The following is a 135,725-nucleotide window of genomic DNA, read 5'->3' as shown; positions in this document are numbered from 1 at the left end:
GGTGGTGGTCTATTAGGTTATGTTGGGCGCCATTCCTCACCACCCGGCCGCCCCATTATGGGCTTAGCCGATCTCATAAATGGCTTACTAAAAGATATCCAAAGGGCGGAAACAGTTTTAAAAAAAGTATACAGAAATAGCCTTTAATATCCATTTTTTTTAAAATGGATGACGAATTTACACATTAAAAAATACGTAGAAAAGACTTGAATTTCGTCATGTCGAATTACCAGGAACAACAGTTCTCCATTGCAGAGATGACCGTTCATTAGAGGCTACGCTGTCGCAAAAATATGCAAAAACAGTTTAAAAAGTTCACATGTGACAAGCCAATTAAAAAATGCATGATTTTGTTTTTAAAAATGGCTGACGAATTTACACACAAAAAAATACGTGACGAAAATCGAGACATTTTAGTCTTTTCTACGTATTTTTTAAAGCATTTTCTTGACATATCAGAGAGGTTTCCGCCGACGTTTTCAACGCGAAAACGTGAACGTCAGACGTTCAGCACTACCTTTTTGTAATCCTAGAAGTTTGACAATGGCGGTTGGAACGTCAGTGGAATCATGCTCGGCGTTCCAAACGCCATTGTCAAACTTCTAGGCTTAAAAGATTGTGGCGCTCGACGTTAGACGTTCACATTTACGCGATGAAAACGTCAGCCGCAACCTCTCTAATAATATGTAATTTATAACTTATCATTATTATAAATGCTGCTGAAATAGAATTTAATGTGTTGCATTTATATTTAATTTCTTTCACAGTAAATTTGAGTGTCGAAAAAGAAAATTTTGAAATATGCGAAGAATCCGTAAACAGAATGAAGAAAAACGAATTTCCTGATATTTTAGAAGGAAATAATCTCAATAAAAGTGTCCTTAATTATGTAAGTAAACAGATTTGCATTAAAATATTAGTTTGTTAAAATTGATTTATATTTATAAACACTTAGAATAAAAAAGTTTTGTTAGATTTTGAATTTGGTGTAACTTATCTCAAATTTTTAATTTTTACAGAATTATTCCCCAGAAGTAAGTGATTTCGACCATGCCAAGTCTATAAACTTTCTCTCTTCTTCAAGTTCAATTACTTCCACAGAATCTACAACTAAAACGCCGGAAATTAACACAGCGATTCCTATGACTTCTGATTTGACATGCGACCTTAGGATACGTCAAATCCTGTTTGAACCGGAACAACCAACAGGATCTTTAACAGAGAGCACAGATAGTTGAGAAGGCTATTCTCAAGGCATATACTAAAAATAAATATGAATCTAAGAGAAGGAGAATTTGTATCCAATTAAAGTGAATCTGGAATTTGTTCAGTGACTAAATCTTTGATTTGTTTTTTTTAAATATAAGACACTTTTGTAAACCGATTATTTATACTGCCGTATGATTTTACTCGTTACGAGAAGAAAAGTATACGCTCTAAGGACACTCAACTTTTTATATCGGTATATCATTTGTTGAGTTTGAAAAACCAAAAAGTATGGAGTTAATACACAATTTTGAGATGGAACGGATTGAATTATTCCATATCAAATATAAAATGTAAAAATTAAATATTTTTAGGAAAATAAAAATTCCTAATAATAAAAATAATTTCATTTTAACGGAAATGCATTTAAACATTTATGAGATATACAAATGTTGTATTTTATTTTTTATTTTAAGCAACGTTTACTTTCTTACATATTTATGAATTATACTATTTTAACTTAAACATTACGTATATTTTATATGAATAGTTAATTTATTGTAAATATTCAAAACTTTTTCAAGTTAAAGCTATAAATAAAGTATTACTCTTTTTTATCTTTATTCTTGTCTTTTAGAATAAAATTTATTTATTCATATAAAAATTTTCAACTAAAATCAAGTTTCATTAATCCTGATATCTAGAAGAAGACTTTGTTACAGAAAAGGAGTAGCCCTACATAAAATAAAAATTATCATGTATATATTTATGAATTTCACTTTTGTATGGTTCTGTGATGTAGTATCACAATCAAAATTATTTTCCATTTTCCGGATCGCCAAATGAATAAAGAATGAATCTTGTCTGTTATCATTGACTTATTACGTTTGGAAAAATAATAAAATCACTAAGACGTCAATTATTTTTACAAAAAATTAAGTAAAATACGACAAACTATAACCCATATCATACCGAAACTAAACCATCGGTTTATTCACAGATTTTTCTGCTGCTGGTCAACGAGAGATCAGCTTTAGGAATGAATTTATCAAACTTATAAAATGTTTCATTCAATTGTTTTCTTGAACATTTCATCTTGTGCAGTAATGTTTCAAAATTAATTCTGTTTAACGTAATTAAATAGTAAATTAAGTATATTTGATAAGTATTTTGACTCAGTTACTCACTTCCTGAATAGTGTGTATTTCTGAATTATGAGTAATGCAAAGGTTGTGCGGGTTCTTACTCAGTATACAGGTTTATTTTATTTTAATTTTAAAATAATTATGAAAACTGACTATACTATTTTAACACATCAAGAATAGAACGTAAAATATTCTGAAAGAATTCAACCAAAAACGGAACTCGAACACACCTCTCCAGATCGATAGCCCTGACAAAATAACCGGCAGTTTTGGCTTAGGTTTGGCTGATGGGTTAGGTTTTGTATATATATATATATATATTTTTTTTTTTAAACTTTTACGAGAGACCATTCACGTAGTGTTTTAAACCATAATACTGGATATTTCCTGTATTATCACGGATACATATATTACGGAATCTTCATTATATTCTCCAGGCAACAATGACAAGTGTGTTTCAGTTGTCTTAACAACAGAAATACATTCGTAATGAGTAACAACCAATGTTGTCAAGTATTAAGAAAAATAAATAATTTCTTCTGTTGAAATAATATTAAAATTTCACTTCAAATGCTAAAAACTGAGATATAATAACTATTGAATTATAAATTATGAAAATATTCATGCTCTGCATCAAATTCGGAATGAGCTGAAAAAATTTAATTTTTAAAATCAAATATCTGTTGATTACAAGTATACACAATAATTTTCATTTCTCACTTTATTTCTAATTTAATATTGCAATGCTTATTTTATAGTTCGTTTCAACCTCTCGCACTTATCTTCTTCAATAGTTTTTAGGATAATTCTGATTTTGTTTAAATGTATTCCGAGATAAAGAATTTTATAATGATCACTAATTTATTAATTGAATAAATATAATGTTTAACGCCTGTAGTCTTCCATTTCTGCTATTTTGCAGTTTCTCAAAGACTGAAGTATTATTAAGAATAAATAGCTTTAGCCTGAAATACCCGTCATCAGGATTAGAAAGGTTAGAAAATCTTACTTTTACTTATATGTTTTAAATTTATCATTAGTATAATTAACGTTCTTGACATTATCGGTTTAGTACAACATAGTTAACTTTGTTAACATCATTGATTAACATTGTAGTAAATTAAAATTTATTACATCTTTGACGGTATCATTCGTTTTTGGAAAATACAGGCTTAATAAAAAAAATGTATTATGTTTTATACATTTAAATTTAAAATCGTCCCTGTCACGCTGTTTCTATAAAATAATTTTCTTGCAGTGTTTGTTTCGCTGGAAACATTGTCATTCCTGGTATTCTGAAAGTTATAAGTGGATTATTTCCTGTTTATTTCGCATCATTTTCCTGAGGCATACGACTACCATTAGGGATACGTTATTTTTATACGACTCTGGAGAGACAGAACTAAGTAGACATCATAATGGTGCAGCAAAAGAGGAAAGTCCTCAATACTATTGTTTGTGTCAAAACGAAGAATGAACTTATCTGCTGTCACTACATCACGTTTCTCTCCAAAAACTGTCAATGTAAAAAGATGTCTTATACAATATTAACTGATTAGAAGACTAATAAAAACAATATGAATAGTACAGTATAAAATAAACTGGATTGAATATCGATGTCATTTTTGAATGTTTAAATGAATTTGGATAATTTAATAACTTGAATTATTAAATTTTTGTACTCATAAAAAAAGTCAGTAAGCAAAATGAAGTCAATGTTTATAGAATTGACTATTGTTAAAATCTAAATAATTTTTAAAGACTCAAAAAAATTCATCACATAATAAATAGAAAAAAATTTAAAAAATGTAAAAATTAAAATTTTTATTTAGCGTAATGTAATCATTATCATATAAAATATACAGTAGCAATTCAAAGATGTACTTTTAAAATAAAAGCATTTTTCTCACTTTTTATCCGTAATTATGTTGTACAAATTTTGCATTAAAAAAAGTAAGTTAAATCATCTAACATCTTTCCAGCATTCTTTAAATCACTAAAATACTCTTCTTCTGAAAGATACTTCTTTCAGTATCGAAAATCGTTGTTAACGTTATGAAACGAACCATTTTATTGTTCAACTTTAGTCTCTGTTGGCAAAGAGAGAATCTCGAGGAAGATCGACCTGTAACGGTTAGAATCTCAAAAATAAAATCTAGTAACAGCCAGTCAACTTGCAGATTAATCTGATGATTGTCTCTATTGAAAGGACAGGTAGTAGAAGACCAACGCATTCAGATTTACGTATTTTTACTTCTTGGCACATTTAAATAACCATCTCGGAAGTCATTTATTCTATGAGATTAAACTTTCTCTTACATGATATAGTTTTGTAAATATAAATCGAATTATGTATATTATTACTTAGAACAACAAATCAGGAAAAGTTATTAGTATACTCTTCTATCTTATCTCTTCTATTTCCTCCCGGCCATCTTTTATTATGCTCAACTCATCCGATCCTTACGATAAATCAAGAGCAACCTTTTTCACAATCAACTCCGTTGATAGTCTTTATCACAGTCTAGGGTGATTCGGATCATCACACATCTGATTCACGTTTAAACGATAAACCTTACAGTGATTCTATCAGTCTGAACGTGATATTTGTTGTAGGGATTGCAGTTTGTGCCTTTATCTGCATTACTTGGGACTCAACGCTGACTGCAAACACCAATTTTGCTTTTTTGCTAATTCTTCTATTATTCTTGTTAGTTAAAATTAAAGTTCTTTATAATAAATCTGTCTTATTGTCATTAAGTGTCTGAGATAGGATTAATCACGTTTTTGATACATCATTTCAGTTCTTTTAATATTGTTATTGTAGCTTAATTTTATAGTTTTTTGTGCCTTCTGCAGAAGTAACATAATCAATAGTCTTTAAACTTCGTAGAATAGTAAACGTTTACTCAATAGATATTTGAAGAATCTCCCTAAAACGCTAGTATTTTATGATATGTATCTGATTCTAGCCTATTCTGAAAAATTAAATAAATGAAAGTTATAGAAAAAAGACCTGAAAGCACATTCACATGATCTATTACGTTCACTTAAATATTCCATTCTTCTAAATCACATGTAAATCACTTATAATCTGGGATATCAGAATAATCTGCAATTTCTTTAATCCACATTTGCAGTTCCCTCGCGGCCAGAACCCTTTGTTCTTAATGTGTCCTTTGACTTTGTCTCAGGGGATCTCGGGCTAATGCCATGAAGGGATCGTCTTTTTTTCCCGTACGACCTATCCAACGACCTGAAAGGACCTGATAGAAGTAGGCACGAAGTTCATGGTGATATTGGGGCGGTTTCTCGCTTTGCTGATAGGCTACAGGTAATAATCAGAATTCTCATTCAATTTCAGTATTAACCAGTTCTGGAGCATGTCAAGATAGGATATTCCAGTCACCGTGTCTTCCGAGAAAAGAAAGGCTTTAATGTGAGACAGCATAGAACACATTCAACTTGGGTGAATCACGCTGGTGTTCAATCATGGCATGTAAATTCTTGGTCCCCAAATTCGTCAATTGTGTTTATTCATTTTTCCACTCACGTGAAATGCGTACAGTGCCTCTAGCAGACAATATTAGTAACTATACCGAAAAAACCACATTGTATGGTCTTATATATTACACTTGGTATATCCTGCTATACCTCCACGCAATGAATTACAAGTAACTCAAAGTAGGACTTTATAGACATTTAGTATTACATGTTTTTGCAGCTAAAAAATCTAAAAACATCTCTCTAAAGATCTAGTTTATTCGCTTTTTTAAAGCATATAAGTAAGCGGAGGAAAAGAAACCAACAGGGATTCCCCTAGTAAAAGCGAGCGAACGGGGAAGAGTCCAGCGCCGAATCCCGCGTTTCTCTGAACGCAGGGAAATGTAGCGTTTGGGAGGTCGGTTTCCACGTTGCGAACCGTGGTGCAAGTCCCCCAGACCGGGGCTCTGGCCCAGAGCGGGTGCAAGGCCCTTAGCTGCCGCAGTCGCTTCGGGATTCGACCTCTCAAGAGTCGGGTTGTTTGGGAGTGCAGCCCTAAGCAGGTGGTAAACTCCACCGAAGACTAAATACGGCCGTGAGACCGATAGCAAACAAGTACCGTGAGGGAAAGTTGAAAAGAACTTTGAAGAGAGAGTTCAAGAGTACGTGAAACCGCTTCGGGGTAAACGGGTGGGCCCTCGAAAGTCGAAAGGCGGGGGGATTCAGTCGGGACGCTAGTCAACTAAATAAAGGTGGAGTCAAAAGCCAAGTGATTGAGTTAATAACACGATCTTTTGTTTAACAATTCGAATAAATTTTTTACTTGTTTTAAAATAACAAGTGAAAAATTAGCGCCTTGTTACGAAAAATTTATTCAAAATTCAAATTTAAAATAAAAATTATTTTGATCTAGAATTTCTTTATTTAATTATATTAATGCGCAAAATTCTTTCGAAGAATGATTAAATTCTATTCTGAATATTAATTTACAACTTATCAATACATATTTGCATGACTTTTAACATATAAGCAATGTTTGTACATTTTACAATATTATACAAATATACTATTTCATATGTACAATATTTGTATAATTAAAAACTATTGCATATATTTGCCAGTAATGACAAATATGTTTAATAATTTAAATTCAATTCTAAATTTGGAATATTTATATTGAAATGTATAGCAATTAATATAAAATAAAATGAAAAACAGTTAATTGGAAAATTTTTTCAATTAAGAATCCAATATAATTCTGTCCTATTTTGTATAACTTTCATGTTAAATATTCATCTGTATGCATTTATTTTTCAATTATAATCTTTTATTTAATTGAATTGTGAAATGTGTTAAAATGTAATTTTTTCCTTGCAATAGAATTAAATTTTAATATTTAAAAAAATTATTTAATTACTTTAAACATAAAGTAGTTTAGCAATTTACGCAATGTTTCTTTTTTTAATGTTAAAATAAAGTTAATTCATTTTTACCTGACATTTTTAATTTTCTTATCGTTCCTTTTTTTCCCTCTTTTTTAATATTGTACTTTTAATTTTAAAAAGTTCTACATATATTTTACAAATATTACATTTTAAACATGCTTCTACATTTATAAAGTTGTTTTTAAATTTAAAAAAATTATTTTAAAATTATAATTGTTTTTATCAATGTGCCATTCACCTGCATTGCAATTTTGTTATGATTACTTTATTACTTCAATACAACAAAACCAGTCTAAAACAAACGTTTACAAGACGTAATGTGACTAAGCAGAAGAACTTCATAAATAAAATCTGTCTAACTCAGAAACAGATTACATTTTATGAATGAATTATATAAAATAACCTGAGTAAAACCGAATTTTTAGGCGTAACACTAAATTCTTAATCATAATTAATTCTGTAACTTGTATGTTTGGATCATGATTAACTTTTCAGTGATAAGAGTTATAGTCTATCTTCGTTTTTCTTTAAGATTGCAGTTTCATTGTCTGGAAATTAGCTGCAACAATACAATACCAAATCTTTTAAAAGAGTTGCTAAATAAAAGCCTAACTGAAACGAAACATTCTAACATATAACATAACAGAAAATTCTGGTTGGTATCCACACCTTTCATTTTAAACCGTTTTTTACCGTAATTTGGTATTGAAAGTATAAGTAGTAACTCGTACTACGTATGCCATCTGCTGTCACTATATTTAACTAAACATTGTCATCAATTTGAAAAAGAAAACTCATTTACATACTTTCTTGACAAAAATGTCACGTTGTAAAAAATAAAAAAAAATAACAAATGTTTTAATTAATTTTTAACAACACTTGATTCATATTTTATATATTTTTCAATATTTTCGAAAATTAATATATTGTAAAAACAACTTTAAAAAATGTTTAATTGCATTAATAATGATAAAATTTTTCACAGAATTGCTTAACATAATTGGCTTATGTATTTAATGTAAGTTTTTATGTAAGATATTTTTTTAAAAAATGGAAAAATATACGAAAGTTGAAACTGTAATGAACTTTCGATTTCTTCATACACATTTTTCAACCTTCATTTTTGTGATAATATTTATGTAATATAAAAAAATCAAAATCTTATTTTTCTGGTTAACAACGATTCGTAGTTTTTAATATGACGATAATAATATAATAAAATGGCATAGTTAATTTAAAAGGTATCATCAACTGAACGTTTGAATAAACTTTAAAATTCATAGCATATATCACTGTTATATGCATAAAAACAAAACAAAACAATTTATATTTCTATTTATTATTATTTTTACAAAATAATTATTTCCTCAAAATTTCCATTTACAATTATTTTAAATATTTTTTTCTAAATTTTTCATAAAAATTTACAAAATGTGGAATGCACAAAAAATTAAATGCACAAAAAATGTGGCCAATGGGCCAACATTTTTTGTGCATTTAATTCAACTCTATATTGAGTTTAAAAAGTTAAAGAGTGCCCATTAGTTAATTTCTGAAATACTGTATTTTACAATTTATAGCTAATTTTATGAAAAAAACGTAACATTCTTGATAATTCAAAATGTAGTATAAAAATACAGCTGACCAATTACAACCCATACACTTAAATAAACAATTTCATATGTCTTCACTTGAAATACTGTATGTAATTCCAAATGATATAATATCGAATAAGGTATAAGCTGTAAATAGTGCAATATCTTATGAATTAATAGTATTTATTTTACAGAATAATTTTGTATTATAGTTGCCGTTTTGGAGGCTTAGTAGTTTCTTTTTATCTACAGGTGAATTTGGAAGTGAGTTATAAATTTAGATATAAGTTAGGGAAGGAAAGAATTTATTTTCAATGCTAAATGTGAATTGATATTAAAATATGCCCCGCCACAGCTTTGTTTCTTCAAAACGTAACGAAATTAGCTGAAGAAATCAGGATCAGGGATATATGAATACAAAAACTGATGTCTCTGACAAACTACTAAAATTACAAATTATTTAATAATTTAAATAAAACGTTTAATGTTTTCAATAGTACAGTAGTTGTAGGTATAATGTTACTATTTAAATTGGTAATAAGTTGACACGTATGTTTTAAATCTCAAAATTTTAGAAGCTTTGTAGAAATATTTTTCATTATAGTTGAAGGTTTTTGGAAGTAAGTTCCTCTACATTTGGAGATAAGTGTTTACACAAAATACCAAGTGGAGTGAGATCAACAGTTGACAAGGTGTTTGTACTTGTACTTTAGCACTGAAAAAAGTTGCTAGAAGACGTTTAAAAAATAAATTCTGCGGAGAAACAATGTGTAATTTACAAAACTTTACAATATTACGTTTAAATTAGAGCTTGAGAAAAATAAATCATAGTATAAATTATTTAGAAAAAAAAATTAAAAAATAATGGCTTTTGATTTAGAAAATGCTACAAAAATTTAACCTGTTTAGAACTGTTGATTGTCATTAAAATATGCCATTATTTATGAAATATTTGTTATATAAATGTTTCAAATGTAATGGTATATCTATATACATTTATCTAGTTATTATATTTTTATATATTCACATGTTATGTATATCAAGAAGACATTCAACAAAATTATTGATCCAGAAGAGAAGAAAATAGAAATTTAAAAATATAAGAAAATGTAATTATCTAATTATTACGGAGTTATTACAGAAATAATTAATAAAAATACAGTTAAATGGTATCAACTACAAAAAATAAAAAAATTAAATACGGTACGTAAAATTTCGGTATACATAGTTTATATAAAAAAAATTACAAATTACATTAATGTTCTTTGATTCCAGAAGTGAATAATACATAATGTTTTACATACTCAGGAAAGTACGTCTCATGTAAAGGAATTGTAACAGGCTCTATCTATAGATTCAGTTATGACGATGTAAATGATAGATATACTACTGTACATTGGAGAGATAGATAGATCTTTGTGTACTCGTTTTAAGAAACAAGATGCAGCCGTTCGATTTAAATAAACCATTCAGCAGTTTACCTTTACGCAGAATATCGAAAATCGACCCCAATATGCTAAAAATCTTTTAAAAAAAGAAAAATATTTATAAAAGAAAAGTGTACTAAGATATAAATATTTAAAAAATAAAATAAGAATAAAAAACAAATATAAATTCATTTGAAATTCATAAATTATGGATTAAGTTAGTAAATTAAAAAATATAAAACACAATGGGCTTGTAGCGAGAACAGAATTATTAGAGGTACTAATTTGCGTTGTAAAGTGGACGTAGTGATGGAGCTCATAAACCAGTTTTATATTCTTTATAATGTGTTTTTTGAAAGATGCTCTTTTGAAATTTGATTTAAAAACATTAAATCATAAAAAAATATTTTAAAAATGTATCAGTAATTTACGGTATATAAATTTATTTTGCAATGATTATTTAATAATAATTTTTAAAGCGTAGGTTTCGTCCTAAAAGTTTATTGTTGGTTATTAGTAGAGGTACACTTTTGTAGCCACAAACAGCTGAAACACTTTCAGTAAAACTTTCATAAATAAATCTTTATTGTTAATGCCTTCCACAGAACAAATCTATCCCCGAAGAGAATTTTGATTTCATATGATTCTTTAGAAAATACAATGTTGCAAGCAAAGAGTCTATATTTCATCTTATCTTGTAAATTTCGGTCTTTAATTAATGGTTAGTACTCTAGGATGGCTTTTGATATTATTCAGAACCCCTTTCCTATGAGAAATATGGCATATTTTTAGGTCGTTGATAAGTATTATATCGATTAATTGTTGATTTGTCTGCCACGGTGTACCAAGCTACTGCAGCAAAGCAGATCTTAGGGTCAAAGACACCATTTTATATTATATTCATAAAGCATTTAATTTTCATGTGTATTTCACTACTCTGGCGAGTTGATTAAATATGCAGACACAGTTGTGTTTAATATTCCAGGTATATAGCGACCAAGAAAGTATTGTCCCGAATTATTCCAAGATATTTGATCATTGGTCTTTTTTTGATCCGTGACGAATAGCCTAAGAGGCTTCTGTGAATAATCTTGTCCTTCTTAAATGCTAAACTTTATGAATTAAAAATTTTAATTGATCACATTGAGTGAACCGAAAAATCTCTCAAATCTTGGTTTTAATACTTCTCCAACCAAAAGAAGGCGTGGTATGAAATATTAGGCTAATCTTCGTTAGTCTCGTCTTGCATGAAAATTTCGTAGGCATACCTAGAGAAGAAAAATGGCACAGTGTTTATCAATGAAAATAACCTCCTCTGTAAGTGGAAATTCCCTATGTTCTTACAGCTGTCGTATGTCCGAATGAATGTGATGTTTTCGAAAAAGTGATACATTTGTGAAATCAATTATAATGTAGTTTAATTTATTTAATTTGGACATTAATATTTCAGCAATAGTTTAGGATCGATTTAGGTTTTCGATAGCAATAGTTTAGGATCGAAAAGTTTAATTAAAATAAATATAAAAATCAAGTTTAGTTTTTTCATCTGTTTTATTCATTATTGGGTTGCATTTCAAATTGCAGACTTATATATTTCCATTGTCGTCAACCGTCTGTCCTTAACGAAGGACAGACGGATTGACGACAACGAAAACGAAACCGTAAGAAATGGAAGCAATGAAACACCATCTAGTAGCAGTATTAAACAGAACAACACGACGTTACAATTAATGCAATCAATGATGCAACCGATTAATCATCAAGTAAACAGAGGCAATAACAATGATATCTACCATGATTGAGATGCAAACAGTGAAGATCAACGTAGGAGTTTAATGGAACAAGTAAGGAGAGGCTAGACGAATGGATTGATTCCGTAGAGTTACGAGAACAACAACAGAAGCTAGCACCACAATTGTTACCAGTGGCTGAAAATTGTTTACAAAGAGCAACAAAAGACTGGCACAAAACCACAGAACATGGAAAGAATGAAAAGAGAAGATTCAAAAAGAACTTGGATGTGAACTATACTACAAGTTTGGGCAAAAAAAGTACAGGAACGAACTCAACCAGGAAACATCGACAGAGTATATTTATGCGAAGCTAAAATGACTAAGAATAAATTGTCCAGTTTGTGTTACGAAAACCGATTAAATAGATTACATTATCAACGAAATAGTTAAATAAGCATCACGCAATAAACATCGCAATGCATAACATAAAAATGGCAAGTCAACTTCAGCAAATAACGCAACTCGTTGACAAGAATCAGAAGCGGAAAATGCGGAAGCAAAGAAATGAGGCAGAAAAAATGAAACAAAAATTCAAATAAACAACGATAAGGAACAAAATGAATCGACAAAATGTATTGAACAAAACAGCAAGTAAAACGAAAGGTAGGAAAGAGCCTTTATGGAACAAGTCAATGTCTAATTAAAATTACACTCTCAATTAAATTCGAGTTTATTTATTAAAAATCTTTCAATGAAGCGGGAATCAATCTTATATTTAAAAAAACAAACGAGGAAGAAACTGGAAGTAACTTGTCACAACTAAGCAACCCAAGTTGATTTTTCCATAGACAGATTAGTTGGGAACTTGGGTCGCTTAGTTGTCACAACTAAACGACCCAAGTTCATACCCAAGTTGCTTTTTCCATAGTCAGATTATAGTTAAAATTATCCATGTAATCCGTGTTAAAACAATCAGGCAAAAAGCTTAATTTTGAAGTAGAGATGTTTTATATTTTTAAAAAGTATAAATGTTAATAACGAATAAAATCATCATTAAGTCTGACCTCTTATCTCCCCCCTCGACCTTTACCCACAAAAATTATTAGCATCAATACTAGCCACCATCTAATATTTCGTTACTTAATCTTTACCCCATCCCGGGATATTAAGAGAAATAGACGCCACACACACATACATTGACAGAATATTTTTGCCTTTTTTGGATTCAGGTCTCTAAACGTGTAATTTACAAAATACTGGAAAGGTCAAATTTGACACGATTTATGTTTGTTTGTTATGGCAACCAGTGGCGTAGCGAACATAACTGGCGCCCCTCTCCCCCCTCCAAAAACATAATTTGTCTTGGAGACCATTTCGGCGCCCGGTGCATGATACACCCCCTTGCACCCAGGTCCTGATTTACCAATCCAGGGGCCCTGGGCACAAATTCGGTGGGGCCCCCTTAAAGAGTAGGAAAATTTGATGATTTAGAAAATTTACACAAAATACTGTACTTTCAACTAGATTTCAACTAGGAAGTTGTAAATTTCATTTAAAAATAAGGTTATTGTAAACATACATATATTTTATTGTGTAAAACTAATTATTTTAATTTAATTGAAAAATACCTATGTAAAACTTTTCCCGAAATTTTCCGATGTTTCATAGGTTTTTCCCGGGTTTGGTTTTCTTTGCCTGTGGCCCTCATGATCAGGCCACACTAGGCTGTCGCAGTAATAGGAAAAAAATATGTTTAAACATAGTTTTGTGGGGGCCCTGGGCACCGGCCCCAAATATCCCTATGTAAATCCGGCCCTGCTTGCACCCCCCTCGCTACGCCACTGATGGCAACGTAACACTTACGCGATCTACCTAGGGGGTCTTTTAAGGGAAACTGGCCCCTATTTAGGAGTTATTAACGTGGAGAAAACTCCATGTGGGCAGTTCATTCGAGTGAGGCGCGAACCCACAACCGAATTCCCAGTGTTCAAGGTGAGGAGACCACTTGGCCACTGGTGAGCATTGACACGATTCCAATACTTTATCTTGTTATGTATACATAACAGCCGGGAAAATAACACGTGAGAAACATTCGATATGCATTCTTTGGATTGTTTTAACAAATTACATGAATAACCTCTTTAGATTTTGTCCTAATGCCGTTGCCAGTGCCCAAACTGAATCTCGATTTGTTCCATTCCATTTCTGTCCAATCCTGTCGGGAGCGACGCATTCCAGAGGCGATAGTGGATAATGTCAAGGCAGCACAGGTAATCGCGGCCGCGATACCAAGTGTTCCTTACCCAGGCACCTCGAAATGGTACGGACCTGTATGTAATGATGGCGCCATCTATTTGGATGGTGGATAATGATACAGTTGGCTGTGTACATGCTTCCTTATCAGAGGATCCTATCATCTAGTAGTCTGCCAAGAGCAACCTGAACCTGAGCGCTGTGTATGCGAGCTCTCTAGTTCAATGGTCCCAACACCTCGTGTTGTCAAAATAGCCTGTGGTGGGCTATTCGGGAGATGACCATGAAAACACAGTTGGAGTTCTCCTGTTATGCAATTTCATTACTTAGAGACAATAAAGGAGTGCACATAATTTCGTTGACCATAGAGTAAATCGACACTACGAATACATTGGCACTATATTTAATCCCTAATGAATAGGATGAAGGATCACAACTCAATTTCTAGGACGCCTATGCATCGGACACAGAGCTCACATTCTAATTCGAAACGAATTATCATCGCGTCTAAAATACGTGGAAATTCTCGAAATATACAGGAGTATTTCTAGAGGAACGGCTCCTACGTCACATGCATGGAAGGTAGTAGTCAAGCTCATTTAACTATGTAATGCTTTATACCAGGGATGGGCAAGCTTTTTCTACGTAAGGGCCGCATTTCAAAACTTTTGAACTGACGCGGGCCGCACACAAGAGAAGAGGGGGAACTGTCGGTAAATCACAATTCTTTACCTATGCTAATTTATAATTATATATGAATATATGTTTAATAAATTAAGACATAGTCGCTCTGGAAACATTTTTTACTTCCCTAGACAATCTCCATTTTTTCTTTTGTTCTAGAACAATTTTTCTTTTAGATGACCAGACCTTCCTTTATAGGCTACTCAGCCATCCAATATCAAAAAACGCTCTTTAAAAACAGGGTTCTAGAACAAAAGAAAAAATGGAGATTGTCTAGGGAAGTAAAAAATGTTTCCAGAGCGACTATCTCTTAATTTATTAAACAAAAATTTAACATCCGACGAACTTCAAAAAAAAAAAAAAAAAAAAAAAAATATATATATATATATATATATGAATATACTTAATATAGCTTCTGGCACCGATCTAAACGTAATATATCGGAAATATTTGGTTAAATATCAGTCACTGCTAGTTTTAAATTAGTTTCGATGTGTCTGTTAGCCGGTTTCTTGTTTTAATTTTTACTAAATTCATTGCGAAAAACTTTTCACAAATATAAGTTGTAGAAAATAACTTTTGAATTTTTCTCGAATATCTCATGAAACTGAGAAATTGATATATTTATTCATACTTTATGCCACGCGGGTCGTCCATCCCTGCTTTATACAGTTATGGCTTAGTATATATACTATGTTCATATCTTATCGTTATATATCAGTTATTTATTCAGACTTTGTGAACTAATAGCAGGAATTTAAAAAAAACGATTACCACACAAAAAAAGGTTAAATGCTTATAAGTAACACTCTCCCTATATATATATATATATATATATTGTGTATATATAAGTGTCATCCACTACAAGTTTTAAAAAATGTATTTGAACTTGAGTGGATGAATAAAAAGTATTAACGATTGAAAATTTGAACAAGATAATATATATATATATATATATATATATATATTATCTTGTTCAAATTTTCAATCGTTGTGGATGACACTTGATGTTAATAGTTTTTTCAAATATTAATTCATTAATTAATTAAATTTAAACTGTGGCGCCCGTCAGCAATATGCCAATTCGGACCGATAGAGGCGCGAGGAGAAAAAAAGCGAACTTTGTAATTACAGGTACTCCTCACTTTATGACCGAGTTCCGTTCCGACGACTACGTTGTTAAGCGAATTGGTCGATAATCCAGGAACTTGCGCCGGGAATATAGGATCGTTGTAAAATTATACAAATTATGCAACAAACTTCAAATTTATTCATAAAAAGACTATTATAGTACGCTTAGTGCGCATGTCACCATTCGCCAGTGACCGACATTCAAGCTGAGAAAGGGGATTCCCCGAATTGCAGGTCGAAACTCGATTGGTCGTTAAGCAGATAGGTCGTAAAGTGAGGAGTACCTGTATTTAATAAAAAGTAACAAATAAAATTTTTCTTTGTTGACCTAAGTAGGAATTGACTTTAAAAAAATTTTTTTTATCATCATCTTGTTTTATTTTGTAATGTATTACTGCGTTCCTGCACATGCGACGTTCGTACATAATGAACGTTATTTAAATTCCTGTTATGTTCATTTGCATTCTACCAATAGACTTTGTAAAGGTTGAAACGTTTGTTCTTCAATAAATGTTTTTATTTTTCTCGCTGGATTTTAGTTTTGGAAGTGTTGTCGTTAAAAATGTTTATTTCCAATATTTAATTTCTGTAAAATTCTATTGTATTAATTTTAATATAAAATCCAATTGAATAACTATTTGTTACAGTCTCACAATATCAATTTATGTTCATAAATTTCGAGCTGTTGTATAAATATATCATTTTACCTTTATATGAAATTCAACTCATTGGATCTGAATAAAATATGTCCATATTCCAACAATATATACTGTATTTATATACGATAAAATGTTGATGCCTGGATTACTTTTTGTATGGCAAATGTTTAACTAAAATAACCAGTTACACTATTTAGCTTATAATAAAAAAAATTTATTAGTAACATTTCGTAAAAGCTGGAAAATTGTCTTCATTTCTCTTTAGGAGGAGGCCTGTAAAAATAAAATCATCATCAGTAAGAAATATATTTTTATATATCAAAAAGTATTAACTAGAAAGATATATTAAAAACTTGAAAGTGAAAATATTTTTCTCACAATTTATGGTAAACTATAAAGTTTAATATAAAATACACTGATTCAATTTACTCTCACACTATATATATTTTTATCCACTAGATTTCGTAGATACAAGTGACAACATAATTTAATTTCATGATGTAAAAATTTCAAAATATAACAAATTACCAGATAAATATAGAAGTTGTATTTTATTGAAGCACTATGAATGAAATCAAAAAATTTTTATCTGAATTGATATTGTTCAATTCCAGTCGTTCAATTTTTGACAGAATCGATATAACAAGAATGTTGAATTTACTTTGTTTTATCCATTGGTAACACTATTTGATTCTATAACTTTTATTCATTGATAAAAAAAATATAATATTAATTGAAGAAATATATTTATATTCAAGGGCAAAGTGTGATAACACTTATATGAAGATCATGTAAGACACACCAGCAAAAATTTTAAACCCAAAATATTCAGGTTCCAGTATCCAATTTTGACCAAACTTTTTGTTGGTATCACCTTCCGAAAATTTACATGACTGATGTTAAAAATTTTTTTAAGTGTACGTATGTAGCTCCTTAATTTGTATAAAACACAAATTTCAAAAAATGATAAAATGTAATCAGATAAAAAAAAAATCTATAAGGACTATAAGGAAGAAATTCCTTTTGGTCAAAATACTATCACGGAGATTGTGGTCTTGCCCATGTCTTCATTGCCATAGGCTCCCTAAAGCATTTGAATGGTATCTGTGGCACATTTTCGAAGTTTAATACAACATTTAACATTTACTCTTTGCTCAATTTTCAAATTTATTCTTGAATTGCAGGAAAATGCTAAAATATTACAAAATCACAAGTAGCAAGTGTTTTGATTTGAAACATTTAATACCAATTGGCAAACTGATGTTCAAATATTTAAAGCAATGATCATCAAGATCCTTTTTACCATCCAAAGATGATAAAAAGACTTCATTCTATTACCAAAGAGCAAAACAATCCAGTTTACTCTTGATCTTACCACATATAGAGACAATTCGAGTGATACTATAGTAGAAAAAAAAATGAAAATAATTATGACACTAAGCAGAATAGTGAGTACAATAACATAATAGTGAAAGGGAAAATATAAGTTATTGAGAGTGACAGTGGAAGTACTTCTGTAGATTAGATAATGATAAATCTCATAATGTTTTAGAAAATTAGGATATACCACAGAATATAATTGTCAGTTGGTAAAAAAACATTCTAAGAGTACAATTTTAATGTAGTGTCCAAATAATAATTACAAGATTTGCCAAATCACAGTTTCTGTATTTGGATCTAAACACTTTATTAACATTGTGAGTCACCCATATTGCAAAAATCTTCTAATGCAATGATTTATTTAAAGTTGTCAAAATTAAATAATTACTTTTCCTTAAAAGTTGATAATATAAGTTACATTGTGTGTGAAATAGTGTTGATGCAAATGAAAAGTAAAAAAACATATATATGTTACCGGCAAAACCCGATTTTACGCCAAACTAGTTTAGAATTATTATTCAAGTATATTAATGGTTAAAATAAAATTAAAAGGCAATCAATTAGATGAACAATATTTATTAAAACATACTCTACTTAATTATAAAAAAACGGGGTTTATGTTACCCTAGATATCGAAGATTGCGGCTCCTCTCCGATTCCAGCAACCAGAAGACAGGGAACAGTGGGGATGCACGTTCTAACCTAACCTACCCTATTCTAATAAATTACCATAATTATTACCAATCAAATTATTAGAATAGGTTAGATTAGGTTAGGACGTGCGTCCCCACTGTTCCCTGTCTTCTAATCGCTGGAATCGGAGACGAGCCGCTATCTTCGATACCTAGGGTAAATTAACCAAAAACGGTATTGATTAGAAGTGACACAACACTTGAACAAAACTATAAAATAAAAATAAGCTAATCAGTACTTATCAGTTTGTATTTTTTTAAATTAAGCCATGCACTTTTAAAGGTAATTAACTTTCAAAAATATTTTCAAAAATTCAAACGAAATAATAAAAATAACTTTTAAAATCAAACTAAAATTAAAAATAAACTTATTTGTGTTTTATGATGAACTTAAATTAACCATTAATATACTTGAATAATAATTCTAAACTAGTTTGGCCTGACATGCTTACACGAAACTAGTTTGGCCTAGGCAAAACTAGTTTGGTGTAAAATCGGGTTTTGCCGGTAACACATATAAAACTTGTTCTTTCTGGTAACAAGTTAAAATAATTATTTTATTAGAATCTAAAAAACTGATTTGGTATAAATTACATGTGACCAGAACATTGGTGAAATGCAAACTTGTGACCAGTGGTTTTATCCACTCAGCCATTGATGGGCTACGCACATATCAACAGTATTAATTACTAGTGCCCATACCCACTTGTGTTGTTTTAAAATTCCAATTTCAAAAAAATATAATGTTTTAATGAAATTATTTAAATTGTAAATGTATGTAATTTTTTCCTATTAACTTTTTAAAATAATTTAACTTAAACAGGGTAAAGGAGTACTTTAGAAGTTAGACAAAATGGCACAGTGAGAAAATAATTTCAATAATAGAAAAATTTTCTTGCCAAATCAGAAATTTTCCTTTTTAAAGTATTTTTGCCCATTACTGAAGTTTGTCCTTAATTAAAATTTTTAAGTAAAAATTTGTTTCAAAGTCACTGTCCTGAATAAATTTTGAACTTTTGGATGTCAAAAAGTCTGTTAAGAACTGCATCACTAAAAATAAAAATAAAAATTTATGGCATTGACCTCAATTTTATTTCTTTTAATCATTGTATTATGTCAAATTTATAACTGTATATGCAAGACATGGGCAAAAGCGGCTCTTTTTGAGTTACGTGTGGCTCTTGCTGAAAGTGTTAATTTCTGCCTTTTATTATTATTTTTAATTTTATTTCCACAATTTTGTGAAAATATGTAATTATATACCTATGTAATATTTAGTAATTTATTTCCAAGTTGGTGCAATAAATTAAACTGACATTTCAAATCTATTCTTTTAAAACAAGTTCTCGACCCGGATGGAGGACACCCTATCTTTCCCTGCCTTACCATACTATCCACCACCACAGTACAGAACTGCGGTTCCCATGCATTTTGCAAAACCTACATTTTGGCTCCCACTGAACTCTTGCTTGCCCACCTCTGGTATATGCTATCCTATGATGATGACATGTGCTTAAATTAAAGAATTCTTTCAATGTAAAATATTTTTATGTTAACTTATCAGTTTAGCATTACATGGAAAATTGCACAGTAGGCTTATTTAATTATTTGTATAATGTAATTCAAATTTTCCAAATAATGTAGAAATAATTATTAATTGATTCATAAATTAGGGTTTTATTTTGTGTGTAATAATTTTCTTCAAATTTTGTGTGTTTGGGAAAAATTTTGGGTCCTGCACCCCTGCTCATAAGTTGCATTGCACCACATTACTTCTTGCTGCCTGTAGACAGCTACACCTGGCCATATTGTCAGTGAACAAAATGATGATGATAGCCTAGGAGACAAATTCAATGACTTTTTCCGAACCTTAATGAAAATTGCCAACTCCCTATTTTCCAGGTGGGCAAGAACTCTGTATATAATGACTTGAACATAACAAAGCAATACATATGTAGTTGTGATGTAGTACATGTTGGTATAGCAGTGCCAATGTGAGATTGCGAAAGCCACAATTTAATAAAATCAATTTTAAATTTTATTATTTAATATAAAAATAATATTTTGTACAACATTAACAAATTTTTATCTAAAAGGAAGTTTCTGACATAACTTCCTTGATGACATAACAGGAGATACTATAACTACTTTCATTTTTCATTTGTTAAAGTAAAATCTCCTAGTTAGAGAAAACAGAATATACCTAAATGATCAACCTTAATCATAGACCTTGGTTGATCTTCTATAGATAAAATAATATAAAGTTAGTAGATAAAGAAAAAGCCTCAATTGTAAAGTGAAAGCATTTAGGCAAGGCTTAACTTCGATGGAAATCAAACTTCCCCTTCTGACTGAAGTGAAGATGAATCATAGAACAAGTCTTGACCGGCTGCAGGTCACTAGGTCCTATAAAAGGGAGCTGTTTTAGTGCCAAATTGCACAGTTCCTGGGAGATCAAGCGACCACCAGAATACGCCATACTGAAATTAGGCGCAGTCCTGAGAATAGGAGAAGCCATACTGAAATCAGGCACAGTCCATGGAAGGATAAAAGCCATTCTTATGTGTAGATAGGCAGTGAGCCATTTTTAGTTAGGTGGATCGTTGGAAGATTTATCCTACCGAACTGACCAGATAATAGAAGATGTGAATGATCTGAATTTGTCATACTCTCTTATAAGAAGCAAACTTGAGGTATTATAATTGATAGATGATTGTAAACTCTCTTGGCACATATATCAGGTCAGTCCATAAGTCCATGAGCATTTTTATGACTTTGAGAAAAATCTTGTTTTGCTGTTAAAAATGTCAGTCTAATGTGATAATTTTTACACTGAACTGTTAAATTGGATCTCATTCATATAATACTGTTCAGAATTGTGAACATTTCAGTTGTTTATTTTCGTTAAAATGGAAGTAACCGACGAATACAAAAGACATGTTTTATACTTTTTACTTTTAAGTGGTGAGAATGCTACAAATGCAGCCAAAAAAAAATAAATACTGTACATAATCAAATTGTAATTAGTGCAAGGACTGCGCAGAAGTGGTTTGAAAGATTTAGAAACAATGATTTTAGTGTGGAGGATAAGGCTCGTACTGGAAGACCTGTTGACTTTGATGATGATGCTCTCTCTGCACTAGTTGAAGCAGAACCATCTTTAACAGTTGATGAAATTGCAAAACGTTTAAATTCATCCCATGGAACTGTTCATAGACACCTACAACAAATTGGAAAAGTTTCAAAGCTAGGAAAATGGATACCACATGAACTGTCAATAGCTAACCGACAACAGCGTGTAAACATTTGCACGTCTCTTTTATCCTGTATTGCTGTAGAACCTTTTCTTAGTAAGCTGATTACTGGAGACGAAAAATGGATCCTCTATAATAATGTGACGAGAAAAAGACAATGGATGGATTGTGACAAGCAGCCAAACCGACTGCAAAAGGTGGGTTGCATCCAAAAAAAATTCTTTTGTCTGTTTGGTGGGATATGTCAGGTGTAATTCACTTTGAGCTGTTAGAACCTAATCAAACAATTACAGCTCAAATGTATTGTGAGCAATTAGAGAGTTTAAATGAAAAATTGAAAAAAAATCCGACCGTCGTTAGTGAACAGAAAGCAGGTTCTCTTGCAGCATAACAATGCCAGACCACACACTGCAAAAATAACTGTACAGAAACTTGAAAGCTACAACTGGTAAATTTTACCTCATTCACCATATTCGCCAGATATTGCTCCCAGTGATTATCATCTTTTTTGCAGTTTGCAGAATTTTTTAAAAAGGAAAACTTTTGAGGATGAGAACAATGTAAAAAAGGCTATTTCTGAATATTTTGATTCAAAACTAAAATCATTTTACAAAGACTGAATTAAAAAGCTACCATCAAGATGGCAAGAAATTGTACAAAATAATGGTGAATACATTATAGATTGAATTAAAATTTAATTAAAATTTTTTGCTGCTTTTTTTGTAGATAAAAATACGCATGAACTTATAGACTGACCTGATTGATAGTTCAGAGATAGCGCGAATAGGTTATTTGTAGATCATTCATTTTAGTTAATTTCCATGCAATTTATTATCATGTTTATTTGGAATTCAGTTATTTATTTTACTATGTATATCTTGTAATTATTCTAGTTTTAAGTCTCAATAAATATAACCTTTGTTTTACTTAAAATTGGACTAAGAATAATTCGTTTATTGCTGAAGCCATTTTGCGAGTCGATTATTCACGCGTGGTTATACGCGTCCTAAAACTGATAACCCGATGTCAAGAAATCCTGACATTATGGAGAACGTTGATTTTGCGATCATCGATCTCCGATCTTTTATTTTTAAGTCCCTCCTACCACTCAGAACCGTAAGGAACCATCTCCTAAATTGGGCATGACAAATCTGAGAAACTGTTTATGACAAACAGGGTCATGTAAGCAGTATAGAAGATAATTTCATATTTTCCATACCCTCGCGGGATCTCACACCAATGTGCATTCACAATTCATGCGCTATAGCAATAAAAGACTTGGGACATATAATACAAATGTTGTTACAGCAGCATCTGAGTGGATAGGATTAATCTTTTAATCAAAATATGTAAAGTTAATTAATTCAACTTTATGAATTTGAAACAAAAACATAAGTTAGTGTCTGCCAACGTTATATTAATATTATCAATTATATTACAGTATAGATGTATAGCTCTTCTACAATTTCAATTAAGCATGCAAATTATTAAAATTTGAATTTAATCATATTGACTGAATAATAATTATTTTTAATTTCCTTTTTATGTTCAAAAATTAAAAAATTTTCTTTGATAAAATATTAAACAAATTTACCTATATATTCCTACAACAACTGCATGATCTCTTTCATATGGCTCAAGTGTTATTTGTTCCTGAGGTTTCATTCTTTCTGCTTGTAATTTTTTTACTTCACCTGCAAATACTGCTTCTGGTTCTGCTGTAGAATCAATACAATTGGCCTAAAATAAAAAAATAAAATTTATACTTTTTAACATTACATTAAAATATTCACGTCAACTTTTTTTTTTTTTTATATTTTAGTAAAAACATAATTCAATATGTACTTTGTGCATAGAAAACATAAATATTACATTTATTTATTTGTGTCCTCTACATGAATCACTTTTACTCTGTAATTGAAAATCATAGAACTTTTGTGGCCAAAGTAAAAATGCCGTCGTATATTAGAATATACGACGGCATTTTTACTTTGGAATTATTTTTTGAATTTTAAATATTTGTATTGCTTGGGTTCTATTTTTTCTGCATTCTTTTTTGTTTAAGTTCGTTTTAACTAATGATGGCTGTTTAAAACAGTCAAAAACGTTATTATTAAATAGTTTTTATTGCTGGAAACATTAAGGTTTTTGTTTTTTAATAGTTTATTTTTCCAGTAGCTGATTTACTTATTGCACTGACATTTTTGAGCTTTTAAGATCTGACTCAGGTTAAAAGTTTTAAGTTCTTTTATTTTAACACACTGAGGATTACAAAATACAGTAATGCCCTGAGATACGAGTGTTTGGACATAAGTTTTTTTTTTTTTAAGATACGAGCTGGAATTCAGCCAATTTTTTGCCTTGAGATATGAGCAAGTATCAGTTAAGCATCTGCCAGTTAGCCCATGACTTGTCTGAACTTCATGGTTTAGTGTAATGTCCTTTCTTTCTAGTTCTGGAAATGTCCGAAAAGTACGGATGCTACACAAATAAAAACTGATTTGAGATACCAGTCATTTAAGTTATGAGCCGTCTTGGAACAATTTAAACTTATATCTCAAGGCATTCCCATATAATAACAGTAGGCTCAATTTATTGTAATCACATATATGTTATCAGCTGTTTAACGTCATCAAAATTAGCATGTCCCAAACATACAGTCAACTCCTTTAAACTGCCCCTCCATGTACCACCATCCCAAATTTTTCACCAAAAGTCTTGGATAAATGATTCATTCCATAGTAAATGAGTAGGAAAAACTGCCATCCTCCAATCATGGTTTAAAATAAAGTTGTCATTTTCCATTAAAGATATTTTGGTTAAACTGCCACAATTTTTATTGTCACAAAAATTAAGGTAAAATATTGTCAAAACATGCATTTCCAGCAATTTTAAAATGTGAGAAACAAGAAATTTCATCACAAGTAACAGTGTTTTCTTACCCAATTGAAGGTTAGGAATGACTGTTAACAGTCATTCCTAACCTTCTCCAGTTAACATCTGCACATGGCCCAAATAATGGTTAGTGAGAGCTGGAAACACATTCTGTCAGTCTAGTCTGAAACTGTTTAGATTATTTTGAGCTCCGAATTCATGCTGTAGAGTACATATTGTACTGTACACTGTTATTGTTTTAGTCTTTTATGTAACAGAGAAAAAAATCTATCCTTAGAGTCAGCAAAAAGAAAGAAATCTATGTATATAGTGAAACATTTTCAGCCACTTTTCTCTTTCTGGAAGAAAAATGTAAATAGATGGAAGGCAGAGGATATTTTAAACCAAAAAATCAAATGCAGAAAATAGAGCCACTATAGAAATGATAACTGGAAAATATGACAAACTTGAAAAAGCAATAGTAATATGGATTGTGCAAGTAAATGCAAAGAATGGCACTGTTACAACTGATGTGATAAGAAAGCAAGCAGAAATATTTGGGCAACAAATAAAAGTAAACAATTTTAGTTACAGCAATGGGTGGCTGCATCGATTTAAACAGTGTCATGGCTTATTACAAGAAAAAAACATGGTAAAACTGCTGAAGTTGATTTGAATGTTGTAGAAGAAGGAAGAACTTGTCTGTCAACAATAATAGTATGGTATGATATGAAAGATGCATATAACATGGATGAAACTGAATTTATTTTACTGATTTCAACCTGACAAAACAATTGCTCATGTACCTGTGAAAGCCTGCAAAAAAAAAAAAAAAAATAAATAAAGATAGAATCACAATTGCCTTTTGTTTTAATTCAGATAATAGTGATAAAAGAACTGTAACTGTTATTGGAAGCTTCATAAAGCCTCGTTTTAAAAATTTCGATCCTTCTATTTATTGCCACTACAAGCACAATGAAAAGGGTTAGGTGACAGCCTTACTTTTCCAAGAATTCATTGAAGATTTTAATAAAAATATGAAGAGAAAAAACCATAATGTCATGCTATTAATTGATAATGCACCCTGTCATAATACAGTCAATCTAAACAATGTGAAAATATAATTCCTTTCAGCAAATTGCACAGGAATTCTGCAACCATTTGATGCTGGCACACTAAAAAGTTTTAAATCTAACTACAGATGCCATTAAGTAAGGAAAATTATTGAATGCATCAATGATGAAATTCCTGTTCGATGTCCTTGAAATCTGCTTTGTGGCTAATTAAAAAATTATGAGATTAAGTGACATCCAGCACAATAAAAAAATTGCTGGTTGTACACTGGTCTATTCACAGAAAAGGCACATATTGACAAGGATTATAATAACAGTGTTCAAATGTTAAGTAGTGATCTCAGCTATCTTTCAACCATCTCTTCCACAATCCAACTTGCTGCTGAAAAATTCATTGAAATTGACCGTAATGAGGATAATTTTGTAAAGTTAACCTCAGAAGAAATAGTTCATTTTGTAAGAAAAGAAGATAATCAACTGCAGAAAGAAACTGACGACCATGATAATGATGACAGAAAATCCTGTAGTAACTACAGTAGAGCATCGATTATCTGACCCCCAATTAACCGTCACATTGGTTAACTGACTGCGTTCTAGTCGGCAAATTCAAATGTCCACTAGTGATGTGGCGCTACAATATTTGGCTGTGTCTTAGCTACTTTAAAATTACTTTTGTTAAATTTTTGCGTGTTTTAGCTGGCAACACTGGCTCGACCATGAAACGGAGGCCAGTATTTAAACCATTCTTAATTTTTTTTGTCTTTATTTTGTGGAAAATAAAGAAATCATTTTTAACGATACAATAGCGACGATTATTATTTTAAAAAAAATTTTGTTAGGCTTAACATTGATGAAAATTCAATGCAAAGTACGTTAATAGCGATATACTAATATACAAATTACATGGGATATACTAATATACTAATAATATATCATTTCATACTTTTCGGTTATCGTTTTTTTCAGTTATTCGACCAACTCGTCCCCAATTGAGTCAGATAATCGATGCTCCACTGTATTAACAAAGCTTAGGCTGGTTTATTCAGCATTTTCTGGAGATAAGTGTATCCAATATGGATTATCATTGATGCATGTTGATTCATTGGATACATTTATCTCCATAACTCAAGGAAATAATGTAGTTCAAACTACTTTGGATTGAATTTTTTTAAAAGCAAAAATCAACAAATGTAATATAAATGAAGAAAAAGTGATAGTTATTCTTATTATTATCCCGACACTCCTATTTACTTGTCATTTTCAATAAACTACCACTCTCACCTTCCCATCAGTGCCTGAAAATTAATGGTGATAATTTATAGGGGGTTGACTGTATAAGTTAAAATAGACTTAGCTTATAATGTTGTTTATTATAATCAACATTTGGTTATAATTACCTTTAGCTGAATAGACACTTTTAAGTTTCTTTTTTTACACTTGCTATTAGTTGTTAATTAAATTATTTCCTCCCAGTACAGTATGTTAAATTGTTCATATCTCTTATTTCAATTATACACTAGTTTTTGTTAAAGGCTATATCAGATAACAAATACTAGATAAATCAAGGTATAAAGTTATCAATGCATACATTTTTCAATTGTTTAAAATATCCTTTTAATATCAGAGTTCATAAAATCAGAATTTACACTAAATCATTTTACTTATCCTGCTTAATGTTACCAATTGTTGTTATCAATATAGGCAAGTCCTAAAGTGATTACAATAAGTGAGTTCTACTGTATATATAAGAAAATATATTTAAGCATATAAAATCAAGTCTATTGAAATATCCAAATTGAAGAAGATTTCTCTTAAATTCTGATTGTAGGCTTTAGTCACAGAAATAGCAGCACAAAACACATCAAAGAACCATAAATAATTCCAGTAAATGCTTTATCACGAATAGAAGGACCAACGTTTTCAAATGAGAATGCTATTATTGATATTAGATCTGACAGGAAAAATAATTGCAGGATTTTTGATATAATTTGGTGGTAACATCAAATAATAAGTATAATTTTGTAGAATATGAGTAAAACAAGTCATGTGCAAGTTCTCTTAGTTTCCCATTAGGGCTGTCCATAAATTATATCTGCACCTTTCCTGAAACTTTTACTTCCCATGCCCCTCTTGTCCCAGCTTGTTCAAGTTTCTGTAACCCTCCCTCAGATATCCATCATAATAATAGTTGTTTTATCACTAACAGACAGTTCAATAAATAAAAGATCCATTAATCTCAAATTTTTTCAAAATTCAATAAAGGGCAAATATGCAGTGGTACCTTCTAATTTCTAACAATCCAGAGTTAGGGTTAGATAGTTTCAGTTGAAACTGCTGTCAAAACAACTAGGAAGTTCCATATAGTGTTGAGACAATTCTGGTTCCAGAACTACCAACACATTCTTCATTTTGTACTTTTATTGGAACAGTGAACTCTATCTGGATTTGAACAAAACTAATTCCACGACTTTTAAGGAATAATGAAATTATTTTTGAGTACAGGTAACCCCGTATAACACGGGAGTTACGTTCCAAAAAATTGCAGTGTTATGCGAATCCGTGTTATACGAAACAAAGAACTAATGTGAAAAGGGGAGTTAGGTTCCAAGAATTAAAAAACATGCTGTTAAATCCTTCTTTAAATCGGATTTATTATTCACAAGTCGAAAGGCAAATACAAAATTACAAATAAAAATAACAATATACTGAATATTGTACTGTAAAAATATAAAATAATTTATATTGTTAATTTAAATACTTGCTAGGGGCGCCCCTAGTGGCCATTTTTGGCATACATTGATAAAATCTGGTTTTTCAGCTTTATAAAGTAGATTTTTTTCATGGGTAAAATGCTTATTTATTATTTTACCAGAGAATTATTCATCCTATATGATGATCTCAGCATGAGTATCATCAACTAGTAACAGTTTTTATTACATTTCATGTTGTACAAGAGTTTTATTTCATTCCCGAACCGTGTTAGAATAAACCCGTGCTATAAAAGCACCGTGTTATACGGGGGATGTTCCCAATTCTCAAACCGTGTTAGAGCAAATCCGTGCTATAGAAGTACCGTGTTATACGGGGGTTACCTGTACTTTAAATTTATATAGATATTTTTAAAATTTATACTTTTATTAAAGTTGTTAATTATTTTGTTTTTATATTTTTCCCCAAGTCCCAGAGAATAACTATAAAAAATTTGGTACAGATCTGGCAAAAGGTTTAGAAGTTAATAAGGGGAATGAAATCAGAGAAGAGGCGAGGTGTCCAGGTTTAATAGTATTCTATATTTCCCTCAGAGTCCCAGAGAATAAGCAAGAAAAATTTGATGAAGATCTAAAGGCTAAGAATAGAGAGAAACAAATATTGTATTATATATATAACCAATAAGAAACCATCAAATCCAACGGCAATTCTGACATAACATAATGATTCTGTGAAACCATCTAGTCCAACAGACTAAACAATTCTGAAAAACCATTCCATCCAAACAGTTTTGCATATGCATCAGTTCCAACCAATGTTCCCTCTAATTTTTATTGTAGATGAGCGGAACATATACTTCTCTGAGCAAAGAAAATTTTTGCTAAGCAGATTCTGAGCGAAAAATTTTTCTGAGCATATATATATATAAAATCTCATTTTTTTCCTATAAAAATTAAAATAATTAATTATAAAGTAGAGATTAAAATTCATTTTAAAACATACTTCCATAAAAAATATTATCTTTTGTCAACGATTTAATGTATTTAATCGAAATATATGTAGCAATAATCATGTTGCAGACAGAGTGAGAAATAAGTAAACAACAATTGAAATCAGTGTGCACGCTCGCCTGTGCGGCACATAAATTCTCGTGCGTGGCAACAATTTGAGCAGTGCGCGGCCGCGCAGCTTAGAGGGAACATTGGTTCCAACAGTTCCAGTCCCAGAAGCAGAACTAGATTTTTCACACCTCTAATCCAGAGTTCAAAGATTAAATTCATATAATTTAAATAAGTTCAATATTCCGTTATTTAAAAATTTAAATTTAGTCAAAAAGAAAAAAAAAAAAAAAATAGAATTATAATGATGAACATAATGATGAGTGTGCACCAAGTGGACATTTCACAAAACGTAACTTTTTTGACTGAAGCTGAAGAAAAAAATAATAATAATAATAATTTTTAAGTGAAATGAAAAATATAGATAAAAATTGACATATATCAGGAATAAATGGATAGAACTCATTGAAATTTGATATGCAGTTGGGAAAAAATAGCAGATGACAATAATACACTTTTTTCTACATAAAGTATATTTTACTTTTATAATAAAATATGAATTCAGATAGACAGAAGGCATTCTAATTCCAGTATAGTAAGCTTTGCGTTAAGCCAGTGTTCCACAAACTTTGTGTTCAAGGTACACCTACCAAATCAAGAAATTTTAGAGGTACACCAAAGGAAAAAAACCAATGTTTATTTAATATTTATTTATTATAAAAATCAGTACAGTGTTTAATGAGAAATGTGAGCCTGCTTAACTGAGCACAGGCGATCAAACTTTGGAACGATCGTTGATAAGGCTGCTCTCATCGCCTGGTCGATCATCCTCAGGCATTCTCTTTTTCTTGATTTAATCGTAGTGAGAGTTGAAAACCCCAATTCGCATAAGTAGGTCGTGGCAAATGGTAAGAGACTTGCAATAGCACGCTTTGAAAGCAGTGGATACTCATTTTTTATATGCAGCCAAAAATGTGCTAGCTCTGTTTTGGAAAATTTTAGTTTTAATGTCCGATCAGTTTTTAGCTCCATGAATTCTTCCTGCTCGTTTATTGGTAGGTGTCCAATGGAACTGCTATCTGAGAATGGATTTCGTACCCAGTTCATAAGTTGCAGGTCACACTTAGGAAAATAAGAATTCATTTTTTCTCCTAATAGCTCCAAGTGTTTCACTATCAAAGTCTGCACTTTTTTTTCTGAATTGGCAGCCATGACATTTGGGAACATTTCACTACTACCATTGGTAGCGTGGCTGATCCATAACACCAACTTAGCACGAAAGCTTTCAATCTTGTCCGATAACGTTAAATATTAAATTCCTGCCTTGCAGTTTTTTGTTGAGCTTATTTAAATTGGCGAGTATATCCACCAGATATGCAAGTTTTGCTACCCATTCTTCTCTTTTAAACAGAGAAGCAAAATCTGAACCCTGGGCCTCTAAAAACGTCTGGGTCTAATTTTTTAGCTTGTAAATTCAAGAAAGCACTTTTCTGCGAGAAAGCCATTGTACTTTTGTATGAAACAGAAGTGACTGATGATCTGCTCCCATTTCCTGACACACTGCATTAAACAGACGAGAGTTCAGCGGTCACGATTTGATGTAATTGACAATTTTGACTTCTTGTAGGACAGACAATTCATCAGGCAGAAACTTTGCCATCATGCTTCCCTGTGTAAAAAGCCCGTGTAAAATGTACATTTTTAATATTAGGGTTTTTTTCAGAAGCCCTGGTTATAAATCCCCTAATTTTTCCTGTCATAGCTGCTGCTCCATCTGTGCAAATGCTTATGCAGTTGTACCATTCCAAATTATGCTCACTGAAGTACTGATCTGTTACTTTGAATATTTCTTCTGCAGTGGTATAACCAGGTAGTGGCAGACAAAATAAAAAGTCCTCTTTTATTTCATATTCATCAGTGTACCTCACATTTGATATGAGATGCACATGACCATTAATATCAGTAGCCTCATCAACTTGTAGAGCAAAAACTCCAAACTCCAAAAGTCTTAATTTTTCAATTAACGTTGATTGAATGTCGCTAGAAATATCATTAATTTGACGTGAGATCGTATTTGCTGACACAGGTATTTTTTCAATTTCCTTAGCGGCTTCTTGGCTAATCATAATCTTGACAACTTCTTTGCAGACAGGTAAAATTAAAGTTTCAGCGAGAGAATGAAGCTTCTTGGATTTAACAAGCATATTAGCGATCATGTAGCTTGCTTTCTGCGCTTTGTCTGATGTTTTGAAAGACAAACTCATGAGAGTTACCTGTTTCTTAGACTTTTTTCTTAAAAAGACTCTGTCTTTTTGAGCCAGTGACAAGTGTTTAGTAGTTAAATGTCGTAAAAGTTTACTGGGCACGATTGAATTATTACCCAAAGTTTCTCCACAAACAAGACATTTTGGGATTGGGCATGATTCATCTCCGCAATATATAAAGCCATAACGTACATAGCTCTAATCATATTTTCGATTAACAAGCTTAGGTTTTTTCTTCATTGACTCTGCTTCTTGGGAATCATTAGTTTCACTTGACGAACTTGCGGTACGTAGGGTCTATTTATTTGTAATAAAAAAGTCAATTACTTTCTCGACGACACAATCACAAACTAGCAGCTAGTTACTGGCAAAAAGCAATTTCTTTCAGTTTACAAAAGCGCGTGACAACGATGACTAAGCGGGGCGCAGCGGTACAATATCACATTGACACACGCATGCATGTGGTGCGCGGGTGGGCTGTCCCGCTCCTCATGCAACGAAGCGCTTCGCTCACATAACTCTCAGCTATTTGTAGATGCATTATCTTCACAAAACTTGACATTTTTCCACAGCACACCAACTATTGACCACAGCACACTGCTTTAAGCCAATCATTCGTTAGCTTACTTGACAGCTCGCCTCTACTGAGCCTTATGATTTAAATCTAACTTTAATACACAGTCAGGTTCCCATTTAGGATACCTGCGACAGCCATCCTCAATGTGAATCTGATTGAATAATAGGCATTAAAAAACAAACTGCACTGACAGGGCAAAAATAGTTCAATTTAAAGAATAAATAAATTAGCCTTAGGTACTGTACATACAGTAGAAACTATATAATTCATCACCTTAAAAAGGTGTTATTTTTAGACACTAACACATATTTCACACATAGTGGGTAATAGCCAGTTCGGTCAGTTGCTGTATTTAGCAATATGCCCAAGTGTTTTCATTGTGTTTACTGTTCAAAGTTTTGATTCTCATTTTACATACTGTATTCAGATCAATTGAAACACAATTATATCTCCTGTAATGGTTTCAAAAAGACTACCTAATTACCAATCTATAGATCTACTATTGAAATTCAAAATTCTGCAAAATTTATCAATTCAATTTTCACTAAAATTGAATTGATAAATTTTGGTTGTAGCTTCACATGATTTTATTTTTAAGTTTTAATCCAGTAAAAAAAAGTTTTACCTGAAAACTTTTCTTAAATTTTTATTTATTCAGAACTTTTCTAAAACATTCTAAAAATGTTTTTTTAAACAAAATTACTTACTTTTATAGATATTACAAAATGACCACCAGCTTTCAGATAGTGATGAGCATTTATTGCTACAATACGAGCTTGATCTGGTTGAGCTACATCAGCAAATATGGTATCAACCATTCCTAAAATGTAAAGATTATTAAATATTTTGCATAAGGTCTATTTATACAAACAAATTGTATTTATATATATGAGATATGACACAGTAAAACATGACTATGCCTGTATCTTGTTTTATTTAATAAACTGAGCAAATCAAATATGATCTTCAAAATAGTTCTCTTCTGAGTTGATACACATTTTGAATGTTGGCAGCATGGTATGCAGCTTCCTACAATGCTGCCAACAAAACAATTTTTTAGATCATTTTCTGAACGTGTGTTAAAGATCTGTCATTGTTGCTTTCACATCATCTACTGAAAAAAATTCTTTCCTTTGAACATGCATCCACTCATACTGAGTAAAGCAACAGAGTTAAACACTGTCTTATGGTGACAACTTAGAACATGATCTACAATAATGTCTCTGTCTATCCCCAACCACTTTTGGTTCCCAAAAGTGGGAAAGGATAGACCAATGAACCAAAATTGAGACTGGGTTAGTCTTATTTTTTGTGTCAGACCTCATATACATGCAATTTTTATTTCTTTTGATGACAAATGTAAAAATATTAACATATTGCTTTAATAATCACCTAATTCATCTTCTAATATTGTTTGATGAGACAAAAGTTAGTTATCTTAACGTTATTAAATTATACAGTAGGGTTTTGATAGTTCAAGATTCTACCATCCTTAACCCAAAGTAACAGTACTTTGGATTAAGGATGGTAGAATCTCAACCCCACACACAAATTTAAATAAATGTTTGATGAAACACATTTGATTTGAATTATTCAGCAAACACTGAAAGATATATTAACAGTTTTCAATTTATTGCATTATGAAATGATATGATTGCCAGCAGTGACACAGCTGCCAGGAACAGTTACTTTACTCTTATTTTATAATGTGTTCCACATCTTAGCATATGCTTATGTATTATATAGATATGTACCTAAACTTATTAGCCAATAAAATGAATATAACAGTATTTAACACATTTACTTATTACTGTTTCCCATTGTATATATATATACTTAAGAGTTTGATAATTCAAGGTTGTTCCATTCCCAGTCAACTCAAACTGAAGATTATTGTATTAGTTTAACTTTCTCAATTTTATTGGTTGGTTGGTTGGTTAAGGTTTTTTGGCACAAGGGCCACATAGGCCAAGCTGCACCACATCTTATGGTATATATAAGTACATAAATAACAATAAAAATAAACAAAACAAAAAACAAAGAACCAATAACAAAAATATACAACAGTTAAACTGTGTATAACAACAAGATGTATATAGATATAAATAAATAAATAATTAAATCTCTTTATAAATATTTGTAACTTTTAGAAAGTTCAATAATTTATCAACATTTCATATTAATTCAATAAAAATCAGAAAATATGTCTATACAATGATTAAGTTGTTTATAATAATAAGTTGTTTATTTAGATCTAAAAAAATTATAATAATGTCATTTCCTATTCACCATTAATGACAAAGGCTTGAAAATCAATTTTATTTTATTTACTATTTACATTACAGATTCAAACAGTCTTCATGGCCTCTTCAGACTACATATATATTTCGTATAAATATATCAGGCTTGATGATGATGTTTGTTTACATTTATGTGAATTATGTTGGCAATTACAGTAAATTTTATAAAATTTATTTGTATATTATTCATAAAGATTAGTTGAAATAATCATCATCAAACTTGATATATTTAAATTTATCCACCAACTAATGCCACATATTATCGAGCTAGAAATGGCTATAACATTAATAATTTATAAGACAATTTGACACTAGAGTTAGGCATTAGGTGCCATCTCTTGATAAATTTATTAATTATAATTTTAATTAATAATTTAAATAATTTAGAACTACTAGAAGAAAAGAATCGGCCCAGAGTGAGACTCAAACCCACAACTGCTGCTTACTGTGCAAACGCATCTGCATGGTAAGCAGGAGTTGCGGGTTCGAGTCCCGCTCTGGGCCAATTCTTTTCTTCCAGTAGTTCTAAATTATTTAATTAAAATTATAATTATTAAATTTATCAATAGATGGTGCCTAACACCTAACTCTAGTGACAAATTGTCTTATAAATTATTAATATTATAGCCATTTCTAGCCTGATAATATTTGGCATTAGTTGGTGGATAGCTTCACATAAACATACTTAAAATCTACAGTATTTGTGATTGGTGAACAGGAAATGACTTTGTTGTGTTCTTTGTACATCTAAACAAAACCTTAAAAGCTACTACCTACTACCCTGATTTTAATTTTACAAATTTGAAGTTAATATTTAGTTAATCTATTGTTTAATATCTAGTTAATCTATTTTTTAAAAAATTGCTTAAAAATTAAGGCGCGTCTTATAGTTCATAAAATATGGTATTTAAATAAAGTAATTTATATTTAAATAAAATTTAAAATAACCATACCAACAACCATTCTATATTTATGTGGATGACGTGCATCTTCAATTATTGGTACAATATTTGTCCTTTTCTGTGCAACACCTATTAGATCACGTCCTGATCGATGAGAAAATTCAACAGCATAAACTAATCCTTCCTACAATATTAAAATTATTATTATTACAATTCATTTTTAATGAAATAACAAACTTATTGTATATAAAATGCATTATAACAATACATATTTCAAATAAAAAATTCAGAAATTTAAACAACATAGTTAATAACATAAATCTATTTCCTTCATTAAACTCTCAAATATTTTTTTAGTTTCTTCATAGATGATATGCAAATTAACACAGATGACTTTTTCACATAAACTTCTAAAATATTATAATTATATATATATATATATGTAATTCTAGATTTCTGATGGGAATACAAACTACTAAAAAGTATTAACTGTAAAAAATCTGGTACTTTTCTGTTAACAGAATGCCAATTGATATGTACAGCAATGGATAAGATTCAAGCTCCCAATGAGGGATTTTGCATCTCCAGAATTATTAACCCCCATACGAGCAAAAATGTCAAAGAAACTGTACTTGTACACTCAATCTTTTGTGAGATATTTGCCTCTAGAGGTCAGTTTTAAACATGTATTAGTATACTGCCTATTCTCCATGTTCTACATCATCAAGGCTCGCTATCACTTGCCTTGACTGACACTCCACATGTGTGCTTGTGATTCACTGTCCCTCACACCAAAGCGCCCAGGTGAGGGCAAGCCTCCACACCACTAAAACTATATAGCATCAAGTACTCCACAAACAGTGAAAGCGCATAGTTATATGAGATAAATAGTTAAAAAAAGATAATCTTAGCAAAGTAATGCAGATGATTGTATCATACATTGGATTAGAGTTACAACTCGCATCCCATTAACAGAAAAGTATCAAAATCTTGTAATAATAAGCACAAATAAATTAGTATAAATTAATAAGAATTGTTTATGGAATAATCAAAATAAAAATTTACTTACTGGTCCAACAATGTCAGCCACATGAGAAACTGTCGTACCAGATGCTGCTCCAAGATACAAAACTTTTGAACCAGGTGACATATGAATTTGGTCTATTCCACCAAGTATAGCAGCAGCCAGTTTAGATCTAAATGGATTCCACACTCTGTATTCAATTTTTCCATTTTCATCCTAACAAAAAAAAAAAAAATAATAAATAAATAAATAAATAAATATTACCACTTTAAAATTTACTTTATTATGATAAATTTTGTATATTTATATTATAGTCATAAACAAATTTTAACTATAACAAAATTTGGACATTATTTACAAATAATAAATAACTTTCAAATAAAGAATACAGTTGTAAAATAAAACTTTCAAATAGACTTTACTATTACTGATTCTAATTTATCTATCTAATGTCATAAATCGTAGTTATTTTACACAGTATTTATTTTGAAACTTTTTCTATAGATTTTCATAATCGTCAATTCATTGAGAAATAATAAACTACAGAATTTCTAGTGAGATTAAACTCTGAGATTTAAGCAATTAACTTTTTTATATACTCTTAAATGTACTTATTTTTGTTCCCACAACTTCTTATATTTTGATCACAATAACTGTTGATGCAGTTAGAGACTAATCAAACATTTTCAGCTAATGTTTTCCCAGTTAGTTTAATTGTGGTAAAAATTTCAATCAAATTCAGTTAAACTCACCACAAGCAAGAAACGAGAAAATTCACATCCAGGCGTTAAGTGTTTACGAATATCGCTATAATCACTAGCGCTTTCGACGAAACTATTTTCGTAGAAAGAGGTCCAAAGTATGGTAATGATGGTTGAACAACTGTGACCTCCTTCTCGTTGCTTAGTGTGGTGTTTGGAAATAGTGTTTTCTTGACCACGTTGAGCAGATGTGTGTACTTAACATGTGAAAAAACCTGCTGCACGTACCACTAAGTCAATGTTGTTTAGTTCAATATTTATACTCCACTACCAAACTTGCACAGACTCATCTGCAATGATCAGGATAAGTTCTTTACCTTTGAGAAATGGGGAGTTTATGCAGTACCATTGAAAAATCCTGTAATGGGGAGCAATATGAGATACATTGGGACCACAGCAAGAGTGCTTGCTACCCACCTAGCCGAACATCAGGATGATGTGGCCAAAGGAAGGTGTACAACAGAGCTCCTAAGAAAGGTGCACAATCTGAATTACAACCCATTGTGGACCCAATCTACAATAGTCCAATTCATTCAGCCACTACACCTCACAATACACTAAAATGCATGAAATGGCACTACACCATTTAGCACTGCTGTCACAGTAAGGTACTTTGTGGGCAAAGAAATAAACTGCCAAAATATCTAGCATGGTGCTGCTGTAATATGATACTTTAGAAATTGTAAAGAACTGTAAAGTAATAATTTAAAAGATAAATGATAAACTACTTTTACAGTTTAAATAGAAACATTTGGCACTTTCATATATCTTTAATATCTAAAAATATAAATATATTGTACATAAATATTTGACTTAAAAAAAATAAATTATGTCTAACTAACTTTACCAAATTTACTGGTAAAAAATATTAAGTTAGTTGTATATTTACCAACATATTTTAATTGCTTACAAAAAAACCAATTTACTGATAATGCTATTCCTAATTTCCATTTTATACAGGGTTATGCCTTTATTAATGTAAAACAAGAGAAAATTAAAAATATTAAAATTTATATTTGAAACCGTTTTTTCTCTAATGTAAGTATTTATTTCAAAGACATATTCAAAACACCAAAACGTGATGTACAGAGACAAAATTCTGTACACAAACAATACTCATAGAATGTGTCATAACTGATTTAGAATTTAGTTGCTGTTACGATAGAATATTCCACTTTAGTCAGATTACATTAAGCAATTGATACCAAAAAGATCTATTTCTTAATTAGACAAGTTCATAGCTTATAACACTATTTTATGTACAAAAGTTTTCTGTTTTGAGACTTATTTTCTAATCTAGTAGATAAATTTCACTGTATCATGTGTTCATGTATAAATTATATAAAAAATTAAATCATCATCATCTGAGATATACATACTTATATATAACGTATTTACTTGCATATAGGACGAGGTGTGAATTTAAAGATCAAAATAAAGAAAATTAGATTTATTAATACAATTCTAAATTTATTTCATTTAATCACAAGTAAAATATCAAATGCACGTAAATGCACACATTGTCCTGCAAAAATTACTGGCATTTTAAATTTTAAGGAAAAATCTTGTAAAATTGACAACATAATTTGTTCATGTAAAGCTGGATAATCAAGAACTTTTTTTGCCAATTCTTAACAGTCAAATCCACTTTCTGTCAATTAAAACTTATATCGTGTTCCTGTGTGATTTTGGAATTTGAATTTGGAATTCAATTCAAAAGCTTTGCTTTTCCTATTGCTATTCATCTTTACTCCTGACATTATACAAGAACGATTCAAACGACCCAGATAGTATACTTATGTTTTTAAATACAAGACGGTGAGAATCCAGTAAAAATGCAAATACACTGTTCACAAAAATTATTTGCAAAATGCAAAGAATCTTTTGCTCATGCATACAGGACAACCTAGGAATTTGAAGCTGTGATAAATAAATCAAAACCTCGTCTTATATGCGAGTAAAAAAAAATACAGTATATAACAACAAATTTGATTAAGTTTAAATTTACACATACCTCAACAGAAATTCGCTTTTCTCCATACACAGATTCACCAATTACTAAATTTTTAGTAACAAGAGAATCCTCCTTAGCTCTAGCAATGTAAACACCTAAATTAAAAATAAAAAAGTTCTTTTATAAGATATTTATAAATTTTTAAAATTATAATTCTCATTTAAGATATTTATCTTAAATGAGAAATATATTCTGTATATCCTTTATATATTTAAAACTTCCCCCCTATTCAGCAGACATAAAATATACTCAAACATGTAACATACATAATAATTTGAGACCTTACAGGAACTTATATTTAGGTTGCATTAGCTTGTCATTTCTGTAATTATTTATTACTAGAAGAAAAAATTAAATATAAACATTTTTTTAATAATTGATAAAAACAAAAGTACACTGGTTGATATAATGCAATACATTGAGTTTGATCTGCATACAAGGTATATAATATAAATTCCAACTTATCATCCAGCTTAAATTGGCAGCTAACAGCATAGTTCGGATTCAATTGGCTCATTTGCAATATTTTATCAGCCACACTTATATTAATAATGGCACAGTGACACTTTTAAATGCAGTATAATTTAAAAATTATATTTTAACATTTTCAGTCGTCAGAATGTTTTTATCTTTCTTGAAGAAGACAGTTAAAAACAATTGAATTAAAATGATATTGTATTTAAAGATATCAATGTGACATTATTATCATCATCATCAAAAGTGTAGTTTCTGAAGCATGCTTATACTATGTACAGTACTTGCCACTGTGCAAACACAGCTGCAACCCTTGAATGGAAAAAGATGTTGGAAGTGTGACTGATAAACTAAATGGTAAATTGATAAACAATAGCCACCATGTATTTGAGGTTGTACTATATGGGCAGAAGGGTTCCTCTACACAATGTGATCAAATTTTTTAGATCCTATGGAGAACATTATATCAAATGCACATATGAAGTTATATACTGTTCTCTCAATTTAATATTCTATGATTTAACATATTTTTTCACCAGTACAAATCTTCAATTAATGTGACTGCATTTAAAAAGTCTTTTGATTTTGTATATTTTCCTGATTTAATGTTTCAAAAACTATCTTTTGAGTAATTTTCATCTCAAATAATGTTTTTTGAAAAAAGATGAAATGTATTGAATTTCATGTTCGTTGAGTGCAATAATGTCCTGAAAGCCCTGGGAGAACTAGGGCTTTCAGATAGAAGAGCTATAGATGTTTCAACATGTAAAAATCCAACAAATTTTTGAGACCATTTTGCCACCTTGTGATCATAAGAGGATGCCACAATCTATAGTTTTGGCACTTTGGCAGTCATTGTTGAACACCAAGACTGACATATCAAGTAGAGTAAAAGAATATAACATCAGTTTTCAAAGTTCACTGTATATTCTGTATTGTTTCACAGTTACAAATTCAAATAGTAAATAGTTAGCAATAAAGTAAGTATAATTATAATTGATTTTATTTCTAAAAGATTTTTTAAATTTAAATACAATGACACCAACTTTTATCATTTATTTATTTTATTTATTTACATTTATATTGACAATGTCATTTACACAATGTTTGCTAACTCCAATACAATAATGAAATAACATAACCAATAAAACAAAAATAAAGCTAATAAAACATAAATAGTTAAGTATAATAAAGCAATTTCTTACAAACCACCTTAAATTTAGGAAATATGCTATAAAGTTTATCTTTGATTTTTATAGCAGCCTTCTAGTAGTAATAAAAAAATGATTTAATGGTAACATTGAGAGAACAACATGGAGAGAATAAACAAGTAACAGTTTTAGTACTGACAGAACCAGTGTAAATATATTGAGATGAAAGTACTGTAAAAACATTTATAAGTATATTCTGATCAAAATATTCAATGAGTTAATAAATAAACAAAAATAATCTTAATATACAAATGTTATTTAAGATATTTTAAAAATAATGTTTTAAATGAAATTTATCTATATTAAATTTTAATGTAAAAAGAAAATAATTTTAATATGGAAATTTAATTTGTAAATATGCTGTAAAATTCAGTTTTTTTTATTAAATTATTTCTAGATGCAAATGTTGTAAAAGTGAAGAGGAATATAAATAAAAAAAGTACCTGAAATACTTATTGAAAATAAAAGTTATACAGTAGCCCCCCTATAACACAGGTTCGTATAATACGGATTCGTATAACACTATGGAAAAATTGTGATCGTGTTCGTATAACACGCTAAAAGAGGCTCATATAACACAGTAAAAGAATGAGACAGATTGTCACGGCCAACTCGTGTCTCGACAGGATTGGTTGAATCTGGACCAATAGTGGACATTGCACAAACCGTTGAGGTTAAATGAGCAATGAACCTACTGAAAAAACATTTATTATTCAACGGCCATAAAAATTTCATTACTATTAATGATGTCTCCAAAGTTCAGCGAATTTTTCGCAGACAGAATAACTTATCAGGAAATGCGTCTGCTGTTCGACGAGCTGCTCCTCCACAAAAACAAGCTTAAGCAATGGTGTCTTCAAACGGTGCGTACTCAGTATGTATTCCTACAATTTTTTGTTTATAGCAAAGTTTATATGGATTATTCCCAAAAAAATTATATGTGTTTTGGAAATGTCTGAGTCAAGTTAGTCTAGAATTGATTAATTTTATGGAAGAAAACCTTTCAAACAGCTGTATCCCCTAAACTGCACAAGTGCCGGGCTGTGAACAGCTCATGTATTTGTAAAATCTAAGTGACTCGTATAACATGGAATTCATATAACACGGAACGTATCTACCGTTTTATAAAAGGGTCTACTGTATTATGAAGTAAAGCTGTCATCACTTTATACAATCAATTTGATAAGTCTGGAGGAAAGGCAAATCAGTCAGCCTACTAACAAATTATTATATACAAATTTAAAGTCCAGATACAGTATTATTGCAGCTATAAATCTGAACATTACAGTAACAGTACTAAACTCAAAACAAAGTAATTAGTGAAAAATAGTGCCAATGGAAAACAAAATTTTCACTAATTATAGTCATATTTATTTATGAGGCGTGTCCGGAAAGTAAGTACCGTTTTGGAAAAACTCACATAAAAAAATCTCTTTTCAAAACAAAATTTATTTTTACATGAAAGAGCATATCAGAAACTATTTTTCTACACATTTACCACCATTGTTCAGACATTTCTCATATCAGGAAACCAACTTGTCTATACCCTCTTCAAAGAAAGATGCCGCCAGTGAAGACAGCCGCTGCTATTTTGATTCTGGAGTGATATGACAAACCCAAGTTTCATCACCGGTAACAATTTTGTTTAGGAAATCATTACCTTCTTCACTGTATCGGGTAAGAAGTGTCAAAGCACTTCCATATCGCTTCGTTTTCTGGACATCTGTAAGCATTTTGGGGACCCAATGGGAACACAATTTGCGATAATTTCAGTGATTTGTGACGATCTCATGCAAAACAGTTTTTGAAATTTGTGGAAACTCATCACAAAGCAATCTTATTGTGAACCATCTGTTTTCACGAATTTTCTCATTCACTTTTGCAACCAAACCATCTTTGACAACAGAAGGCCGCCCACTCCGTGCTTCATCATGAACATTGGTGCGTCCATCATTGAATTGTCAAACCCACTTTCTCACCATTCCATCATTCATTACATTTTCATCATAAATCTCTAAAAGTTGACAATGAATTTCAACTGGCTTAACATTCTTTGCATTCAAAACCTGTATTACAGAACGCACTTCACAGTTGGCAGAATCGGCAATCGTCTTAAACAATTTAAACGCTCACTAACACGTAGAAAAAGAACACAATCCGGCTGTAATGGCGTCACTGGACTGATAATCAACCAGAAACACATATGGCAGGCGCTGAACTGCAATACTACCGCTGCGGATGCGGTAGAACAAAACAGTACTTACTTTCCGAACACGCCTCGTATTTATACTACTTAATATAATTAGTTATCATCATTAATATAAATAGGCAAATCTCAAAGTAATTACAAGTATGGATTCTAAAATATTTAGTTCTTTTTTATAATTCTAACTTATAATTACTGATCTTACACACACAGTTATAATGATTTTAAAAATAGTAATAAATGGGTTTTTAAAATATTTTCTAAAATAAATAAAACTTTGAGTAGGAAAGACTATCTTGAGACATATTTGTACCTAAGGACACTTATACATTACCTACAGTATCACCTAGCAGCCAGTAAAGTTTGAACCATTTTATTTTTATTTGTGCTATCAATTAAATACCAAGGCAATTGCATAATAAAATATTTTGTAATTTGTAAATATCAAGTGAGTTTTGTGGAAAATAAGTAAATTAATAAATTTTTTAATGTATACAGTACAGTGATTCCTTGGTTTTCGTCAATAATTCATCCAAAAACAATTTACGAAATCCGAAACTGAGGAAAACTGAGGCAATTATTTTCACATGAATCAATGTAAATCCAATTAATTTGTTCTAGACAGCCCAAATTCATACCAAAAACACATTTTATAGAGAATTAATATAGCGTTAAATACTAAACGCAATAAGAAATTAATATAAAAAAACTAATCTAAAGGAAAGCAATGGAATTGTTTAGCTAGATGCATGGGGTAATGTCTTGTCTTGTAGAAGTTAGTTGGACATGAGCTTCTAGCCTATATCGCCCTGTGGTAAGATGTGACATAATTGTCATGTAATAGTAGTTGTATGCATTTATGATTGTTGTATTGAGGGGAATAATGCCTTCTAGGAAGTCTGTTTAAGGACAACTGGCCCCTATTGAAGCATTACAGACATGGAGAAAACCCAGAAAACTCCACATGACCAGCCCGTCCTGGTGAAGTGCAAACCCATGACCGAACTCCCAGTGTTCAGGGAATGGAAACGTTGGCCAATGATGGGTAATGCTCACAGAACAAGAAATAACACCGCACTGAGCCGGAAAACGCGTGGGTTGCCCTTTGTTTTTGCAAAATTAGCTGCGAGGTCACTTGGGCATGCCAGAAAACTGAGACAAATTTTTTGCAAAAAAAAATCGACGAAAACTGAAACCGACGATAACCAAAGTCAACGAAAACCAAGGTATTACTGTAATTGCCTAGCATATTATAATAAACTTTTCCACTGCATTTTATTTTTAATATAGTAAATAATGAAGCCATTAGCATAACTAATTACATGTGTTTACCTATGTACCTTAGAATATGGGAACTTTTGTACCTCAAGACTGTTCCAAGATACAAAGGATATTTTCTTTTTACTTTCATTCATTATTATTAAAAATAATGCCATCAAAAGAGTGTAAAAATGTAAATATCCTACAGCTGTTAACCTTCCTCATTATTTTAGCTTCATATAAAATTAAATGATCCATTAATAACAGCATGTCCCAAGAAACCACATGGTACATTGTATCTCAAAATATTTTTCTTTTATAATTAGAGCATATTTCTAGAAAAAAATAATTATTCCATAAGTGCTTCTCTTTTCTGTATTTAGTTATAACCAGATTGGCTTCCATGTTACAAATTTGTACACCTATATCGTGAACACTTCCATATCTTAAACACTTTCAGATGAATCAGACAAAGCCTTACACTTTTAAATGTACATGATACTCTGTATCTTACCTTTTTGTGATTTAAATTTGACATTTTCAGAAATTTGGGTTTCTAATTTTTAACTGTTGAATCATCCTACATAGGTGTCCTGTTTTCAGTTCTTATTAGTTAAAAGTTAATAAAAAGTATTTGTCATAAGTTTCCTTATGGTATTTGGGAAGATTTTTCAAATTCCTGACCATCAATAGCCTCAAGTCATCATTTCTACCTAAAGAACAGGGCTGCCATTTTGATTGCTTTAGCATACACTTTGGTGTCCAAAAATCCTGGAAATTGACTATAAATTTGGCTAATTTTTTTCAGTTTTAGAGAAAAACCTGGCAGCTTTCATTTGCCTCTAGTTGACATTTGTCGTTGTGAATCTGATCCATGTTTTAATGTATTTTTGAACCTACATCATCATTAAGTGCACTGTAAATTGTATATAAAAATTTTTTAAATATTTTTTCTGTCGTGTGGATGAGGGCCTTTTTTTCTAGCCTATGGTGGATTCAGCTGGTCCCACAATGGGGTAGTCAAGTGGTGAGGAATGGAGTTTAATGTGAGATCTGGAAATCCCCCTGAACGTAAAATTATAATAATTGTTCCCTATATGTGAATTGAGAATTTTCCTATTATAAACATCCTCGCTAGAAAAGGTCCTGGCCGAGAAAATATGCGTCCCCGGCCGTATAACTGTCAACTATCCATTGTTCTTACGCTGAGTACAGATCATCTTGCAACTTAAGTTTATAGTTAGTGCCTGAATTCGCCATATTGTTTCCAATCCCGAGAACACCTGGGGCCTAATCACATTCACGTGACCAACTTTCCCAGCAAAAAGCTATATAAGAGGCTTCCCCCCCTAGGGGGTCAACCGGTAGATAGAGGGTGTGCCGAAGATAATTAACGTCTCTTGCTTAAAAATAAGTCCCGTCTCTGAATCTGAGGGAATTTACGTCTCTTGTGCGAAACTGTGGATATCCTACCGATTTGGTATATGGGTACGACGCTATAGAACATTGGATTGTCTAAGAGATATGGAACCCATCTATGTGAGCTCTCTCTCTCCTCGAGTGGTAGGGACATATAGCTTTTTATATATGTCACCCCTTTAATGTCAGATTTTTGTAACTTTTTTTTTCATTAAATTGTTGTTATCCTGTTACATGGTGTCTTGTTTGCTCGAATATTCACTTATCGCCTTACCACGACTCCACCTTCCCTCCTACACTCGACCGGATGAAAAGTAGTCCCGTCCCTACGGGATCCCTACCAACAAATAAGCCATCTCTGACTCGCGGGCATGTCCCTCCGACTTGTTAGCCAAAGATGGACAGAGGTCTGACCTCGTCGTTCCTCCTCGGTACCCACATTAACATATCCAGAATCACTATTCTCAAAAACAATTCTTGGGTTTTTTGACCTGTCTGGATTTGATTTTGAGTTCTCCAGTGGTAGACTGATTATCTTCCTTAGCCATCCAACTGTGCTGAAGACAATTAGAAATGAAAATCTTGAAAAAGAAATTAATGCTCTGCCTAAAGAATATCATGGCCAAATTTGTGACAGAAGCTGCCATTTCATTTGATGATATCTTGGAAGTCCAATGATGGTTGCAATGGGAACACAATGGATGATATCATAGAGAAAGAACACCCGAGGCAAAAAAATTTTCAGATGAAGAGAGAGAAATTGTGGCAAGAGACCCATCTATTATCACAGACCTTAAGAATGCTTGGAAGAATTGGAGTATTATACTTTTTGCTTATGATCAGCCAAACATTCTTTAAACCTTGTTTGAATTATGACAGAAAAAAACTGAACAGAATCTCAAATGAAAATCAATAGAATAAAGTTTTACCACTGATTATTTCAATAAAACAGGAAAATTGTAAAAGTGTTTCTTATCAGTATTATATGGAAACATCACAGAAGCTGAAACTATACTCTAACTAATTTAAGTTTATCATACAACTTACATTGACTTTTCAACTACAAACATTATGCTTCATTCAGGAACATTCTTCGGGTGGAGTAACAAGAAAGAATTCTAGTTCTGCTGAGCTCCATATACTCTTACTCCACCTGAAGAGTCTCTGAACAAAGCATAAAACATTTGTGGTTGAAAACTGAAAATGTGTTGGAATTTATGTTATTGGTATAAATTGCTATCAGTACTATAAAGTATTTGTGGCAAAATATTGTTTTAACTGATTTGGTTTCTATCATATAAAGCTAAATATTATATGATTCTGATGGTGATTGTGTTCATGTTTAAAATGTTAACACTATACAGCACTCGAAGAAAAATCAGTAAGTTGATAATATATTATTTCACTCAACACAAACACACATGTTGCTTGATAAATCTTAGAACAGGCACACTATGCCTGCAAATCTAGATTCATTTCCATGCTTTCAGGACAAAGAATACTCAATCGATATCTTGGATACCTGTCTAAATTGGACATATTCTTATAGAATCAAGGATGTCCAACATAAAGAGGTTTTACTGTAATTTATTTAAATAAAATTAAAATAATAAAAGCCTGTTTTATAAAATCCATTTCTAGGTATAACAGTCACCCCTGTAGATTATTAATTCACACATGTATATAATATTAGATTTACAAATTATCTTATTAAGTGTATTTAGCATTTGGTATATATCATATAAAATTCTATTGCAGTATAGAAATACTGCAGACTAGTTATATACACATATACATACCTTCATGCCTATGAGGTTCAACAAATGTCTTTTTACCACCACCCATTCGACCTACAAAAATTGAAATTCATAAAAATAACTTACAATACAATATATTAAAACATGATCAATGAAATTTTATTTCTACATACTATAATAATACAATATAACTATTTTGTATGTATTTACTGTTTTAACACCAGAAAGACTGAAGGGGTCATTTTGACCCATTTCATTTTTTGAATATTTGCATAACAATAATCAGGATAGCCTGAAATTTTTTGACTTTTTCTATGTATGACAATGCTCAATAAAAACAAATAAATAAATGGCAGAACAAGAAAAAGTATTAACTTTTATTCTTCTCTACCTCAAGTCTGTTCAAGTAGCCTAGTATCTGATGTGTCTGTTGATGAATCTGGTATCTGTTTTATTTCACTCAGTGATCAACTGCCTTGTGACATTTTTACATGTTTACTTTTAAATTTGTATAGGGGCTGGCAGAGTATGAAGGGATGGAAGAACGTTAGAGTGGGAAATGCTGTGCCTTGCTACCCCATGCGGCTATATCCCTGCATCTGGTTAGGTTCCCTACTATGTTTAGGAGATTCCCACTCATTACAAACTGATTGTCTATGGTCTGAGCTGATGTTTTGTGTTTGGTTTTGTTTTTGGTCATATTTACTTTGCTATCACATTGTTTACATATAAATGTTTGCTGCTGAATATCATCATGGCCATTCATCTTAGTGTGTTGAATATTCTAAATAAACTTCAAGACATTGACAAAAAATCTGAGTGCCAAAAACTTTGAGTCTTCCTAGTGTTAAATTAAGAAAGAAATGGTTTGGAAAATAAACCATGATTACATATTTTATAAATAAGTAAAAAGTAACAACAAAAAGCAAAAATTTAATTTAAAATAAAATTTATCTAAAATGTAAATTTCAAAACTAAACATCTATTTGTTATTATTAAACAAAATTATTTACCTCCTCCTCTTCCTCTTCCTCCACCACCTCTCCCACCTCTAAATCCTCCACGATCACCTCCTCTTCCACCTCTGAAACCTCCACGATCACCTCCTCTTCCACCCCCTCTTCCACCTCTAAAACCACCACGATCACCTCCTCTTCCACCTCTAAAACCGCCACGATCACCTCCTCTTCCACCACCTCTGCCTCCTCTACCTCCTCGAAATCCGCCACCTCCACCACCTCTGGGACTGAATCCTTTATATTTTAAAAATAATAAATTATAACAAAACATAATATAATAAATAATATATAATGTTTTTAAAATATATTAAAAACAAAAATAATCAATATTTGAAAGAAAAACCTTGACAATATAAAATAGCTTTCACAAAGAACATAGGAATATAGTAATAAATTCAATAATATATAAAAGATGTAATACAAAATTTATATTACAACCCAATTTAATTCAATAACAGATTAAGTACTGTAACAACAGTAAAGATTTACAATTTTCTAGTTTCAATTCTCAGATTTTTTAAAGATAAACTTATATTAGTCATATGCTATTTAATAGTGTTTGCTAAAATACTGGAATGATCAAAAAGTACTTTTACAAATACAACATATTCATATATTTTTATTACTAAAATGAAAACATACAGAATTTATCTGCAAGCATATGCTATTTCTCAACAAAATTATTCAGGCATTTATCAAAATATGTAATGAGCTTATTTCAAAATTCTTGTACTGTACCTGTTGCTATAGCCTACCCAACAGTGATAGCTAACATTCATCAAAATGACAACCATACACAAATTCCTTCAAATGTGAGAAAATATAAAAGTCAAATTGCACCAGAACCAGACTATAGGATGATGAACTTTCAAACTTTTATTACTATATCTAAAACAAATCTATAGTTCACTGTGCAATATGTAGTCTGACATTGTCATGGTGTAGAATAATGAATCAGCAATATTCTGTTCATTGTCTTTCATCTTCAAGAGTGTGTCTACATCAAAGCTGGTTGATGAATGGCTAAACATTTGTTACAACTAGGGAATTCGATCCCGGCCCTTATTTCTAATCCCGGGATTTCGGGATTCTACTTAGTCAATCCCAGGATCCCGGGATTATTTCGGTATTGAGGGTTAATAAAAAATAAAAAATAAGAAAGTCTTACAGAAATCAGCTCTTTAATCAACAAATCAAAATTTTGACAAAAATCAATGAAATTAAAATTTTGACAAAAATCAACGTATTTTACTGTTACACCTAGCTAATCAAATCACTCTAATCAGACTTAGAGTCAGACTAACCAGACTTAAAATCACTCAGTCTTCATGTTAAAGTTATTCTTTTTCAAGCATTAGTGAGATCTCTTTAAACATACATAAATTGAAAAAACCTTTATGCAAGGCCGAATTTACATAAGGGCATTTGGGGCCGGTGCCCAGGGCCACCACAAAACTATGTTTAAACATAAATTTTTTTTTCTATTATTGCGACAGCCTAGTGTGGCCTAATCATGAGGGCCATAGGCAGAGAAAACCAAACCCGGGAAAAAACCTATGAAACATATCGGAAAATTCCGGGAAAAAATTTTACATAGGTATTTTTCAATTAAATTAAAATAATTAGTTTTACACAATAAAATATATGTATGTTTACAATAACCTTATTTTTAAATGAAATTTACAACTTCCTAGTTAAAATCTAGTTGAAAGCACAGTATTTTGTGTAAATTTTCTAAATTATCAAATTGCCTACTCTTAAAAGGGGTTCCCACCGTATTTGTGCCAAGGGCTTCTGATTGTTAAATCCGGCCCTGATCATCTAACAGGTAACCCAGTGATAACTGCTTGCCGATCATTTTAGTTCAAAATACAAGAAGTTTTATATTAAAATGATAGGCAAGCAATTCTGTTAAGAGCACTCGCACTGAACGTTTCGCTTCATGCAGTCTATTTTGCAACTTTTTTAAAATGATGTCAATCCCGAAAATCTCGGGACCAGGAAAACTTAATCCCGAAAATTTCGGTACTAAAACGTGGTCGGGATCCCATGATCAAATCCTCTAGTTACAACTTAAGAGAGCATGGTTTCTCCCCAAATGCAATTCTGGATAACTTTTTCTCTTAAAAATTCTTTTTTCTTCCAGAGACAAGTGGATAGTTATCTTTTAACTGGTCTTTCATCTGTAACCTTGATTTTGTTATATCCAACACAGATGACTGATGTTATTTGTGCTATATAATTGTATTAAAACATTTCCTATCTTGGGAAAGAGTGGTGTGAAATAGAGATAATACTCTGGACCTTTTCTTTTTAAAGCAACCACTTTACATTTCACTTAGAAATGCCATTAGCTTTTTTAAAATGATTCTGTATCAATTACTGAACCATTGGATATGCTATTAATCCTATCCATTTCTTCAAGTCCAATTTATTCACATTATGTGAACCATCACTTCAAGTAATTTTCAAAATATTGCCATCTAATTTCCTCTTAACTAAGTATATAATGCTTTTCTAACTCAGTTATTAAAACTTCCTATTTGTTGAAAGACATTACCAGAGACATTTTGACATTATAATCCATAAAAACTTTATAAAACAAAACAAAAACATATCTTTCTCAAAACCATATGCTTTTATTAGAATCTCATGCTTTCTTTACCACATTGTTAAGTTCAATGTACAACTAGACAGAATTGTCACACGTGTCAGGTGTGTTTATGTAACCGTATGCTTAAGAATGTGGAGGATATTTTCCTGCCTAAAGAGGAAGAAATTGTGCGCTTCCCTTTGGTGTGTTGGGTCAGTGCTGTCTAGTGTGTGTAGCTGTGTGGCTGGAAAGGAACCAGCGTTGTGCTCATTAATTGTCAAGTACCAGAGTGTTGCCGAATTGTGGAAAAAATAAACTGAGTATTTTTTGTTGTGTTTTAAAGAATTTGTGTACTGTGTTTAGAAATATTCCAGTTTACTGTGTAATGGGAATATTTAAAACATTTTACATCATTTTCTGGTTTGTTGAGGTGCGAATAGTGGATAGTGTTGAGTGCAGTGGAGTAAATTGGATAGAGACAAACTTTCAGTTGGAGTGAAAGTGAAGGTCTTCTTCAATAGTTGGACATTGGACTATTGCTTTATTTAAAAGTGTTCAGGTATGGTTATTTCTAGTTTATTAAAAAACTAAAAACATTGTGTATAAAAAAAGAGAGTTGCCAAGAGTAGTCTAACTAGACTAAGAGAGAAAATTCTGAGGAATGTTGAAGATTCAGATAGTGTGCAACTTGATCTGTACAGTTCGAAATTGGGTGCAATTGCTAATGACTTAAAGGGAGTCTTTGATAGACTGTTTGATATTTGTAAGGAAGACGAATTAGAATATATTGAGGAAAGTCAAATAGCGCAAAATTCGATTGATGAGTTGCTATTAGTAATAGATAATCAAATCTAAAATTGAAAAATAATAATAGTATCTCCAGCATTGATAAAGTTAATGAAATATCAAATTTAAAATATTGAAAATTAAAATCCTAAATTGACATTGCCCTCATTTTGAGGAATGGCATCCATTCAGTGACCTGTTCCAAGCAGCTATTACAAACAATGGAAAATTGTTAGATGATCAGAAACTACAGTATCTAAAGTGTTCATTAAGAAGAGAAGCTTTAAAATCATGCAATCCATATCCATTTGTGATCAAAATTTCGAAATTGCGTGGGAACTACTTTCCCAACGGTATTCTCAGAAAAGAGAATTGGTAGCTTCGTTAAGAAGATATTGAGTTTTCCAACATTAAATTATGAAAATGTGGTACAGATTTTAAATATTGTTGACTCGACTACAGAGTGTATTCAATCATTAGAAGCCCTAAATTTTAATATAGATGAGTTCTCGAGCATATTATTTATGTTCATTATTCAATTTAAGTTAGATGCAATAACCAGAGACTGGGGAAGCACTCACTTAAGGGTGATGATATTCCTCCATTAAATGACTTATTAGAATTTTTGAAGGGTCATGTTAGAACTCTACAGCCAACCAAAACATAGACTAATAAAAGATTCATGCCTAAGGTTACATCTCTTGCTTCTCAAATGAAGGGACAATGTGCATGCTGTAAGGGAGACCATTCATTATATAAAGGTGCAAAATTTCAGAAGCTTAAGGTACAGGACAGAATAGAGTTAGCAAAAAGGAAAGGTTTGTGTTTTAATTGTTTGTCAAAAAATCACAGTGTGAGAAATTGCACTGTCAATGTTTCTTGTTTAAACTGCAGAGCCACAATAGTTTTGCAATGTGAAAACGTGAATGTCTGATGTTCAGCGCTGCCTTCCTGTAAGCGTGGAAGTTTGACACTGGCATTTGGAATGTTGGTGAAATCATGCTCAACGTTCCAAATGCCAGTGTCGAACTTCTAGGCTTACAGGAGCGCAATACTGAACATCAGATGTTCACGTTTTCACATTGAAAACTTTGGCTGCAACCTCACTAATGTTTCTTGTTTAAACTGCAAGAGAAGACACAACTCACTCTTGTGTTATGGAAGGAAAAGAAATTCCATCTCCAATGTAGACTCCAAGTCAAATCCACAAACTAGCCTTCCATCCATGAATTCAAGTGACAAAATGAGATAACAAAAGGGACAATTTGTAAGTCAACCACTTCAATTTGTGCCTCACATTGTGAAGGAAGGTCAAAAAGGAATGTAAACAACTAAGTTCTATTATGTACTGCTCAAATTAGGATTTTCAATTCTAACAACAAATGGGTAGATTGTTGATATTTATTGGACTCAGGAAGTCAAAGATCGTTTATTTCTAAAGAGTGTATGACAAAATTAAATGTAAAGGTCAGTACAATTTCGGTTTCATGTCTAGACGCATTCACCACTATGAGCAATGGAGAGGTTGAAATTGATATTCACTTCTCATTTTAAAAGTGAACTGCGTGCTTCTACTTCTGCCTTTGTAATAGAAAGAGTCACAGAAAAACTTCCATATGTTTCGTTACCATCAGATATTTGCAATAATTTTAATTAATGAACTTATTTTGGCCAATCCCTTCTTTTACATGTCAAATAATATAGACATCCTGTTTGGCATGAATGTATTTCTTTCTTTAATCAATGGTGGTTTGTCTTTAATTTATTTAATTAAATGTGGTTTGGGCTGTACATTTGCATTGAGTTCGAAATTGGGATGGATTATCTCAGGCAAGGTGACCTTTGAATCCCATGAGCCCAACAGAGTTGTGATGAATCATTTGTGTATAAATACAGATGAGTTAGTGAGATCGTTTTGGGAACTTGAAAATATTCCCTCATTCTCGTGTGATCATCAGATGAAAATATTCTCGATTATTAAGTACTGAGAAAAAATTGTGTGAAATTCGGTTTGAGAAAAATGTTTGGAGAGATGATCACGTATGATATTATGTTGCGTTACCCTTTAAACCTGATAGAAGGGCGTTACAAAATTCTTATGTTACTGTCCTTCGAAGACTTTACAGTTTAGAAAGGAGACTCTCTACAATGCCAGCCATCTACAACCAGTACCGACAATTTATGCAGAAATATTTGTCTTTAGGACACATGGAGTTAATCTCACCTAATTGTAAAGACTTAGAAAATCAACATTATTATATCCCTCACCATTATATAATAAAGAAATCAAGTTTAACAACCAAGTTGTGAGTAGTGTTTGATGGCAGCAGAAAATCCTCATCAGGTACTTCACTTAACGATACCTTAATGATCGGTCCAAAAACCCAGGAAGATTTGATTAGTATTCTTTTAAGATTTCATTGTTACAATATTGCAATAACAGCTGATATAAAGCAGAAGTATCGACAAGGGAAGGTTAGACCTGAGGATTGCGACTTTCCACGAGAGTTCAGAAATGCCAATACAAACTTTGTCTTAACGCTGTCACTTGTGGAACATCAGCCCCATATCTGACTATGAGAGCTTTGAAGCAGTTAGCGATTGATGAGAGTTTAGAGTTTCTGAGAGCCACAAAAATAGTATCACAAGATTTCTATGTGGATGACATGTTTACTAGTGTAAACAACTCTGAAATGGGTAATGAACTGATTAATGAATTAATTCAATTATTAGGAAGAGGTGGATTTGAGCTCCACAAATGGTTCACAAGTGAACCATCAATATTAAAGGATGTGTATGGTGGTTCGTTAGGTACATGTCTCATACAACTAGTGGAACTAAAGTGATAACAATTCTAGGTCTAGAGTGGCATCCCAAAAAAAATATTTTCATATATAACTTCAAGTTCAATCATCATCAATGTAATTCAACCAAATGAACAATTTTGTCATCTATTGAGAGGTTATTTGACCCATTGGGTTGGATTTCTACCTTTTGTAATATTAACTAAGATGTTACTGCAAGAAATCTGGAGGCTTAAACTATCTTGAGATGAACCCGTGCCTCCATGTATTGATCTTAATTGGAAGATTATAAGTAAAGAATTAGGACAGTTAAGGTCCATTTAAATTCCTAGAAGAACGCTGTTACCTAATTACACAACCATTGATCTTCATGCATTTTATGATGCATCAAAGAAGGGCTATGGAGCAGTTTTTGTGCGATTATCAGATGAATCTAATGTTTGGGTTAGACTGCTAACGTCGAAGACTCGTGTAGACCATTAAAACCTATTTCAATTCCAAGGATGGAATTATGTGCAGCAGTTTTATTAGTTCATTTGGTACAAGCAATAGGGTAGATGTACCAGTTTTGGCCAGTGTAGTACCAGTTCTGGCCAGAAAACAAATTTAACTTAAAAATATAATCACAAATGAAACAAACTTTTATTGTTAACTGCTCACACAGTTAACAATAAAAGTTTGTTTTGTTGGACAGATTTGAATATGTGGTGATTATATTTTTAAGTTAAATTTGTTTTCTGGCCAGAACTGGTACACTGGCCAAAACTGGTACAGGTACATCTACCCTACAAGGTGTATTTCAAATTGAGATTAATTCCATATTTGCATGGAATGATTCAACCATAGTGCTCTCTTGGTTTAATAAAGGCTGATCCTTCTAGGTGGCAAGTATTCATCGTCAACAGAGTATCAGAGATACAATCTATTTTGCCTGCGGAAAATTGGAGTCACATTGACGGAAACAAGAATCCTGCAGATTATGCATCACATGGACTCTTACCTTCAGAACTTGTAGCACATGACTTATGGTGGAATGGCTGCTATCCAATGACATCCCATTCACCATTAATATACTTATTTGTGATGCAGCATTAAGGGAAGAGTGTAAACATGCTACTTGTAGTGTTGGCACAAGCATAAAAGAGCTACCTGTCATTTCTAAAATATCATCATTTGTAAAACTTCAGTAAACACCTCTCAGTTTTACATTCACATTTTCAAATCTAATTTAAGAATTATCTTTTAAAATACTCAAACATATTAAATCTGACCGATATTAATTAATGCTGAATAATGGTTGGAATAAAAACAATATTACTGTTAAGTCAATAAGAAAATAATTAAAACATGTCTGGTATATCCATGGTCTTTGTCAATAAGATGGGTAAAGGAGTGTAGAGTGCCATGTGCAATGGAGAGAAATAAGTACTCAATACCATACATTACATCTAAGGTGTGTCCCATAAATATAAAGGTGCAACTTGTTATGCAAATAAAAGGGTTAATGTTACCTTAGGTAGCCAAGATGGCGGCTCATCTCTAATTCCAGCAAGGAAACAGTGGGACACATGTTCTATCCTAACCTAACCTATTCTAATAAATTACCATTATTATTAGCAATCAAATTATTAGAATAGATTAGGTGAGGTTAGAATGTGAGTCCACTGTTTCCTTGCTGGAATTAGAGACAAGCCGCCATCTTGGCTACCTAAGGAACATTAACTAATAAAAGCTAAACTAATTATCACATAACAAAACCAATTTAATTTTGAGGTTGTTACAACTTACAAATAAACATACTAAAAAATCATGTAATTATATTGTTTAACAACTTGACAATAAATTAATTTAAATAAAAATCAAGTTTCTCGCTGTTCCAAAAATATAAAGGCAGGTTCGATTTTCTAACAATAGAGATCATACAGTACTAAGTATAACTGCCAAGTATTTCAAATGTTTATTTCTGTTACGTATTGATGTAAATGAGTTGTTTTTCATCATGGGAGATGCAAAACCCTTAAGAGATGTTGAAAAAGGCAAGATTTTAGCTTTAAGAGATGAAAGTTACTCAGCAAGAGCAATTGCAAAGAAGATTAATCGTTTTCCAACTGTAATTGACAATTTCATAAAGCTTGGAGACAAATACAGACAGAAGAAATCAACAGGTCAACCTTCAAAGCTTAAAATAGAAGAAAACATAGTATTTTGAAAGAAATCAAAAGCAACCAAACATCTTTACAAAAACTAGCATCAAAACCAAAGCTTAATGTATCAAAATCTACAATTGGAAGAATTGTTAATACATATCAGCATCTCATCTATAAGAAGAAAAAGCCTGCACCATCACACCATCACTAACCCCATCCATGAGCAAAAGCACTTGCAGTGGACACGGGAAAAAATGGTGTGGACAGATACATGGAAACACATCATCTGAAGTGACGAGTAGTTTAATCTCAACGGACCAGATGGTTGGACTTGTTATTGACATGGTTTGAGGGATGAGGAAGAAATATTTTCAAAACGGCAGCAAGGAGGAGGCTCAGTAAAGGTATGGGGTGGGTTTAGTCAGTTTGGCAAGACAAATATTTTATTACACTCCTCAATGGCCAAATGAATACAAATCATTATCAAGACATATTAGAAAGTTCTTTTGGCTTGGACTGATATAACTGCTGGGAATTGTTGGTTTTTCTAACAAGATAATGCCCCTATCCACACAGCTAAATCAACTTCTGAGAGGTTTTAATGTAATGGAGTCCCAGTTATTGATTGGCCAGCTTGTTCCCCAGATTCGAATCCAATGGAGAACTTCTAGGGAATCTTAGCTAAAGCTGTATAAGCTAATGGGTGCCAATATAACAACGTAGATGAGTTAAAACATGCAACTAACATCCATTGAAAACAAATAACTACAATAGTCCTTCAAAAACTTATACAATCAATGCCAGACCGTATCTACAAACTTATAATGAAAAAGGGGAAGAGTATTGGTTATTAGTTGATTATTATTAAAGATTTGTAACAATATTTTCTACTGTTCTAGTGATTTTGTAGTACACCTTTTTATTTTTGGGGACAGTGAGAAACATGATTTTGATTTAAATTAATTTATTGATAAGTTGTTAAACAATATAATTATATGATTTTTTAGTATGTTTATTTGTAAGTTGTAACTACCTCAAAATTAAATTGGTTTTGTTATATGATAAATAGTTTATCTTTTATTTGCATAACAAGATGTGCTTTTATATTTATGGGACGCACCTTATCTGTGAGTTCCCAACACGAAAACAACAGTCTTTGCTAATTATTATTTTTTCTTAATTCATTTTTCAGATTTACAGCTATTATATCACAGATGAAAAAAGAATACGGATTATGTGCTATGACGTATATTAACACTATGTCTATATCTCAAATTTATAATTCGAAGATTTATAAGACTAATCTAAAACTAAAAATTAACGGCTATAACGATACATTAACCCCGTTAACTTCTCCTTCAAGAATAATTTTGCAAGTTATTCTCGAAATTGTATGAGATTTTCGATCACATCTAAATTTACGAAAATTTCAGTTACTTTCAGTACATTTATTATAAATTTATCGCTAATTTTAAATAAATAATAAGCACATTACCTGGTCTACCCATTTCCGTTAACGACCACGTGAAACAACTCAACAAGAAACAAGCGGCACACACGTGTATACCTTCAACGTTGCCAGACGTTTTTAGCGTAGCAAAAACGTTCGTAGCAAAAAATTTTATAAAAAATAGCCCAAAAGTAGCCAACTCAAAAAAATTCTTTTTTAATAACCCGAGATTTAACGATAAAATAAAATTTAAAAAGAAAACACCACTCGTACTTTTCCAGTAATAACTTTAATCACAGAATAAATGTTTTCGGCACATTTACAGGCCTGTAAACTAATAGAAAATAAGGATCGCAAGACTCAAAATACTGTACATGCATAAACTGTTATTTACTAATGTGTCCAGAACACTCGTTTTATACGCAAAGTAGATTGCAATGAATTATGCAACAAATAATATACTTAAATAGTTGCCAAGATGGACTAAAAAAAATTAATATAAAATTAATATTAAATAATAATATTAATTTGCTATTTCAAAAAATTCATCAAACTATAATTATTTAATTAAATTGAAACTTGACTAATGTATTTCCTTATTAAGCCAATACGTACTGTACATTAATAATGATGCTAATGGATAAAGAATGCCTACATCCCACAGTACAGAAAGTAGACTATAGAAACAAATTAAAATATTAAAAACAGATATTAAATTTATCATTGAAAATAACACAAGGAAAAGTTAAAATCACTTTTAAAATAGACAGGCCGACGTTTTCATCGCGAAAGCGTATACGTCGGACGTTCAGCGTCATCTTCCTGTAATCCTAGAAGTTTGATAATGGCGTTTGGAACGTCGAGCATGATTCCACTGACGTTCCAAACGCCATTTTCAAACTTCTAGGCTTACATGAATGTGGCGCTGAACGTCCGACGTACATGCGAAAACGTCGGCCGCAACCTATTTATTAACTTTTAAAACAGAAAAACAAAAACCCATCTGACGAAGGGTATTGATGAACCCGAAATGCACATAGTTTAATATCTTCCGATTAATTAAATAAACTAATTATATATTATAATGAGTCTAATGTACAGTGATACCTCGGTTTTCGTCGATAATCCGTCCGAAAATAATCGGCGAAATCCGAAACCGACGAAAACCGAGGCAATTATTTCCATATGAATCAATGTAAATTCAATTAATTCGTTCTAGACACTCCAAATACATACCAAAACATATTTTATAGAGAATTAATATAGTGTTAAATACAATAAGAAATTAATATAAAAGACTAATCTGAAGGAAAGCGACGGAATTGTTCGGCTAGACGCGCGGGGTAATGTCTTGTCTTGTAGAAGGTAGCTGGACATGAGCTTCTAGCCTATATCGCTCCGTGGTAAGGTGTGTCGTAATTGTCATGTAATAATAGTTGTATGTGTTTATGATGGTCGTATCGCGGGGAATAATGCCTTCTGGGAAATCCGTTTAAGGGTAACTGGCCCCTATTCAGGCGTTACAGACGTGGAGAAAACCCGGAAAACTTCACGTGGCCCCTGGCGAAGCGCGAAACCACGACCGAACTCCCAGTGTTCATGTTTAGGGAACGGAACCGTTGGCCAATGGTGGGCCAACACGGGGTAATGCTCACCGAACAAGAAATAACACCACACTGAGCCGGAAAACGTGTGGGTCGCCCTTTGTTTTCCCAAGATTAGCAGCGAGGTCACTTGACCACGCCGACGAAATCCGAGGCAATCGACGAAAACAGAGACAGATTTTTCGAGAAAAAAATCGACGAAAACCGAAACTGATGATAACCGAAGTCAACGAAAACCGAGGTATTACTGTATATGAAAGAATTTACGTGAATTTACGTGAATGACGTTTTAAAACGTACGAAAAGTGGCAGCACTATCGAGAGTTTGACGAACAAAGAAACCATTATATGCACGAAGTTAAAATTCACATAAAATAATTAACGATAAATCTATCAGATAGTACAGTTCCTCCAGTTCTTTCCATGACCTTCACATAGAGTGAAACACCGGGACCAGTTTGTACAAACTAGGGTTGATCCCAAAGGGATTAATAAAGAAATCTCACTCAACTTTCAAATTAAATAACTCATTTCATAAGTTCTTTTAAACAGGAAAATTAATGTTAGCGAGGTTGCGGCCGAAGTTTTCATTTCAAAAACGTGAACGTCGAACGTCCTGCGCCGCGTACAAGATTGCGGCGCTCGATATTCGACGTTTACGATTTAGAGATGAAAACTTCAGCCGCAACCTCGCTATTAACACGAAAAAGGATATTTTAGAAAACTACTTTTACAAACACTTTCAATTTTTACTTAGAAGTAAATAAATTTACTACAAAGGAAACAAACCAAAATTTATTTGAAAAAACAAATATTTGTTTTATTTGGGTCTCTACTTAATAAAAAACGGTGAAACACCATCTTAAAGTGCATTTTTTATTCAAATAATATATTTATAAATAATATGTAGCCGAAAATGTAGCCAAATCAAATTTATGTAGCCAAAAATTAGCCAATGCGCCAAATAATACTTTTTACGCAAAACTAAAAAATGGGAAACCAAATTTGGCTCAAAGTAGTCAAATCTGCTAATGCCGTATCAAGGCAAGGTCCTATAATTTAGGACCTTGGTATCAAAGTCCTAGAATTCTAGGATGTTGATGCCTTATGCAAGGTCCTATAATTTAGGACCTTGGTATCAAAGTCCTAGAATTCTAGGATGTTGATGCCTTATGCCATTTGATAATCAATCTACGTATACATACATATACTAAAATACTATATTAGCCCAATTAGTCAAACAAGATATTTACAATAACTAAACAAAAATATATATCTATAAGAATACAAATATATTGATGACAATATATATTAACACATTAAAAGTTTTAAGATCAAATTTTTCTTTTCAAGGTAATAGCTAAGAATATTTCAAAAATTTTATGTAGCACTTCAAAACTATTTTCATAATATCGAATTCATTGCTTATTTCCGTTTTTGAGGCATTAACTAAAAGATTACAGTAGAGCATCGATTATCCGACTCAATTGGGAACTGAGGTTGGTCGGATAACTGAAAAAACGAATAACCGAAAAGTATGAAAAATATATTATTAGTATAGTGTATTAGTATATTAGTATATCCCATGTAATAAGCACGTTAGTATATCGCTATTAACCTACTTTGCGTTGGACATTTAGAAACGGGTTTCAGAGGATTAGCTGTAAAGCGCTTCTCGAGCGCTGCATAAAAAAACGCGCCCGTATAGTGTATTAGTATATTAGTATATCCCATGTAATAAGCATATTAGTATGACGGCCGGATGGCCGAGCGGTAAAGGTGGCAGCCTACCGCTCTGGGGGACCCGGGATCGAATCCGGACTAGTCGAATAATCCAGGAATTTTTCGGGGGGTGGTCCGTTCGGATATGTCGGGCCCGTCCCTCACCACCCGGTCGCCCCATTGTGGGCCTGGCCGAACCCATAATGGGCCTACTAAAAGAGGCCCTCTTAGTGCCCACAGGGCGAAAAGAGTTAAAAAAAAAGCATATTAGTATATCGCTATTAGCCTACATCGCGTTGAATTTTCATCGATGTTAAGCCTAACAATTTTTTTAAAAATAATAATCATGTTAAATTAGTTCTTTATTTTGCACAAAATAAAGACAAAAATAGAAAATCAAGCCTGGTTTAAATACTGACCTCCCTTTCATGGTCGAGCCAATGTTGCCAGCTAAAACACGCAAAAATTTAATAAAAATAATATTAATGTAGCCAAGACATAGCCAAATATTGCAGTGCCAGATTACTAGCGGACATTTGAATTTGCCGTCTAGAACGCGGTCGGTTAACCGATGTGACGGTTAATCGGGATCGGATAATCGATGCTCTACTGTATTCCGAAAATAGAAGAATAAATTCCATTCAAAAAATTTTCAACCCGAACTCATCCTTTTTTTTTTTTTTTTTTTTTTTTGTAACTCTTTCCGCCCTGTGGGCACTAAGAGGGCCTCTTACAGCAAACCCATTATGGGTTCGGCCAGGTCCACAATGGGGCGGCCGGGTGGTGAGGGACGGGGACCGACATATCCGGACGAACCACCCCCCGAAAAATTCCTGGGGATTTCTCGACCCGTCCGGATTCGATCCCGGGTCCCGCAGGGCGGTAGGCTGGTAACCTTGACCGCTCGGCCATCCGGCCGCTGCACCCGAACTCATCCTAAGTAATCATATTTTGCTTCCATCTGAAGCTCCTTTTTCAATAATCGTCTATTATTTATTATTTTTTGTTTTTTTTAAATACTTTTTCCGCCCTGTGGACACTATAGAGGGTCTTTTCTTCATACACATCGTAAGTTCGGCCAGACAGATAATGTGAGCAGTCGGGTGATGAGAGAGGGATCGCCTATGAAAAAAATTTCTTGAGATTGTTTTCCCAAACTCGATCCTTGTTTCAGAGCAATAGATTGGCGCTTTGATCACTTCAGCCATAAAGTTCAAGTTTACTCTTTTTCTTATAACTGTCTACCTCTCAAATTGTCGGAGTAATTAAATACAATTAAACAAAAAGGCTTTGTTTGTATTCAATTACTCTTTTTTCTTTGTTGGTAGGTTTTTCAAGAAATTCCTCAATTGGCGCTAAGTAACAAATTGAATGGTTAGAATTACTTTTGGTCTCATCTTCGTGTAACGGTAAAATAAAAAAGATTGAAGCTAAAAGTTGGTAAATGGGGCTGCAGTCAAAATTGACAAAAAGCACCATAGGAGCCATGATCATCTACGTGATTCCTGGAGTAGCCGATCGACCAACGCCACATCAACCAAAGGCAGGTTATCGAAAATCGATACGTGAAACTACGGGCGAGTTTGGAAATTCCAACCGGTGTTACTGGTAACTGCTGGTAATTACCAGACCGTTTATAAAATGTAACCTGAATAACCAACCGCGTTTAAAAATCACGATTGTGACGTCACCAGTACTTACCAAAGTAACCACGGTGACAAAGCGGTTACAATGGTTCTATTGAATTACAAGATGGCAGATACGTTGTATCGTGTGACGAATGTGGCTGTGATTTTAAAAGTTGAAAGGAAATAAAACATTTTGTTTCCGCGACACAAAGTGACCAAGATCAGAATGCCACGTCATCCCAAATTTCAGATGGGGGTAAGATAGCATGGCCAATGGCTAGCGAATGCTACGAAATTATTGATTTCACAGTATAAACTAAATAAAGATAAAGTTTTCTCCGATGCTTGTCCAAAAAATTCTTCAGGTTCATTTTCATCGTCATGTGATTCTGTATCGATATTCGAGGGCAATGATAGAATTAACAGTAATGTTCAAACTAACCACTCAGTCGGTTTGACGAAACACAAAATTTATATTTACAGTAAAAATGTACAAAATAATACAAATTAGAGTTACAATTAATTATGCACAAATACTAATCCCACGACAACCGACTATATCCGTACAAGTTCGTCGGAACAACTCCTTACGATCTCGCAAGCAGACTTATAATTAAACACCTCCGAGTCAGGAACAAGTTTGTACTAAACCACTGGAGTTTACTTTCCCCAGATTTCCGTAGCGTCCAACGAGAGAGACAGTTAGAACTTCGGTAACAACGATCCTCCCGATCCGATCCGATCTCAAATAGTCGACAGCGTTCGAACCCTACTCCAATCAAATTCGAATGTTTCCATAACGGCCGGCCAACGGTCACCTTCCGCCAGCCAATCGTCCGTCTATCGACGATTTAAAACTCAACAGTTCTTCTAACGGATCTTCCTAACGGTCCTTCTAACGGTTCTTCCGTTACGAAAGTTCGTTATATTAAAACAGGGCGGAAATCGCACGCCTAGGCGATTCCATACCCTACATTAACGATATCACCTCCTCTTGACTTTCCGCCATGTTGAACACAACAAAATAACCAGAGTGTTTAGAAATGCGCTAATCGCCCGGAATAACCGGCTATGACCGATGATGTCAGTCACCAATACCTCTGTGTTATCGGTTACAATTTTCAAACGCGCCCTAACAACGAACACCAACGTAACTCACTGGTTTGCGAATCAGCCAACTATCGCCATGATATTCTATCAGCGTCTTCTTGCCAAACTCTCAACATACTTAAAGGATCGCTTCTGCGACTACATCACTAACGACATTTTACAACACATTTTCGCCGACTCAGGTCTTAGCCTAATCAGGATACTCCTCTCCCAAGCGGCCAGGAGATGGTTACAGGACTATCACATTGACACCGAAACATGAGTCGACTTCGTTATGGCAATGAACACTACCCCTAATCCGGCAGACGGCCGGATGACCGAGCAGTCAAGGTGGCAGCCTACTGCTCTGGAGGACCCGGAATCGAATCCGGACTAGTCGAAAAATCCCCAGGAAGTTTTCGTGAGAGTGGTTCGACCGGATATGTCGATTCATCCGTTCCTTACCACCTGACTGCCTCACTGCTGAACCCATGATGGGTTTACGAAAAGAGACCCTCTTATTGCCCACAGGGCGGAAAGAGTTTTAAAAAAACTTAATCCGGCTGTCATTTTACGCGACCTATCCTTTCAAACGAGGAATCGCCTTCTAATTGTAATTCGAACGTTTTTTCAAGCTTGGAAATCCCAACCCTTTGTCGTTACAGATGGCTCTAAATCCAGCAATCGTACAGCTGCCGCCGTAATCGACGACACTTACAACTATACCGCTCGATACCTTCATTCTCAGGACAGCATTTACACAGCGGAAGCATAAAGCCTCCTGTGCGCAATTCATTACGCTAAAACCATCACGAGCGACGTCTACATCAGCTTTGATTCCTTTTCTGTCTTGTCGGTGATTACTTCAACAAAAATTCTATCATTAGCCACATAAGGTTGGCTCTAAACAGGAATGCATTGCCAAACCCATCCATGACTTTCACATAGACACCCGCCCACGTGGGTATAGAGATAAATGAGAAAGCGTACTCCTTTGAGAGCGACGAAAACATTAGAGCGCGCGACACAAACATCACAGCGAGTATCTCAGAAAACAAAGCAAGCGTGACCTCCAAACTCAGATGCAGGCTGATTGGGACTTCTATACATACGCCAAAATTTATCCCTGGCTGGGCACCATAACAGCCGTAAAGACATTATCTAATAAAGTTCGATACATTATCATTTTAATCAATAGAGCAGGCACTAACTCCCTCCTCACTAACACCTTTCTGTATAGCAGAAACCTCATCGCCACTAATCGTTGCAATTACTAGAGGTTGAGGTGCCAGTACAAACGTTAAACTTGTACGACAAGCAGAAGTACACGTTTGACGTTTTAAGTCCAAGTAAAATGCCTTGCGGCGTTCGTTCACAACATCACGTGACTCGGTGAACGTCGCGCATTGACTCACGGGAAATTTGTTGAAAAAATGGCGGATACATTTAACACGGAAGGTTACCAGCAAAAGAAAATACACAAATTAAACAGTTTAAAAGTATTTATAGGATGTTTAATAACACTAAATATCTATTTTTAATTAGCGTTGTGTCTCCTACCGTACGATCGGACGATAGAACTACCTCATACAGTAGAGAGTCGTTAATTAATCGGAACCGCCGGTAATCGGAACGATTTTCAGTTGGACTGTGTCGTGCTGAATCGAACGTTTTTGATACTAGATTTACTTCTACAGTATAATTTTCATGTTTTTATATTCTTCAATATATTTATTTTGTTTGTACAAAATGAAGAAATAATTTTTAACGATACGATAGCCTCGATTATTATTATAAAAATTTTCGTTAGGCTTAAAATCGACGAAAATTCAACACGAAGCGACACGCAACAAAGAAAAATTCAACATGACGCGACACGCAACGGAGAAAAATTTGAACATCGGACAGGTTAATGTATTTTTTCGTGCATAATCGGTAATCGGAACAAATCACTAATCTGAACAACCCCAGTCCCCAATTGATTCCGATTAACGACTCTCTACTGTACTTTTGTCGAGGGAAGTAGTGGCTTATGTAAATTCGAAAGCAGCTCGGAAAATTAATTTTTAGAAAATTTACAAACGTATTACGCTGTTGATAGAAGATGCCGTGGAAAAATAAACCTACCTGAAGATAAGCTATTATGAAGACAAATATATGGAAATTCTATAGGCACTTCGCATCACTCGCTAAAAAATTGAATAATTAAATAATTTCTGGATTAAAATCACCTATTTCTTTACAATATTATTCGTAAATGCTTAAATAATCATTATTTTAATAAAATACATCATAATTTTAACCCTAAACACAAAGATATGAAGAAGTTTATGCCGATCGTCTACTCGCCATTCTAAACGTAGCAAACGCCATTATCGACCGTATAGAATTGCCAGATGGCGGCGCTCGTCTGTCCGACGTTCACGTTTTGGGCTGAATACGTGCGCCTCAACCTCTTTATTAATTAAAACCATTAGCGAGTGCCTCTCATTATGCCCGCCGTTAGCATGTATCCATATCATAACAAACTTCTTGCGCGCCTATACCAGGATTTACACCTTCTAAGTGCCCACGTTAGCTACCCACACTCCCATCTGACCTCTCCCAGGCGACCTAGTCTCATAACGGACGAACCACCAATGTCAACCAATCATGAATTTTCCAGTTCCGAAAAAACGTAAATAAGGAACGAAATAGCTATCGCAGTTAACGGTCAATCAACTCGCCAGAAAGCGGGCAAGCAAGCAATCAAGCAAACAAATTTATTTTTAAAATCTTTTATTGTCTATTTTTCAGTATATTTTTGTTGAAAAGTGCTGTACGTTTATTATACTAATACATATTTTTTATTACAGATTCTAAAATAAAAATAATTCTTTATTTTATTACTTAATTTGGTAGTTTATGTGTTTAAATTTATTAATGTTAAAAAAGTAATGCAAATAGTATTTCAATTTACTATATAAACTGAAAACTGGGCAGTCTCTGTCACGGCATGCCAAAAATGCGCCCCTAGCTTTTATTTAAATTAACAATAATTTCAGGTTTTTGGGTAACAATATAAAAATAACAATAAATGCGGTTTTCTGCGTTTTTGACTGCGTTTTAGTAGGGTACTCCATGAGAAATTCAGTATATTATTATTTTTTTTTGTAATATGAATTTATTATTTATACCAGGAATTACACCGCTGCTGCTAGAACGCCCACTAGGGGGCGTCCCGGGCTACTAGTTAATGTATAACTAGCAAAAAAACAAGAGGTAATAGAGTTGTTAATAGGATAGAATAGGGATAAGCAAGAGGTTGTTCTAACGATCAAAGAAAAGTAGATTGCTAAATAGTGCGCGAAAGCCTGACATGTTTGTCCCATAGACTTAACATTGTAATTTTGCCAGCTATCAGATCTGAACCATTGCACTTTTTCATATCTCTCTTCAGTAGTATTATTTACAGGTTATGAGCTTTGATTTGATAACTGAACAATATTTTTAGCCCAAACCGTTTAATCAAACTAAGTCTTACAGATTCAAACCCTCTTTAAATTAAAATATCCGCAAGTTTCCAGAGAAGCCTCAAGTATTTTCCAAGGTGGTTAAAGGAGTTATCGTAACGAGATTTTAGGGAAGTATTTTCTCTCGAGAGGGCTCCATCTTACTTGGCTCAAAACATTCCTGCTCATAAACGGGTAGCGATAAACGAGCAAGCGGACAAACTTGTTAAGAGCCAGTCTCACGACTCTACGAAAACTCGATACATTACTCCGGAGAACTATATCATTGTTATAAACACTGAGATCAAACATCATATGAACATCGAATTGTTTTATTATCCAAGGCACACAGACTATCAGTGGCTCACTATCGACCGCCCCATCCTTGTCATGGATTACACGGATCGTTACACAGCTATCCTGATACATCGTGCCAGGACTAATTTCCTCATCATTAATTCCTTTCTCTATAAACGAAACCTGAAGAATACGGATCGCTGTAGATACTGCCCGAGAGAGAAAGACGCTACGATACACTGGCTAGACAACTGTAATCAATTTGAACTCGTACGCAAAAAGATACTGGAGAATAACAGTCTCATCCATAAAAAAATTTTCAAGACAAGTGATTGTCTAAAATTAACGACCATCGAGATATGTATACAGATTATGATTACATTCTTCACCGTATACAAGCAAACATAAATATTAAGGTAAATGTAACTTCCGCCATCTTTCACCACCACGGGGCGCAATAGTCTGTGAAACTCGAGCCCAACTACAAGAAAGAAAAACAGAAACAGAAACATTCCTGTCTGCTTATTAATCTGTGTTAATTTTTAACGAAAAATTATCGTTTATTTAATTATGACAGCTTGTTTGGCTCATGGTTGAACAAATCGGCCGCCAAGGTAGATACCCGGAATTACATTTCATGCGTAAGTAAATCAAAATTATTTATTTTTTTTTGATTTTTTTATCTAGTTCAATCTGTACTATAGTTCTTTAGCTTGAGTTTTTTAACGTAAATTGTCTTTTCTGACTTTGGAAAATTCCAGTTTTATAAAATTCTAACATAGAGCTAACAAACTCGTTGTATTTTAAAGAAGTTTATAGAATCGTGACTGGATGTCTTACTATTGTTCATTGCAACACGTGCTCGTTTGAAAAAAGTTGTTTTCTCGTTCTAATTCCAAATAATAAAATAAATTAGACATTTTATTTACTTAAAATCGTCATTTTGTCTGACCCTACTGCAGATACACATAACCCCATATCTCCCTACCCCCTCGAACTTTAACCACCAAAATATAACAGCATCAATCCCCTAACTAATAAACAAATCTCCCTGAAAAATTTCAGAAATTTTCAACAAAAAGTACAGGAGTTACTAAGCTTCAAAGAGGTTGAACAAAATCATGCCCCCACACACACTAATATTCATACATACAGAAAAAAACCAAATATTTTTGTTTTTTGCATTTTTGACGTTTCAAGATTCCCTAAGTCCAAAAATGTAAAAATCTTGGGGAGTCATTTTTTGACCTCATACAGAGGGGGTCATACTTTCCCTCTGTTATACAGTATACAACAGAGCCAGGAAAGTAAAGCTGTCAAAATTTTTAAGACAGAGTTAATCAAGTTGAGTAATTGAATATTAGTCATCAAAACTCATTCTAAAATTTTAAAACTAATTTTAGGATACTTATATAATATATACTGAATATATTCAAACTTTCGTAAAGAATTTTTTCATTCGTGAAAAATTTTAAAACGCGAGGAAAAGAATATCTGTTAGTCAGAAATATGCCTTTTCAACACTAAACAATGAATAACCTCACAGAATATCAGGGCTATCAAGAGGAGAAGCTGGGGATTTTTTTCATGGTCCGATGAAAACTTAGGGGCCCATAGTGGTTCCTTTCTCTATAAATTTAATGTTATTTTTATTAACAAAAAATAAAAGCTTTGAGACTACTTTTCACTTTAAAGAAATACTCTATGTATTTTATTTGTTTGAAAAAATAAAAAATAAAAAATAAATAAATGGTAAAAGTGGTTCGCTGAGGAGCATGTAGAAAACTTTAAATTTGAAAAGAAAAAAAAAAAGAATTTCGAACATGAAATCAAAGAAAAACCGGAAGTTTGTACATTTGAAATTAAAACTTTAAAATATTAAGATTGAAACATTTTTCTGTTAACTTACGGATAAAAATATTTTTCCGTTTTAGGACAAAAGAAGCTTCTATACCCCGAGCCCCATATAAGCTTTTGATGGTCCTGCAGAGTGCCACAAATAACAATTTCATCTACATTTACTCAATATTAAATTATGAAAAAATATTAGTGTGTATGTTTTTCACTTTTACAAGTAGACTAATATTTTGGGCGTACTGTAGATTACTAGCTATGGAATTTCGGGACTTTGAGAATATATCTGAACTGAGAGAACCGAGACGAGCTCAACGGTATCTTAATTTTGGGCCGGAGGCAAAAAATAAGAAAGTTATCATACTTTTTTCGGCGATCCCGCGAGATCGGGAGTCGCGTCGCTCTCTCCGCTAAGCCTATCGCGTGTTTAACAGGCAGTCCGGCAAGTCGGCCATATATACCTTTTACAGTGGCAGATGTTGATCCATGAGCACACTAATCGTCTACAGCTCGAGTTAAGTCCTTTTCGCACATCCTCGCTAGTCGATCTCGGGGGCTACGGCCCCTCAGTGTCGCTATCGCTCGCGGTCGACTAGTACTACGAGCCGACCGCGCTATCGCGGTCGGGAGTCGCGATGCTTGAACAAAAGGGAAAAAAGGAAGTGGCGTTCGACTGTTCGTGCTTCTGACGGACTCCCCCCCGGGAGGGGAGCCGACGACAGGCCGCCGATTGTTTAACGTCACTAGTTATTGATTCACGGTAGTTCCTGAACAAAAGAAAAAAAGGAAGTGGCGTTCGACTGTTTGTGCAATTTCTTGCCTTTCAGCCTGTTTTTTAAAAATTTGTTTGCAGACTTTATCGCGAGATGGCAGCACTAGCAACTACGGTGCCGTCTGTATGAAAGCATTAAAAAACTATGATAACTTTTTTATTTTTCGTCTCCGGTCCAAAAGTAGGGTATCGTTGAACTCGTCTCGGTCCCATCAGTTAAAATATATACTCAAAGTCCCGAAATTCCATAGCTAGTAATCTATAGTAGCCCCATATTTTGTCTTTTCTCATCAATTTTTCTTATCGAAAATAAAGAATCGAATAACTTGGTAGCCGAGAGCGCGAACTTAACGATAAGTTTAATTTGTATGCATACCAATGTCACAGTCACGAATAAATCATCGAGGAGTTAAAGAGACAATCTGAAAAAATTGTGACTGGCGTTTTTCTCTTTTCAGCCAGAACTATGGTTGTTTGCTAATGTCTAAGCGTAAAAAAGTAACAGTCGCCTCAGTTTACGTGATGAAAGCGAAAATATATATATTACATATGGGCACTACTGATTAATCCAAGGGTTTTAAGCTACAAAACTCACATATGGCTTATATGCATACACATTAATATACACCGATGCACTTCTGACTTGTGTACCATGAAGTATATTTTAAAATATAGAACTATTGTAAAATATAATAACAATTACTATAAAGCATATTAACATATAATAAACATATAATAATGATGGCCGAATGGCTGAAGCAATTTTGTTTTCTCTTTTTCTGCTCTGTAGGCACTAAGAAGCTTTTAAGAGAGCCCTTAACCATTTTGGGAGTCGTAATCGAACCCGGAAGAACAAGCTCAAAAACTTTTTATGTACAGAGTAAAGTTTAAAACTGTGAAGTGAGAAGTCTAAGTCTGAGATTCTTCGCTTCTCCACTACGAATATTTTGTGTTATGGTTCGTAAGAAAGGCACATGACGACCAGAACCTATAATGTTCAATCCTTTATTTACAATTATATACAAATTGCACGTCGAGAATTATTAGGATGATTTCGTAAAGCGTCCAAAGTATGATTCAAACGGTATTGTATTATTCCTCTCTCCTTCGCAGTTCAGACGAGGTTCTTTTCCGTTTTATTTCTTCTGCTCACTCTTGGCAGTCCAGACTCGGTTCTCTCTTCATGTCCCTAATTTTAAGGGATTTTCTAGGTCTAACGATTGTCCAGTCTGAAGCTGGGCCTGTAGCTTTCATTTAGGTCCGCTCCTGTCGGTATTCCTGACTAATTTGGTAATTATGCACAACGGTAAATTTCGGAAAAATTGATCCTTCCAAAAGGAGGACAAAATCTTTGTTTTCGGCTACTTTCGTTAAGTATTCTTAACGTACAGTCTGTCTAGGAAGTTTGTATATTAGGACAATTGATACTATTAAATTTTGATTATTAAAGGTCATGGGGTAGGGAGATAAAAGGTGGTCATGTGTCATATCTCGAGTAGAGTCGGACTTAATGACGACTTTCCTCGTTATTAACATTTACAATTTTTTTTATAAAACCCATCCTTACCCTCAAAATTAAGATTTTTGCCATTTTATAACAATTAAAAATATAAACATTTTTTCCCCATGATATATCGTAACAGATAGCGCTACCAGAATTTTAAATGTTGCCAGGAAAGTTCATAAATATTAAGACTCCCTATGTTTTATTTTATTCATAATTCCATTTCTTAATCTTACAATACTGTATTAATTTTTTTTTTATAGAAAAACCTCATTTTTAAGCAAAGTGTCTATTCATAAATTTATTTTATTTTCACTTTTAACTAATAATTTCGAACAAAGCATTTATAATTTATAATTATGAATAGAAAACACAAGTATTGTACCGGTATATTTTAAACCACACTCACTACATTCTATTTTATTTAACGTATAACGAGTTCAACAACGTTGACAGTACAACAAACAAATGATAAGGCTTGTAACTACGATCCGAAACTGACAAATCCAGTTGCCGCGATTGGCGCAGTTCGCCGTTAACGGCATAATTTAGAACTACTAACGCCTAACTTCACCGCCAGAGGGCGGCAAGCAACTAATGTTTACCAGAGAGCTAGACTTTTGTTTCCTGTAGTGTGAAAGAAACAAAGACTGTTCATTAATATTATTATCTATTAAATTCTAATATTTCATTATCATATTAAGAATGATATTCTATCATATATTCAGATTATTTTACTATTTTATAATATATTTTTTACATAATTAACAAAAAATTACACAATTTAAAAATTTTATTTTGTTAAATATAATGTATTACTAATGTTTAAATTATTGTATTATATAAATATTAAAGAACACTATAAGTACGTATAATACTATACTAAATTGTACGAATATATCTTGATATATATATATACTGTTACATATAAATTTATATTCCTAAATGTTTTACATACTATTATTATATATATAATATAATTTAATATTGTTAATTTTTATTAAAATGTTTCATATTTGATCGAAAAATTTCCTATAAAAAAAGGGGGGTTTAAGAATTTAATCGAAATTTCGACTTTAGCGATATCTGGTGTTGTAAAAATAAACTATTCTCCATCTTTTAAAATATCTCGTATACTGAATAATTTAATTTAAAAATTTTTTAAATATATTAATTTTTTAATTCAAAAGTTATAAAACTTAATTAATCAAATTATATAAATTTATCGATTCATTATTAATTTCAGTTATAAATTGAAATAATAAAAACAGTACTTAATTTATATAAATTTTAATTTTCCACAATTAATAATAGAAACAATTGAATTTTAATTAATAATACATTTTGTTAAAATAAGTAATAAAAAGTATCCTTAATTATATTTAATCAATAATAAAAACAATAATATTTTTCCCTTTTCAAAGAGATTATTTAAATTTTTCTGAATTAATTAGTTTACAAAAAACAAAATATTTCTTCAAAGAAATATATTTTTTTCTTAAGATAACATTATCACACTCGCAGAATTTCTGGAAAGATAAGGAAAAAATAATGAAAAGTAAAACTGATTTAAACTTTTCGTGCTCGTTGCATATTCATACTCTACTTACCAACATATTTTTTTATTTTTTATTCTGTATATTCGGGCATTTCTACTATTTCTGCTTGGAGAAACTAAATTAGATTTCTTTTCCTGGAATAAAAGAATTTCCGCCGAACAAAAATATATTAAAATTCGAAAATTTTAACGTACAGACCTCAGGCTGCTTGGTCTTGACCTGTTTGGATTCAAGTAAAAAAGAAAGAAAAAGGAGAAAGTAGTTTACGTCCAAAGTAATGTTTCTGAAGAAAATAACGTTTTCCTCTTTACCCGAAGAGAAATTTTGCAAGCAGAAGGTGACTACGCGAACAAAATCAGTTTGCCAATATTTCCAAATCCTTCAAGGTGCAAGAATAAATAAATACTGATAAATCGAATGAACCTATAAACTGTTTTTTAAAATTGGAACGGTTTAGGGTCAATATTTTTTATCTAAGGTTGTCTCTAAGGGTTAAAAATATAAAAAAAATTATATATTTTTCCATTTTTTGCCTGTTAAAATAAATATAATAAACATTATAAGGATTTTTCTGCATATCTTTGCTATCTACTTTAATACAAAATTTATTTATGTCGTTTATATAATTTTATTTTTATAAAATAAGAAAATTTATTTATGAAAGAAAGTTAAACATGTATTTAATTTAAATTAACACTATAATATTTTAAATCTAAATTTTTATATAGATTTTATTATTTAGTTACGAAGAAGTAACTTTAGATGTTTGATAGTTGAGAATAGTCAAAATATGGTATTATATGGAATTTTTATTTTTCTGATTTAATTTACAAAACATTTATTTACATGTATAATAACTTGTTTAATGGTTTAAATTGTTTATTAAAATAATAAAAATAATCGAAAATAAGATTAAAAATATCTACAATAATGTAATTAGTGTACTCTATTCGCTTTACGTGTATAAATGTAATATAATTTAGACTACAAATACAAAACAAAAAATATGTACAGTATATGGTAAAATATAAGGTGAAAGATAATATAAAATATTAAAAAGAAGGCCTGATAAAAATATAATAAGTCATATCCTATTGACTAAGTACGTCTGTATATAATGAATATATAAGTTTATACGTTAAGTAATAAAAGCACCGTAAAATATATTATTATTATTATTGTTGTGTTAAGTGAGATATACTCGGTTAACACCGGTGACTGTGTACTATGCCGGACCAAAGTCAAGGCATAGTAACCAAAACAGAAATTAAAGAAGTGTATCAGTGTGTGTGTCTGTATTCAGGAATTTTCTCACAATATGACATGTATTCAATATAGTGGCCTTCTGTAGTGTGATGTATGTGTTTCTATTCAATTGTAATGTGCCCAGGCTTTTGTGTAGTGTGTGTGGTATGATACCTGTAGAGGAGAGAACAACAGGTACAATAAGCACCCCATCCATCCTCCACAGATGCCTTATTTCCTGGGCGAGTTCTGTGTACTTGCTAATTTTTTCAGTGCATGCGTTTTGTATATTGTGAGTGTTTGGAATGGATATGTCTATAATGTATGTGATTTTATTGTGTTTGTCAATGAGTGTGATGTCTGGTCTGTTGTGGTAAATTGTTTTATCTGTGATTATGGCTCTGTCGTAGTACATTTTGTGCATGTTGTTTTCCAATACTGTCTGTGGAATGTATTTGTAGTATGGTTCGTGGATGTCTACTAATTTGTGTTTCTTTGCAAGCTCTTGGTGTATTATATTTGCTACTTGATTATGTCTGTGTAAATAATCTGTCTGTGCCAAGAGCTTGCAACCAGAGGTGATGTGTTGTATAGTTTCTGGCATGATGCGACATTTTCTGCATGTGTCATTTGTGAGTGTTGCATCTTTGAGTATGTGTTTTCTGTAGTTTTTAGTATTTATGACTTGATCCTGTATGGCAATCATGAATACTTCCGTCTCCCCAAAGAGGCATCCCCGAGCTAACCAGCAGTTTGACGCAGTTTTGTCAACAAAATCCTGGGCCAGATCGTAAGGATGCCTGCCATGGAGTGCCTTTTGAGCCCACGATTGCTTAATGGTGTCTATGCTTTTTATATGTTGTGTTGTGTCCATATGATGTGAGTGTAAGTTTAATGGTGTGTTATTTGAGTCTGCTAGAGTTACTGCTTTATGTAATTGTGATGTTTCTTGTTTTTTGTAGAAAAACTCTCGCAGTGACTGTATTTGTTTGTAGTGAAGGTTAACTATGTCAATCAGGCCACGTCCGCCATCTTTACGTGGAAGGGTTAATCTTTCTGTGGCGGATTTAGGATGATGTTGTTTATGCTTAGTAAGTGTAGTTCTTGTTTTCCTTTGGAGTTGCTCAAGATCTGTGTGAGTCCAATGTATAACTCCAAAAGAATATGTGAGTACTGGGATGACATACGTGTTTATTGCTTTAACTGTGTGTTTTGCATTTAACTGTGTTCTGAGAATAGCATTTAACCTACTTTGGTATTCTTTAATTAATCTTTGCTTTATTTGTGCATGTTCTGTTAGTTTGGCCTGTTGGAATCCTAAATACTTGTAGAACTCGCCCTCTTCCATCGATTCAATAATGTCTCCATTTCCAAGTGCAAAATCTTCTTTCTTCAGGATTCCTTTTTCTATGTGAAGTGTTTTGCATTTATCTAGGCCAAATTCCATTTGTATGTTCTTGGTGTATGAATGTGTGATTTGTAGGAGTTGATGAAGTTGTTTTTGTGTGGATGCATAAAGTTTTATGTCATCCATGTACATGAGATGCGACAGTGTAAACTGTGTTGTTTTTTCGTGTCTGATATTGTAACCATATTGCGTGTTGTTTAACATGTTGGATAATGGGTTCAGGGCTAAGCAGAACCAGAGAGGATTCAAGGAATCTCCTTGAAAAATTCCTCGCCTAATAAAAATTTGGTTTGTTTGTATGGAAGTGTTATGAACCCTGAGATGTAGTGTTGTTCTCCAGTGCTGCATAGTGTTTTGAAAGAATGTAATGAGTGATGGATGTATTTTGTACATGTGTAGAATATGTAGCAGCCAACTGTGTGGAACACTGTCGAATGCTTTTCTGTAGTCTATATATGCCATGTGTATGTTTCTGTGTTGTTTGTGTGCTTGCCGTAGAATGACTGAATCTATGAGTAACTGTTCTTTGCATCCCCTGTGATTTCTACGGCAACCTTTTTGTTGTTCTGTTAGAATGTCGTGTTCTTCAATATGTTTGTATATTTTGTTTGCGATACAGGATGTCAATAATTTGTAGAGTGTTGGAAGACATGTAATTGGTCTGTATTGTGTGGGGTCTGTGGTATTGTTGTTTTTAGGTTTCATGTAGGTGATGCCCTGAGTAAGAAAATTTGGCATGTCTTGTGGATTGATGATGATGTGTGTTAGGTGTTTAGCTAGTTCCTGGTGCAGTGATGTAAACTTTTTGTACCAGAAATTGTGAATGTTGTCTACACCAGGTGTCTTCCAGTTGTGTGTTCTGTTAACAGTGTATTGGAAATCATGTATGTTTATTTCAGCACAGGGCATAGTTGGTATGTTGTGCAAGTTTCTGTTCTCCTCCTCGATCCAGCCTGCATCAGCATTGTGCGTGACAGCACTGGACCAAAGAGAAGACCAATATGTTGTGAGTTCTTCTTCTGTTGGTGTGCCACTGTGCTGTGTATCAGTGTTTGCTTTGTTATTAATTTGTCTGTAAAAGAGTTTTTCATTGTTTGTAAATAATTTATTTTGTTGTTTTCGTAGTGTACATGTTTTGTATCGTTTGAGTCTACGTGCTTTGGCAGCAAGTTTTTGTTTTAGTGTATCAATGTATTCTGTAATGTGTGTGTTGTGATGTTCGTGTTTTGTGTGTGTTTTTATTTTCTTGAAAATGTTTTTGAGCTGTTTCCTTAATTTGGGTGTTATGTTGTTTTTAGTGTATTGTGTCAGCCTGCCTAATTGCTGTCTAATGTCATTTATTTGTGTTTCTATTCTTCTCTGCCAGGCAGGCTTGTGATAGAATTGAGTTTTCTGTGTATTTGTCTGTGATTGTACTTTCAGTCCATGGTGTGTCACTACTGTGACTGCCCCAGCATAAACTAATGTATGAATGTCTGCGAGTGTAGAAATTGAATGAATGTAGTGTGGTAGTAAGTGAGTGTTTACATAATTTAGTGTTTTTCCTACTTCCTTTGACGTGTTGAATTTTGGTATTCGTGGTCGTTGTGTGGGATCTGTGCCTGTATATTTAGTGAGTGTTTCCTGAAATATAAGTGAGAGCGTATTAACTAAATCCAAGTCTATGTTATCAGTGATGGATGAAGAAGTGTCTGTAGTATCATTAGTGGTAATTGTTGTATGTGTGTTATTATCAATGCTTGTTACTGGATTATCCTGACAGGTTACGTGATCTTCATTAATGTTAGATGTTTCTGTCTGTTGATGTATTTGATCAGCAACCTGTTGTTTGATAAGTTCAAGTGTTGTTTGTGGAATAAGGTTGTTGTGTATAATTGTTCTTTTTTGATCAACAACCCTTTGTTCGGTGACAGTGAGATGAGGATACTGTTGTGTGAATCTATGGTGTAGTTGTTGTCTGTATGCTGTCATGTTTGTTTCAAGTTTTGTGATGGTGTAGTAAGTACAGATGATAAACTCGTTCATTTCTACTGTCCATTTCATCCGTTGGCGTGGTTTTCCAGCCTTTGTGGTCTGTGGATGCATTGCCACAGAAACACCAAGGCTGGGTTGGTTCCTCACATCTGTTGAGGGCATTGCAGTAACCATGCTTGGGCCGGTGCTGCTTTCGCCACCGGTAACCAAGGGAGACTGTGACCTATTTTTCGAACGTGAGCCTCTGCCTAACCCACGAACGCGGACCTTGTTAACCCGGGCGACGTCCGAGCCGGTATCACACTTTGATCTAGTTATTACCATGATGAATATCTCCACAGAATGTGGGCGTGGTCACTCTTAGCTTCATTTCTCCCCATAGACCTTACTGGCATGGGTGTCCCTACCAGGAGCTTGTGCTCCAGCCTGCATTGCCCTATGGATCAGTAAAATTACTGGGCTCTCCCACCACGACCAGGTGGTGACCACGGGAGAGTTATTATTATTATTATTATTATGTTGGGTTAAGTGAGATATACTCGGTTAACACCGGTGGCTGTGTACTATGCCGGACCAAAGTCAAGGCATAGTAACCAAAAACAGAAATTAAAGAAGTGTATCAGTGTGTGTGTCTGTATTCAGGAATTTTCTCACAATATGACATGTATTCAATATAGTGGCTTTCTGCAGTGTGATGTATGTGTTTCTATTCAATTCCAATGTGCCCAGGCTTTTGTGTAGTGTGTGTGGTATGACATCTGTAGAGGAGAGAACGACAGGTACAATAAGCACCCTATCCATCCTCTACAGATACCTTATTTCCTGGGCAAGTTCTGTGTACTTGCTGACTTTTTCAGTGCATGTGTTTTGTACATTGTGAGTGTTTAGAATGGCTATGACTATAATGTATGTGATTTTATTGGTTTGTCAATGAATGTGATGTCTGGTCTGTTGTGATAAATTGTTTTATCTGTGATTATGGCTCTGTCATAGTTAGGGATTGGAATTGCTGGATTCCTCATCCAGCAATCCAGCTGGATCTAGCGCATTCTTCGGCCTGCTGGATTCAGCACCAAGTGCTGGATCCAGCGTTGCGGATCCACAAAGACTCAATTAACTTTCTAAATAATGGCGCAAAAGTCTATGTTGTCGCGTTGCCGCTTTGCTAACTACTAGACTGCTACTAATTACTTACTCACTACTTTACTAACACTAATAATTAAATTACTTATAAATAAACTATACCTTAATCAATCCAGCAAAATTTAATGAAATAATAACGTATTCAATCGCTTTTACCGATCTCCTCAGTTACAAAAAAATACAACATTAACTATAGAACATAAAATGTGTTTGGAATAAATATAATAAAGGATAGTGCTTAATTACATTTCATTTTTTAAACAAGATACATAGATGTACTGCCAGGTCTAATAATTTTCGCATTGTATACCGACGTAATCCCACTGTTTTCAAACTTTTAAGAAACGATAAAAAGAAAGAGGATCGGAATTCAACAACAGGTATATATTCGGTGCCTTTACACAACCAACGTTTGAATTCCAAGCTTGTTTATATGGGTGCAACGATGCGCAGTTTAAAACAAAGGCTTAAGAGCACAGATATACAATCAGTAAGAACCTTGACAACACTGCGCTGGCATCATACGCAAGACAGAAGGATGTTAACGTTCAATGGGATCAAGCGGCAATTATAAAAACGACGGCGAATAGGCAAACAGTCAAACGTCTTGAGAGATTGGAAGTCTGCAAGGCGCACTTGACAACTGGTTGTATAAACCATAGAGATGCGGACTCATTGTCTACCGTATGGAGATCCTTTTACATTAATTAATGTTATTAACGGACAATGCTGGTTTCGTTGTTATATCTTATATATATATATATTTTTTCCGCTATTTATTTTGTTTATTTATCTATATTTTGTCCGTTTGGGCGTTTTCCGTTAATTTTTATATTTATTCCGAACACATTTTATGTTCTATTTTTTTTTTTTTTTTGTAACCGAGGAAGTTCGTTAAAAACGATTGAAAACGTTATTATTTTATTAAATTTTGCTGGATTGATAAAGGCGTAGTTTATTTAACTTATTCTACTTCCAGTACATAGTTTTATATACTTATAAATAACTACAGACTAATATGTAGAGCCTATATAAGAAAACTGGTAAGACTGATAGCCACTTAGCCACTGATTATCCGTCCTTACATTATTATACTATATTAATATAAATTAATTAGTAGAATTACCTTTACTATTATTTAACTTAAAGATTTCATTGTAATTATAATCTAACTAAACATTTAAAGTTAATTATCTCTACCTCAAGTGTTAAACCGAACCAAAGTTAAGTTTTCTACCTAAATGTGTAAGAAGTTTTACTGATTTATAGTAACCAGTTTGAATAATAAAAGCTTCTTAAGTATTTTTTAAAAATGTTTTATTTCTTAAAAAAAAAAAACATAAATTGCTGGATAGATAGATAGACATTCATTCATTCATTCATTCATTCAATTTTTATTAAGGCACAAAGCGCATACTCAGTACCGTCAAAACATAGGCGAGTGTAACATTTTTACAGTATTTATGGTATATAAATATAAAGAAAGAATTAACATTTAGATGGAATGGTTGTACCATAGTTGTTACATGAGTTGCAATGAGTAATGGAATTACAGAAGATGAGAATAAGTAGTTACATAAGGCATAATTTATACAAAAAGGCAGATTGAATTGCTGGTATTTGTTTACAGATCGATAGAGTACAATAGATGGTGAAGATTGTTACGATACATGATAGTGGCATGAGATGGGGGTACCCTGCCAGAAGGCCTGGCAAGGTTACAATATAGGGTATTTCCGGTAGACATTTCATTCCAACTGGACTTTAGGATAGGATGATACAATATTACATTAAGAATAGTTAAATTAAAAATAAATTAAACTTAACCTAAAAAAAAAAAAAAAAACTAAAGCATGACAACCAAAGAAAGTTAATGAGCCAAGTGTTCCTGCATCAGTAGCGCTAGATGTACGTGTTATAATTCCAGGATACGTAGTAAAGATGGTGATATATTGAATGCACGTGGCCGTATGGCGATGGCATTGTGAGATGCCGTAATACAGAGAACACTTGGAATGGTTGTCGTAGAAAGGCAGTGCATAGTATGGTGCATTCTGCACTGCAAATTAATATACGCCAGGAGATGTCGATTGTCGACTAGCATAGTTCATTTCATTTAGTTGTCCAAAAGTTCTTGCAACGATTGTAAAGTGGGTGTTCCAAAGTTACAAAGATCCTGATAGCATTTTCTTGAGAAACATTCGAGTAAGGCTCACAAACTAGTTGAGTCCTTAGATATAGATGTAAAAGGATTTCTTGAATTCAAGAACTTGAGTCTTGAAGCAGAGTATACCATAAGAGGTGTTCTAGATAAAATAAGTGTATTAGTAAAAGTGTATTCCAAATAAGTGTATTAGTAGAGTTATAGATAGACAGATAACACTTTATTGCACCAAAGATACATCCACGCTAGATCCGCGCTGGATCCAGCTGGAATGATTTCAATCCAGCAAACATCCAGCTGGATTGAAAACACTGCTGGATTGCAATCCCTAGTCATAGTACATTTTGTGCGTGTTGTTTTCCAATACTGTCTGTGGAATGTACTTGTAGTATGGTTCGTGGATGTCTACTAATTTGTGTTTCTTTGCAAGCTTTTGGTGTATTATATTTGCTACTTGATCATGTCTATGTAAATAATCTGTCTGTGCCAAGAGCTTACGACCAGAAGTGATATGTTGTATAGTTTCTGGCATGATATGACATTTTCTGCATGTGTCATTTGTGAGTGTTGCATCATGTGTTTTCTGTAGTTTTTAGTATTTATAACTTGATCCTGTATGGCAATCATGAATACTTTCCGTCTCCACAAACAGGCATCCCCGAGCTAACCAGCAGTTTGACGCAGTTTTGTCTACAAAATCCTGCGCCAGGTCGTAAGGATGCCTGCCATGGAGTGCCTTTTGAGCCCACGATTGCTTAATGGTGTCTATGCTTTTTATATGTTGTGTTGTGTCCATATGATGTGAGTGTAAGTTTAATGGTGTGTTAATTATTATGCCTTTGTGTCCTCTGTCGTAATTTAAAATTTATCTTGTATACTAGTATTTTTTTAATCAATTAACAAGACTTATTATACTGGGATTATGGATGCAGATATTTAATCTTACAGGTCAGAAATAATATACAGGTATTATCATAATAAATTTATTATCATATGTATAAAAATGCAAACTACATGTTTAAATCAACCTCATTTATATTATTATGTTTAAGTTTACATCGATGTAATTAAAAATTTCAAAAATTATCTTTTATAAGAAATTTCTATTTGTCATAAGTTTTAATAATGGTGGAACTTCCGGTTTTGAGAATAATGTCGAATTCAAAAGGCAACAAAAGGTTAAACTAATGTATACCAATTAAAAATAATTTAATTATTTCTTTATAAACTATGTAATGTAATATGTTATATTAAAAATAATAGAATATTTAACAATTTAGCATAATGTAAGTTAAAAATGAGTACATAACCGATCGTCACGTCGTTAAAAGTGTAGCAAACCTCACCCTACCGAAGTCAGGTGGTGAGAGTACCACCCACAGTCGTTCTAGGAAGTGGACTCTGACCCTAGGACTAAACACGTAGTTTTTTCTTTGTGAAATAAAATTTGTAATCTAATTTTGTAAATTTTGGAGTGCTTCAAATATGACGTTAAAACAGGGTTTTATGTCGTTACAAGCGGGTTTTTTAACGTTATCTAGTATAGTAAAGTCGTGGGGCCGATAAAAATTTGACGTTACATTAGGGTTGTCGTTACATCCGATGACGTTATAACCAAGTTAGACTTATATATTTTTGAACTAAATAGGTGAACTAAATAAAAAATATTATTGTGATCAGTAAGACTAAATATCTGCATCCATAATTCCAGTACAATACGTCCTGTTAATTGATAAAAAAAAAAGTACTAGTATACAAAATAAATTTTAAATTAATGGTGTGTTATTCGAATCTGCTAGAGTTACTGCTTTATGTAACTGTGATGTTTATTATTATTATTATTATAAACTGCTACATTTCGTTTTCTTATTCGAATTTATTATGCAAATTAAGGAGCAAACAATTAAAAGAAAAATCATCGTTTTCTAATAAATCTCTGTTATAAACTTCTTTTAGATTTATATTTTTATCTATTGATTTGATATTGAAAAACAAAGATTCTTTTTGGTCGGGGATAAAGAGATTTTATGGAAAAAATTGACCATTGTCTGTAAGCATATCCTATTGGTTGAAAGAAAGAAAGAAAGAAAAAAAAAATACAATATCTTCTATTCTATACTCCAAATTCAATTCTATGGTTGGATATAGTTGGACAAAAACTTATAGAAAAATTTTTTATAATTTTTTTCAATATGGTTTCTTTATGTATATAACAGTATAATAACATATACACAGAATCGGACAATAATAAACTTTTAATATATACTTGTAATTTAATATTAATTTATTTATTAAAATAGTATTTTAATATATTAAAAATATGATTAGAATAAATTGAAAATTGTTTTGATTAAATTATAATTAAATGTTACTTAATTTAAGAATTTATTTTAATTTTTATCATCAAATCGATGCTACTTTTAATGTTTATTAATGATAAACCATTAAACACTGTTAGCACGAAGCGCAAAATATAATAATACAGAATATTTGATTAATATGTAAAAATGTCTTTAAAACATTTAAATTTTTTAAAGAAATTTTTTATAAATCAGAAAATAAATCCAAATTATCACATCTATTATCCAATTTCTTAGATTAATTATGTTGTTTATCCTTTGAAGTCCTAATGGAATTTCAAGTAGAATAATTCTTCTTTGTGAAATATTCTTCTTTACCATCTGAAAGTAACAGTTAAAATTTATTTCTTTAAAATTTTACAAAACTTCATTAATCTTTTCAATTGATAAAAATAGTTAAAGCCTATAAAATTATTTTTAAGAACGTTATTTTATTTACAATAAAAATATTATTTAATTTTATTACAATTAATAATGAAGAATAGATAATTATAATGAATGGATGTGTTTTATGTTTATATCATTTTAAATTTAATTATTTCAATTAAAAATTTTTGTTTATAAAAATAAATTGATATTTTAAAAATTTTAATTTAAAAGTAATGAATTTTCATAATTTATTCACACATCAGAGATTGTACGTAATAAGATATTGCTGAATTTTACTAAATAAAAAATATCAAAAGTATATCAGATTATCTATGTATAGACATTAGTTATCTGGCATTTATATTTTAATGGTATATTTTTGAAAAGAACTAAGAAAAAGACATCATTTCCTGTTTTTCTAAACAAATAGTAGCTATTCCAATCTCAACAAATAACTAATTTTTTGAAGAAAGTGTTGATATTTATCCTATCTTAATTTATTTGCAACATATTACACTTTAAAATATTAACCATTTTTTAACTTAACTGCATGTTTACTCATATGCGAAATTTTTAAATATTGATTTTTTCTTAATGAAAAGCGTTCAAGTTTGCATACTAAATCTCTTGAAGATGACATTAGTCATACTGAAAAATTTTAATTTTGCTAATGCGTAATATAATTATGTTTGAATATTTATATCGTTTTTTTTTATAAGTAAGAACAAATTTTATAATCGTATTTAAAGATACAAGCAAATTGGTAAGAAATACAAGGACGAATAAAAATTCTGCATAATAGAAGACTTCTTAATTATTTTACATTTTTAGGCGAGAAAAAGCTTCAAAATAAGTTGGACTTTCCTGTGTGCATTTATAGTGTTCCTGAAGTGTGTAAAAAGAACAAATTGTGAAGTCTTTTTTAAAATTTAGTTATGTATTATTATTTATTTAATTTTTTTTTGTTTTTTTTTAGTGTTTCTCCTATTATACAGAACTTAGACAAATACTAATTCCCGAGAAACAAATGATCGTTTGCAATTTGCATTTCGTTTTCTTCTTTTAATAAATTTTGAATAGGACATAGTTCTTTATCGTGTTCATCGTGTTTATGACATTCGATATAACATTGGGTTAATATTACGCGGTATTTGGTAAAAATGAAAAATTTTTATCAATTAGCAAATCAGTGATTCCACAATATTTCAATATTCAAGAATTGTCTTCTCGATCTGTAGACTTAAAAGCTCTCAATGCTTTTTACATGCATTATTTTATAGTCCCTAAATTTGCGCGGACCGGATTGCCGGTGGCATTTAAAATGCCAGCTTATCACTATGGATCTCCGGAATCTAATCCGAGCGGTCAAAAAATCTCAGAAATTTTTCAAAAAGTGATCTGTCACAGTTATGTCTAGAGCTGTCCTTCACCACTCGGTCTCTCCATTGTGGGGAGATCGAGTGGTGAAGGACAGCTCTATTAGGGGTACACAATAAATATAAGGGCACATATTAAAAATTCTATTTTTATATTTTTATCTTTATCTTCCATAGGTATATATAACAATCCACTATATTATAAAAACGTAAATTATTGTGGTTTAAACAATTTCATAATAATTTTATACATTTTTAACAGTATAAAACACATTCACTTAAGATAATCCAAAAAACTTACATTTATCCAGTAATTATGTATTATATTTAATTTTTTACATTTAAAGTGGGTGGCTATCAGCTTATTCAGAGTACTGTATAAATGTTTAATATAAACAATCTCGTACAACAGTGTTAGACTGCGTTCTTTTAAAGCTTATAGCCACCCACTTTAAATGTAAAAAATTAAATATAATACATAATTATTGGATAAATGTAAGTTTTTTTTGAAATATTTTAAATTAATGTGATTTTTACTGTTAAAAATGTATAAAGTTATTCTCAATGTCAGATGTGGTAGATGTTATATACGTAATTTGAATGTGTGTCTCTTTAATCCGAATAAATAAATAAATCCGGTAGACTTCCTCACAGCTATTGCAGTGAGGAAGTCTACCGGATTTATTTATTTAGTCGGATTAAAGAGACACACATTCAAATTATGTATAAAGTTATTATGAAATGGTTTAAAGCACAATAATTTATATTTTTATAATATAGTGGATTGTTATATATATCTATGGAAGATAAATATAAAAATAGAATTATTAATATGTGACCTTATATAATATGTAAGTGTTTGTATTGTAGAAATATTTTTACGTGATATTTAAATAATGTCGTGTCCTTAATTACAATTTGTATATATATAGGCTATATATATATATTTTATTTTTTATTTTTTTGAACACCACTGATGAGGGGTTGGAAACTTAAACCAACCTGAAATGCATTTGTAGCTCAATTTTTGAAATAAAACCGTAGTTTTCTGACCGGAAAGCTGTAAGATCGTCTACCAAGAAAAATTTGTTGGATTAAAAGGACGCTATACATAGAAATTGAATAAACAGCTACCGTACTATATTAAGTGAATTTTTTAATTGTTCCCAAAGAATCAAAGTTCAAATATTATGCACAGTAGATTTCAAAATTTGAAAACATTTTCCAATATTTGGCTACTTATATTTTCTAACAGAGTGTTGAGTTGTATATTCTCTATTGAAAATTTTGTTGGGAGTTCAAGTTTTTTTTGTTCGGTTTTGCTTTTTGAAACGAAAACAATTTTTAATCTATATAAATATATTTTGCACAACAAACAAATATTTTCCAGTTAATACTCAATAATGGGAATAATATGAATCCATTAAAGTAATGGAAATTTCACTTTGATAAAGTACCAACTATTCTGGATTATAATCTCTGGCACTAGGCAATATATAATATCAAAATATATTTACTGTATTTGAAACTAAACAAAGTGCCAAAAAGTAGCGAGGTTGAGGCCAAAGTTTTAAACGCGAAAAAGATGTATGTCGGACGTTCATCGCCGCTTTTCTGTAAGCCTAGAAGTTTGGCAATGGTGTTTAGAAAGTCAGTGGAATCATGCTCGACATTCCAAATACCATTGTCAAACTTCTAGGCTTACAGGAAAGCGACGCTGAACGTCCGACGTACACGTTTTCGCGTTTAAGACTTCGGCTTCAACCTCGCTAGTAATTGGACAATAGATAGTGACGATGAAATGTTGACGGATTTGAAAGTAGATGGTAAATTGTATCATCTTCAGCTTCCGCTCTTACCTAGAGTCAATAAATGGAACGTTTCAGACATAAGTTTACCTTCTGTCTATTCTGTCATAAGATTCTTCTGTCTAGACGTAGACAAGGAAAACGTCCCAAGGTTAACTAGATGTCTTCTTTGGGAGTCACAAGTCTATCAGAAAACTATCAATTTTTGCCATAGGCACAAAACCACAAACATGTAAATCGATCTTACAGTTCTGCTGCTTGGACATTATAGAAATAAATTACGAATCGGTCGACTCAAAATCCTGAAGAATCATTTTATTTTAGCAGGATATATGAAGTTTTACTAATGTATGTACTCTACGATCACAGAACACAAATAGGCAAGCTGCAACTACGTTTTTATTGGTACGTTACGTACCGACGATTGTACGCATGGGTGTTAGAATTACAGCATACAAACTCTTAATCACTAAGCTCAATTGAATTGCATAAATTCCGTAAACTAATGCACTCTAACTGGGACACAGAACAATGCAAACGTATTTTATGAAGTGATGAATCCAGATCTCGAACGGAAAACTTTCCGTTCAAGATGTTGGATATTTAAAAAGGGAAACTATGAATAACGTCTGTTGCCTGTGTGTGAGTTACGATCAAGTACTAGTCGTTGAACTAATGGTTTAGGGGTATTTTAGCTACATATGGTGTAGGCCTAATTATTAACGCCCGTAATAGCTCAACAAAATGTTTTAAAACATCTAGACATTGAAATGATTCTTATGTTGCGGCGTTTTTCCTAAAATTCCAGAATGGCAATGCATGTTACCATATCCCAGCCACCATCTTGGTTTGTGCAAGAAGAATGGATTTAATGGATAAATATTCAGCCCAGAGTACCTATTTCAAGCTTATCAAATAGCGGGATGAACTGGAAAAGTGAATAAGTGCCAAGCAAACACGCTCTCTGAACTGGCGAGTATACTCCAGAAAAAATGGATGGATATATCGTGTATTGGAATATATATCCGAAATGCATAACAGTTGAAAGGATAGCTATCTGTTACTATTATCATGGACTCAATAGTAGAAGAGATAACCTTACAACGTATTGGGTGTTCCTTTATCTCTCAAATATACAATAGAAAAATTCGACAACCTTTTGCTAGATGGTGTAATATATAAATTTCTTGCTCACAATCTTCACAGTTTTAGCAAAATAAATAAAACGGAAATAAAAGGAACTTTATAAATTTTCTGATTTGATTTGTCATGTATGAGAATTAAACATAAAGAATAATAAATGTTTTCTAAATAATACCACAATATAGAGAAAGTTACTGTATCGTGAATAATTATAACAATCACTGTTCAATGAGTACACAGAATACTTGTTTACTCGATAAAAAGAGTGGTTTTAAGGTTCAATTAATTTTATCGAGATTTTACTAATTAATTTAATTGCTATATGCTATTAGTTTAACTGAAAGCTTATCTTAAAAACTAAATATTTATTATTCATTAGTCTAGATCAGGGATGGCGAATCTTTTCGAGTTTGCGTATCTTAGTAATCATACTTAACTTTAAAAATGTGCCAAAGTTTAAATTTCGAATAACGATATTTAAAGAAATGAAGCGAATATGCCTTAATTAAGATAAATGTAAAGAAGCTAATTGTAAAGAGAATGATCGGATGATAAACCGAAAGAATGATTGAACAGACAGGTGATAAACTGAAGTCGTACGATACGTTATATGCCAGATGATTTCTCCTGACTTGCCATTTTTGGTACTCGTGCCATAGATTCGCCACAATTAGTGTAAATCAAAACTGTGATCAACATTATTGTTTTGATTCAAGACAGTATGTGAAATTGTTAGCTATACGGAGAAATCACGCAAAACAAATTTTATATTTAAAGAATTCTCTTAGCATTTGAAGTTTGGTGACTATATTAGGTATTTAAAAATTTTTATTGTTTTAATATATTAGTTTTCCGGCTCTGTTACGTATAACCGACGAAAAGTATGGTAATCGATCAAAAAGTACCCCACCGAGATTTTACATTTTGGACTCAGGGAACTTTCAAATGTCGAGAAATGCAAAAATATTCGGAAGTTTCTTCAAATTATACGGATACTAGTGTATGTGGAAGGGCAAGATTTTGTTTACCTTCTTTGAATCTTTCTTGGGCTTTTTGTCGAAAATTTTTAAAATTTTGCGGGGAGGTTTGTATATTAGAGCGATTGATACTATTAAATTTTGATTGTTAAAGATCAAGAGGTGGGAAGATAAAGGAAGGTTGTGTGTCATATCTCGAGTAGAGTCGGACCTAATAGCGATTATCCTCGTTATTAGCATTTACAAATTTTTTTAAAAGTAAAATGTCACCACGGATGGTGTCAGACGCAATTTTAAATGTTGCCGGGAAAGTTAAGCAACCCGTTGCTGAATTTTTTTTCTAGATATTGAAATATCTCTGGAAAAATCTAGCTAAGTAGGAAATAACTTTTATAAGAACAGATCTAGAAGTTACTTTGAGAAAACAATAGAAAATTGCCTACAATATCAAATTTCTAGACATACTGAAGGCACTTATGTTGATAATTTTTGTTATTTACACTTCTCAATAAAAGTTCTGATTTAAATTATATTTTATATTAGCTTTTAGTATTATATAACTTGTCGAAAACTTTAAAAAACGTTTTAATCATAGATTGGTATCCTCTAGCTATCACTTCATACTTCAGCGGATCTTCATAATTTACTCTTCTTCGAACCACTATCATTATTATATTATGAAAATTATTTATTTAGAACATCTAAATAAGTAATAAAATTCATTGAAAATCTAAATAAAAATGTCGAGTTTTGCTACTTCTTGGATTTGTTCTCGGCATAATTTTGAATTATCGATAGTTCATTTAACGAAATGACCACACAAAACAAAATATTAGCTTTTATTGACATGTATTTATTTTCACACGCTTTCCTTAATTCTAATTTTTGATTTTATATTAATTTTCAGTAATTTCAAAAATATTTTTACACAATTTACAGTATGTAAATATTTTATATCAATAATGTCTTTATTAATATCAATAATGTCGATAATTTATATAATAATAGAATTATAGATTATTCATACTTTGTTCTAGTAATAGTACTAGAATAATCTATGCACCACGTCTATCACTGTCATGACTCTTGATTACTGATCAACAGTCACGACAATGAAGATGCCAAATACAGATGTCATTGTCTGAATTATATACAAGAATGAAGATGGGTTCATTTCTGACGACTTTCTCATTTTGCTTATCATATGTAAGGCAATTTTGAAATATCCATCAAAATTCTACCTTATTCTTATGTAGATTATTAAATTTTATCCTTCGATTAACAAAATAGTCTTATAAAAACAACGAAATTGACATTTGATTGTTATCTTAATCGAACTAGTTCAACATTAAATAATTTAATTAATTACTTGATCTTAGCATTTAATAGCATTCAATTTCCATTTAATTTAAAGCTGCTAAATGTTCCATTCCTTCAGTTTATGAATAGAAGTTTCCATTTCAAAGAATACTCATGTCTACACTTTACACGCGTATTCTTTACATACAATAAAACTAATTTTTACTTCAGAATTAATATTGTTGCTACTTCTTTAAAAATAAAGAATAAATAAGGAAAGAAAGATTATTTACTTTTAAAATATTTAATTAGCAAAAACATTAAGAAAACCACATGCTAATCCATGAACGTACTGTACTTGTAAGTAAAGATAGACTCTTCTAAACTCAGATAATATAAACAAATTTGGAAATTTTATTCGTGCATATTAAGCTTTTCTGGGTGGTATATAACGTAAATTGCACTCAAAATTCATAAATAAATCGAAATTCGAATGTTGATAGTTGCATTCAAACTTATTTCCATAACTAATATATTTATACAACACTCAAAATGTTAAATTATTCTTTTGCTTGTTCACTAAAAATCACTAATAAGTCATATAATACAAATATATTATTTAATAATTCTTTAAAAATTTTTTAAAGAATGTAGCTATTCTGATAAATAAATTGTTATGCTATATGAAATAAATACTGAAATATATTTCAATAAACTTATATTCTTCCCTTTAAACATATTTATGTAAATTTAACGATTTTAAAATATATAGGGAAGGACAGGGCAACTTCGGCACGTTAAGAATAAGTTAAATTTTGTGTAACAAATACTGCTGTAAACTGAAAGAAAAGCGTTGTTTATTATCTTACCATAGAACTGATTAAAATCAATTTGGAAATAAAAATAATTATAATAATATACTTTTATAACATTTATAAAAAGTTAGCAATTGCCGAAGTTGCCCCATACTGGGGGGCAACCTCGGCAACAGTAATGGGACAAGACAGGCAGGTATATAAATTTGTGTTATTAACAATGTATAAGTTGGAATTCACTATTAAAACAAAGAAATACAAGTCCAAAAACCTTTTCAATATTATAACAACGAAACACAAGTTCACAGGTATATTTAAGTAAAGAAAACGTAAACAAAAATTAATTACAAAAAAAATCAAACAGTTAATAATAAATGAAAACATCCTAATGTAAGTTAAAAACAATATAAATAAATTAGTGAACTCAAACAGTAGAAATGAAATATGCTTAATAGCAAATTGATCATGCCCTACACATCGCAAATAAATTGAACCAACTCATTTTCCATATCTATACAGCTACATGAGTCCACAGTTCACACTTGCAGCACATAATCCACTTTTCCTGAGTAGTTCTATATTGTTCAGGGCAATGTATGCAATAAGTATTCTCATCATTTTCCGGTTCTTTAGGACTTTTCTGCCCCTTTCCTTTAGTGAACTTCGAATCCGATTTCTCCAAATCCATTGCTCTTCTGCAAGTTCCTGATCTTTTAACTTCAGCCTTGGCTTCTAGTGTGGCTTTGTATGGGAGATCCAGTTATTTCTTCTGCTTGTGGTTGTTTGCGAGCAAATCAAACCATAGCAAAACACGATCAGGAACAAGATCGGCAACACTGCCGAAGATGCCCCAATAGTCATGATTTAGAAACATTAAGTGGAACCCTGAGAATAGGGTAAAATACTGATCTGGCCACGTGAATAAGTTAATGTTTTATTCTTCTAACAGGAAAAATAACTTTCGTTATTATGGAATTATAACAAAACATGCCAATTCTATATAAATGGAAGCAAAATATTATAAGAAATTGAATGAAACAGACAACTTATTTGATATTTCAACTACGCTTGTCGGAGAACAACACAGATACCACACTCAACAATCCGTCATTAAAACTCAACTGTTTAGCCTCTAAAGAGAGTCTTCTTTATTTTGTTTCAAAGAAAATTTAATTGACGACGTTACCCCATCTTCTCCTAATTTAAAAAATATACTCTACCTAAGTTAGCTTATAATAACAAACACTTTTTTGTAATTATATAAATCAGAATCAGTTAATATATATGATGAATATTATTTTATAAACAATAACTTATTCTAATATTGTATTTATTTTCAAATGTCTGATATTTTAAAAAATAAATTTGAATCGTTTTCTTAATTATTAATGAAAAAGTTTGATATTTTCAATAATTTTATTAATGAAATGATCATAATGCATGGATGGTAATGTTCAAAACAGCAAATATAAAATCTTTTATTATGCATAAAATATATATTTTTTCTTTATATCTTTATTGTTTTATTCTTTTTATTCTTACTCTTCTTATATCAATCTTATATATAAATTATATACAGTATATATAGATATAAAAATATATCTTATTATTGCTGATCACATAAAGAAGAAACTTTAGTAGGTGGAAAAGTTATCTGAAATGTGACTCCAGGTGGTTTTAAAGGACCTTGTTAGTGTAGTTTTAAAGAATAAAAACAATCAAATACTTTAACTCGAATGTTATCATTCAGTTCAACATCATCATTGAATACAGATCTAACAACGAATCTTTCGATCTAATACCAAGTAAACTAAAAATATATACTTTTATAACAATTTATATCTAAAGATACTTTTTCGCGTGTATATATTTTATAATAAGCTTATTTGAAAAATTAGTATACGAATTTTAAACAATAGTTCTTTAGAAACGCGTTTAGGATTTTAATACTTACCATTAGTTAAGTGATACAGTAATAAATTTTCATTGATTTATTAATGTCATTTATATAGTGAACCCAAAGTTGAGTTTTAATTAAACACTTGGCTTTATTTCCATTTTTATTTAGTTAAAAATGGAAATAAAACCAAGTGTTTAATTAAAACTCAACTTTGGGTTCATAGTCCAACAATCAACAAAACACGGTTTCAAAGAAGAAATAGTCATTTATATAATTTCATGTTAAACAGTGATAAGTTATTATTGTAATTATAAGTAGTTATATAATTAAACAGTTCCGAAGAAATTTCATTTTTATTGTAAAATTAGTATTTATAGATGGAACAATAGATAAATGTTTAAATATTAACTATACAAAGTTACGTATAGGATAAATAAGTTTATTTTATATTTTAAGATATTTGAAAAACTATTAAAAATTAGCTTCATCAGAGTGCAAACAAATATTAAAATCTATAATTTTTAAAATCAAGTTACAATATATCAACTTGATTTTAAATAAATAAATATATATATATATATTAATTTACTTGTAATTTACTTTTAATATTAAATGTTAATTTTTATTTAAATATAAAAAAGCTGAATATTAAAAGTAAATTACAAGTAAAATTAAAAAAAAAAAAATTATATTACATTTATATAAATTATTTAACTATATACAAGGTGGGCCAACGAAAACGAAACGGCAGAGTGTTCGTGTTCGTCCAAGCAAATCGCTCGGACAGGTCGATTTTATTCTCGAGGGGACGTCTTATGCAATAAAGTTTTTGCGAATCTGAATATTAACTAAACAAACATTTTTTTCGAAATAAATGTTTGTTTAGTTAATACAAAATAAATGAGTTTTTAAAATTTTTTGTTGTCTAGTATTCAGAATCGCAAAAACTTTATTGCAAAAGATGTCCCCTCGAGAATAAAATCGACCTGTCCGAGCGATTTGCTTGGACGAACACGAACACACTGCCGTTTCGTTTTCGTTGGCCCAACCTGTATATATAAATATATGTTAAATATTATTAAATGTTACCATATATTTGGTCATATAGTTACATCAAAATTCTCATCTAAACAATAATTATTATAATCTGAATTCGATCGTTTATATAGAAATGTATACAAATTAACGAAAGATTGGTAATTATTCACTGATTATTAACTTATAGTGTCCTACACTTGTAAATAATTTAAACATTTTAATGAAGATAATATATATATATATATATATATATATTTTTTTTAAATTTTGAAAATAAAAAATCCAATTTTATTTTTCTCCTATGTTTTGATTCGTTGAAATTCAACATGTACTGTACTTAATTTCAACGAATATACATTGTATATAAAAATATTTTTTATACATAATTATTATTTAAAAACAAATGAAAGGTAATTTTATTAAGTTATAATAGTTAATGTAGTATTTGTCATAAAATTTCCTAATTAGACATATGTTTGATAGTTAAATCAGTTTCGTGGATGAGTCATCCATAATTTAATGTTATAGATTATGTAATTTGTTGGAATGTAATAATTTGATTTAAAATACTTTTAAAACATTTATTTATTCTTTATTTAAAATATAACTTGTTAATATAAATTTTTAAATCTTTTCTTGCATTTTTCTCTTTTGCTGATGTATTTATTTCTGTTAATAATTTAAAATTAAATTCCAAAAGACGATATTTATTATAAAATACAGTATTACCAACTTTAAAGAGATTAATAATAAAATATTTCAAAACAATACTCCATATTTATAATAAAAAAGTTTTATTTTGTTAATCCGAATCAAAATTTTTAAATTTTTATGTATGATGATGTTCATGATCTCATGTAACGACATGAAACATTATCTTTCATGCAAAACCTCAATACTTTCAAGAAGAACATTGATATATGTAGTATTCTGTTATATTTGTTAAGAAAATTTTTATTTCTTGACTTGAAATTCTTCATAAATATTACATTAGGTCTATATCATTTCACAAATATTATAGAATTGCTCTGTTATTGATACATCTGTATTTTACATATTTATAGAAATCTAATATATATTTCTTTGTAGAATTTATTTACAGATATTTGAAATGATTTCATTATGACAAATATATAATTATTATTATTTCATCATTATTTAAGTGCTTAATAGAAATAATTTTATATATTTTTCATTAATTTATTCTTTGTTTGATTTTTCGAAGTTATTATTATTCGTATTAGAATATTTTCAACATTGAAACATAGTTAAGTTTTTCTGTTTCTCATATTCACTTTCATATTTTTTAAAATGATAATAACATTTAGAACTTTTTCTCCTGACTCAAATGGAACAGTTTATGTAATTGTCTATTGATTATTTTTCAGGAATATTTGCTGAAAAAAATGAGTTTATATGTTCTGAAATACGAGATTTTAAATTTTTCTCTAAAACAGTAACTTTTCATGTTTTAAATCGTGAATTATTATCTCTATAATTGAAAAAAAACTGAATTTAATTATATCTTATGTTATAATTTTGCGAAGTAAATATCATCACTTGTAAAACTCATAATGATTTTTACATTTTTAACAAAAAATTACAATATATACAAAACCACAATTAATTTTGAATAAAATTAATACTGTCATATAATCTATTTATTTTGAATTTAAATTTAATACAATTATCGTTATTTTATTGTACGAATTCTAGAATTATTCGTAAGAACCTTTATATGTTAAGAATATATAATTTAAATGTTTTATAAAATATTTGATTTTACTTTTTACCCTAAAATCACTTTAGTATCTTAAAAAGTTTCTAATCTTAATATTTTGCTATCTGTTCCCGTATATGAAAATTATAGACATTTGCTATTCATTGCTTAGGATTAATGTAAAGTAGTAATAATATAACGTACACATTTTTATATAGTTAAATAATAATTATGTAATACAAGTATCCTTTACTTAACGTGTGATTTGATTAACGCGCGAAATTAATTGTGGCAATTCCTTTACATATGCGGCAGAAGTTTTAATTTACATGGCTTTACTAGCTTTACTTGACATAGATATAGTATTTTGGTTAACTCGATTTTGATATACGTGGTAGGGGATCGAGAGATTAATTAATCGCATTAATCAAAAGATACCTTTAATATTATTAGCAATATATATAATAGAATGTATGCCCGTCTGTCTGTTCTCTGAATATTTCTAAAACTTTTGACCGCTCTTTTTTAGAGTGGAGCTTGCGGTAAATATGAGCTATGATGAAACCTGGACACCCACATCTCCCCCGATTTCATTCCATTGACACTTCGTGATAAACATAACAATGGTTTGCTAAAATAACCAAGCTTTTAATATGGTTTCGTTTTAATGTTTGCCATTACTACTTTCGCCCGGATAGAATCGTGAATATTTGCTGGTACATTTTTAAATATAATGCCAAAATTAGAATTTTTTAGAAAACAATTATTATGAATTATTGTAACTACAGTTTATAAAAAGTATTAGCGGGTTGATATGTTTATACCATTGATAGAAATTGTTTAAGTTCGGAATTTATGACAAACAGCCGTTAATGGAATATTTCACCAGAATGATTTGTAATACTATTAATAAAAGAAATAACATAGGCCTAATTATAATATTTTGAACATATATTTTATGTAATGAACAATTTATACGATCGTACTGTACATAATATTATTTTTAATTTTAAGAGTCTTTAATTTAAGGTGAACTACAGTAAGTAATTTTAAGAATTTTTATGATCAAAATCATTAAACTTTTATAGACTGTTAAAAACTTTTATAATCTTTTTAATTGTCCTAGTTATTAAAATCATTTTCTGATATATAACATTAACAGATTTCAGTTATTTATATAAGTCATAGTATCAAATTTAATTCTTTTACGATTTATATATATATATACTGTATATTTGAAGGTGTATATATATATATAAACCAACCACGATATTAAATTTCAATGAGAATTGCATTAATGAAAAATCGACTCGATAACAATATTCATTTTACAGAAATTCGATTTTCAGATGATGATGATGGCTCATGTGATCAACTTAAATATATCCGACTCAATTAAAAATTAGCTTAATATGTAGTAAGATTATTTTGATATTAAAAATTCATTATTTCAACTCTACAACATCCATTTCGATCCTCGTAATGATCCAAAATGAGAAAGCAAAACTATGATGATCTTTGGTAATTATTATAACTTAATGATGCCAGAAAATCACTTAATGACTTCAGTTTCCACAATCCTAATAATTTGTGATCATATAATGATAGCCAAAATTATTATTGCTACTGAATTCGCTTTTAATATTTATTATTTTTACTGCTAAAATTAGTTTTCGAAGATTTCAAAATAAAGAAAACTAATAATAAATGTGCTATAATTATGAAGATGCAAGTTTATTACAATCGGCAATTTAGTAACAAATGCCATAAAATCGATGTTAGCAATCGCTAATTAAGTCTAAAATTATTGTTACTCAGTACCGTAGTTACTGTGGGCTATCAGTCCCTTCAAATTGTAATATCCTCACAGCTTAGTGCAGAAGAATCCACATGCAACATATAATACAGTATGCTTTCACTTTCATCGCGTTAACTTAAGCTACTGTTAATTTTTTTACAAGTAGACTGCAGCTAATAGTACTGGCTAAAAAGAGAGAAAATCACCAGCCACTTGTTCTCTTTGTGTCTTGTTTAGGTCTTAATCTTTTATTGTGCGTCAACTCTTGTCCCTTACATTATCAGATAATGTAAACCTATGTTTGACAGATTTTAAATTAATAATAATCACTTACACCAAGCTTGGAAAAGCAAGAAAATGATAAAGTTGAAAGTATTCATGTATGCAGTTCTGCTAGTGTCAAGCCTTACTTATTTACAGGTCTAAATTATTTTTTAGCTTATTAAACTAGCTCATAATGGTTTATTCCTGACTACTGGATGTCCTTACTTAGTGAATTTTCAAAGTTTTATAGGCTTATTTGTTGTAATTCCATGCATACTGTAACTAATTATTATTACAGTGACATTACTGTAATTTTGTCTATGTTCTATTTACCTAGTTGTGCATAGCGGTAATAGGTATGTACTTACTTTGTTGTACCTAATAAATAAGAAGGCTTATTTGTTAAATATTATCTATATTTTAGACCATGGTGACTTATTGCAAGATTCACTGTACGCTTAGTATTGTTTCAATCGATTTCATACTGCTTTTCATTAAATTTAGAAAATAGGAAAAGTTAGAACAAAAACATATAAAAATCAGTAACTTATTATAGAAGATAATAATTGCGATTAAAAAAATATATAAAAAAGTTAATCTTACATAATTCGTAGTTATAAGCAAAATATAGAAAATACAACGTGCATTTATAATCACAATAATAACAATTATTTTAATAAACAAAACAATACAAAAGAATATTTCCACTACAAAAATTCTAATTCAATCTTATACGTCTATGATTTGGCATAATTTGTTTCAGAAATTTTTTCATCTCTCATTTCAGTTGATTTACCTCTATTAAGAAATATTTAATATCTAATAGACGAAGTACCTAATATAACTGATGCCACGAATAATAAATCTAATCCAATCTTAAAATATTAATAATGTTGAAACAACAATCGGCATTTCATCTCTCATGAGCTTTAAATTCACTAATGACGAATTAAATCACGAACTTTACATTTTTAAACGAAAATTTATTCTGTAATGAATAATGTGACATCTTTAAACTTCAATTGTGATTCTGATCGCAATAATTCAAGGTGTATGTAAATTATTTTCAAAATGAATACTGGAACAATAGTTTCACTCAAGAAAGATATATAAAATGTTTTCTTGTTTTTATATATTTTAAATCTTATTCTTTTACTAGAATATTTTAAGATTATGCAAGATGATTGGAGAATATCACACTTCTAATGATAAAATGTAAGAAAAGGTAAGCGCAATTTCATTAGCCAAGCAATACTTTTCTTTTAAATGCGTTATCAGACTTATTCATTTTTAAAAATATTTATATTGAAAAAATTTAAAATGATCCTAAAACGAGTAAATTTGATTTCATGCATGGTTTACATATACATCTATAATATACTGTTTCACTCAGGTATAGTATTTTATGACTTTTTAATAATATCGAATATATTTTATTCTTACGGCTATCTATTCACGAATATAACAATATTAAGATTTTATTCACACGAATTTTATCGAAAAAATTTATTGTCCATGAATAAATTTACATTTTTCTTGCTCAATACTAAAATGACACGAAACATTTATTTTTGTAGGATAAAATAGGAAAGAAATACATCAAAGTCTAAACTCTGATCCAGTTTTAGAAAACTTTACTAGTGCTTAAAATATACAAATATCTGTAATTTTGCTTTATAATTTAAATGTAAAAATTTATTGAAAATATATTGTAATATATTTTGCTTACAACAAGAAATCTTGTAGCTCAAAGAATCTTTTGCGTATAAGTTTCCATAGCAAATCTATACAGAATCATTGTAACGATAAATAATACAAAAGAATATATCTTAATATAATGTTTTTAAAAAATTTATTCAGAAAATTACCATATGCATATTTATCCTGGTTCCTATAAATTCAGTTCTACATTAAAATATTGCAAACGTTTTCCGATAGGTATTTACTTTTCCATTTAGAGTAGATGACCGTTCTTCTACAAAGAAATATGCAAAGAATGAAATATCAAAATTTATATTTATTATTTTTTTGTATCGAAAAATATTTTCATTGTGATAAGAAGTCGCATTTTATGTAAATTCTTCAGTCTACTGAGATTTTCTAAGATTACGAAACCGATGACATCAACTTGATAAAAGAGTGATTGATGACAGATCTTGTATAGAAAGATTTCAAAACGAAGTTAGGAATCTGATAAGATTTCAAAAAGTTTAAAATCCTCCTTAACAAAAAATAAGAAAGAAAAGAAGGTATTTTACACTATCAATGAAAATATTTTATATTTGTAAATCATATTTATTACATATGAATGATATTAAAAGATTTTTTAATATTACAAATATTATGTAAAATTTTTAAAAAATATAAAGTGAAGAAGCATATAAAAGTATTTCAATATATTTAAGTAAAATTTCCTTAAAAATAAATCATATAAATATATTAAAGTGAGTTACTTAAAATAATTAAACCATCGCTTTAAATTAATAAATGTTATAATAGTATAAATATATTATTTCTATGATTTTTATATGTAATAATTTACGAAATTGCAAATATAAAATAGAAGTTATGTTAACTTTTAAAAAATATTTGACGTAATAAATAGAATTTATTATAAAATGCTTTTAGATAAATGAAATTCGATGTTGTCATTTTAAAATATTAAATAAAATTAACGAAAAATATTTATTATTATTATTATTTTGAAGTATAATCTTATAAAAAAAATTCTTAGAAACTATTAAATTAATAATTCTTAGTTATGTAAAAAATTTAATTTATTTTAGTTCAAACTTTTACAAGATAAATGAAGTTATATAAACTTTTTCATTTAGAATAATCATGAATATTTTAAAATTTATTGTTGAGTTTACTGATTTATAACTATAATTACGTTAATACAAAATTATTACGATTTTTTTATTATACAAGAAAGTTTAATAATTAATAAAATTTTTGAATGAGAATTTAGCATTATTTAATTTTTTTTAAATATTTGTTTTAAATGATTAACAGAAAAATAAATAGAATGATCTACATTATACAATATATTAAGGTTATTTATATTTAATGGATATAGATCTATATATATATGTATATTCTTTAAATGAAAGATGTTCTTACAAAATATAAAGCTTTGAATTTTAATGTTTAAAATGTCTTAAATTATTAAATTTATTGATGTCATAAGTAAAAGTATTTATTATTAAATGTCTTAAGTTAAAACGACAATTATTTCACTTGAATTATACACAAAAACATTAAGAAAAAACGGGAAAAAAGCGAAAATAAAATTTCTTATTTTGTTAAAAGGTTCATTAGTTTAATTAGGGAAATAATAACTAAGAAAATTTAAAGTTTAAGTAGGTTCAACTTTATATTTCTTATAAATTTAGTGAAATAACATTTAATAGTTTGATATATTTTTTTAAAATGTCCACTTAATATTTTTTATTTAAGTGTCATATTTTTAAAGAGTTCAGAGTTATGTCATTAAATAACGTTAAATAATTTAATTTAAAAAATTAACTAAACAATAATTGAAAAACAATTTAAATTAATTATTATTTATAAATTTTAATCATAAATTATTTTATTTTCTTCAATACATTTTTTTTTTCAATTATAATTTTCACGTCTACTTTCTCTATATAAAATACTTAGCTTAAAATCCTCACGACACCTTTTCTCCCACGGGAAAAAAATATCAATAGCGGTACCGGATATCAATGACTCGTTAAGAAATTTTTGTCATAGTTTATAGTCTATATGAGGAAAAAGTGGGAGAAACCATGAGGCAAGCGAGCTTAAACGAGCGGGCATTGGGCCCCTGTGGATGTTAAGCAAAGAGATCGAGAGCCTAGAGGTGGACCCTTCCCTCAACCTTCTGCGGAGGTGGAACCCCCTCAGGAAGTTGAGCAAAGAATCGTGGGCCAAAGGGGGAGATTGGGCCATTCCCGATGAGAGTTGAGAGAACGGAGGGAAGCGAAGGAAGTTGGATCGCTTATCTAAATTCTATTATTATTTACAAATCCATCGATTTCTGAGTAATATATAATCTATAAATTTTTGAACAAGTGGGTGAAGTCCTTCGGGGTGCGAGTGAAACGAGCGGGGGGCAAAGCCTCTAGTTGTCATATAATATTTATAAAGTTTATAAATTTTTGAATATATTTTTGAAATAAATATAAATAAAAAATTGTATCAATAAATAACATATTTTAAAATTCAATAAATAAATTTGAAATATATTCTAAAAAAATTTAGAATAATAAAATTTCAAAATTATAAAATGACAAAAAAGTTTGAAGATTCCATTATTTATTTTCTTATTGTGTAACCTCGAAAAATATATATTTCTTTTTACCTTAATAAATATTTATTTGGATATTTCTACGGACTTAGATTTAATTTTCATTTATTTATCAGTAAGAGTAGAATAGTTTACATAATCAAACAAAACTCGAAACGTTCCATTGCTAAAATAAGGAAAGTGTATTAGCGCTTAAGCTTCTTAATCTACCAACATAATTACATATAGATTGTTTAGTCGATGATCTTGTTTGCATTTGAATGTAGAAAACAGTGAAATTTATAATTCCTCTCTCCGTTAATAATTAGATAAACATTTGAACTGAAACCACCCAAACATGATATAGCAGCAGCTCTTTCAAAGCTTTAACATAGCGAAGGAAAATCTTCATTCATCACACGTTACTTTGTTTGATACGCATTTAATTAAACATATTGTTATATGAAAAATTTATTTCATTAATTTGATTAAATTTTTAAGTTTATTTAAATTATGTCGACTTTCTAGATAATTAATTCTTTTTCCTAATATATAAATTTTATATAAAATGTAAATAAACTTAAATTTATCAGTTGTGGTAAGTAAACATTGAGAAAAGTAATTAAATCTTTTTCATCTTGAATTGTTTTAATTAGTTTTAATAATGTTATTTATTAATATGAAAAACTTAATACTTCTGTAGATAAGGTCTTAAATTATAAGAAATGAAGCGCATATTTTGATATAAGTTTTTCTATTCTTGTTACAATTAAATTATTGGCGATCGTCAAAATACAAGGTGTTACACAAGTCAGTTAACTGTTTGTTGTGTTTCAGCTATACTTGTGTATAATTCATATATTGAATTTATTATAGCTTTGTAATTTGCGTATTAAAACAAAACTTATTACTTTTAACACTTGTAAATATTAAAGTATTTGAATGAGGTAGTTTATACAATGGTTAACTTAGTAAACCTTGTATAGTTTTTTATATAAATGAGAAAACGTCATAATTATGAAGCATGTTTTATTATACAGAAGAGTATTTTTACACACAAAAAAATATATTTTCTCCCTTTTTTCTTATTAATAATTATAGTTGTTTTCAATAAGATTATCAACGCATTTAAAAGTACCTGTACCATAATTCTACTAATTAAAAAAAATGATACTGCGGTGACTAATGTAAATTTTTAAATTGAAAGAAATATATAATCAAAGTTTGATTTGCTGTAAAGGATTTGATTACATCCGATAAGTACATTAACGATTAAAAAAGAAATCAACATTTTAAAATTTAAATTAAAACAAATATTAATTTCAGGTAAGAAGAAAAACGTTTAGACATCTAATTTAATCAAGTAGAAAATATACTGTATTTATATTATTCTACGTTTTCTAATTGATTAAATTAGACATTCTGCTGACAATACTTCTAGTCTTTATTTTAAATTTCTATAGTATTCTGTAAAGTCTACAATGAAACTCTACACGTAATGAATAGGCAATCGTCACTATATTAACTGCCAATATACCAAACTTTTCGAGTAACTTGTAATTTAATCTAACTTGAATAACAATTAATATTTTCAAATTTATTATCTAACAAAAGTGTAGCAGTTCGATAGTCACAAATATTGTGTTCAGCTGGATAAATAAAATTGCAGCATTCATTCATTAATAATTCTTGTTTTTATTTATAACTATACCGAATTACTATTTTATTCGATACTTAAAATAAATTGAAAAGTTTGTGAAATTTTCTGAAAATATTTGATAATAAATTAAGGTAAACATTTAATTTTTGTTGATTACTTTCTTTTATATTGGATATTACTTATGAAAGATGCAATATTTTATGTGGAATAATATAAATAATAATACAATTCACAATGCCGAAAAAATCATTTTCTTTTGAAATTTAATGCATATGAATTACTATTTAAGTAATTAAGATAATTTTTTTTTCATAAACTTCAATTTGCTTTGCGATGCGTATGGCTTGATTGTGAGCTGTTTGCTGCACAATTCATCAGTATATGGTAACCTTATCAACATTAGATAGACATTTATGATTAAGAAAGGAAGCATCTAATTCTATTTGCAATTATAAAACCGAAATATACATATAAGATTACTTTCTCATTCATAAGTTATAAATCCTCACAGTGCAAAATCTACCATGAAGCGAAGTATCCCGCTTTAGACCACATTTTTAAGAGGATCCCATTTTTCAGTGACTTTTTCAAAATGTCAACCATTTTAACCACTAATTTGTATTTTATATATAATAAAAATATTATTAAATTATAATCTTAAATTCATAAATACGTATCTAGAAATTAAACAACTTTTTTTGTCATTCAAATTTTGATAGAAAGGAAATTCCATTTTAATCATTCTTAAATACTTTATATAGATCTAGCTATGAATCCTCATGTACTGTACTTCTGTAACACGAGGATTCATAAACTGTCAATGAGACAAATGATTTGAATCATAGTTTATAATGACAAAAATTCAGTTTAGTATCACTTCTACATTAATAAAACAATTTGTCGAAGTCATAAATCTTAAATTAGGGATAATGTAAAATATAATCAGGTAGAATTGCATTTTATATTAAGTAAAAATAAGAATCAATACAAAAAAATAACACACTAAATTACTAGAACACAGATCAGACTGATTAATTATTACTAAAAACAAGCATTAGCATTATAAAATAATAAAATAACTTAATTCTAGTGATCGTTCTGTATTTGTGATAAAGGTTTCTTTCCTATTTTTTATTTATGATTTTAAACATATATTTGGGTATTGTAAGAAATTATTAATTGGGTTTTAATTTGTTAATATAATTGCTACTATTGAATTTGGAAGAAAATATTTGTCCTAGAGATCAGTATCAGAATATAGTAACGTTATTATTTTCTATTTCAATATTGTATATGCCTAGCTAACTTATTACTTATGTTATTTTTGGCTTGAGGTTATCTTAAAAAAATCGCGAAATTTTCAAAACATATTAAAATTTCAAGGACATTGAAAATGAAGTAAAATCGAAAAGAGTTTTTTTTTCTTGGATGGTAAAATTCATTATTTCTTCGTTGTAAAATATTTTTGAAGAAGATAATTTAATATTTTTTAACATAGAGGAGATTATAAATTAATTATACCCATTTTACAAACATAAATTTAAAAATATTTCAAAAAATAACACAATATATAATTTTTAAATTGTTAAATTTAAAAAAAGTATGATTGTAATTTAATATTTTATATATGAGAAAGTTATATTTACTAACATGTTCAACATACCAAAATTGTATAGAGAATTTTTATCATGCAAGATATAAAATCAGTAAAAGTAAATATGTTGAAAGCATTTTAGTTTTAAAATATTGATATTTAAATCGATATGCATTACATTTTAAATATATACAATCATACAATAAAGTTAGTACAAAAATTACAATTTTTACAGAAACGATAAACATTAAAGTTTACCACATTTCAAAATAATGTTTTAATGGAGAAAAACAAGCATTTAAGAACTGTAAGATTTAAAGTTATCTTAGCACTTTAAATCTTACTCTGTTCGAAAGAATCCAATCTTATGTATCCCTAAACTAAAACATACAAGTTCTTTATTCTCCATGAAATAATGATAAATTTTAAAACCAGGGGCCTTAAATTGTATCCTGATAGTTTTAATCCCTAAGATTTAGTCAGGGCTACATTTACAGACGTAATCGAAACAATTTCGAATTTATTTCCAGGGATGCTGACAAAATATCACGTATATCAAGTATTAAGACGTGTTTGTATTTTATTTAAAAGTGCTTTAACATTTATTTTCCTCCATTTAAAGGATTGTTTTAAAGATAAACATTCTGTAAGTGTTTACGGAAAATTTGGTATATTTTTATGAAAAAATAAAATTTCAGATTATAAATAAAAATAGAAACCTTAACAACAACAATTTTAAACCATTATGAATGGTTTAAAATATAGTGATCAGAAATTTTCTTTAGATCAAGTAAAGTTAGCAAAAGTTGTTTAAACAAAGAAAAGAAAAATATTAATTAATAAACAATCTTTTCGATCCAGATCTATTAAAATTAAATATTTCATCCCAGTCATTACTTTCAGTTTTCATACAGATTGTACTTAGAATAATATACACCTATTATTAATCTAAGAAAATTTATTCAAGTAGAACAATGGATCATATGATTATCAGATATAATTCAAGACTTATTTGCTGTAATGATTACTTCTCATTGCCTTTGTAATGATCGTATCAGGCACGAATAATCGTGAAAGAGGATGTTAATTGAAGTTCCTTGGTTTGAATATTCTTAACATTATTACGAATCGATTAAACTAATAACTATAAATCATGTCAATCTTACTATTTATCTTAATCCTATTATTAAAAACAAGTAATTAGATTGGATACGTTTAAACAATCGAAAATTTATGTTTCTGTAATTTATATCAACACAAGATTAATTTTTCTCAAATTATTCTTCATAATTATATTTATATATTAAATTCGCATTTTTATAGTTATATTTAAGTTATAAAAGTGGAAATTTTCAAAAATATTCCGCGATTTGTAAGGATAAGTTTAGAAAAAAACTATAGAAAAAAATTATAAAACTCCTGTTAAAAAATAAATATTTATATAAATTTTACACTAATACAAAGTATATACCATTTTATGTATTATTAAAGTGCTGCCATTAAATAGAATTACAATTTCTATTATTAAAATGTATCACAAATGAAAGAAATTGTTTAGTAAAATTTTTAAACAATATAATACATTAAGCATTGTTATTTTATTCCTTTTTGATTAAAACTCTTAATCCACAGATCTTCTAAACAGTAAATGCTAAAATTAGAGTCATTAATGTCATTGGATACAATAGTTATAAATTAGAGAAATTAAATAGCTTTAATTTTTTGTATCTTTAAGTAAAATATATCCAAGGAAAACTAAAACGATTTTCTTCATTATATTTAAAATATAAATTATATATTAATAGATTACAGTTAAAGAACATGATTTAATAGAAGAGTACGAAGATTTTTTGATAATTTTTTTGTATGTTAAACTTAGATAAATTTAGTTAGTCTAACAAAAGGTTGAAAACAGCCACAGATAATGATGATTTTATACGTAATACCTTTATATCTTTTACTCTTAAAGATGATGCTTTGAGTTCAGTAAAAATTTATATATAGCTTCTAATCATAAATATTTTTAATGTGCAATATAATATAATAAAATACTCGAATTTTTTCCCAAGTTTTATTTTTTGGTCTTCTTGACTCATTTAGTGACTATAATCGTAAGAAATTTTCTAAATCTATGCTATAATTAATAAATTTTGGGTTTGAAGTGTTTATAAACATAATTTAGAAAAAAAAAAAAATTCTTAAATGTTCAGTGATAAGAATCTTTCTTTAGACATAATCTAAAGAAGTTTAACATCGTTTACTTGAATGTCGGATATTTATTTGATTTCTTAGCAATTTAGACAGTATCAGTACTTAAGAGAAATAAGTGAAATTTTCTGAAAAGAAACATTAACATAATACTTTTTGTTTTAAATGTTGGCCACAGGTGTAAGATCTTGATAGTAGTCTTTATCTTGGTAAAATATTTTGTGATTTGAAACGTATAGCTTAAAATATCCTTAAGCATTGTGTAATGTTTTAAAAAATGGAATATTTTCTTATCAGATATTAGCATTTTAGACATATTTCTTTTAAAGAGTTATGTAAATAAAAACAATCAATTTTAAATAGATTATTTGTAAGTAATTATATAAATTCTCGAAGGAAATAATTGTCTCATTATATTTACTATCGAACATTTATTTATAAGGATTATATACATTTTAAAACTTTATACTGATTTTAATCCGTTAAATTACTCGAAAAATAAGCAAATAACTAAACATTGTTTAAAGTAAAATGTGAAGAATGGGAAGAATTTAGCAATTGATTATATATTTATATATGTTAAAATGAATGGATTGAATTATTATACAGTAGACTATGCTTTACGACAGATTGTTTTTACGACTGATATAAATTTTCCATAAAATCAATATCTTTTTGTTAGACATCTTTGTATGATATTACTGTAAATAGCAAAAACTAATTTCCAAGAACTTAATCTCAGTTTACGACATCGCTTTAGAAAATAGAAGGATTCGTTTTACGACGATTTTCCAAGAATCTTTTAGATAGAAAAAGCGAAAGCGAAAGTAAAAAGTATTAAAATTTACAAATTGTTTCATATTCATTCAATTTTATATTTATCTACATCAATAACTGAAAGGATTATAAACTATGTTTTAAATATAAACAAAAGGATGAAGTACTGTACGTATGAAAAACGAATCGATAAATAAATAAACATTTCACATTAAAAACATTTTAAAAAATAATTATATAAAATTACATAAAATTCTTTATCAATCGATTAAATACACAATTTATATTGCATTTTCTCTGCAGTAAATATTATTTTATAGTACATTTTTCTTTTTCTTACTTTACTATATATTTGAATGGAGTTTATACCCAAAGGAGTTTGAAGGAAAAAAAAACATTTTTTAGTAAATGCATATTTTATATCTTTAAGACTTATATATTTCTCTGAGAATTTTATTTTAGGTTTTTGCTGATCTAATGTATATATTTTCTCATCAGATAAATAGTATATTCATTTCAACAAAGACCACATTGAACATTGAATATAAAATATATAAAATATTGATTTCATATTCGAATTCTCTTTAGGGTCAGTGTTATATTGAATAATTTAAAATTCATTTTGTTATATTTTATAAAAACATAATAAGTAATACAACATTTTTATTATATATATATATTTTACTTTTAAATAATTAATACTTTATATCATAATTTTGATGTTTGTTCTATATCTAATTATATATTAATAATTTTTTATTAATTTAAAAAAAAAACATTTTACACTTTTTGTATATGAGATACTCTTAAGTCATTATTTTTTTTTAATTTCTTATTTTAAACTTTTAAAAGTAATATAAATTTATTTTTATGATAATGTTTTAATTACTGAGAGAATGAAAACTAAAATTTAATAAAATTCTCATAAGTATAAAAATGTTTTTAAAAATTTTACTACAATTTTTATATTAAATATAAAAATTGAATGGCAAATATTAATTTTTAAGGATGAAATACAATAACCGTTATAAAATTTAATTTATATCTTAATTATAAAAAGAATTTTAATGTATTAAAAAATTGATTTTAAAATTTGAAAATACACATTTTAAAATTCTACAATAATTATTTTTCTATTTAATATTTCTATCAAATCGACAGAATTCTGATTATAAAATTCGCAAACAATTTTTGAATTTTTATGTCAAATTTTTTCAGTAAAATTTTAAATTTTTGTGAATTTTTGCAAGACATTGATTTAAAATTTAGGAAAAAATAAAAAAATCTTAAGATTTATTTATTATATTATTTATAATATAATAAATAATTATTGTTGTTATAATCATAATTACATTATTGTTATAAATAACAATAAATACATTAATTAATTATAATAACATATAGTTGTAATAACGTAATAATGAAACTTTAACAATATTTATAGAAAAACATTCCTCAGTTATAACGAATAACGTTTGAAGGGGTCAGAGAATTTTAAAGCTATGAGTGAAAAAAGTCAATTCTGTGAAATGTGCCAAGTGATAATTTTTTTCTTATTTCCGTTTATTGTAAACTGAATCAAAGAACGTGTGCTTCAAATGAAATATTTCACATGAATACTATAATTTATAGCATTAGTAAGAAGCTATCCATGAAGAATTAGAAATGAATATATCACATAAATAATTTTGAACAGATTTTATTCGTGTCCTTGGGGAAAAAAGGAATTGAATATTTAAGATTTATGTCATATCGAAAGATGACAGATGTTGCAATAAATTGTTAAAAAATTTTTTAAAAATTCGAAGGAAAATATAAAAAGAAATTAATTTTATTATCCAAAACATCAACTGTAAAGTCAGATTTTGTATAAATAAATATATATTTTAAAGTTTTATCTTTAAAGTAGGCTAATGAAATTTTTGCAAGGAACCTGAAATGATAAAAAATGACAACAGATGAAGATTCATCTTTTCGTTCACAGCCATGATCAAACTTTTTACAATACTTTGCCAACTCGAAATCTTTAGCTATGTTTTGCCAACTCAGAACCAACACTGATCTATCACGAAGTTTTCTGAGTTTCTTTTGATCGGATATGGTAACTTTTCAGCTTTCAATGTAATATCAACCAGATAGAGAGAATATGACAGTGACAGCAAAGTTCTTTTATATCATATCTTTTCTAGTCTTATTCTTAGAATTTTACTCCAGGCTAAAGTGAAAATTATAGATTCTTGTGAAACTTTTTAAATCTATTCAACATATTTAGATGTAAAGTAAAATATAATAAATTTTTATGAGGTAGATATCATTTACATTAAATATAATGAAAATAGATTTTAAATTACTCCATTAAAACCACCATTAAAACCAATTTAAACGCCTTAAAACTTTTATCTACTGTTTATAAAGACGATGCAAAATCAATAAATCGTTACATAAAATTTTCTTTTTTTAGATATAAATATATAAATAAAGTTTTAAAATTTTTATATATTTTCAGATTATCTAACAACTAAACTTAAATTTTTAATACTACTTTAACTACTTTACTATAGTACTTTAATACATAAAAGTAAGAGTGCTTCATTTTTTAAAATTTAAATTATATTTTCATATTTAAATATAAAAATCTTAATAAATTTTATTATTAGAAAACAAAATTAAAATATTGTAATAAGAAAATATATGTTTATCATTGACAAATTTCAGCAATTTCTACTCTCCAGCTAACATTTGTATGACACTGGCGTAGTAAAAAGGAGCTGCGGACCCCTAAAAGAATTGTTTTAATACATTTAAAATTTGTTTAAAAGCTTTTATCAGGTTTTATGTAAATATAATACTAATAATTATAACTTTTTTGTCGCTTTAATGGTGACATATAAGAATATATAGAATATATTAATAATATAAGAATATAATAGTAATATAAGAATATATAGGGCTACTGTAAATTAAATGTATCCTCTATCATATTTAATTCTTGTCTTCACCATTATAAAATAATGTGTCACCAGTAAATAAAAATGTTAATTAAATTTTCATAATATTTTAAATTTTATGAAACAAATATATGTACTATATACGACGACAAAAAATTAAGATGTTTTTTTTCTATTATATTTAATAACTACAGATATATATTTTATTGGTTTTTCAGTTCAAACACCCGATAGGATTTTATTGGAAACTTCATGTCCTGAATTGAAAACCACATTTTTTAGTAAACTTGTGAGAAGAAAAGTGGCCAAAGACACATTTAAGAAAAAGTAAAAAAAATGTTTTTGAATAACCATAAAATTACGAAATAATAACCGATTAAGTTATCTTTATTAATAACAATTTAACAATGACACATAAAGAATTATTCAATTAGTCTCGCTAGACTGTATTGTATCAGTCTTTCATTTCTTATATTGCGCTTGACATTGCAGGAGATCCCTTTCAATGTTCTATATATATATATATTAACTTTTGAAACTTGCATAAGTAGAACTTCTCTAACAAAAAAAAAAAAAAAAAAAGATTTTACAGTATGTTTGATTATTTCAATTTCGCAATTTTTCTTCAATAAGAACACAACGTTAAAAGTTTTAAAATGTCTTTATCTAAAATAACAATAAGATCAAAGGATTTTCTAGTAAGATTATATATATATATATATATATATATTGGTAAGATTATATATATATAGTATTTAAATGTTATGTACGCCTTATATAATGTTACATTAAATAATTTATCATAATTAATTATTATAAAATTGTTTTTTTCTTTATCAAAAGTGCATCAAGGCCACACTAAAGCACCAAAATTGGATAGTAACATGCAAATTAAATTATTTTATTGGCCTACAGTAAAACATCTGAAGTTGAACCATGCATTTAAGCCAAGTACTTTCAATTGAAACAGGCAAACATTTATTGCAATGAAAAATTGTAAATTTGAACACTAAATGTTATTTAGACTTTCGTGTTGTAGAGGAAATTATAATAAAATGCTTCTAATGATTATATTAAGTATAATTGTCAAATAAAATTACTGACAAATGTTTGTTTATATACTGTTTATAGTTTCTTCTTGTTTTCTAACAAGCAGCATCTAACTTAAAGCGATTTTAGTAAATTATTGTAAAAAAAACTTATTTATTTAAGATATAGACCGTTAAATAATATACTTCAAAGCTTATTTTAAAAGTATCAATGAAATTTATGTGTAGAATTTAACATGATAACAAATGAATCCAGATAAAGTTTCATGTAATTATGATTAACATCGACCAAGTTATATTACTTAAATTTCCTTTCATACTTGTCAGCTTTATAAATAAAAATTATTTAATTGGCAACATAAAGTTTAAAAACAATACAAGTTAGTGAATGAATGATTCGAATTCCAGCTATGCACTTTTTATCTATATTAAAAAATTTAATTCTTATAATATATCGATTTTTTACAAAATATAAATGAATGTTAATTCCACATTTCAGTTAGATAATAACTGTTACTTTTTGTTTTCTTTATAATGAATTAATAAAATAATTCATTAAAATAATCAAAATTAATGTATGGCTGTTTTTAATTATAATTTTTCACACAAGATGTCGCTACTTCAGCTATCCTTTATATTAAAGTGTAAATTTACAATTAAAATTAATTAGAATTAATGATAGCTTTAGACATTAATTTAAACAAATTTATAAAAATTCTCTTTTATAATAATGTCATAAATTTATTTTATTTTTATTTTTTTATTTATTTACATATTTTTAAAATGATCCTTTAATCAAATTTTAAAACAGATATAATAATTAAAATTTTCAAACGAGTTTTAATATATAATCTAATCATTTATGAATTATTAAATAGAATAACTGAATATAAACGAAAGAGAAAAATAATAAATAAATGTTAACGTATTCTTATATAAATTCGTTTGCATCATTGAATAATTCTCAAGATAATTTGAGAAATAATTTTATTTTAGGCAATTTCATTTAAGTTTTAATCAAATTCTTTTTAAATTTAAATTAATTATTAACATAAAGCAAATTTAAAAATAAAAATTACTGAATTTGCCATTTAACTTCAATATATAAAGTATGGCCCGAAAGTCAATTTTTACCAAACCGTTTTAAAATAAAATGTTTTAACGTATTTCCTATTAATACAGTTTACAGAACTTATTTAAAATGAAACTTTCCATTCTCGATGGCAATTTACAGCATTTTAATGAGTTAGTGCAAATATTCATTTATCTCAAGTTTCGCGCATGTTGATTGGAATGAAATAATCTTTAAATATGCTTGTTTATCTGATTTTTGGGTCTCTTTGTGTTTTATAATATTTAAGTTCCAATATCAGATTCTACAGAATACACATTTTAATTATTAATATTATTTCTAAAATATATATATAAAAAAATTGTATTGCCTATTTAATTTTGTTTATATTATAATTAAGTCATCAATAAGAAGTGCTTTTATTTTTAGCAAGGAGAATACACACTTTATTTAATTGCCAGAATCAATTAAACTATTAATTAAATCAACATTTTATGTTTAAGTCAGCAATAATATTCAAGAAGAGAAAAATGATGATAAATCATAAAAGAAAATTGTATTTGCAACTAGTAAACTATACAAGAATCGAATGAAATACGATGAGAATGACCTTATCAAATATGCAAGAGTTGGTAATTGAAATTATCCATATTGCCTCAAGAGAACTCAACTGGAACAAGCATAGAAGTGGTTCCGTTTTGGAATTCTGGCAAGGATTCAGATTAAATGACAAATAACTACGTTACGTTCTGTGATTCAAGCAACATATTCACTTCACAAACCTAGCAATAATTGAAGTTCATTGCTATGTATGAGCCTTATTATTTCATCTACATCTATAAAAGAATTAAATATGTATAACATTGTCATCTAAAATAATTATAATTATTATAATAAATCAATTTTAGTAAAAGTATTAAGTATTTAAATGCAATTTAAATCTATGAAAAGTTTCTACTATTAGTAAATTAAATCATTCTAAATTGAATCATTTCTAGAGAAGTGTAGATATGACAAACAATGGAAAGGAATAATTAAGTAGTTTTGTGTCGTCGTTTGTCGCGGAATACAAAAAATAAAATAATAATACATTGTCTTCTATTATACTGACTTTAAGTTTTAACTTTGATAACAGAGGAATACATTTAGAAGTTAGAGTTCTGGAAATTACTGTTTTGAAAAGAATACACCACTGTTATCAAGCCTAGAAATGTTAAATGAACACAAGAATACGGCGGAAAAAAGGTTTATAAAAGGTTTTCCCAAGTTAACTTAACTTCTTCTTAAGTCACACGTCATGTGCTTCATTGCTCGTGAGATATGCTAAATAATTGTTATGCATTCAATTCATGAGCAGTCATGCATTCTGATGGACAAAGGTTTTTTGTTCGTGTAGAAATGATTATTACGTCAAATTGAAAAATTACTAAGAACTACATTTATAATGAATCTCTGTCGCTAATTACTTATTAGCTATTGTTGTGTATTAAATTTTAAAATATTTAATTGGTATTGTAAAAAATAAACATTAAAACAGTAATGTTTTGATTTTTATGAAGATACTAGAATATTTTTGTTCTCCTTTAATTATGTGTATCATCGATTTCTAAGAAAAGATTTGATAGCAACTTTAAGTGTATATATAGGTATAGCTATAAACCTTTTGATAAACGAGTTTTATGTGCGCTTAAGGTGCACCTCGATCAGCTTTGACCCAAACAAACAATCGTGGGAAGGTTATAAAAATGATATCACATCAATAAGCTTTACAGTGAGCAAAAAGCTAAGTAAAGTAGTGAAGTAAATAGTAGTTGTAGTAGTAACATCGCTTCCAGCAATTCAGAAAAATAAGAATGTTTGATAGAATAATTTATATATATATAATACGATAACATTTCTTTATGAAACACGAAACAAACATTACTTTTTGTAAACATGAAAGGAAGTTCTACTAAATTGAATTGAATTTTAATGAAAAAAAATACGTATTAAAGATTAATAGAAGGTGATAAAAACATGTACTAAAAAGAAAAAGATTTGTTAATAAAGAATAAGATTATTAACAAAAATTTCTTAAGATAATTAACAGATTTTTTTAAGGAGAAAATAATAATAATAATGTTAGGAAAGAAAAATAACTGGCGACACTTGTTCTTCCACTTCTTTATATATATATAAAAAGAGAACTTTGAAATTTTCTCATCCTAATCGAAAAATAATCCTTGTTTCTTCTATTTTGATGTCGTCGGGATTGTCCGTCAGCTTGCTCCACATTTGACACTTAGGCCTTAATACTATGGGTTAGATAGAATACTTCTATTATGACATTCAATAAGTAAGTTAGATACTTCGGACGAGAAACTCAAACTCATCAGCAGATGTTTACGGGAGACTAAAAGAAAAAATTTAAGACATTCTCCTCATCCATCTTTCTAGCAGACATGTGGAAGACAAAAGAGCTCATGGTTTGATGATATACACGTGAACTAGAGATGTGCTATAGCACGTTTTTCGCCTTTCCTACAACCTTTTCTGGTCGAAACTTTTCACTCTAGTAAGAGCTTCAATCATATAATTCGTATAGCAATACAATATTGCATTGTTTTTTGCGAATTTTGAAATAAATTCGTCCATATAGGCATCACCTCTCAAATGGGTTTATTAATGTAATTACGCTAGAAAAATATTTACTAGAAATTGTTCGATTTCCAAGCTAAAACGTTGTCGAAATATAAGGGGAACCATCAGAAAACTTACATAATATATCAATATTTATTTTTAAAAAGTCTCCAAGTAAGTTTTAAAAGGATTCAAAAGTCATTGATAATATGTATGAAGTGCAGTTTGTATCGCTGCCAAATGGACAATAGCTGTGTTGGATATTCTCAATAGCACAAACAGTTTTAGAATTTATAAATATGAATAAGTGTTTTCAAGTTTTTAACGTTATACACTATATATCTTTATAATAACTAACAGAATAATTTTTATTAAAAAAGTTCTTTTCATTATATCCAATTTTAAGCATAATGCGATCGATTTTAATTAGAAAAATAGGTTTAGAAACATTTTCCTAAAGTCAATTATTTTTTTCTATATTACATCTAAAAGCCAGAAGTAGTGCTAAAATATTGCACAGTATCCGAAAATGTGATTAAACAATACATTAATTTTCTATTATTTTATTTTTTTCTTTTATATTATTTTTAGGTCTATATTACTATTACGACATAAATATTAATTAGATCTATTCCTAATTAAGTATAATAATGAATAAATGAAACTAGTAATATAAACATAGAATAATGTAGGCATATTAAGAAAAAAACCTCTTGTTTATACGTTAAAATACATAATTACTTGTCACAAGTAAGGTAAATAATGTAAATAAGTAATATGCGCTAATAGAAAATGTTCATTTAGTTAACGTTAACGTTGAATGAGGAGATACACTGAATATTACTTATATGACAAGATTATTGATTTGTAAGAAATACCGAAATATAAAATGCACGATTCCAATAGATCAATAGAAAATCCAATAAAAATTCTATCTTGGTGTGAGAAGTAAACGCATCTAAAGATATGTAGAATTACTTTATGTATATAAAAAGTGCTTTTTTTATAATGGTTTTCCTACATCCGAAAAGCCATTAACTGTTTTGAGACGATCTACCTGTCAGCATTTCAGCAGAAGTAAATACCATTACAGAAGAACAGCTGCCTGTGACATTTTACAAGGAGCTAAAGCGATATTCATTAATATGGCACAAACAAGTTTAGAAATTCTCTTATTTTGAAGAAAAGTCAAATAACTGGAAGCAAAGCGAATTTGTTTAAGCAAGAAAGAATTTAATTATTTTGTATCACGCTACTTCTTACAGCAATCCACAAAATATTTATTAAAGTAAAAAATAAAATAACTTATCATTTAATTATTTTATTATTACACTCCACTTAATAAATTTTATGATAATTTTTAATAACTAAAATAATTATTAATAAAATGTTATAAAAATCGATATAATATTCGACAACGCTTTTCCATGTTTCGAATTATGTTTAATTTAATTAAGATTTTATACTTGATACACGAGTAAATTAAGTTTTTATTTTTAATTAATATGCGTCATAATCTACGTAATAGAGTTTGCCACTAATTAATTTATTCATTTATTATTTTCTGTTTTAAATTTATACAAAGTCATCGTTGATTTATGGCATCAGTTTACTTATGAAATTTTTAAAGAAGTATATATATAAATTTTTAATACAGAAAATATTCAGTTGTTTGAAGATATTCGATATGAAAATTTTAAGCAAGAAGAAACACTACTTAATAATAATATTGAATTATTCATTATATCATATAAGCCGTGTGTAAAACGTACAACGTAATAACAAACCTAAATAAAGTATTAAATATGAAATAAGGATTGCTTGCTGCATTTTTATGATATATTACACGATCGATAAAATATATCTAACGTTAAGAAAAACTGTATATGAGAAAATTTAACTATATTTTTATCATTTTATTATCATATCTACAGCATGCTTCTAGTAGAATAATGTAGTAAGTGAGATCAAAGGTATTTTTTAAAAAAATTTTAATGCTTTTTTAAAAATTCAAGTTTTGTGTTTATCGCACTTAGTCAATGTGCGTTGCATTCAATCTTCTCTTGCAATATCCCTCAGGTACTAATCTTTAAACAAAACAAAGTATTCCAGAAACAGGATTAAATCGAAAGTCTTTCAAGAATAGTTGAGAAGAATAACTGTAGTTCTAGGTAGAGGATGTTTACTTTGATTTTGTATCTTCTCCTTGCAGAAAATTTTATTTAAAATGACATATATAGTTTAAGTAGTAATTTGTAATATTAGAATTAGCATAAAATTTAAAATAAATAACGCTAGATATTTCATTCGTTTTTCTAAAAATATAACTTTAATTTAAAATGAGTAAAAAAGTTTATTAAATGGAAAAAGTATTTAAAATTTTTTCGAAGTATTATAACAGCTGTGAGACTTCTTGAAATATTAACATTTCGTGAACAATATTCGGTCGTAACCGAGTCTATTTAATACTTTGCTTTATAGGTTTAAAAAAGAATGAAGCGAAAGATTATGATGTTATAAAAGAGTGAAAAATTTTTATAACTACTACACTTTTAATATTTAGACGTAGACAAATAACTATAAGATAGTGTAAAACGAAGTTTATTGCAGTGATATCAGAATGTGAAAGCTAGCGGAAAAGAAGAGGTGTGCCTTATCGACTCTTTCTGACAGAATCTGCTACTATATTGGATTTAGACAACATGGGAGGTAGGCACTGACCGGTCAATAACGACAGTAAAGGTTCACGCCAGCATCTTGAATTTTAGTCACTTTTTGTCACGTCTTAAGTCACAGATGCGAAAGTTTAAATTAAACTCGTCTTTCCCGAATTTAGAAAGGAAAAAATATTATAATGTTATTCAACAAGAAGTTGAAAATACAAGAGTAAAAAATGTTTGGACCATCCTTTCGAATTTACATCACTTATTTTTTATTTATAGTCCACATGTATTCTTATCGAGACGGAAAAAAAAACAGAAAGAAGAAAAAGGGGGTAAAGAAAACTGACAGTTACTGATTTTTACCAACAAAGAATCTTTTCACATGAGTCTTGTTAGGTGAAAATGATAGACGTTTACATGTTTCCTGTACTTGGAATGAATTGAAATGTATCTCATTGTTAACCTCTATGATTCTTTTTTAAAGTGAATTCCATACAAAAAAGTATACAATTTATTATTCCATTATATATATATATATTAAAACACATTATCCTCTCGCTAAAATTTATAATAATTTGAACAAAAATAACTCATTAAAATTCCTAAAAATAAAGAAAAAGGTCAAATAATTATAAAAATATTTTATTAAATGTTATAAGAATATTTTAAAAATGTATTTTTTTAAAAATTATACTTTTATAACAAAGCATTCAAAACATTTCTTAATCGGTATTAAACATAATTTATTTTCAATGTCACATAAAAATTCAAACGATGTATGAAATGGTAGTTGTATATTATCAAAAGTTTAGAAGGAACTTTAGCATCATTAATCAGTTTAAACATCATATAGAATTGTAAATAATATTCAGGGGATCATTTTTTTAAAAATATTAACACTTCAACTCTTGGTATTTTGAAGATATTTTTAATCTATAATAAAATGTAATTTATTATCCTTGAAAACATCCAGTTTGATTATCACAAAATTTTTTTAAAACAAAAGTAGTAAGATATATATATATATATATATAGTAGATATAAGAAACTGTTATTAGATGTTCAACATGATTTATTGCTATCTGTTATTTGTCTTTCAAGAGCTAAAAAAAAAACATGAAATTTTGAATAATCGTTTTTACGTAGTGGAAATTTGTAAGATATTAAACGTTTTATAATATATATTTCATTTTTTTTATCAATAAAATAAAATTTTATTAAATATATTTTAAAGTTTAATATTGGTTTATGCATAATTTTCAAAGTGGTGTATTAGGTTCCAATGCATATATACAGAACTTATATAAGCCTATATTTATATAAGGCATATAGGAGTTATAGTTTAATTTAAATTTATATATAATTTAAACTGATAAATAGAAATACTTTTAATCAGAAAGAAATGTAATTAAATCTGTAATGAAACAGATTTATTTCAAACAGTTTTTATATGAAATAATTAAATATAAAATACGAAATTATACATTTAGAAAATAAATACTGCACATCATTTAAATTACTTTTTACTTTAAAACTACTTTTAATATGTAAGTACTGTTTAGAAATTTTTAGATTAAACTCATGATTTGATTTAACATGTAATTCTATATTCTTTATGCCTAAGTAGATAAATAAATAAGAAATTAATATAGTGAAATTTATGAGTAATTTCTATATTCTCACGTTTAATTTTACATTTAAAAATTTGACGAGATTAAATTTTAAATATGCAAAGAGATTTTAAGTTAAAATAAGATAAATTTATTATTATATGTTTTATTTCTCGCTCTAATAAACGTTTTGGAAATAAGCAAGTTATAATTAATATTATAATACGTTTAATAAAAAAATAATGATTTAAAAACAATAAAAAATTTTCTGCAAGTTTTTAAATTATATAGATTATAATAAAGAAATATTTGAAGAATAAAATTATATAAAATATATATAAACAATATATTTAATTGTTTAACACATGCTAAAAATTAAAATACCCAAAAAGAATTATTAAAAATAAATTTATAAAATAATTTTTTTTAAATCTTTATTTATGCTTTGAAATTTTTATGATTCTAACCTCATTCTTGAGAAACTCTGGCATTAGTATATGTAAATATAAGACTTAAAACTATCTTGAGAATTTTGATTCTTACATCTCAAAGGATTTCGAATTTATTTATAGAACACATACACACATACGAACGAAAAACGTATTATACTTTAACGTATTAACTTACTTAAACGTATTAAACTTTATATTTTTGAATATAACCTTATATTTTATCATTCAACTATTTATGAAAAAATTATTTTATATATTTAATTTGTTCAAAGTTTTCATTTTAAAAGACAAAAACTTTTAAACTTGAGATACGAAATGATCATTTTGGAAATTTTGATGGCATTTTAGTCTTCCGTCTTCAGAAAATACAAATTAAATGTTAACATAAAACATCTCTAATTATTTTAGCTTATCATTTAGGTCTAAATAGTATTATATTAAATTTGTAATATTTTAAAAACTTAACTGCTTTTATACTCATGATAAGAAATGAGAGGTCATGCTTCGAGAACTAGAGAGATGCAATGAATATCAAAAATCATTACAGTAAAAGTATAATTGATGATGGTATTGAATTGAGGAACATCAATTGCTTCATTGATAAATTCTTCTACTTGTAAATCTGTATATAATTCAATTAGTTTTAGTATCGTTTATTATGTTCGTAATTAATCTATTTGCATTAAATTGATTTTCTTAAATATATATCTTCATTTAACTTTATATATTTTCAATTAGTACGCCGTGTTGTATCAAATATATAGGATAATTTTTATAATTATTCTATAGATATATTTTTATACACTTTCATACAATATTTAGTTGTTAGAGAAATAAAGATCGAATTGATAAGATTGGTAGAAGACAGAAATATCTATAGTTAACCAGCTAACAATGATAATGATGATATTTTTAATTCTAATTCTAAATTCGCGAAATTAGAGTTAGAATTTTAAGATTAATCCGAAAGCTTTATTTAAAAAATTAAAGATTACAAACTTTAATCTACTTAAATTTTAATTACTATTTTATTCTGATATATTGATTAAAGTTTATCAGCATTTAAATCTTGATTATATAAATAGCAAATTTTCACTTTACTTTGATGTGTTATAAATAAAAATCATTTTAATAATATTTAGTAAATATAATTATTAAATGGCAAATTATATTTAAATACTTAATAATAAAAAAAATTAATAAATAATGCATATCCTTTTCTGTATAAGTTTTCTTGTTACATGCACAAGTTTATTTATTTATTTAAAAATAGTTATTAAAAATATTTAATATTTTAATACAAAAAATCTATAAAGATTTGAAAGAGCTTTATGAAAACCGAGCAACTTAATATCACTACATTTATTTTTATTAACAGAATGATAAATCAGCGATACTTTTATAATTCATAAATTTTAAATATTAAATATATACAGCACTTAAAATTTTTTTAAAAAGAAAAAAAAAATATAAATCTATATAAGAAACTAGTTTAAAATATTTTATATTTTTTTATAATTTATTTTATAGTTAAGAAAAATTCTAAGAAAAACGACATATTTTTACATAACTATAAGATAAATTTATTTAAAAGTTTGAGTAGTTATATTAAAGTTTTTAAACTTTTTACTATAAAAGATGACTTTTAAAATTAAGAATTTATATTTTGATTTATTGCATTGATTAAATTGCAGCTTAAGTATAAGAACTTTGAAAAAATGAACTGTAAAAATATCAAAAAACTTATTTTACCGAAAAACTTTTTTATAAATTCTAATTCTTAGGATTATCTCTTTATGTTTTTTAATGTTTTACTTTTATATATAGATATAAAAATTTTAAATGATTTTTTTATTTGAAATTTTTACTTTAAAAATATTATAAAGAATATTTTAATAAATTTCTTAATATCTAAAATGAAAAGTTTTCTTTATTTTAAATGCAAATTCTAAAGAATATGACATAAAACAGCTTTATATAAATTAATATTTAATTTATAAATTGCTTTAAAATATTTTATAAAATCATTTTGGCTAACTTTAAATCATAATTTTAATATTACAAAATATAGCATAAAAATTATGAATCCGATGAAGTAAATGGGAGCATATATGCTAATGTTTTAGGTACTGTACATACAAAATGTGTCTTGAAGTGTCAGAATTTCTTTAAAAACTTGAAAGATAGCAAAGAATGATAAGTATTTTGATTATAAATCTCGCTCACTATTAAAAGCTAGGTTCTTTAGAGATTATTGTAAGGATCTATTGTGATCTTCAATCAATCACTCCTGAATCTACTTCTTTCATCAAATAGCGCATTTGAAAGTATAAATAATAATTGCTCATTTTAACTGGAAATAAGATGTAGAAAATTATTTTTTTTTCATTTATTTCTTGAATTAAAAATCATATTCTGATGTAGCTATTAATTTTTATTTAAACGGAAATGGAATTTATTTTTGATGAATATGTTTAATAAATATCCCTAATAGATCTCTTTCAAATTATTCAAGAGATATTCTAGAGACACTAATACTAGAATATATTTGTAGAATAAAATTCTAAGAATTAATAAGTTCGCAAGAATAATTATAAGAATATTCCCGAAAATTAAAATGGTGTAAATATAAGATAAGAATTATATCGATGTTTATTATGTTCGCAATATTAAAACTCTTCAACAATAAATATTGTGTAAATGATATGCTAAAACAAGAAGAAAGTTATTTAGCATTAAAATTTTTGAAAGTTTCAAAGCTAAATGACTTGCTTCTTGTTAAATTTTTAATAATTTTATAACATTGGTGGCAACATCATAATTAAGTATTTGAATAAGACAGCAATTTATTCTTTACAAAGGTTAACGGAATTTTGGCTCCCTATGTATAATTCTCTTCTAAAACTTCTATAGAGGGTGGTCCAAAAGGCAATTAGCCGTGTTATAGATACACTTCTGAATATGAAAATGAATTAAATGACTAAACTTGTATAAATTATACGCAACATTTAGAATACTGAAAATTTCACACAGTACCAGATAAATATAATAATACAGTTTATTTACGATGATTATATCTCATTGAAACTGTCATCTTTTAAAATTTAAGCAGTAAATTTATCAAAATTTCAAGTCGAATTTGTCATTAATTGATATCTGAAACTTCGGTAAAGTTTCTGAATGCTCCGATATTATATCCTAGTTAAAATAATAAAGTGAGATAGTTATTACATAATTTCTACAATATTTCATTTTATTTTTTAATTTTTATATAATGTTTTGAAGTTATCTGCTTAGTTTTTGATCAATTTTTGTTTTACAGACAAACATTATAATTAAATGTTTTATCTCTACTATATGTATTTGACGTAATTGAGCTATTACATATTATTTTATGTTATACATAAAAAATAATTTATTTTTAAGAATGTAAAAATCTCGGGAGTCAGTTTTTTACCGATAAATACTTTATCGTCATATCTTTTCTCTGATATATAACAACAGGAAAAGTATGGCGACAAAATTTTGAAAATTAATTAATATAAGATTTAAAATTACCTAATATTAATAATCTTCTATTAGAATAAATCTGTTTAAAAGTTATCTAAATACTAAAGTTCTTTTTAATTGTCTACACGGACATTAGTCATTAATAGGACTTTACACTGGTGTTTAGATTTGACACAAGAATGAGAAATTAGCTCAGAAAAAACAAATTTTCTTTAATTATATCGCCTGTAGTAATTTTCCCTGTACACGTTACACGTGTTTCGGGCTTGCATGCCCCTCATCAGCAGTATTACTACAAAACACTAAAAATAATAATAAAATAAGACGTTGTGTATAATAATTTCCCGACAATAAAATCCTATTTTTAAAAAAACTTACAATAAATACGTATTCCAACATTGAGTACAACAACAATTATAATTAGTTATCTAAATACTTTTAAAATTCAAGATTTATCAAAGAATAAATGAATACTGTTCAATACAAAAATTAATTCCAAAATTATTATCATTTGAAATATGATATACAGTATTAAAATAACACTGATATATTATAATTAAGAAATCTAAAATTACATTATTACAGTATATATATTTTTTATTTTCTGATTTTTTTATTATGCTGTTTTCTACTTATGAAACAAATTAATTCTAAGGAAGAAGCTAATCGATGAGATTCTCTTTGTAATCTGAAAAATAGCATATACTACATAACGATATATAGTGAGATATAACTGATATCTCATTTACAATCTAATATTACTATGATATCAAGATGAAGAATTTCAGAAACGAAAGATATTCTCAAAAAAATCTAAACTGAAATTCACAAGAATTTATTTTTGTCAATCATGGACGAACTAACATATTGGTAAAAAGTAGAGATGGGCGAATACTCGAATACTAGAAAATATTCGAGATAAGAAATCTCGAATATTACATTGATTAAAAAAATAAAATAAAATAAAATAAATTCAAACACTGACAATGATGAATTTAGAAGTGTACAAAAGAAGGGCTACTTAAAAATTAAAAGTATTTGAATAATTAATAAGTACGTTTTATTAACACGACGATTGTATTTCAGATGGTCCATAAACAACATTTGCCATAATAAATCTTTTTAGAAACAATGTTTGAAGTTCGAACAAATAAATTTTAATTTTTTTGTGTCAATGATATTTTCTTACTGCATTATAGACAGAGCCTTTCAGCACTTCCGGTTTAATTTGTGAGGAGAAATGAAAAGAAGCAGAATACCTGAACGTTTTCAAATTCTTATTATATTAAATAAAAATCTGCTGAAGGTAAGGATGAGAAGAATTATTTGTTAATCTTTTGTATTTGAGATCAGAGTATTTAAAAGAAAGATACTTTAAAACTTACAGTCAAAATTAAAATTTTGAAGTTTCATATCTTAAAATTTAGTAAATTGTTTTTGTTTTACTTTATTAATTTATTTAATGTATTGAAATAAATGAAACAAATTAAATAATAAATATTAAATAAGTTATTAACTAAACAAGTTATATAAAGTAATTCAGTTCACTAAGAATTCGGGGTATTCGAGTATTAATATTTGAATACGAAGTTAATATTTGAATTCGAAAAAAAGTAATATTCGCCTATCTTTACTAAAAAGCATTCTGACATCCAAGAAATGTGTTCGAAGATGCTTGATACTTATGAGGAGGCATTAACCAATACGTAAATTATAGAGTGTTCATAACTAAAAAATAGATGTTCAAAGCCCTCTATAGAGAGAACTATTGGGTAAATCTCAACCAACTTTAGTACAATTATTGTCTTTAGTATGCCGTTTCGAGTTTTGGAATACTCTTACTTCAAAATTCAACCGTCAGGGAAAAATTTGGCGCTACTATCTCCTTAATGTGCATATTACGTAAATTTTCTAAAACTTTCTAGAGTTAAAAACCAACGTGAAATAATTTTATTTCAGTTACGGATGCGAATACAGATATGGTATGTGGAATCGACGTTTACATAAAAAAATATTGCTCTGTATGCGCTCCATGTCTTTGCTGTAAAAACTATATTCGCTCCATAACACTCTGGAAAGAAGAACACAATTGATCTCTGACCTGTACGGAATTGTCGTATATATAAAATTCTGTTTTTAAGACAGTTAAGTTGGTAACATTGCCTTGATAAACGAGAATCCTTAAGTAGTTCCATATCCAAATGCAGGAGTCACGCTGCCTGTTGCAAAGTTCGCAATTTGCAAAAATTATATATCATTGAAAATTGGAGTAGCAAATAGCCACAGAGCCGTCCCCCGAAAAGTCACTCGTAAAGAAGAGTGTCACAGAATATGAAACGGTCTTGCTTCGATACAATTTTACTGTTAATAAACAAAAATAAAGTTGTTTGAGAAACTCAGTCATAAAAACTCTGCATTCTTTTATATTGTCAGTCGTCGGTTCATTTCTGGTTGGTACAAAAAGTCACAGTATGAGAAAAAGTAATCTGGCGAATAACTTTCTGCTTTTGCGAATAAAAAATATTTGGCAAATGGATTGGCAGTTGCTATAAAATAGCCAGGATGACTCCTGCAAGTGTCACTGAGGTTCGGATTTGGTGATCGTAGAAGATATACATATTGAAAATGATCGGCTAATCATTCTATCGTGCAAAACAATGTTGTAGTAAAGCTTGTATGTACTGTACGTTTAAGCTGATATGTAGGATGCATCAACTTGCGGTGTTCGGACAATTTTTCTGCTGCATTGCTGGAATGACGACGTTTTGAAACATATATCCGTATTTAGCGGCAATAGCGAGGTTGCGGCCGAAGTTTTCACGTCGAGCGCCGCTTACAAGATATCGGCGCTCGACGTTCGACGATCACGTTTTAGAGATGAAAACTTCGGCCGCAACCTCGCTATGTCACTGATCTAGATACAGAGTTTACTTCAGAAAAAAAGAACTAATCATAAAAGATGATGTAAAACCGTTCCCTTTAGGGAGTTCAATGGAATTTGTACGGTAGTTGTGAATGTTCACATTACCATGTAAATAAAAATGAATCTCATCGCTCCACAGAATTTATTAGGGTCATGCCATGCATTATCAGCTTCTTATCCGAGCTATAGTACGAATGCTATGGCAAATATTTTATTTTTATCATCATTAGCAGAAACCAATTCTTGACTGCGGGAGTTGATGTATGGATAAAACGTACAAGATTATTTACAGAATTTATTACGTTGTCGTGTAAGACATGTCTAATTGCACATTTACTATTTCTGCCGTGGAATTTTCCATTTGTGCTCCATTACCTATGTATCTATGTTTTCTGTTTACAGCAAATTTTCAGTCTTTTTAAAACGGAAATAATTTTTTTAAGATTTCTGTAGGCAGAGGACTTCGGAAACCTTTTAAGCTCCGGAATTCTTTAAATGCAGAACAGCTCTACGCTTATGGAATTTATGTACAATGATTGTTGACTTCTAGAAAAATTGTGAAGAATGTTTTGCGACTGGTTCTATAACAAAAATTTTTTATAAAACATACGAAATATGCACATTAAGGACAGCAGAAAAATTTCGCTCGAAGCATCTATATTTTGAAATACAGTTTTTTTCTGAAAATCGAAATCTCATACTTAAGACAGCATGTACCCAAATTTCGTTGAGATTTTCTTAACAGTTCTTTCTACAGAGAGCTCTAAAACTACTCTTTAATTATGATCACTCTGTATTACATTTCATAAACAATCCTTGTTAAACAGTTAAATAATCAGTTACAATATTAACAAATTACATAAATTATAATATTTAAATAAAAATTTGCATGTTTTCATTTGATGAAAGATAGTTTTAGTTTACCAATTACTTGTTTGAATTAAATTTTAAATAACTATTATTATAAATACTAATATAAATTTTATAGAATTACAGTTTAAGTTACATTAGCTCCTGTTGTCACATATGATTCTTGAAGCAAGTTACATAATTAAAAATAAGAAAATTGTATGTTCTCGAAATGTATTAATTACTGATAAAGCATATTGCAGTATATTATAAAATTTTAATACGAAAAAGTAAATATATGAAATATATTAATATTTTTCCCGAACGTAAATAATAAGATAAGAGAAAACAACACGCATTGTAGTAAAATTACCATAATATTTTTGGCGTCAATATAACCGAAGGATCTCATTTATATGCATTTTTCAACAACCTCTCCCAACATTCAAATCATGTATTTCCATAGAATTTTTTGGAATCGATTCCCTACACAATAACACATACACTGTTAGCGTATTTTTACTTTAGTAGGTAAAGTTGGAAAGTAATATTAAGAAAGAAAAAAGTTGGCGTACTTTTTCCTCTCGACTTTCTTCGAAAACAAGAACAAGCTACAAAAATTCAATCACATGCACAACGGAACAACGAAGTGATGCGTAAGAGTAAGCAACGCACAAATGAAACAAGAATAAAACAACTTGCCATGTCATTATTTGTCATTGAATATGGATTATGACACACAAATATTAGATAATTTGAGAAAATACATTAAATAATTTCGTGTCAAACAACATATCTTTGTCATTTTAGGTATTAACGATGAGATAAATGCATTTTGTAATCATCGTTTCATCAAATTTAAAAATTTCTGATTGATTATCCGTAACATATAATCATTCATATTATAAATTTTAAAAAGTGTTTAACGTAAAAAAATTATAACAAGAATGAATTTAATTTTTATTTTTATTCTTCAAAATTTATTCATGATTTTCTATTACTGTTTTCATTTTTTTATTTTTTCCATAATATATCCTATGTATAAATAAATAAATAGTATTTTATGAAAGTAAAGTATTGAAATGTTTATTGAGATAAATATAATTTGTAACCTTTAAAACATTGTCTTAATGGTTTGAAATAATGGTTAAGAGTCTATAATCGAATAAGGTTATCGACTTTTAACCTTAATTAATAATGATGTTATAAACGTAAATGATTTCAATGTCAAAAATTGGTAAATTATTTTCTTTCTAACGTTTCGGTATTATAGAAAGATTAAAGGACAAAAAATTTAACAAAAAATTTGCGTTTATCGTATATGTTGCATCCATTGCCTTTATGAAAATTTATAAAAATGTTTTATATGTTTGCAGCCTTACTGAAATATTATTGTCATTTCTGAAAAAAATATTTTGTTACTTATTTTAAAATTGATACAAATTTGAAAATAAAAATAAAAGTAGATTTATATTTTCCAATAATTTTATTAAATGTTTGTTTTTGGTAATATATATTATACATATACAAAGAAGTGTAATTTTTATTTAAAACATCTACAAAATTACTAAAATCTTTTACGTGATTTGACAGATTCTGTGCACTGTTGAGCGAATATCCCTTTTCTCGAATTCAAATATTAACCAGATTCCGAATGCTCGAATACCCCGCATACTTAGTGAACTTAATTTCTCTATAAATTATTTACTTAATAATTTATAAGGAAGTTATGTTCACTTGGCAGATCGCTAATATGTGGCGTTTTCGTAATTGAATAAAGCCAAAATCAAAGTTTTAAAGTATGTTTTTGTACTGTACATACTCAGATCGAAAGTCACGGCAATGACTCCACGACAAGTAGAAAAATCAATGACTAACTATATACATATATATAGGAATCAGAATTGCCGACTTTCAGGGATGGATTTCTCGCCCTCTCAAATGTCTAAAAATCTTCGATTTACTTGTTTTCTTGAATAGTGTGCAAAACTTCAAGAATTTCTGTAAAGAGGTTGTTGTTATTATTATTATTATTATTGTAAAGAGGTTGCCGAAATATAATCAATCGAAAAGTGGAAAATTCGCAAAAACAGCTTTTTCTTCTTTTCTTCGTTCGGCACTGCAGACGCTTCTAGAGAAGAAACTACTGAGTCTAGAAAAATCAAAATTTAAACTCGAGCATATCTCGTTATCAGTGATGTGCCGGAAAAACTTTCGGGTCGATAGGTCAAAATTCACAAGGTTCACTATAGAGCTATTTCAGTTTTATAGCTTAATTTTATGCTTATAAGAATGAAATTGCATGGAAACGAATGATTTTCATTCAAAATGTATTCAGAATTAAAAAAAGCTAACATTTATGCGAATTAAAACTTTTTATAACGATTTTTCTAAACGACGTATTGTCGGCGGCGATCGGCAAGTACCGACCGAATTGTACGTCAAAGTCTTAGGTCTTGATGTAATAGCACAATTATAACCAAAAACAATTGATATCCAAACAATCTGAGATGTAAAAAACTTTCGTTGTATTAGTGTTTTCTACAAATCACTTCCAAGTGATTTATAGAAAACACTAATACAGGTAAAAATCTTGTGGATACCGCTTCAAAGCGCCAAGCATATCTTTACCGTAAAAAATCTCCTAAGAAAAAACTTGACTGTCGTCTAAATTGTCATAAGTGTTTACTTGGCACAATATTTTTACATCTCAGATGTTTTTATTTGGACCTCAATTACAATAGATTAACAAATAATTATTCTCATTCTCACTTCTACAGATTTTTAACAAAACAAGAATTCGAAAATGTTCAGGTATTCAGCTTCTTTCCTTCTCACAAACTAAACTGAAGAGGCGCTTTTTATACGCAATAAAATATACAAGAAGATATCATTGACACAAAAAAATTGAAATTTATTTGTTTGAACTTTAAATCGTTGTTTCTGAAAAGAGTTATGATGTTCAAATGTTTATTGGACAATAGTCGTGCAGGTGTTAATAAAGAGATACTTATTAATTATTCAAATACTTTTTAATTTTTGAGTAGCCCTTCTTTTGTGTACTTCCAGCTAAATTCATCATTGTGAGTGATTGAATTTATTATTATTATTTTTTTTTTATCAATGTAATATTCGAAATCGTTTATCTCGTATATTTTCAAGTATTCAAGTATTCGCTTATCTCTGATAAAAATTATTGATGTTTTTGTTTTGATGATTATTGATGATACTGTTTCATTAATCCCAAAATATGCAAAATGCAACAAAAATCAATGCTGTACTACTACGTGGCTATCTTAATCTTATCACTATAAACTGTACTTAATAAACTTAAGATAACTTTGAAAGATTTTGGTAGAAATTTCGTTAAAAGATGTTGTAAAGCATTATACATTATCTCTTTCTTTTATGGGATGAATTAGGATTCTTTTAATCTGTGCACAATTGTATTATGGAATTTTATGGAAAACAGTGCTTTATTTATGTATATAAACCAAAAATGATTATTATATATAAACAAAAGTAACTTAATAAAAAATTCACATACAAATAAGAAAAATAAAATTGAAAATCTAAGATGAATTTCGTTATGAGAATCCGTAAAGTACGAGTATTCTTATAACATTCCATGAATATGAAGGCAATTGATAAATTATTTTATTGATTGAGTTACATAAACATGTATTTTTATAAAATATCTAACCTTAATATTCTGAAGAATTGAAGGTTTTAATTTAATATTATTTAATAATCATAAATTATTAAATTTTTATTAATTAATAATAATAATAATTAAAATATAAATTAAAATTAAGTATTCATTTTATTTTTGTAGTTTTTATATTTTTATTTCAATCGATTTTTAATTCTTTGAAAAGCATGAAAATTTAAATTTGTTATTTTCAAATTTTTCAGGTTTATAAATAAATTTAACCGTTATTATTTTGTGATAATTATTAAGTCCTCAAGCAAAACCTTTTAAATATTACATAAAGGAAAAAAGTTTAAATAATAATATATTAATGCATAGGATACATCTTAACATATGATAAAATTTCAAAGTGTTTCTTAAATATTTAAATGTATGAAAATTTATTATTTGATAACATTTTAGTAATTTAAATCATTTTTGTAAAATAACACGTAACTTATTTCAGACTATGTAAATTCTTCCTTTTACTATTACTTCCTCTAATATCAGGTTATAAATGTAAAATGTACAGATTAAAAAAAAATACTTTATTGACAATTAACTCAACTACGATTACAGTTCAGCCTGGTTGGAAATCATCAATATCAATCACATCTCGCCATTTTGCTGCAAACTTTTAATCTCTTGAGTATAGAATGACTGAGGTTTTTCTTTGAAGAAAGTCTCCAGCGTCAGGTATTATCATTGAACTATATATTGGTAGTATGATTCTGCAGAACACGAAATAGATGGTAGTCAGTTGCACCAAGTCTGGGCTTACAGTCCAGATGGATGAGGCAAAACCTCCGAGCCTAGACTGGCCAACAACCCTTAATTATCCTTGTCGTGGAGGTATTGGACTTTGTCAATTTTTGAAGTTCTTTAATCTTGTTGTTGAAACAATCCAGTTATTCAGGAGAGTTCTTTCGTGACAGTTATGTTGATTGGAAGCAACTCCATTGTGATGACGCCAAAGAAACACAGGTCATCGTCTTCTTCTGCACTGTCTGCCTTTTGTCATTTGCAACAGCTGATTAACCTTTAACAAACGTTTTGCAGATGAAATCCTGAGCCTTCGTTGAATAGTGGCCACTTTTAAAGTGTTAGGGCAACAACAACGCGAATATGTTCCTCCGAAATTTTCATATTGTCAGACATTGCTGATGTGTCTATTTACAATAAAATATGTAATGAAATACGTTTTGCTTAGTCTACTTATATACCCACATCGAACATTCTAAGACATTTTCCAGTCGTTTCTAGTAAAAATTGAATTGTCTTAATTGAATTGAATTGTCAGCCCGATAAAATTAGTTGAACCAATCTTTTGTTTTTAGCAGTAATGATGAATATGTAGACATGTTTCAGTGATAAAAATTTATTAATACTCATTAAAGCGTAACCGTTTCATTTAAATAATTTTCCACTTTAATAACTTTTAAACATTTAAAGAATTTTTACAAAATAACATAATTGTAAAACAAAAAATTATATAAGAATATAATATAAATATGCTTACATATTTTATATTATGTATGTCCAAATATCAGCTATTTAAATTGAACTGATATTGATTGGCCATTTTTATTTCAGGACTTTTTGTACACTAAATATCGTGATAGATGGAGTTTTGTTAAAATGAAATATTATTCCATTCCAGTTTTGATTGAAATTTTTCATTTAACGTTTAGTTAGCTAGTTTTATCGTTTGCTTTATATTTTTTGTATGTGCCTTATGTAGTATTCTGTAATCTAAAGCCTATTTGTTGCTTCTGTCTAACATTCGTTCTCCTTTAGGACTCATCAAATTTATAGTCATTCTATAAAGTCCATTGTTATCTGACACACCCCACTTATCCCTATTTATTTTTTAATAATATTCGTAACAAAGAGAGAAATAAAGAGTAGAATATAATTTGAACTTCTGACTAAACGTAATTATTTACGTATTATATTTCCATAAAAAACTAATGAAATTTTATAAAATTTTTTCTACCAATTTTTTTGAGGGACAAAGAAATTTTTACTTTATTTTAATAAAAATTTGATGAATGAATAACCACTTTGTATACACGTTCTTTTTATTAATTTTAATTTATGCACTTTCTAGAAGAATGGATGAGTGTAAAGCCTTACGTATATGTGAGAAGATAACCTGCATTTGCATAATGGCGAATGGTAAAATCCACTAATAGGGAAACACTGAATAAAATTTGTTTTTCTGTAAATTAAAAAAATATGCGTGGTTATTTACGTTTTCTTTGTTATTATTTAAATTCAAGAATGACACATTTATTTGATTTACAGCTTAAAAGAAAAATCTTATATAGTAACTATGCCAATAACCACATAGAACTGGCATTGGCATAGTTATAACAGTATCATGAAACTCGATAATTCTCGATTTATGGTATTAAAAAATTTTCTACATATTTTAGCCGAATTGATGATTTAAATCCCGACCAAACTTTCTGGTTTATTTAAGGGAATTGATAGGAGATATTAGTAAGTATTCCTATTAATAAATAGGAATACTTACTAATATCTCCTATCAATTCCCTTAAATAAACCAGAAAGTTTGGTTAGGATTTAAATCTTACAACTAGAAAAGTTTAAAAATAAGGCTAAAGAACAAAAATAATTTGCTAATTGTTTCTGTAAATTAAATGTTAAATGGATACATTTATTTACTAACAATCTTAAATGTCATCTTATTGAT

The 135,725-nt window shown here is 29.5% G+C and overlaps 1 protein-coding gene across 1 annotated transcript; it reads right to left on the bottom strand.

Moving 5' to 3' along the window:
* Positions 1-16,953: 16,953 nt before the first annotated feature.
* Positions 16,954-58,900, bottom strand: Fib (rRNA 2'-O-methyltransferase fibrillarin). Its single transcript, XM_067275523.1, has 9 exons — positions 58,815-58,900; positions 48,984-49,223; positions 48,013-48,063; positions 39,644-39,738; positions 36,914-37,084; positions 35,896-36,028; positions 33,350-33,462; positions 23,682-23,827; positions 16,954-17,034 (listed from the first exon to the last, which is right to left on the bottom strand). The coding sequence occupies exons 1-9, from the start codon at positions 58,825-58,827 to the stop codon at positions 17,013-17,015; spliced, it is 984 nt and encodes a 327-aa protein (XP_067131624.1). The 5' UTR covers positions 58,828-58,900; the 3' UTR covers positions 16,954-17,012.
* Positions 58,901-135,725: the final 76,825 nt, after the last annotated feature.

The sequence above is a fragment of the Centruroides vittatus genome, unplaced genomic scaffold (assembly GCF_030686945.1).
Source record: "Centruroides vittatus isolate TY-2023 unplaced genomic scaffold, ASM3068694v2 contig_628, whole genome shotgun sequence".
Taxonomy (NCBI): Eukaryota; Metazoa; Arthropoda; class Arachnida; order Scorpiones; family Buthidae; genus Centruroides; species Centruroides vittatus.
The sequence above is the reverse complement of the archived record's forward strand: the minus strand, read 5'-3'. Positions and strand labels throughout refer to the sequence as shown.

What these genes read in the sequence shown, in the direction of transcription:
- Fib (XM_067275523.1), bottom strand. An exon ending in TAAATATAGAATGGTTGTTG is followed by an intron (nt 33,463 to 35,895) that starts GTATGGTTATTT and finishes TTTACATTTTAG; the next exon opens with GAATGGTTGATACCATATTT. An exon ending in ATTTTGTAATATCTATAAAA is followed by an intron (nt 23,828 to 33,349) that starts GTAAGTAATTTT and finishes TTTTTATTTTAG; the next exon opens with GCCAATTGTATTGATTCTAC.